This window comes from Salvelinus alpinus, chromosome 29 (genome assembly GCF_045679555.1).
Source record: "Salvelinus alpinus chromosome 29, SLU_Salpinus.1, whole genome shotgun sequence".
Lineage (NCBI taxonomy): Eukaryota > Metazoa > Chordata > Actinopteri > Salmoniformes > Salmonidae > Salvelinus > Salvelinus alpinus.
Window position 1 is genome coordinate 43,281,117 of NC_092114.1, and position 144,179 is coordinate 43,425,295.

The 144,179-nt window shown below is 43.3% G+C and overlaps 3 protein-coding genes and 3 long non-coding RNA genes across 12 annotated transcripts in view; 4 read left to right on the forward strand and 2 right to left on the reverse strand.

Annotated features, from left to right (window-relative positions):
- The first annotated feature begins 2,387 nt into the window (after positions 1 to 2,387).
- LOC139558776 (protein PRRC2A-like) lies at positions 2,388 to 49,946 on the forward strand. 3 transcript variants are annotated; one of them, XM_071374205.1, is made up of 16 exons: positions 2,388 to 2,689; positions 5,658 to 5,809; positions 15,028 to 15,205; positions 15,391 to 15,487; positions 15,582 to 15,675; positions 15,820 to 15,963; positions 20,652 to 20,908; positions 24,991 to 25,231; positions 25,743 to 25,866; positions 26,118 to 26,322; positions 26,511 to 26,609; positions 31,094 to 31,694; positions 34,694 to 34,953; positions 41,374 to 41,716; positions 41,965 to 42,187; positions 42,599 to 49,946. In XM_071374205.1, exons 2-16 carry the CDS (start codon positions 5,695 to 5,697, stop codon positions 45,666 to 45,668), a joined length of 6,051 nt encoding a protein of 2,016 aa, XP_071230306.1. In that variant the 5' UTR covers positions 2,388 to 2,689; positions 5,658 to 5,694; the 3' UTR covers positions 45,669 to 49,946. The 3 variants fall into 3 exon arrangements, with proteins under 3 accessions (XP_071230306.1, XP_071230307.1, XP_071230308.1); XM_071374206.1 differs by having other exon boundaries at positions 2,388 to 2,494; XM_071374207.1 differs by lacking the exon at positions 26,511 to 26,609.
- A 6,684-nt stretch (positions 49,947 to 56,630) lies between these two features.
- LOC139558777 (casein kinase II subunit beta) lies at positions 56,631 to 64,127 on the forward strand. 2 transcript variants are annotated; one of them, XM_071374208.1, is made up of 7 exons: positions 56,631 to 56,774; positions 57,498 to 57,578; positions 57,855 to 57,957; positions 61,729 to 61,844; positions 61,977 to 62,052; positions 62,378 to 62,567; positions 62,814 to 64,127. In XM_071374208.1, exons 2-7 carry the CDS (start codon positions 57,507 to 57,509, stop codon positions 62,902 to 62,904), a joined length of 648 nt encoding a protein of 215 aa, XP_071230309.1. In that variant the 5' UTR covers positions 56,631 to 56,774; positions 57,498 to 57,506; the 3' UTR covers positions 62,905 to 64,127. The 2 variants fall into 2 exon arrangements, with proteins under 2 accessions (XP_071230309.1, XP_071230311.1); XM_071374210.1 differs by lacking the exon at positions 56,631 to 56,774 and adding an exon at positions 56,872 to 56,893.
- Positions 64,128 to 88,414: 24,287 nt separating this feature from the next.
- Positions 88,415 to 98,462, forward strand: LOC139558778 (sperm acrosome membrane-associated protein 4-like). Its single transcript, XM_071374211.1, has 3 exons — positions 88,415 to 88,662; positions 97,364 to 97,474; positions 97,996 to 98,462. Exons 1-3 carry the CDS (start codon positions 88,611 to 88,613, stop codon positions 98,220 to 98,222), a joined length of 390 nt encoding a protein of 129 aa, XP_071230312.1. The 5' UTR covers positions 88,415 to 88,610; the 3' UTR covers positions 98,223 to 98,462.
- Positions 98,463 to 125,851: 27,389 nt separating this feature from the next.
- On the reverse strand, positions 125,852 to 127,676 carry LOC139558781 (uncharacterized). Of its 3 annotated transcripts, none has more exons than XR_011671640.1 (4): positions 127,371 to 127,676; positions 126,765 to 126,857; positions 126,580 to 126,663; positions 125,852 to 126,354 (listed from the first exon to the last, which is right to left on the reverse strand). It is a non-coding gene; the product is annotated as an uncharacterized lncRNA (long non-coding RNA). The 3 variants fall into 3 exon arrangements; XR_011671641.1 differs by lacking the exon at positions 127,371 to 127,676 and adding an exon at positions 127,141 to 127,337; XR_011671639.1 differs by lacking the exon at positions 127,371 to 127,676 and having other exon boundaries at positions 126,765 to 127,336.
- Positions 127,677 to 141,073: 13,397 nt separating this feature from the next.
- LOC139558785 (uncharacterized) lies at positions 141,074 to 142,636 on the reverse strand. 2 transcript variants are annotated; one of them, XR_011671645.1, is made up of 4 exons: positions 142,594 to 142,636; positions 141,990 to 142,082; positions 141,805 to 141,888; positions 141,074 to 141,578 (listed from the first exon to the last, which is right to left on the reverse strand). It is a non-coding gene; the product is annotated as an uncharacterized lncRNA (long non-coding RNA). The 2 variants fall into 2 exon arrangements; XR_011671644.1 differs by lacking the exon at positions 142,594 to 142,636 and adding an exon at positions 142,364 to 142,543.
- Positions 142,637 to 142,725: 89 nt separating this feature from the next.
- LOC139558784 (uncharacterized) overlaps positions 142,726 to 144,179 on the forward strand; it is a 2,518-nt gene continuing 1,064 nt past the window's right edge. Inside the window, exon 1 of the long non-coding RNA XR_011671643.1 lies at positions 142,726 to 144,179. This exon is cut by the window's right edge and continues 80 nt beyond it. This is a non-coding gene — a long non-coding RNA (uncharacterized lncRNA).

Here is a 144,179-nt window from a genome sequence, read left to right on the forward strand (position 1 = left end):
CCACTCCAATTCACAGGGGTGTGTGCTTAGTCCCTTCCTGTGCTCCTTGTTCACCCATAACTGCGTGGCCACGCAAGACTCCAACACCATCATTAAGTTTGCTGACGATATGACGGTGGTAGGCCTGATCACCGATGACGATGAGACCTCATATAGAGAGAAGGTCAGTGACCTGGCATTGTGGTGCCAGAACAACAACATCTCCCTCAATGTCAGCAAGACAAAGGAACTGATCGTGCGATACAGGAAACGGGCTGCTGAGCACGCCCCATCCACATCGACGAGACTGTAGTGGAGCGGATCGAGAGATTCAAGTTCCTCGAGGTCCACATCACTAAAGAATTAACATGGTCCACACACACCAACACACAGTCGTGAAGAAGGCACGACAACGCCTCTTCCTCCTCAGGAGGCTGAAAAGATTTGGCATGGGCCTTCAGATCCTCAACAAGTTCTACAGCTGCACCATTAAGAGCATCTTGACAGGCTGCATCACAGCTTAGTATGGCAACTGCTTGGTTTGATTAATAAATGTATTTCTATAGCTTTCAAAATATATTTTACAATAGTGAGGGAGTGCGAAGATTGAGGTATGGTGGCTTCAACACAGCACCCCCTGATAGTCATCTAGTTAAGATATAAAACATTGGTAGTACCTCACTGCCAAAATGGCTGAACTGATTTTTAAGCTTTACATTTTAAAATGACACTAGCGATCGGGGCTTTCAAAAAAAACAATTACAACACACAGACAGGCGAAGAAACTTCAAACTTCTTTTACAATGTATTTTCCTACTGGAAACAAGTGAAATAAATCAATGACGCATATGGAGGATAAATTCAAGGTAATGACACATTAAATGTGGATGGAAAAGAAATGTGTTGCATTACGATGACCACCAGGGTGTACCCTTTCCATGCATACAAAATGTTTACACTTTTGGTGACTTGATCTAAATTGCACATGACCATGGCCACTGGTGGAAAAAGTACTCAATTGTCATACATTAGTAAAGATACCTTAATAGAAAATGACTCAAGTAAAAGTGAAAGCCACCAAGTAAAATACTACTTGAGTAAAAGTCTAAAAGTATTTGCTTTTAAATATACTTAAGTATCAAAAGTAAATGTAATTGCTAAAATATACTTAAGTATCAAAAGTAAAAATCATTTCACTTTCCTTATATTAAGCAAACCAGAAAGCATTATTTTCTTGTGTTCTAATTTGCTGATAGCCAGGGGCACACTCCAACACTGACATAATTTACAAACGAAGCATTTATGTTTAGTAAGTCAGACAGATCAGAGGCAGTAGGGATGACCAGGGATGTTCTCTTGATAAGTGTGTGAATTGGATCATTTTCGTGCCTGCTAAGCATTCAAAATGTAACGAGAACTTTTGGGTGTCAAGGAAAATGTATGGAGTAAAAAGCACATTATTTTCTTTAGGAATGTAGTGGAGTAAAAGTAATATATATATTTTTTAAAGTACAGATTTTAAAAAACGATTTAAGTAGTACTTTAATGTATTTTTACTTAATTACTTTACACCACTAACCATAGCTGGTGATTTACGGCCTCTGACCAAAACTCCGCTCAGTTAAACCCTGCTCAGAGTTTAACAGGTTGAACTTCTGGTCTAAAAACCGCTACAAAACACTACAAACCAATAGGTTTGGAGTGTTTTGGAGCGTTTTCTAACATGTTTTAGACACATTTTCATAATGCATTGTAATCAATGGAAATGTGACAACCATTTTTTTCTGTAATGAAACAAAATATGTAAAAACTGTTTGGGTGATCAGCTACAAGCACAGAAAGAGTGAAAATAAGGCACCATGTAAACATGGGTGAACTTCTCCTTTAATTATATGGTCATGCTTGAGAGATGATCAAGAGGGATAAACTATTGAATTGCATTATAGTGAGAATGAAAAACACACACTTGATTTTGTTTTAGTGTTGATAAGTGTTGTCACAGTGTGACACGATAAACAGTGCGTTCAAAACAACTGGGGACTCGGAAAAATATGCGGTCAAATCAGTGATCTTCAAGTACGACAGTCGAAGTTCTCGAAAGAGGTCCGAGATCCCCAGTTTGAAATCCGAGTTGGATGACCGTTCAAAATGAGTTTTCCCTAGTCTGAGCACATTTTTTCCGAGTTCCCAGTTGTTTTGAACGCGGCAACAGTAGACCGTTCACTGGATGAACCGCTACAAATACATTACGTAAATGTTTCCACGACATGACAATGTAGGGTACAGGGCGTGATTTAAATCCATGCAAATTGGAAATAATCCAACATTTTAGATCTGATAGGCCAAAATGCGGATTCGGAACTCATTATTTTAATTTGACCCCGCCCTCTTTGCGTGCCCTCCGCCCCCCTCTGCACTACGGTCTGTAGTAGCCGTTGACGGCTCTTGTAGTGACGGATCAAGTTCTCCTGTAATATTTTTATTTTGTTTTGTGGAAAAAGAAAAAGGAGTACAAGTAAGCCGCTTTATACACGTCAATCTCCAGTATCCCCTCTCTGGTTTTATAATATAAATCAATTTGTAGTTTCAGCTAGCAAGCTAGGGTAAACGTTACTTTCTAGCACCAGCGTGAGCAATAAGCTAGTGTAGTGAGCTAACGTGATTACATTATTCTTCCGTACAACCTCGAGACAAGTCGGGACAAGACCAGGTTAGTAGCTACATATTGTATTTCCTGATGTAAAAAAAAAAAAGCTAGTTATATTATAGTGGATATGTAACGATGGCAACCGCAATAGATGTGTGCTAATGAGGTAACCTTAGTTAGCTAGCTAATGTTAGCGTCGGCTAACAGTCACTCGCTAGCGAGAATAGTGTTGGTTAACTATCTGCTCAATTGCTGTCTGGTTTGGTTCGTAACAGGACGAGTTGTAGGAAGATATATTGGAGATGGCTAGGTTAATATTGTCGATTCGATAGTTAACAATAATCTGGTTGCACAACAGCCAGTTGTGTTTTCACAACGTGGGTGAATGTTCAATGTTTGTATCGTCAACGCAAGTAAAGTTAGCTAACTAGCTAGATACGTTGCTCACCGATTTGTTCTAAAGATGGGCCTACCCGCACCGCCATTTTGTTTTGTTATCTTAATAAAATAATTTGCCAAATCACCTAGTTCCTAGTATTTGGGCTTTATTTTATCCTTACTATCGCATTAAATGTGAGTCATGATTGACGTATCCACTGTGATTCAACGAGGAATGCAACTAAATTCATTTCACCAACTGGATATGCATTACGAAACATCGCAGCCCCCCCCAACGTGAATATGGAGGCCGCATTAACTAGCTAGGTAACTGTTCACTGAGCTAACGTTGGCTACAGTGAATTCTATGTTCTAACAACCGTTTTTGTTTTAAGCGTATACTTGGGATGTGTGTTTGTTTGACCATTGCCGTTGAGTGTACTGTGTTAGCGGTTATGATGCTGATGATGACAGGCTGTGGCTGGTCCTGAACTCCTTTCTGTGTTAAAGGCCCTTTCCTGGTGTATTGTAGCGATGGCTTCTTTAGCTGCGCTGTTAATCCCCGCACAACATGCAATTTGCCGGCCATCCCACGACCTAATTTTCTAATCTCATTGGGCTATTGAGGCACACGAGGTTCACTGCTATTTGGTAGTTTTTGAGACAATAGTATGACAAACAAGTATATTTAAATCATTAAGGCAATCTAACCTAAATACAATCGTGCACTGAAAACATTCTTGATTCATCATCTGGCATAGTTATTGATGGGTGCCTTCCTGTCTTTATTGTTGCAGTCTTTAAATGTGTCAAGTTATTTTGTCAGTTGCTCTTGTGGTTTGCAGTGCACTATTGAATACCCATCTAACATGACACTGTTTATGCTGTGTACTTGTCATGGACCATAACTGTGTCAAGGCTTGTCACTGCTCCTCTCTTGATATAACTACATGAACACACAATATAGTGATGCTGCCCATTTTCTGGCAAGATTGTCAGAGCTCAACATTTCAGTTACAGCATAAACAGTTACTGTCAGAGCTCAACATTTCAATCTTGCCAGAAAATGGGCAGCATCAATATATATATTATGTGTGTGTGTATACACACAAAAGTTTGGATACACCCACTCATTACAGGGTTTTATTTTGTATTTTTACTAGAATACTAGTGAAGACATCAACTATGAAATAACACATAACCATCCTGGCATTGCAAATACCATGCTCTACCGCCTGAGCTACAGAAGACCTCCGATAAGCATATATTCATTTGATATTCATCAACTCATTGTGCATCTTGCAATTTATCTTCATCTTGTTAAATGACATTGAGGGCAACATTTACCTCAAACAAGATGGCACTGCCTACAAGACTGAGATTGTTTTTGTAATGTTTGACATGGTTTATACCGAACTAAAAAATGATCAATCGCAACATGTAAGGTGTTGGTCCCATGTTTTAATGAGGTAAAATAAAATACCCCAGAAATGTTACATCTCTCTCAAATTATGTGCACAAAGTTGTTTACATCCATGTTAGTGAGCATTTCTCCTTTGCCAAGATAATTAATCCACCTGACAGGTGTGTCATATCAAGAAACTGATTAAACAGAATGATCTTAACACAGGGACACCTTGTGCTGGGGACAATAAAAGGCCACTCAAAAATGTGCAGTTTTGTGACACAGCACAATGCCACAGATGTCTCAAGTTTTGAGGGAGCGTACAATTGGCATGCTGGCTGCAGGAATGCCCACCAGAGCTGATGCCAGATAATTTGTTAATTTCTCTACCATAAATTGCCTCAACGTCATTTTAGATAATTTTGTATTACGTCCAACCAGCCTCACAACTGCAGACCACGTGTAATCACGCCAGCCCTGTACCTCCACATCTGTCTACTTCACCTGCGGGATCATCTGAGAAGTGGGTGGGGGGTTCTGAGGAATATTTCTGTCAGTAATAAAGCCATTTTGTGTGAAAAAATTATTCTGATAGGCTGGGCCTTGCTCCCCAGTGGGTGGGCCTATGCCCCCCCCCCCTTGCCCACCCATGGCTGCTCCTCATGAAAAATCTGTAGATTAGAGCCTAATTTATTTATTTAAATTGACTGATTTCCTTCTATGACCTCAGCAAAATCTTTGAAAGTTTTGAGTGTTGCGTATATATTTTTGTTCGGTATACATACACATAACACCTCTCTAGCTGTCACCAAATCTTTGAATTGGACAGATGTCAACCCAGTGGATTTTATTGGTGAGCAGTAAAATGGGCTCAACCCTGGTGTTGCCATGGAGGCAACCCCTCTCAAGGCAGACCTAGTAGAACTGAACATAATTTATAATGCATCACCATGGCAACTGTGCCATGGATTGCATTATTCTCTCGGTACAGTATTTCCTGTGTTGACGTGTTTATGGCAATGTACTAGCTCTGCTCACACACACAGGTCTCTGTAATGCTACTGACCTGTCCTGAGCACGGTCTTCCCCCTCTCTGTCCACACTACAAACTTTGTCGCGCCCACACTGCAAACCGAAGACTGGATGTCTGGACGTGTTTTGTTTAGATACCTGCGTGAACTCAACTCCACATTTACCTTCACGTACAGTGCTGCATCAAATGTCTCCATTTCTTTCTCTCTCTCCCAGTCTCAGGGCTCACCATACTCAATGAGCGGACAGCGCAATGTCAGAGCGCTCTGGGCAAACTGCAAAGGGGAAGGATGGCAAATCCAAGTATGCGTCTCTCAACCTGTTTGATACCTACAAAGGAAAGAGCCTTGAAGCACAAAAGCCTGTTGGTGAGTTTTTTTTCGTTTCCGTTGTCCATGTTTTCTGTGTGTGGATAGTGCAAAGCCTCCCTTTTTTAAAAGTCAAACAATGTCAGGTGTTGATGTGAGGTGTCTCGATCGGATCGTCGTGTTCTGATCATAGTTTGATTGTTCTTGTTGATACAAGTTATAATAAACGGGTCATATTATGCACTAATTTTGTCAACATAAGATCTATGGGCCGACTTGGTTGTGCATGCACAGCTAGTCCACTTTTTTTAGCACGTTGCATCAAATACATCCTTCACAAGAACTGGAGTTAATCATGTTGGCTTTGGCCCCATTACATATGAATGCCTCCATTATTTTTTTCCCTTTGATCACTTAAACTCAGTTATTGATTTAAAAGAAAACAGATTCTTGAGACATGTGGCATTGTGTTGTGTGACAAGTGCACATTTTAGTGGCATTTTATTGTCCCCTGTGTAATGATCATGCTGTTTAACCCTAAGGTCGATGTCCACGCCTCCTCTGAAATCAAACTTTCCTCCACATCTGCCTATGAAAAAATGTATGGCAGTATATATGGAGACAGTTTAGTGCCAAAAAATAAGGGTTTAAATACATCAACAACAAAAAAAGATTCCTGATTTCTCATATATATATAAATATGACAGACACTTCAAAACAAACTTCCTTTTGATTTGTTTTGGGACTTTTGTGATCTGTTGTTCACTTCATTTGTATGGGCTAATAGCAGGTGGGCCCCCCCCAAAAAAATGGTCAAATAATTGTTATATATATTTTTTTATACTTCAACGGGTCTTAAAATTCTAACTCAAATAGCAAAAGGATCCTTGGTATGACCTTGAAACAATTCCATATACAGTGCATTCAGACCCCATGACTTTTTTCAAATTTTGTTACGTTCCAGCCTTATTCTAAAATGGACTAGATAGTTTTTTCCCCTCATCAATCTACACACAATACCCTATAATGCGAAAGCTAAAACAGTTGTTCAGATTTGTTTTGCAACTAAATAAATAAATAAAATAACTTAAACATCACTTTTACATAATTATTCATACCCTTTACCCAGTACTTTGTTGAAGCACCTTTGGCAGTGATTACAGCCTCAAGACTTCTTGGGTATGACGCCACCAGCCAGGTTGGATGGGGAGCATCGGTGCACAGCTATTTTCTGGTCTCTAGAGATGTCTGATTGGGTTCAAGTCCGGGCTCTGGCTGGGCCACACAATGCCATTCAGAGACTTGTCCCAAAGCTGTGTCTTGGCTGTGTGCTTAGGGTCGTTGTCCTGTTGGAAGGTGAACCATCGCCCCCAGTCTAAGAACCCGCTCAGGACTTCATCAAGGATCTCTCTGTACTTTGCTCCGTTCATCTTTCTCTCAATCCTGACTACTCTCCCAGTCCCTGCGGGTGAAAAACATCCCCACAGCATGATGCAGCCACCACCATGCTTCACCGTAGGGATGGTGCCATGTTTCCTCCAGACAGGATGCTTGGCATTCAGGCCAAAGAGTTCAATCTTGGTTTCAACAGACAAGAGAATCTTGTTTCTCGTGGTCCGTTAGTCCTTTAGGTGCCTTTTGGTAAACTCCAAGCGGGGTGTTATGTGCCTCTTACTGACGAGTGGCTTCCGTCTGGCCATTCTACCATAAAGGCCTGATTGGTAGTGCTGCAGAGATGAGAGAACCTTCCAGAAGGACAACCATCTCCACAGAGGAACTCTGGTGCTCTCTGAGTGACCATTGGGTTTTTGGTCACCTCCCTGACCAAGGCCCTTCTCCCCCGATTGCTCAGTTTGTCCAGGCGGCCAGCTTGAGGAAGAATCTTGGTGGTTCAAAACTTCTTCCTTTTAAGAATGATGGAGGCCACTGTGTTCTTAGGACTTTCAATGCTGCAAACATTTTTTGGTACCCTTCCCCAGAGCTGTGCCTCAACAAAATCCTTTCTCGGAGCGCTACAGACAATTCCTTAGACTTCATGGCTTGGTTTTTACTCTGACATGCACTGTCAGCTGTGGGAACTTATATAGACAGGTGTGTGCCTTTTCAAATCATGTCCAATCAATTGAATTTACCACAGGTAAACTCCAATGAAGTTGCAGAAACGTCTCAAGGATGATCAATGGAAACGTGATGCACCTGAGCTCAATTTTCGAGTCTCTTAGCAAAAGGTCTAAATATTTATGTAAGTAAGATATTTCTGTTCGAAATTTTGGCAAATTCAACAATAAAAAAACTAACAGCCAGTTTTCGCTTCGTCATTACAGGGTATTGTGTGTAGATTGAGGAAAATGTTGTATTTAATAAATTTTCTAATAAGGCTGTAACAAAATGTTGAAAAAGTGAAGGGGTTTGAACACTTTCCGAATGCACGGTAGTTTCTTAGAACCTGTCTCCCGGCTTAGACTGGGCTTAGACTCTTATGGGTTAATCAGCTTCATGATATGCCACACCTGTCAGGTGGATGGATTATCTGGCATAGGAGAAAGGCTCACTAACAGGGATATAAACACATTTTTACACAGAATTTGAGAGAAAAAGCTTTTTGTGCTAATGAAAATGTAGTTTTCCACCCCCTCCCAGCTCATGAAACATGGGACCAACACTTTACATGTTGCGTTTATATTTTTGTTCAGTGCATGAGAAAATGACCGTGTTCAATTCAATATATTTTGTATTGAGTACAGGTGTGAATATCAGTGACCATTTTTTTGTGTAGCACGTGCATAACATTGAGAAAACGGGAAGAAGCGTAAGGGTATGCTATGCCACTGAAATTTTCCCTTTTGGTATCGCAATGCTACTCGGTATTGTGATACTTGGCCTGGTATTGGATCTTCAGTAAAATGTTGATATTGTGATAACACTGTGTTGTGCTATTTTTGTGAAACCAAATGAGACACTTCGCCGATAGCTGTGTCCTCAGCTGGAATCTGCTGCCTGTTGCACTGAAACATACCAAGCGTTCAGGGTGTCATACATGACTCTTACTGTCAGTGAAAGAGAGATCTCCAATACATGGTGACAAGCCATATTAGCTATCATCTAGGCCCCTGTATAAAGAATATCGGTGGATTTGTTTTTGGCTTGGTGCAGTCGATTGCGCGGATTGCAAAAAACTGTCTCTAGAATGATTTCAGCATTCGATTAGTCTGAGGAAAAGGTTATTGTTAGTTAACTGAATATTCACCTTTTCCTCACTGAAATGCAACGTTATGGGGGAATGGGGAGGGATTGACAAACCTTGTATGAACTGTGGTCGCTGGGTGCAGGCCCCATGGTCTGGTGGTCTAGGCATATGCAAACTAAATTATAATGTAAAAAATGTTTTGTCACATTCACCGGTGCAGGGAAAGGTGGTGTTTTACATGATCAGCCATAGTAGTATGGCATCCCTGGATAAAATTAGGGTCAAGTGCCTTGCTCAAGCGCGCATATAGACAGATTTTTCACCTTGTCGTCTCGGATATTTGAACCAGCGACCTTTCGGTTACTGGCCCACCGCTCTAACCACAAGGCTACCTGTCACCTTACCAGGGCACTTAGAGCTGCCCCGGTCAACTATCAGGGCAGAAATTTGATGGAAAGGTCGCGTCATATGACGGTGCCACTTTGAAAGTCACTGAACTCTTCCGTAAGGCCATTTCACTGCCATTGTTTGTCTATGGAGATTGCATAGTTGTGTTCGATTTTATACACCGGTCAGCAATGGGTGTGGCTGAAATAGCCGAATCCACTAATTTGAAGGGGTCTCAACATACTTTTGTATATACAGAGCATTTGAAACGTATTTAGACCCCTTCCCTTTTTTTTGTTACATTACAACCTTATTCTAAAATGGAGTAAAAAAATAAATTCTTCAATCTACACACTACCCCATAATGGTAAAGCGATAACAGGGTTTTAGACATTTTCAAATGTATTTAAAATAGAAAAACAAATACCTTATTTACACAAGAATTCAGATCTTTTGCTATGAGACTCAATTGAGCTCAGGTGCACCTTGTTTCCGTTGATCATCCTTGAGATGTTTCTACAACTTGATTGGAGTCCACCTGTGGTGAATTAAATTAATTGGACATGATTTGGAAAGGCACACACCTGTCTATATAAGGTCCCACTGTTGACAGTGCTTGTTAGAGCAAAAACAGGCCATGGGGTCGAGGGAATTGTCCTTAGAGCTCTGAGACAGGATTGTGTCAAGGCACAGATCTAGGGAAGGGTACCAAAAATGTCTGAAGGATTAAAGGTCCCCAAGAACACAGTGGCATCCATCATTCTTAAATGGAAGATGTTTGGAACCACCAAAGCTGTGTTCGAATACCCATACAAACATACTGTATACTCCATACTTAATGAGTATATACTTATACTATGTACTATTATTTCATTTTAGTATACTGTGAACGAACAGTATCCTTTCAGTTGAGCGTACCAGCGCTTCGTCTGTCTACCGGAAGTTGATGCAGTTGCTATGCAACTTCTTGCTAGCTTGTTAGCATAACAAATTAATAGCTAGATATCTTACAATTTCAGGTGTGTTCGTAAATTCAATCTGGAGTGCCAAAGTGCGCTCTGGGCATTGATAAATTCAGAGCGTTTCGCTCGCGGAGCGTTGAGTGCACACTGGACGCTCTGGCCAAGGTGTAGTGAGGTCAGAACTAGAGGTCGACCGATTATGATTTTTCAACGCCGATACCGATTATTGGAGGACAAAAAAGCCGCTACCGATTAATCGGCGATTTATAAAAAATATATATATCATACACACACACACACATTTTTGTAATAATGACAATTGCAACAATACTGAATGAACAATGAACACTTTTATTTTAACTTAATATAATACATAAATAAAATAAATTTAGTCTCAAATAACATGAGAACATATGTTAAAACGAACCACCAGCTTTCATGGGTCTTCAATATTCCCAGTTAAGTTTTAGGTTGTAGTGCAGAAAGCAGAGCTTGTCTGCATGGTCCCCTGTCAGTCTGCTCCTCCGTGAAACACAGACCTTATTTGAGGTAGATCAAGACATTCTCTATGGAAGAAATGAACGGTAAAATAACGAAGGAACCCCTTTCAAGTTCAGCCGCAAGTTATTACAGGAATTATAACGCGTCGACTATTTCTCTTTAAACCATATACCTTTGACTAATCCGGAAACTATCAACTCGAAAACAAAACGTTTATTCCGTTCCGTATTTTATCTAACGGGTGGCATCCATGAGTCTAAATATTCCTGTTACATTGCACAACCTTCAATGTTATGTCATAATTACGTAATATTCTGGCAAATTAGTTCGCAAAGAGCCAGGTGGCCCAAACTTGTTGCATATACCCTGACTCTGCGTGCAATGAACGCAAGAGAAATGACACAATTTCACCTGGTTAATATTGCCTGCTACCCTGGATTTCTTTTAGCTAAATATGCAGGTTAAAAAAATATACTTGTGTATTGATTTTAAGATAAGGTATTGATGTTTATGGTTAAGTACACATTGGAGCAATGACAGTCATTGATTGATTGTTTTTTATAAGATACGTTTAATGCTAGCTAGCAACTTACCTTAGTTTACTGCATTTGCGTTAAACAGGCAGGCTCCTCGTGGAGTGCAATGTAATCAGGTGTTAGAGCATTGGACTAGTTAACTGTAAGGTTGCAAGATTGGATCCCCCGAGCTGACAAGGTAAAAAATCTGTCGTTCTGCCCCTGAAGGCAGAACGTTCCTAGGCCGTCATTGAAAATATGAATGTGTTCTTAACTGACTTGCCTAGTTAAATAAAGATTAAATAAAGATGTATAAAAATATATATATATAAAAAAATCGGCAAATCGGCGCCCAAAAATACCGATTGTTATGAAACTTGAAATCGGCCTTAATTAATCAGCCATTCCGTTAATCGGTCAACCTCTAGTCCGAACGCTCTGATCAACCCAACGGCACCCAAGCTAACTAATTACAGGAAACAAATGAGAGAACACCTCACTCTGACCATTTTACTCTCCCTAGCAGAGCTGGTTAGGCTGTTTTCATGTTATCCAGCGTGTTGGTGACTGTAACTGTGCTGCTGGCAGCAATTTAATGACACTTTTTTTGCCGACGTTTACTCACACCGGCCATATTCAACGGGTGTTGTGCGTTCGTAAATTAATCCATTATTCTGTGCTCTGGCACAGGTACACGTCAGACGAGGGTGCTCTGAAGTCGGAGTATATAGCCAGAATTAACAATGTCCTCTGAGAACGCACAATGACTTTACCACTTAGATAAGCAAAGAATGACGTGAATAATCAAGTCAATAAATAGTTACATAGCATACGGTTAATATACTGGCAAGTTCAACGATCTATTAGTAGCCAACTAACGCTAGCTAACATACTGCTACATATTGCTGTAGCTAACAAATTGACAGACAACGTAACGTGTAATGTAACTTATTTGAAAAGTCATTACTTTATTACATTGCTCAACATATTTTCTTTTGTCATAATTAGTTAATTTAATTTGTATACACTTGTCGGACTTCAGCTGCATATTTTCCGCCATTTTATTCAGATCTGATATCTATATCCATGCTATGACCAATAATCATACTCAATTTACGTCATAATAGTACAGTTCCTCTATGGAGATGGGAGAACCTTCCAGATGGACTACCATCTCTGCAGCACTCCCCCATTCAGGCCTTTATGGTAGAGTGGCCAGATGGAAGCCACTCCTCAGTAAAAGGCACATGACAGCCCGCTTGGAGTTTTCCAAAAGGCACCTAAAGACTACACGGAACCCAAACCGGCTGCGCGCATAAATGTATTTTGTCCCCCCACACCAAATGTGATCACGACACGCAGGTTAAAATATCAAAACAAACTCTGAACCAATTTATATTAATTTGGGGACAGGTCGAAAAGCATTAAACATGTATGGCAATTTAGCTAACAAGCTTGCACTTGCTAGCTAATTTGTCCTATTTCGCTAGCTTGTTGTTGCTAGCTAATTTGTCCTGGGATATAAACATTGAGTTGTTATTTTACCTGAAATGTACAAGGTCCTCTACTCCGACTATTGATCCACACACAAAACGGTCAACTGAATCGTTTCTAGTCATCTCTCCTCCTTCCAGGCTTTTTCTTCTCTTGACTTTATAATGCAACTTTCATAAATTAGGTGCATTACCGCCACTGACCAAGTTCGTCTTTCAGTCACCCACGTGGGTATAACCAATGAGGAGATGGCACGTGGGTACCTGCTTCTATAAACCAACGAGGAGATGCAGCGCAATCTGCGTCAGAAATAGAACTGACTTCTATTTTAGCCCTTGGCAATGCAGGCGCTCGTTGGTGCGCACGAGCAGTGTGGGTGCAATAATTGAATAACATAGATTTCTAAATTTATTTTGCAACGCACGGCGAGCGGTGTAGTCAGCCTGTCAGACCATGAGAACCAAGATGCTCTGGTTTGATGAAACCGAGTTTGAAATCTTTGGCCTGAATGCCAAGCGTCACGTTTGGAGGGAACCTGGCACCATCCCTACGGTGAAGCATGGTGGTGGCAGCGTCATTCTGTGGGAATGTTTTACTGGGACTGGGAGACTAGTCAGGATCGAGGGAAAGATAAACAGAGCAAAGTACCCAGAGATCCTTGATGAAAACCTTCTCCAGAGTGCTCAGGACCTCAGACTGGGCAATGGTTCACCTTCCAACAGGACAACGACCCTAAGTACACAGCCAAGACAATGCAGGAGTGGCTTCGGGACAAGTCTCTGAATATCCTTGAGTGGCCCAGCCAGAGCCCGGACTCGAACACGATCAAACATGTCTGGAGAGAGCTGAAAATAGTTCTGCAGGGTAGGTCCCTATCCAACCTGACAGATCTTGAAACTCCCCAAAAACAGATGTGCCAAGCTTGTAGCGTCATACCCAAGAAGACTCGAGGCTATTGACACTGCCAAAGATGATTCAACCAGGAAATTGGTAAAGGGTCTGACTACTTATTTAAATGTGAATTTTCAGTATTTTTGTTTTATAAATTTGTTAATTGATATCCGGTAGACTCACTTTTTACAGAAGGTGCCCCATGTAAAATGGCTGCAGCCTTTCCAATGTTGCTTGAGCACAATTTCTTTCTACTGCCTCGAGCAAACAAAAACTAGAATCTTCTATGCAGTTGAAGGCAACTGCTACATTTTAGGGATGGGCACGATTATTCGAATATCCAAACATACGTTAGTGTTCTATTACCTGGGAGAGTATTCACAATTTTTTATGTGACATTGCTATATAGCCTACAAGGATGCACCATTACATTTGACATTTTCAATACAACTCTTTTATGACAGGTTTTGTGAATGCGCCCCATTACAAAAGACTCGCTGGTAGCCTACATGTGTAGCTTATTGTCAACGTCGGTCAATCAAAGCAGCGCTACAGTCAGAGGCTCCGTGTGTAGCAAGTGAAATGGGATTTTTTTTTTATCAATGCAAAATGTAATTAAAGTTCCAGAATTAAGTTTGCTAAGTGAGGAGTAGGCTAGTGTTTCATATGATTGGAGTTGTTATAGACATTGGATGGGTAGTGCAACAAAATATCCTCAATTGGCCTTGCTACTTTAGCTAGCTAGCTGGCTAGCTAGCTAGCATCTTTATAGCAGTTTGATGCAGTCAAGACAAGCACTACCAGATGGTATGATAGAAAGATAACCTATGGCAGCAACAAGTTTGTCATGAGTCTGTTTACTTTCTCTCTCCCTCCATGCCACAGGTATAGACTATCACACTCGCCGGCCCCTGCTCCTCCCTCGCCCCTCCCCCACTCCTATCTCGCCCCTCCCCCACATTCTGCTGAAATAAGCAGAGCGCAGCTCACCGGCTCTCTCAAGCCAGCGAGAGCAAGTCTCTATTTGAAGTATCTCTCCAAAAAAAATCCCTTTAAAACATGTATTCTGACTATCCAGATATCCAGAAAAAAGTATTGTGACATTATTTGAATACCAAAATCATTTCAAATGCCGTCCCTAATTAGAACCCAGCATATGTCAACTCGTGTTGTAACGCAGTTCTTACGGCGTCTATATCGAATTCCTACATATTGTGTCGGCGATCACAACTGTCGTTCTCATGTCCCCCTCTCCCCTCCATTTGATTCTCAGTGGTCTCAAGTTACTGTAGTCTTTCTGCTAATGACCTCATCTCCCCCTCTCTTCCTCCCCCTAATCAGTTCCCCCCCGCCATGGCCTTCAGTCTCTTGGTAAAGTTGCCTCTGCGCGGCGCATGCCACCCCCTGCCAGCCTGCCCAGTCTGAAGGCAGAGAACAAAGGCAACGATCCCAACGTCTCGCTCGTTCCCAAAGACGGCACAGGATGGGCAAGCAAGCAGGAACCAGCAGACCCAAAGAGGTGAGGAGGCCCCCCATCTAATAGTGATTTGAATGCGCAGATGCTATCTTATCTCAAGAAATAGCAGCAATAATGCTGTGGAACATCGCTAATAGGCCCCTACTAGCTCAGTAATTGACTGACTGACGCATCTGACGCTTACCCATCTGGTGTTTCTCTCCTTTTTCTCTCTCTCTCCATCTCAGTACCGATGTATTGTCAGCACCGCAGCTGGAGTCGCAGCAGCCTGTGGTTTCACAGACGCCTGCACCGACCCGCCCGAGAACCCCGCCAGCTCCAGAGGTACACAACAATTTGATGCCAATGTAAACCGAAACACAAAATGGTTCCATACTGCCATGGTGCTTAATGTTGTGCTGTTTTGTGTGCCTCTCAGGTTCCACCTCCGGTTCCGGCCACGGTTTCAGCCCAGGCCGCAGGGGTAAGGTCCTGGGCTCAGGCCAGTGTTACACTTGGAGCACAAGGAGATGGTGAGTATCATACTTTACGTCTGTCTGTCACTTCCCTCTCCTATGGTATTTTGCAGCAGACTTGACTGCCGCATCAATGGCCTAATTAACTCACGTTTGGATATTTGACGTTGAGTAACCCCTCCTCTCTCTCGCACCATACAGGTGGAAAGGGATCAAACCAACGGTCGCCATTCTCTCGCGAGGAATTTCCCACCCTGCAGGCGGCTGGCGACCAGGACAAAGCTGGCAGGGAACAGGGCACTGCAGATCAGTTGTATGGGCCCGGACCAAGCCTCCGCCCCCCGAGTGAGTAACGCTAAATCTCCTCTCTATATTGTGTATTGTAGACCACACGTACAGTGAAGAGGGTTGCCGACAGAACAGAAGAACCAGCGGTCAGAGCAAGAGCTTATTTTACCAACGACTATGATTGCAAAAGTCCGGTAACTGTCCTAAAATTCCCACATTTTCCAGAAATGCCAGTTGTAGGATTGCCAGTTGTAGGATTAACTCCCTGCTTATTCACACCTGATACTGAGAATCCTCCAACTGGGAGGAGAAAAAACAGGAATTCTTGGAACATTTTTATTAGTGATGCATCGATATGACATTTTTGGCCGATACCGCTATCCGATATTTTCCTTGCCAAAAAAAACCTGATACCGATAACCGATATTTGACATTTTAGCGGCCTTTTAACTATTTACCTGTACTAGAATGCTTAACACACACACACACGGACACAACGGCCTAAGGCACTGCATCTCAGTGCAAGAGGCATCACTACAGTCCCTGGTTCAAATCCAGTCTGTGTCACATCCGGCTGTGATTGGGAGTGGTGCACAATTGGCCGTCATTGTAAATAAGAATTTGTTCTTAACTGACTTCCCTAGTTAAATAAAGGTTACACACATACACCACACTAACCAAAAAGTTATTTTGTTAGCATTTACGTATGTCCCCATTACCAGTAAAGTATAATCAAAACCTATTTCTTTCACTTACTTTCTGTGTTTCGTTGTTCATTTGTTCAGTCTCAACCAGGATTTCTCATACTATGGAATGCCGTTTGGGTCTTTGCGTGTCAAAAAAGATACATGTCAAATAAGCTTGTTGACCAATCAGGACCTGAATATGACTGCACGTCACAATTTAAAGCGGTCATACGTTTTTACGTAGTTATTCCACATTGATTACACTATCACTCGTATTTCATATGTCACAATGATTCATCGATACGTATGCTATGATGCTGGTAAAGTTGTCTCGCGCACCTACAGTGCTGGTCATAAATAAAAGCTAGCTAGCAAGCTCATGGATGCAAACAATGTCGTTTTGCTATGTTTTTGGGGAAGAACAATCTGTTTCAGTAGCTATAGTTAGCTAGCTATATAGCTCGGTGTCATCTAAAAATAACCCTCATTTATAAGACAGTTCGTATTTGATTAATGGTAGTCAGACCTATCTAGGTGAAGCTAACCAGAATCAGGATTAGCCACAATAGTCGACTTTGTGGTTAGCCTTCAGAATAAAAGTATGTCATTGACAGTGATGCACATGAATACAAATAGTAGAATTATGCCATAATTGATTGGATCATGCTAAACGAGGTTGGAATGTTATATAAAATCAACAAAAGACAATTTGTTAATTTGACAAAAATCTGTTGAAATCACTAAACTATGGATTGTGGATCAATGACATGGGGTATCAGTCTACTCAGTGACACCCAGAGAACATTAGCGTCGTAGCTCTTATTGCGGGACTCTGAAACTGTGAATTGAGCCACATTTGTCAACCTATGTGTATTGAACACTATTCCCGAGGACAAACAATACTGCGTGGATGTTTTGGAGTCTGATAACTGAGGAGGATGTTGGTAAAAAATATCTTGGGTGTTGAGTAGACTGATTCCCCATTTAATTGATCCCCAATCCTTAGGTAAAGATGTGCAAAATAAAATGTCAATACACAATAGGCTGACGGGGGGGATTTCACACAGTCACAGTCCCGCGATACAACACTAATATTTGCATAAACTCTTCACAGTTGTGTTCTGTGGGTGTCACCGATTTGACTGATACCCCATTTCATTGCTTCACATTACAACCTTGTTTAACATTATCTAGTCTAAATATGGCATGATTCCACCAATTGTAACCTTCTGCATCACTTTCGAAGATGTACTTTTATTTTGGAGGCAAACTGCAAATTCCACTATTGTGTCAAATCCTTATTGTGGCTAGCTTCACAACCCTGTCCGGTCGAGCCTCACTAGCCAGATGAAGCTAGCTGGCTGCTTATAACGTTAGCTTTGGGCAACAGGGTTAAGTAGCTGGCTAGCTATTTATTTTCATGAACTGAAGTTCAATTTCAACAGGCGAACAACAAGTGCCTACCTAGCTAATACTTACTCACAAGGATTCCTAAATCATTGCTAAGAATAATGAAAATGACTGCAGTTTCTACTGGTCATTGTTTTCAGGCTGGTTGTATTGGTGCTAGCTAGGTACCAAGCTAAAGCTAGCACCCCAGAAGTTGCGGTCGAACAAATAATACATTTTTCTACAGCTTTGACAGTGCTACTGATAGTAGTGGTGGCGCTTGGCTTGCACGTGCAAATTCAGAACACACAACATTCTGTAATAGAACTGTGTCATTTGACGTGTCAAATTAAAAGCTTATCAAATGACGTGTATCTTTTTTGACACGCAAAGACCCAAACGGTGTTCCATAGTAGGGAGTGAAGCTAATAGCAGTGATACCCCATATTACTGTGTAACTCCAGTAAGGCAACATCTGAAAAATAGCGCACTTGGTAGTGTGTACCCGTGCTCAACCAGTCGGCAAAAGCCAACATCACCCACAACAGACAACGGTTGATTGTCAAGGGTAATGAATTCCATTATCTTGGCGTTAATGGTTTTCGCCTTTGAGTTGTCTCGCTGAAATTTTCTTACTCTTTCAAATGACTGCTCGACTTGTTGACTGCTCGAACCACACAGCAGACATTGTGGGCTAGGTTAGGAATGCTGTGTTGCATGTGTAGCGCAAAATTTTACGTGGTGTCATTACGTCATGTACCTACATTTTATATACAGTGGGGAGAACAAGTATTTGATACACTGCCGATTTGGCAGGTTTTCCTACTTACAAAGCATGTAGAGGTCTGTAATTTGTATCATAGGTACACTTCAACTGTGAGAGACGGAATCTAAAACAAAAATCCCGAAAATCACATTGTATGATTTTTAAGTAATTAATTAGCATTTTATTGCATGACATAAGTATTTGATACATCAGAAAAGCAGAACTTAATATTTGGTACAGAATCCTTTGTTTGCAATTACAGAGATCATACGTTTCCTGTAGTTCTTGACCAGGTTTGCACACACTGCAGCAGGGATTTTGGCCCACTCCTCCATACAGACCTTCTCCAGATCCTTCAGGTTTCGGGGCTGTCGCTGGGCAATACGGACTTTCAGCTCCCTCCAAAGATTTTCTATTGGGTTCAGGTCTGGAGACTGGCTAGGCCACTCCAGGACCTTGAGATACTTCTTACGGAGCCACTCCTTAGTTGCCCTGGCTGTGTGTTTCGGGTCGTTGTCATGCTGGAAGACCCAGCCACGACCCATCATCAATGCTCTTACTGAGGGAAGGAGGTTGTTGGCTAAGATCTCGCAATACATGGCCCCATCCATCCTCCCCTCAATACGGTGCAGTCGTCCTGTCCCCTTTGCAGAAAAGCATCCCCAAAGAATGATGTTTCCACCTCCATGCTTCACGGTTGGGATGGTGTTCTTGGGGTTGTACTCATCCTTCTTCTTCCTCCAAACACGGCGAGTGGAGTTTAGACCAAAAAGCTCTATTTTTGAATCATCAGACCACATGACCTTCTCCCATTCCTCCTCTGGATCATCCAGATGGTCATTGGCAAACTTCAGACGGGCCTGGACATGCGCCTGCTTGAGCAGGGGGACCTTGTGTGCGCTGCAGGATTTTAATCCATGACGGCGTAGTGTGTTACTAATGGTTTTCTTTGAGACTGTGGTCCCAGCTCTCTTCAGGTCATTGACCAGGTCCTGCCGTGTAGTTCTGGGCTGATCCCTCACCTTCCTCATGATCATTGATGCCCCACGAGGTGAGATCTTGCATGGAGCCCCAGACCGAGGGTGATTGACCATCATCTTGAACTTCTTCTATTTTCTTCTATTTTCTAATAATTGCGCCAACAGTTGTTGCCTTCTCACCAAGCTGCTTGCCTATTGTCCTGTAGCCCATCCCAGCCTTGTGCAGGTCTACAATTTTATCCCTGATGTCCTTACACAGCTCTCTGGTCTTGGCCATTGTGGAGAGGTTGGAGTCTGTTTGATTGAGTGTGTGGACAGGTGTCTTTTATACAGGTAACGAGTTCAGACAGGTACACTTAATACAGGTAATGAGTGGAGAACAGGAGGGCTTCTTAAAGAAAAACTAACAGGTCTGTGAGAGCTGGAATTCTTACTGGTTGGTAGGTGATCAAATACTTATGTCATGCAATAAAATGCAAATGAATTACTTAAAAATCATACAATGTGATTTTCTGGATTTTTGTTTTAGATTCTGTCTCTCACAGTTGAAGTGTACCTATGATAAAAATTACAGACCTCTACATGCTTTGTAAGTAGGAAAACCTGCAAAATCGGCAGTGTATCAAATACTTGTTCTCCCCACTGTAGGTATGCACATCAGCTTTGACATCGGGTTTGCACATCGGCGTTAAACTAGACATCGGGCTGTTACCAATGTTGGCATTTTTAGCTAATATCGTCCGATTCCAATATGTTCACCAATATATCGGGCATCCCTAATTTTTATAACTAGGACATCAGCTATGGCATGATTCTATTGCATGTCTAGTATTAACTTCTTCTGAATACAAACGCTGGTATAAGTGGCTCCTATTCCCATCCATTTTTTAACCTTTTTTCCTCGTTTTCCCTTTCTCTCCCCAGACATGACGAGCTGGCGGGACGGTGGGGGCCGTGCCCTGGCGCCCACCGGAGAGGGGGTCGCAGAGGGTGGCCCGGGCGGGGTGCTGGCGATGGAAGGGGCGGCCGGTGGTGGCCAGGCAGGCCCCCCTCCTCTCCTGCAGCAGCAAAACCCCCAGTCCCATGGGCTGCCTAGGAATCCCCCCGCCGGCAGCCCTGGCCTGCCCCAGCCCCCCATGGGCCCTGGGTTCCCCCAGTACAGAGGGATTATGCCTCCATTCGTAAGTCTACTCCTGAGCTGTGTTTGAATACTCATACTAGCCGTACTATTTGTGACGTAAATTGAGTAAATGGAATGCTGATTGGTCATAGTATGGATATAGTTAGTAAGTCAAAAGTTCCCGGATGTCATACTACATTCGTATACAAGCAGTGGACACTATTTCCGTGCAATTCTTCCGAAAATGGGCATACAGTGAGGGAAAAAAGTATTTGATCCCCTGCTGATTTTGTACGTTTGCCCACTGACAAAGAAATGATCAGTCTATAATTTTAATGGTAGGTTTATTTGAACAGTGAGAGACAGAATAACAACAAAAATATCCAGAAAAACGCATGTCAAAAATGTTATAAATTGATTTGCATTTTAATGAGGGAAATAAGTATTTGACCCCCTCTCAATCAGAAAGATTTCTGGCTCCCAGGTGTCTTTCATACAGGTAACGAGCTGAGATTAGGAGCACACTCTTAAAGGGAGTGCTCCTAATCTCAGTTTCTTACCTGTATAAAAGACACCTATCCACAGAAGCAATCAATCAATCAGATTCCAATCTCTCCACCATGGCCAAGACCAAAGAGCTCTCCAAGGATGTCAGGGACAAGATTGTAGATCTACACAAGGCTGGAATGGGCTACAAGACCATTGCCAAGCAGTTTGGTGAGTAGGTGACAACAGTTGGTGCGATTATTCGCAATTGGAAGAAACACAAAAGAACTGTCAAACTCCCTTGGCCTGGGGCTCCATGTAAGATCTCACCTCGTGGAGTTGCAATGATCATGAGAATGGTGAGGAATCAGCCCAGAACTACACAGGAGGATCTTGTCAATGATCTCAAGGCAGCTGGGACCATAGTCACCAAGAAAACAATTGGTAACACACTACGCCGTGAAGGACTGAAATCCTGCAGCGCCCGCAAGGTCCCCCTGCTCAAGAAAGCACATATACATGCCCGTCTGAAGTTTGCCAATGAACATCTGAATGATTCAGAGGACAACTGGGTGAACGTGTTGTGGTCAGATGAGACCAAAATGGAGTTCTTTGGCATCAACTCAACTTGCCGTGTTTGGAGGAGGAGGAATGCTGCCTATGACCCCAAGAAACCATCCCCACCGTCAAACATGGAGGTGGAAACATTATGCTTTGGGGGTGTTTTTCTGCTAAGGGGACAGGACAACTTCACAGCATCAAAGGGACGATGGACGGGGCCATGTACCGTCAAATCTTGGGTGAAAACCTCCTTCCATTAGCCAGGGTATTGAAAATGGGTCGTGGATGGGTATTCCAGCATGACAATGACCCAAAACACACGGCCAAGGCAACAAAGGAGTGGCTCAAGAAAAAGCACATTAAGGTCCTGGAGTGGCCTAGCCAGTCTCCAGACCTTAATCCCATAGAAAATCTGTGGAGGGAGCTGAAGGTTCGAGTTGTCAAACGTCAGCCTCGAAACCTTAATGACTTGAAGAAGATCTGCAAAGAGGAGTGGGACAAAATCCCTCCTGAGATGTGTGCAAACCTGGTGGCCAACTACAAGAAACATCTGACCTCTGTGATTGCCAACAAGGGTTTTGCCACCAAGTACTAAGTCATGTTTTGCAGAGGGGTCAAATACTTATTTCCCTCATTAAAATGCAAATCAATTTATAAAATTTTTGACATGCGTTTTTCTGGATTTTTTTGTTGATATTCTGTCTCTCACTGTTCAAATAAACCTACCATTAAAATTACAGACTGATCATTTCATTGTCAGTGGGCAAACGAACAAAATCAGCAGGGGATCAAATACTTTTTTCCCTCACTGTAGCTTCATAACGTTTTTAGATTTGAAGAAAATTGCGGAAAATATGCAGCCGTGAGTAAAATGGTCAGTGTGAGGTGTTCTATCATTGTGTCTTGAAGTAGTTAGCCAGTTAGCTTTGGTGCTTGACTGCCGTTGTGAGTTAAGAACACTCGGATCAACCCTACTCCTCGGCCAGAGTGTCCAGTTTGCGCTTGAACGCTCCGAGAGCGAAACGCTCTAAATTTACAAACAGACAATCTGACAAGACTCTGAATTTACGAATGCCCAGAGCGCACTCTGGCACTCCAGATTGAATTTATTAATAACACACCCGAAGTCGTAAAATGTCTAGTTAGTCATTTATTATGCTAACAACCTACGAAGAGGTTGCATAGCAACAGCATCAACTTCCAGTAGAGAGGCGAAGAGCTGGTACGCTCTCAACGGAAAGGATACCGTTTGTTTACAGTATACTAAAATGAACTAATAGTATGTAGTGTATATACATATTAAGTATGTAGTATTTAGTTTATGTATTATTATTTTTGTTAACCTTTTTAACTAGGATAGTCAGTTAAGAACAAATTCTTATATTCAATGACAGCCTACACCGGCCAAACCCGGACGACGCGGTGCCAATTTTCCGCTGCCCTATGCGTCTCACAATCACGACCGGTTGTGATACAGCTTGGATTCGAACCAGGGTGTTTGTAGTGACACATCTAGCACTGAGATGCAGTGCCTTAGACTGCTGTGCCACTCCCCCGATTGTATACAGTATGTTAGTATGGGTATTCGAACACAGCTCTGGTATAATCTCTGCATGTGTGCTCACAGGGGCTCTATCCATTATAACTCCAGTGCATTTGGAAAGTTTTCAGACCCCTTGACATTTTCCACATTTTCTTAGATTACAGCCTTATTCTAAAATATAATCAATTATTTTTTTGTAAACACAATACCCTCTAATGATAAAGCAGTTTAGAAGTTTTTGTAAATTCATTTTTTTTAAATAAAAAAATCAGTTACATAAGTATTCAGACCCTTTACTTAGTACTTTGTTGACGCACCTTTGTCATTGATTACAGCCTCGAGTCTTCTTGGGTAAGACACTACAAGCTTGGCACACCTGTATTTGGGGAGTTTCTCCCATTCTTCTCTGCAGATCCTTTCAAACTCTGTCTGGTTGGATGGGTTGGACAGCTACTTTCAGGTCTTTCCAGAAATGTTAGCTCGGGTTCAAGTCTGTGTTCTGGCTTGGCCACTCAAGGACTTTGAGACTTGTCCCGAAGCCATTCTTGTGTTGTCTTGATTGTGTGCTTAGGGTCACTGTCCTGTTGGAAGGTGAACCGTGGCCCCAGTCTGAGGTCCTGAGCGCTCTGGAGCAGGTTTTAATCTGTGATCTCTCTGTACTTTGCTCACTTCATCTTTCCCTCCATCCTGACTAGTCTCCCAGTCCCTGCCGCTGAAACACATTCCCACAGCGTAATGCTGACCAAGGCCCTTAACCCCCGATTGCTTAGTTTTGCCGGGCAGACAGCTCTAGGGAGAGTCTTTGCAGCTCCAAACTACTACTTCCATTTAAGAATGGAGGCCACTGTGTTCTTGGGGACATTCAATGCTGCAGAAATGTATTGGTACCCTTCCCCAGATCTGTGCCTCGACACGATCCTGTCTCGGCGCTCTACATACAATTCCTTTGACCTCATGGCTTTGGCTCTGACATGCACTGTCAACTATGTAGACAGGTGTGTGCCTTTCCAAATCATGTCCAATCAATTGACTTTACCACATGTGGTCTCCAATCAAGTTGTAGAAACATCTCAAAGATGATCAATGGAAACAGGATGCAGCTGAGCTTCATTTCGAGTCTCATACCGAAGGGTCTCCATACTTATGTAAATAAAGTATTTCTGTTTTTTATTTGTCATGCATTTGTCCAAATTTCTAACAACCTTTTTTCGCTTTGTCGTTGTGGGGTATTGTCTAGATTGAGGAAATGTTTTTATTTAATCTATTTTAGAGAAAGGCTGTAACGTGACTTTTTCAACATTTTGTTAAGGCGTCTGAATGCTTTCCGAATGCACTGTATGTTTCCACCCATTTGGCGAATATTTTCAAGAGAATATACAAATGGTGGCACAGAAACAGTGTTAGAACATCTCACTTTTAGAGGTGTGCGCACAGATGGGCTCTCACCCTGTTACCCACCAGTGTAGCATTAGTGTACTGTCAATCTCTGCTTTTGTGCATCTCTTGGTCTCTAAATGTTTTCTACCCTCTTTCTGTGTCTCTCTCTGTCTCAGATGTACCCTCCCTTTCTGCCCTTCCCACCTCCCTACGGCCCCCAGGGGCCCTACAGGTACCCCCCTCCTGGTGAGGCCCCTCCCAGGTTTCGCCAGCAGGGTCAGGACGGCCGCGGGCGTCCCCAGGGCGGTCCCCGTGGTGGGGGAGGCGAGATGGTGAAGCGACCCTCCATTCTGAAGCAGGATGACCTGAAGGAGCTAGATGAACTAGACCACCAGGACGGAGACGAGGGCTGGGCAGGTGAGAGAGAGGAGACGTCAGGACTCATGAACACTTGTAATTATTGGTGGAATACACTGCTCAGGAAGCAGTGGCAAGTGTAAAAAGTCATCACATTAAGAGTAGAGACCTGTACACTGTTAAATTGATATGAGAACCTTAAACAACGTGGGACAATTGACTGGATAGCCTGAAAGTATTACAAGAAAGCCAGCCACCTTCATTATTTTAGAATCCGAGAGACATTCACTCTCTATCATATCAATTATATGGTGGGAGTTTGCTAATAAATGGAAAAACAGTGGGTATCACATTTGACTGCATCATCTCATGGACTCAGTAGTGCTTTGTGTGGGGGAGGGGAGACATCAGGTTTATCCAAGGGGGGGGGGGGGAGATGAGAAGCATGCATTGTTTCAAGTCTCCCTCATAGTGTGTGTGACTGTGTATAATGGTCGAGGATGGCAACGGAGCAAATGCGTCCCGCATGTCCATTGTGCTTCCCCTCTGAACCGCTGAGTCTGTCAAACAGGGGCACACGAGGAGATCGACTACTCGGCCAAGTTGAAGTTTAGCGACGATGAAGGAGAGGAAGATGAGGAGCGGACCGAGAGACCCGAGAGGAGTGAAAGAAGCGAGAGCAAGAACGGCTCACGGTATGTCCCACAGTACCTGCCCAACATAACAGATTGACATGGTGTGGAAAATACAGTTTAAACGTTTAAAACTATTTGTACTGTGCTGTGCTAGCAATCCTCCTGTCTGCCAAGAAGACCCACACGCTCACATAAATTGTTTCTGAATTAATAAATGACGGAGCCAGAATGTAATGAATTCTTGAAATGGTTGTTGAATGTGGGATTGCTTTTGATGTGACAAACGTGTCGTCTCTTATTTCCTTCCCCAGGGAGATGCAAAGGTCTCAGGAAGGTCCCCCCCAGGTGGTGCAGCGCTCCCGAGTCTCTGACAGCGGAGTGGACAGGGACACCCGCCGCACCCCTCCCTCCAACGCCGACCACGACGGCCCCCCACCCCCCTCCAGCAAGCCAGGATGGGCCGAGGAGGGGGGCAAGAGCGGCCGGGGGAGCCAAGGCGCCCATGCCACCTACCAGGTACGACCCTCGGCAAGGGCTAGTCTACTGGACTTTCAGAGGCATCTCAGGGCTAGTGCAAGTGAACAGTGATCATTTTATAGTAAAAAGCAGGATTGCTTTGAGGATATGGATATTAGCGTATTTAGTGTAATAGGTAACTAGATGCATCTGGCTAACTGTAACCTGTGGCTGCCTGTACACTACAGGGGCGTAGGCCTGGACTGGGTGGGTCCCGGGAGCAGCCCTCCCCCCAACCAGGGCCTCTCCTCCACCAGGGACAGGGGCCGTACTCCTACTACCGACAGGTATCTGCCTACCTGGGGAGAGAGAGGGCCTCGTGTGTGTATATATACACTGCTCAAAAAAATAAAGGGAACACTTAAACAACACAATGTAACTCCAAGTCAATCACACTTCTGTGAAATCAAACTGTCCACTTAGGAAGCAACACTGATTGACAATAAATTTCACATGCTGTTGTGCAAATGGAATAGACAAAATGTGGAAATTATAGGCAATTAGCAAGACACCCCCAATAAAGGAGTGATTCTGCAGGTGGTGACCACAGACCACTTCTCAGTTCCTATGCTTCCTGGCTGATGTTTTGGTCACTTTTGAATGCTGGCGGTGCTCTCACTCTAGTGGTAGCATGAGACGGAGTCTACAACCCACACAAGTGGCTCAGGTAGTGCAGCTCATCCAGGATGGCACATCAATGCGAGCTGTGGCAAGAAGGTTTGCTGTGTCTGTCAGCGTAGTGTCCAGAGCATGGAGGCGCTACCAGGAGACAGGCCAGTACATCAGGAGACGTGGAGGAGGCCGTAGGAGGGCAACAACCCAGCAGCAGGACCGCTACCTCCGCCTTTGTGCAAGGAGGAGCACTGCCAGAGCCCTGCAAAATGACCTCCAGCAGGCCACAAATGTGCATGTGTCAGCATATGGTCTCACAAGGGCTCTGAGGATCTCATCTCGGTACCTAATGGCAGTCAGGCTACCTCTGGCGAGCACATGGAGGGCTGTGCGGCCCCACAAAGAAATGCCACCCCACACCATGACTGACCCACCGCCAAACTGGTCATGCTGGAGGATGTTGCAGGCAGCAGAACGTTCTCCACGGCGTCTCCAGACTCTGTCACGTCTGTCACATGTGCTCATGTGCTCAGTGTGAACCTGCTTTCATCTGTGAAGAGCACAGGGCGCCTGTGGCGAATTTGCCAATCTTGGTGTTCTCTGGCAAATGGCAAACGTCCTGCACGGTGTTGGGCTGTAAGCACAACCCCCACCTGTGGACGTCGGGCCCTCATACCACCCTCATGGAGTCTGTTTCTGACCGTTTGAGCAGACACATGCACATTTGTGGCCTGCTGGAGGTCATTTTGCAGGGCTCTGGCAGTGCTCCTCCTGCTCCTCCTTGCACAAAGGCAGAGGTAGCGGTCCTGCTGCTGGGTTGTTGCCCTCCTACGTCCTCCTCCACGTTTCCTGATGTACTGGCCTGTCTCCTGGTAGCGCCTCCATGCTCTGGACACTACGCTGACAGACACAGCAAACCTTCTTGCCACAGCTCGCATTGATGTTCCATCCTGGATGAGCTGCACTACCTTTTACATTTACATTTAAGTCATTTAGCAGACGCTCTTATCCAGAGCGACTTACAAATTGGTGCATTCACCTTATGATATCCAGTGGAACAACCACTTTACAATAGTGCATCTAACTCTTTTAAGGGGGGGGGGGGTTAGAAGGATTACTTTATCCTATCCTAGGTATTCCTTAAAGAGGTGGGGTTTCAGGTGTCTCCGGAAGGTGGTGATTGACTCCGCTGACCTGGCGTCGTGAGGGAGTTTGTTCCACCATTGGGGTGCCAGAGCAGCGAACAGTTTTGACTGGGCTGAGCGGGAACTGTACTTCCTCAGAGGTAGGGAGGCGAGCAGGCCAGAGGTGGATGAACGCAGTGCCCTTGTTTGGGTGTAGGGCCTGATCAGAGCCTGAAGGTACGGAGGTGCCGTTCCCCTCACAGCTCCGTAGGCAAGCACCATGGTCTTGTAGCGGATGCGAGCTTCAACTGGAAGCCAGTGGAGAGAGCGGAGGAGCGGGGTGACGTGAGAGAACTTGGGAAAGTTGAACACCAGACGGGCTGCGGCGTTCTGGATGAGTTCTACCTGAGCCACTTGTGTGGGTTGTAGACTCCGTCTCATGCTACCACTAGAGTGAAAGCACCGCCAGCATTCAAAAGTGACCAAAACATCAGCCAGGAAGCATAGGAACTGAGAAGTGGTCTGTGGTCACCACCTGTAGAATCACTCCTTTATTGGGGGTGTCTTGCTAATTGCCTATAATTTCCACATTTTGTCTATTCCATTTGCACAACAGCATGTGAAATTTATTGTCAATCAGTGTTGCTTCTTAAATGGACAGTTTGATTTCACAGAAGTGTGATTGACTTGGATTTACATTGTGTTGTTTAAGTGTTCCCTTTATTTTTTTGAGCAGTGTATATATATGCGAGAGTGTGTGTACAAAACATTAGGAACACCTGCTCTTTCCATGACCGACTGGGTGAATGCAGGTGAAAGCGATGATCCCTTATTGATGTCACTTGTTAAATCCACATCAATCAGTGAGTTCAGAAAGTATTCAGACTCCTGACTTTTTCCACATTTTGTTATGTTACAGCGTTATTCTAAAATGTATTAAATAGTTTTTTCCCCTCATCAATCTACACACAATACCCCATAAAGACAATGCAAAATTTTAGCAAATGTATTAAAAATAAAAAATAAACTGAAATGACATTTACATAACTATTCAGACCCTTACTAATTTTTTGGCTGTAACACCTTTGGCAGCGATTACAGCCTTGAGTCTTCTTGGGTATGACGCTACAAGCTTGGCACACCTGTATTTGGGGAGTTTCTCCCATTCTCTGCAGATCCTCTCAAGCTCTGTCAAGTTGGATGGATTGCGTCGCTGCACAGCTATTTTCAGGTCTCTCCAGAGATGTTCGATTGGTTTCAAGTCCGGGCTCTGGCTGGGCCACTCAAGGACATTCAGAGACTTGTCCCGATGCCACTCCTGCATTGTCTTGGCTGTGTGCTTAGGGTCATTGTCTTGTTGGAAGGTGAACCTTCAACATAGTCTGAGGTCCTGAGCGCTCTCGAGCTGGTTTTCATCAAGGATCTCTCTGTACTTTGCTCTGTTCATCGTTCCCTTGATCCTGACTAGTCTCCCAGTCCCTGCCTCTGAAAAACATCCCCACAGCTGAATGCTGCCACCACCACCATGCTTCACCGTAGGGATGGCGCCTGGTTTTACCCGGATGTGACGCTTGGCATTCAGGCCAAAGAGTTCTGTCTTAGTTAGTTCAGACCAGATAATCTTGGTTCTCATGGTCTGAGAGTCCTTTAGGTGTCTTTTGGCAAACTCCAAACGGGCTGTCATGTGCCTTTTAACTGAGTAGTGGTTTCTGTCTGGCCACTCTACCATAAAGGCCTGATTAGTGGAGTGTTGCAGAGATGTTTGTCCTTCTGGAAGTTTCTTCCATCTCTACAGAGGAACTCTGGAGCACTGTCAGAGTGACCATCGGGATCTTGGTCACCTCCCTGACCAAGGGCCTCCCCCGCTCAGTTTGGCCAGGCGGCCAGCTCTAGGAAGAGTCTTGGTGGTTCGAAACTTCTTCCATTTAAGAATGATGGAGGCCACTGTGTTCTTTGGGACCTTCAATGCTGCAGAATTGTTTTGGTACCCTTCCCCAGATCTATGCCTCGACACAATCATGTCTCGGAGCTCTGCGTACAATACCTTCGACCTCATGGCTTGGTTTTTGCTCTGACATGTAGTGCCAACTGTGGGACCTTTTTATATAGACAGGTGTGTGCCTTTCCAAAGGATGTCCAGCTAATAGAATTTACCACAGGTGGACTCTGATCAAGTTGTAGAAGCCTCTCAAGGATGAACAACGGAAACAGGATGCACCTGAGCTCAATTTCGAGTCTCATAGCAAAGGGTCTGAATACTAATGTATATATCTGTATCTGTTTTTTATCTTATCTTTTATCCTTTTATCTTCTATCTTATACAATACATACAAAATTCTAAAAACTTGTTTTCGCTTTGTCATTATGGGGTATTGTATGTAGATTGATGAGGAAAACAATTTATTTAATACATTTTAGAATAAGGCTGTAATGTAACAAAATGTGGACAAAGTCAAGGGGTCTGAATACATTCTGAATGTGCTGTAGATGAGGAGACTTGTTAAAGGATTTTTAAGCCTTGAGACCATTGTGTATGAGAAATGGATTGTGTGTGTACGCCATTCAGAGGGTAAATGGGCAAGACAAAAGATTTAAGTGCCTTTGAACAGGGTATGGTAGTAGGTGCCAGGTGCACCGGTTTGTGTCAAGAGCTGAAACGCTGCTGGCTTTTCACGATGAACAGTTTCCTGTGTGTGTCAAGAATAGTCCACCACCCAAAGGACATCCAGACAACTTGACACAACTGTTTGAATCATTGGAGTCAACATGGGCCAGCATCCCTGTGGAACGCTTTCAACACCTTGTATAGTCCATGCCCTGACTAATTGAGTGTTCTGAGGGTAAAATGGGGTACAACGCAATATTAGGTGGTGTTTTTAATGTTTTGTACACTATGTATAGCCGGACAGCATTTTCACACACTTTTTTTGCAGATCAGTTATTTGAATTATTCATACCATCGTAGGAAAGGTTTTTTTCATATTGCAGCAGAGTTTGTTGTCATGTGTGTCCTCATTCAATCTCTCCTTACCCAGGACCGCAACTCCCCTAATCAGTCCAGCCCGGTGGTAGCCCCTGAAACTGTCTCTGCCTCCCTGGCCCCCGGGAAGGCTGCCCCCCCCTCGCAGCTCCAACAGCAACAGGCTACTTCCCCCGTCCCCGGAGGCCCCACCCCTCCACCTCAGACGACTGGCCTGCTGGCCCCGCCCCCCGGCGAAGATGAAGAGGAGACATGGCGCCAGCGCAGGAAGCAGTCCTCCTCGGAGATCTCGGCCGCTGTTGAACGCGCCCGCCGGCGCCGCGAGGAGGAGGAGCGAAGGATGGAGGAAGAGCGGCGTGCTGCCTGCGCTGAGAAGCTGAAGAGGCTGGATGAGAAGGCCCAGCAGGGTGGTGGTGGGAGCAGTGGAGGCTCCAAGCCCCCCAGTCTGGACGGCAACTCCACCACGGCCGGAAGCCCCAGCCCTTCCCTGTCGGCCTCAGCCTCCTCCCCCAACATCAGCCAGCCCCCGTCCCCCTGCGTGGACCTTGAGGAGCCCCCCCTGGCTGCCCAGGCTGTTACCAGGGACCTAGTGCCAGGGCCCAGTCCCACCGACAGACAGAGGGCCAATAGCAATAGCAGCTATGACTCCAATGCTGGTGAGTTTTGACAAGAGCTATGGCGGTCATAAAATTGTCAGCAGGTGATTGTCATACAAATAACTGCAGGTTGCAAGGTAATTTACCATTTAATTAACATCATCTCCTGGCTTCCATAGACAGCCTACAAGCCAGTGATGCAGTGCTTTGGAACATCTACATTTTAAAATCTAATAAATCCATTTAATAAAGCCTACACATCACAATAAATTCGTTATTTATTTTGGGCATGCCTAAAGAAACATGATATTAAGAAAATATAGCCTACTTCAGAAGAGCATATTCTGAGTCATTCTAATGTTAGGCCCTGATCTGGCTCTGCCATATGGCTGTGGGCCACAGTAGTTTGCAGACAAGATTTGCTTATAATTCCCGTGGCATTATATTATAGTAAGAAGAATACAATGAACAAAGCTGAATAAAATAGTAGATATATTTAAAAGAAACAGGTCCTCCTGAATGATTAATTTTGTTAGTTCTTAAACTTTAGTTGCGATTCAAACGTTAGGCTATGTGTTTAGATTTTTTAAATACATTTTAAGGCTGCATGATGCAACTCTAATGAGGATTTGAAAAAAGTCGCATCAAAGTCATGAGCTCTGCTCTGTTTCTTGCGCAGGCTGCACACACTAGAGGTTGGCCGTTTTATGATTTTTCAATACAGATACCGATTATTGGCGGACCAAAAAAAGCTGGTGCCGATTTTTATTTATATTTGTAATAATAGCAATTACAACAATACTGAATGAACACTTTTATTTTAATATAATACATAAATAAAATCAATTTAGTCTCAAATAAATAATGAAACATGTTCAATTTGGTTTAAATAATGCAAAAACGCAGTGTTGGAGGAGAAAGTATAAGTGCAATATGTGCCATGTAAAAAAGCTAACGTTTAAGTTCCTTGCTCAGAACATGAGAACATATGAAAGCTGGTGGTTCCTTTTAACATGAGTCTTCGATATTCCCAGTTAAGAAGTTTTAGGTTGTGGTTATTATAGGAATTATGACGCGTCGATTATTTCTCTCTATACCATTTGTATTTCGTATACCTTTGACTATTGGATATTCTTGTAGGCACTTTAGTATTGCCAGCCTAATCTCGGGAGTTGATAGGCTTGAAGTCATAAACAGCGCTGTGCTTCAAGCATTGCTAAGAGCTGCTGGCAAACACAGTAAAGTGCTGTTTGAATGAATGCTTACAAGCCTGCTGCTGCCTACCACCGCTCAGACAGACTGCTCTATCAAATTCAAATCATAGACTGAATTATAATATAATAAACACACATAAATACAAGCCTTTAGTCATTATTATGGTCAAATCTGGAAACTATAATTTAGAAAACAAAACGTTTATTCTTTCAGTGAACTATGGAACCGTTCCGTATTTTATCGAACGGGTGGCAACCCGAAGTCTAAATATTGCTGGTACATTGCACGACCTACAATGTTATGTCATAGTTAGGTAAAATTCTGCCAAATTAATTACAGCCTTTTTTTTTGGAAGAAATGGTCTTCACACAGTTCGCAACGAGCCAGGCGGCCCAAACTGCTGTATATGCTCTGACCCTGCTTGCACTGAACGCAAGAGAAGTGACACCATTTCCCTAATTAATATTGCCTGCTAACATGAATTTCTTTTAACTAAATATGCAGGTTTAAGAAAATATACTTTGTGTATTGATTTTAAGAAAGGCATTGATGTTTATGGGAAAGTACAACGACTTTGATTTTTTTCGCGGATGTGCTTTTGTTAAATCCCCGGTTTGGCTAAGTTGAAGTAGGCTGCAATTCGATGATAAATTAACAGGCAACACATTGATTATATTGAACGTAGGACAAGCCAGTTAACTTAGTAGTATCATCAACCATGTGTAGTTAACTAGTGATTATGTGAAGATTGATTGTTTTTTATCAGATACGTTTAATGCTAGCTAGCAACTTACCGTGGCTCCTTGCAGCCACAAGGTCCTTTGATGTTGCACTCGCGTAACAGGTGTTCAGCCTGCCACGCAGTCTCCTCGTGGATTGCAATGTAGTCTGCCATAAGCGGCGTCCAAAAAGGCCGATTTACCGATTATGAAAACTTGAAATCGGCCCTAATTAATCGGCCATGGCGATTAATCGGTCGACCTCTAGCACACACATAGCTGTCATCAAGGCAAAGGGTGTCTACTTTGAAGCATCTCAAATGTAAATTATATTTAGATTTGTTTAACACTTTTTTGGTTAGTACATGATTCCATATGTGTTATTTCAAAGTTTTGATGTCTTCACTATTATTCTACAATGTAGAAAATAGTAAAAATAAAGAAAAATAACTGGAATGAGTAGGTGTGTCCAAACTTTTGACTGGTACTGTATGTGTGAAATTTGTTTTGATTTAGAATGGGCCATTATCATGCACCTGTCGGTCACAGGCAGGGGAAAAAAATACATGTCATCCGTATGCACTTAATAAATAGCTTTTTCCGCAGTTCATTTTCATGCCAGGCCAGGTAGTCTACTCCGGTTGTAAAGCGAAGCAGTGTGCTTAATATTAGGATAGTTGAGAAGTAAATATAGTAGGCCTAGCCTATAGCGGCATCAGAGCGCAGTTTTTGAGAAGCCTATTTCCTGTGACTAAATGGTCACATGGAATTTGACTGTGGTCATGACTTGTGACCGCCAGTGTGGTGGTAATACGATCACCGTAACAGCCCTAGTTTTGACCCAGCATTCTGGTGTTGTCTACATAGTTCAACTTGGTTAGCCGTTTGATGTGGGTATCTCTAAAAAGTTATGTTTGGGCCAGTCGACAAAAGGCTTGTATGTGTTTCTCCAAACAGTTGTTCATCTTTGACGTTTTTGTTTTATCACGTCTTAAGTTCACAATAGTACCTTTACTGACCTTCCTTAATTGTATAGCACATGACTTGGTATTATTCACATCTGCTTACCTCTTCCAACAACCAGTGGCATATCATTGCTATATTCTCTCCCCTTCCTCCATCCAGACGCCCAGGTGTGTCCCCAGCCAGCCACTCCCCAGCTGCAGCAGCCCCCTCTGGATGTCCTGGTGCCTGGGGAAGGGAAGGAGGAAATCCTAGATAGTACTCACGTCCGCAGCGGAGGAGGTGGTGGTGGAGGAGTGGTAGACCCAGTGAAGGTAGAAAGCATGGGAGGAGGAGCAAGTCGCCAAGCCAGCGGCCCCCCGGGACAGGGCTACTCCAAGTACCAGAAGTCCCTGCCTCCCCGCTTCCAGAGACAGCAACAGGTCAGTCTAATAACCTATTGAAGTCATTACCCAATGGTAAATCTATGGATAATGATCTTATGGACAATATTTATCTCCGCTATGCTGCTCCCCAATTGCAGCTCCTCTGAAATATATATTTAATTGGTCACTGGAAAACAGTCAATATCCAAATGTATGGAAGCATGCTAAGGTGTGTCCAATCCCAAAAGGCAACAACAAATTCCTTACATCTGCTAATAGCCGACCAATCAGTCTACTCCCTTCAATCAGTAAGATATTAGAGGGTATTGTGAGTAAACAAATAAGCGACTACATGGAAAATAATGATTTGATCACAGCCAATCAGCATACTTATCACAAAAAACATTCTACCACTGCATTGGTTGACATGATTGATAATGGCTCGGTGCTATGGATGATGGCAAGTTTGTGGGCGTACAATTTCTAGATTTTAGTGTTGCATTTTGATTTGGTGGGTTAAAAAATACTTTCAACTGCCATTTTTTAAAAATTGTTTAAACGATAATATGGCGTGAATTCACCATTCATATATGGTCCTGCATATGACCCATGATGTATATAAACCATTGGTATGACTGCTATGGGGCAATGCAGTACAATCTATCGCAGTACTTGCTACCTAACAGACGGCTCTGACCTTACTGCTGTCCCCCACCCACTCAGCAACGATGGTAGTGAATGCCGTTTTTGGTTCTCTGCTATGTCCCTCTCCTCTGTTCAGTTGTCAGTACATGGGACTCCACTTCTCTTCAATGTGATGGCTGGTTGCAGTGATGTGTGACAGCCTGTTCATAGAAGTCCAACAATTTGTTATTAATGTCACGTTTGTGCTCGCGCTTTGTACTCGCAGAGCAGTCATTGTACAGTTTCTCCATCCAGGCAGTTGTTTTTCGACATGGCATCTTGTAGTGTGGTTGTAGATATGCCATCAGGGCAGTGAAACAGATGTCCTCGACCATTGACAATGGCTGCATATCAACCGTAATAATTTCTGTAATATATTTGGGGTGGCTAGTAGGGGGGTTTGGCATCGTATATCACAATGTTTTATGGGTACATAATCACGATATGATAAAAGTTGACATCGCCCAACCACGCATGTAGGGCTGGGCGAAATGGCCTAAAATGGACAATTCATAATTTAAACTGAGTGTACAAAACATTAGGAACACCTGTTTTTTTCATGAGACTGACCAGGTGAAAGTAGAATCCCTTAATGATGTCACTTGTTAAATCCACTTCAAGACCGGTTAAAGAAGGATTTTTAAGCCTTGAGACTAGAGGTCGACCGATTATGATTTTTCAACAGCGATTATTGGAGGACCCAAAAAAGCCGATACCGATTAATCGGCCGATTTAAAAAAATAATAATAATATTTTTATTTATTTATAATAATGACAATTACAACAATACTGAATGAACACTTATTTTAACTTAATATAATACATCAATAAAATCTATTTAGCCTCAAATAAATAATGAAACATGTTCAATTTGGTTTAAATAATGCAAAAACAAAGTGTTAGAGAAGAAAGTAAAAGTGTAATATGTGCCATGTAAGAAAGCTAACGTTTAAGTTCCTTGCTCAGAACATATGAAAGCTGGTGGTTCCTCTTAACATGAGTCTTCAATATTCCCAGGTAAGAAGTTTTAGGTTGTAGTTATTATAGGAATTATAGGACTATTTCTCTCTATACGATTTGTATTTCATATACCTTTGACTATTGGATGTTCTTATAGGCACTTTAGTATTGTCAGTGTAACAGTATATCTTCCGTCCCTCTCCTCGCTCCTACCTGGGCTCGAACGAAGAACACATCGACAACAGCCACCCTCGAAGCAGCGTTACCCGTGCAGAGCAAGGGGAACAACTACTCCAAGTCTCAGAGCGAGTGACGTTTGAAACGCTATTAGTGTGCACCCTGCTAACTAGCTAGCCATTTCACATCGGTTACACCAGCCTAATCTCGGGAGTTGATAGGCTTGAAGTCATAAACAGCGCAATGCTTGAAGCACAGCAACGAGCTGCTGGTAAAACGCACGAAAGTGCTGTTTGAATGAATGCTAACGAGCCTGCTGGTGCCTACCCTCGCTCAGTTAGACTGCTCTATCAAATCATAGACTTAATTATAATATAATAACACACTGAAATACAAGCCGTAGGTCATTAATATGGTCGAATCCGGAAACTGTCATCTCGAAAACAAAACGTTTATTCTTTCAGTGAAATACGGAACCGTTACGTATTTTATCTAACGGGTGGTATCCATAAGTCTAAATATTCCTGTTACATTGCACAACCTTCAATGTTATGTCATAAATTCTGGCAAATTAGTTTGCAACGAGCCAGGCGGCCCAAACTGTTGCATATACCCTGACTCTGCGTGCAATGAACGCAAGAGAAGTGACACAATTCCACCTGGTTAATATTGCCTGCTAACCTGGATTTCTTTTAGCTAAATATGCAGGTTTAAAAATATATACTTCTGTGTATTGATTTTAAGAAAGGCATTGATGTTTATGGTTAGGTACACGTTGGAGCAACAACAGTCCTTTTTCCGTGAATGCGCACCGCATCGATTATATGCAACGCAGGACACGCTAGATAAACAAACTAGTAATATCATCAACCATGTGTAGTTAACTAGTGATTATGATTGATTGATTGGTTTTTATAAGATAAGTTTAATGCTAGCTAGCAACTTACCTTGGCTTCTTACTGCATTCGCGTAACAGGCAGGCTCCTCGTGGAGTGCAATGAGAGGCAGGTGGTTAGAGCGTTGGACTAGTTAACTGTAAGGTTGCAAGATTGAATCCCCGAGCTGACAAGGTAAAAATCTGTCGTTCTGCCCCTGAACAAGGCAGTTAACCCACCGTTCGTTCCTAGGCCGTCATTGAAAATAAGAATGTGTTCTTGACTGACTATTTCCGATTGTTATGAAAACTTTAAATCGGCCCTAATTAATCGGCCTATCCGATTAATCGGTCGACCTCTAGTGCACACAGCACAGAACGAGCCAAGGAGAAGAGACCAAAAAGACATGAGGACAAGCGGACATAAACGCTGATAAAAACGAAATAATGTTATTCTTGTGATACTGGCATTTGGAATTTTGCGCTAAAACATACATTCAAATGAATCTATTTAATGCTTTATCGCCCAGCCCAACAAGCATGATTAAGTGGCTTTGGATAAAGCGTCTGCTAAATGGCATACGGTGCATTTGGAAAGAATTCAGTCAGACCCCTTCACTTTCTCCACATTTTGGTATGTTACAACCTTATTCCAAAATTGATTAAATAGTTTTTCCCCCTCATCAATCTACACACAATACCCCATAATGACAAAGCAAAAACAGTTTTTTAGAAATGTTTGCAAGTAAGTATTCATACCCTTAACTCAGTACTTTGAGTCTTCTTGGGTTCTTGGGTATGATGCTACAAGCTTGGTGAACCTGTATTTTGGGAATTTCTCCCATTCTTCTCTGTAGATCCTCTCAAGCTCTGTCAGGTTGGATGGGGAGCGTTGCTGCACAGCTATTTTCAGTTCACTCCAGAGATGTTCGATCGGGTTAGAATCCAGGCTCTGGCTGGGACACTCAAGGACATTCAGAGACTTGTCCCGAAGTCACTCCTGCGTAGTCTTGGCTATGTGCTTAGGGTTGTTGTCCTGTTGGAAGGTGAACCTTCACCCCAGTCTGAGCGCTCTGGAGCAGGTTTTCATCAAGGATCTCTCTACTTTGCTCCGTTCCTCTTTCTCTCGATCCTGACTAGTCTCCCAGTCCCTGCTGCTGAAAAACATCCCCACAGCATGATGCTGCCACCACCATGCTTCACCGTAGGAATGGTATTGGTCAGATGATAAACGGTGCCTGGTTTCCTCCAGACGTGACGCTTGGCATTCAGGCCAAAGAGTTCAATCTTGGTTTCATCAGACAAGAGAATCTTGTTTTTCATGGTCTGGGTCCGTTAGGTGCCTTTTGGTTACTCCATGCGGGGTGTCATGTGCCTTCTACTGAGGGGCTTCTGTCTGGCCACTCTACCATAAAGGCCTGATTGGTGGAGTGCTGCAGAGATGGCTGTTCTTCTGGAAGGTTCTCCCATCTCCACAGAGGAACTCTGGAGCTCTGTTAGAGTGACCATCGGGTTCTTGGTGGACTCCCTGACCAAGGCCCTTCTCTCCCGATTTCTCAGTTTGGCCTGACGGCCAGCTCTAGGAAGTCTTGGTGGTTCCAAACGTCTTCCATTCATATGAGTGATGGATGCCACTGTGTTCTTGGGGAACTTCAATCCCACAGACATTTTTTGGTACCCTTCACTAGATCTGTGCCTTGACATAATCCTGTCTCTGAGATCTACGGACAATTCATTCGGCTTGGTTTTGGCTCTGACATGCACTATCAACTGTGGGATCTTATATAGACAGGTGTGTGCCTTTCCAAATCATGTCCAACCAATTGAATTTACCACAGGTGGACTCCAATCAAGTTGTAGAGACATCTCAAGGATGTTCAATGGAAACAGGATGCACCTGAACTCAATTTCGAGTCTCATAGCAAAGGGTCTAAATACTTATATGTAAATATGGTATATATACAGTGGGGAGAACAAGTATTTGATACACTGCCGATTTTGCAGGTTTTCCTACTTACAAAGCATGTAGAGGTCTGTAATTTTTATCATAGGTACACTTCAACTGTGAGAGACGGAATCTAAAACAAAAATCCAGAAAATCACATTGTATGATTTTTAAATAATTAATTTGCATTTTATTGCATGACATAAGTATTTGATCACCTACCAACCAGTAAGAATTCCGGCTCTCACAGACCTGTTAGTTTTTCTTTAAGAAGCCCTCCTGTTCTCCACTCATTACCTGTATTAACTGCACCTGTTTGAACTCGTTACCTGTATAAAAGACACCTGTCCACACACAATCAAACAGATTCCAACCTCTCCACAATGGCCAAGACCAGAGAGCTGTGTAAGGACATCAGGGATAAAATTGTAGACCTGCACAAGGCTGGGATGGGCTACAGGACAATAGGCAAGCAGCTTGGTGAGAAGGAAACAACTGTTGGCGCAATTATTAGAAAATGGAAGAAGTTCAAGATGACGGTCAATCACCCTCGGTCTGGGGCTCCATGCAAGATTTCACCTCGTGGGGCATCAATGATCATGAGGAAGGTGAGGGATCAGCCCAGAACTACACGGCAGGACCTGGTCAATGACCTGAAGAGAGCTGGGACCACAGTCTCAAAGAAAACCATTAGTAACACACTACGCCGCCATGGATTAAAATCCTGCAGCGCACGCAAGGTCCCCCTGCTTAAGCCAGTGCATGTCCAGGCCTGTCTGAAGTTTGCCAATGACCATCTGGATGATCCAGAGGAGGAATGGGAGAAGGTCATGTGGTCTGATGAGACAAAAATAGAGCTTTTTGGTCTAACTCCACTCGCCGTGTTTGGAGGAAGAAGAAGTATGAGTACAACCCCAAGAACACCATCCCAACCGTGAAGCATGGAGGTGGAAACATCATTCTTTGGGGATGCTTTTCTGCAAAGGGGACAGGACGACTGCACCGTATTGAGGGGAGGATGGATGGGGCCATGTATCGCGAGATCTTGGCCAACAACCTCCTTCCCTCAGTAAGAGCATTGAAGATGGGTCGTGGCTGGGTCTTCCAGCATGACAACGACACGAAGCACACAGCCATGGCAACTAAGGAGTGGCTCCGTAAGAAGCATCTCAAGGTCCTGGAGTGGCCTAGCCAGTCTCCAGACCTGAACCCAATAGAAAATCTTTGGAGGGAGCTGAAAGTCCGTATTGCCCAGCGACAGCCCCGAAACCTGAAGGATCTGGAGAAGATCTGTAGGGAGGAGTGGGCCAAAATCCCTGCTGCAGTGTGTGCAAACCTAGTCAAGAACTACAGGAAATGTATGATCTCTGTAATTGCAAACATAGGTTTCTGTACCAAATATTAAGTTCTGCTTTTCTGATGTATCAAATACTTATGTCATGCAATAAAATGCAAATTAATTACTTAAAAATCATACAATGTGATTTTCTGGATTTTTGTTTTAGATTCCGTCTCTCATAGTTGAAGTGTACCTATGATAAAAATTACAGACCTCTACATGCTTTGTAAGTAGGAAAACCTGCAAAATCGGCAGTGTATCAAATACTTGTTCTCCCCACTGTATATATTTTTTAATATATATTTTTTAAACCAAACCTAAAAACCTGTTTTTGCTATGTCATTATGGGGTATTGTGTGTAGATTGATGAGGGAAAAATAAATTATTTAATACATTTTAGAGTAAGGCTGTAACGTAACAAAATGTCAAAAGTGAAGGGTTTGAACACTTTACGAATGTACTGTATATTATAACATCTCTCCCATTTGGTGTCTTCAGGAGCAGCTGATGAAGCAGCAGCAGCAGTGGCAGCAGCAGCACAGCCAAGCAGCCCAACAGAGCCAGCAGCAGCTCCCACCCCAGCAGCCTCAGCAGGCCCCCCAGCAGCAGGGCCCTTCTCCGGGGGCCACCACTCAGACCCAGGGTCCCAAGCAGCAGCAGTCAGGGTCCCTTCAGTACCCTCCACAGGGCTCCATGGGCCGCGGCCCCCAGCCCTTGCCCATGAACTTTGACCCGCGCTGGATGATGATGCCCTATATGGACCCCCGGATGATGCAGGGGGGCATGCAGGGTCGACCTCCAGGGCCCATGGACTACTACCCGCCCAACATGCAACATGCAGGTGGGTACTCATGGTAGTCTGGTTTGATATATGAAATATTCAGTCAAGGAGTTGGTATTTTGCCATAGGGCAGAATCTGAATTTGCAGGTCAATGGCAGATTTGTGCAAACCAGATTCAAATTTAGAATTTTTAGGTTATGATAATGCAATAACGTTTATATGTTATAGGAAATGGCACCAGGTTGCCAGCTATAATTTTTATAATTGAGTATGAGTTTTTCTAACGCGACACCCGTTTCTGTTGCAGGGATGATGGGACGAGAGCGCTCCGATTCAGGGGGCTCTGGTTCGGACACCTTCGACAGGCAGCAGCACCCGGGACACACCAACCGTGGGACACCTCCCATGGATCCCAAACTGGCCTGGGGGCCTGAGGTGTTCCCTGGGGGCAGCGAAGGCAGGGGACTGAGCTCCCCTCTGAGACAGAAGCAGGCACTGGAAGAGGATGATGTCAGTGGCAAAGGGCCTAGGTAAGACGGAGGGGGGGGGTGTCAGATGTCACTCACGATCATTTAAAGGGATCATTTTGGCAATGAGGCCCTTTATCTACTTCCCTAGTGTCTGATGATTTTTATCTCTGCATGTAGTTCGAAGGACGTTTCTAGTTAGCTTTGGCTCATGAAACTACCTCTAATTTCCTTAATACTGGACACAGAGACATAAAAGTGGTATCCATGAGTTCATCTGACTCTGTGGAAATAGATAAAGGGCCAATCCCCAAGTATCTGTTTAATGATCAAATCATACAATAATGTTTGAATAGGAAAATATGTATTAGTTGAAATCAAATGAGATGAATATATGAATCCAGTCAGTTTTATAAGTACAGTACACGGTTTATGGAATAAAGGTTTTTATGCAATCGCTGGTTTTTATTTTAGGAGTGACACCCCTCCAGTCCGTGGTATGCGAGAGGGAGTGCCAGGCCCCATCCAGCAGCCCAACTCTGTTTTGGGCTCCTCCAACCAGACCCCACCCCTTTTGGGCACTCTGGTGGGGGGCCAGGCAGGAGGCAGCCACCACCACCACCAGTCCTACATGGGTGGCCGGGGCAACTACAGCAACTTTCCCGACCAGGGCTCCCGCATGGCCCTACACCAGCAGCAGCAGAGGGGGAGTGGTGGAGGCTTCAGCCACCAGGATGACGGCCAGGGCCACAAGGGTGGCCAGCAACAGGGACAGATCTGGGGGGTCTCCCACCCCCACTACGACCGCAATGGGCGCACTGACCTCTCCCCCCTGGAGAATAACAACCTACACCACCCTCAACACCAACAACACCATGGTCATCAACAACACCAAGGCCCCTCCCACTTTCCCCTCCATCCCCACAAGCCCGAGAATGGCCGCGGTGAGAGAGGAGGCGAAGCCCCCAAGAAGGTTGACCCCTCGCCCCCACTCCAACAGCCATCCCTCTCCTCCTGCTCCTCCTCCTCCTCGTCATCCTCAGCCAGGGACGACGGCAGCGTCAAGGCGGTCCTGCATCTCCTCCCACCTCAGCGCAAGGCTGACACAGGAACCGGGCAGAGACATGATGCAGGAAGCAGCAGAGAGATGAAGCAGGATAAGATGGGCCACAGCCACTCTCAGTCCTCTGTGACGTCTCAGCAGTCCCAGCAGCAGCCCCAACAGCAACAGCAGCAGAGGCAGGGCCAGGAGCAGCACCACCACCGTGATCCCAAGCCCAACCAGCGGGAGCGAGGGGGGAGGGAACACAAGACTGAGACCCAGTGGGGGCCACGGCCCGGCAGCAGCAACGCAGGAAGCACCTCACACAACAGGAGAGGAGTGGGCGGAAACAACCGCGGCGGGGAGGATTCATCCAATCACCCAACAGCGTCTGACCACAACAAACCTTCCGGCGGCCAATCGGGTGGCAGCAACACCAACAAGAGGGCAGGGCCTATCAAGAGGCCTGTGCTGAAGGAGATGAAAAGAGAGGGTGGGGAGGGCGAGGGAGGAGAAAAGACCAGCGGAGGAGGCTCTGGAAAAGACAAAGACGGAGGCAATTCATCAGTCAAGCAGGAAACATCCTCCGGCCCACAGAGCTCCTCTGCAGTGTCTGGTAAAGAAGCGCCAGCTCAGACCGGTCCCAAACCCAGAAACGGATGGAAGGACCGAGCGGCGAACGAACGAGGAGGGGTGGGAAAGGGTCCCAAAGACGGTGTCAACCCCACCCCCTCATCAGGGTACTCCGGCCCCCCATCCAATAGGCGGGACAGAGAGCGCTCGTTGGAGAGGAGCGGTGGTGCATCATACCACGGTGGCTCGGCCCGTGGTAGCAGAGCCAGCCGAGGACGAGGTGGCGAGTTCTACGGGCGTGGCCGTGGTTACCGGGGCACTTACACGGGCACGGCCGGGAGTGGCAGCGTTAGCCGTGGCAGGGCAGCAGGCAGCAGGAGCAGCCGAGACTACCGAGCTGGCGGAGGCTACCACCAAGAATTCAATGACGAGGCATCGGGGGCAAGGCGCAACCGAGGGGGGTCGCAAGCCAACCCGGGGCGTGCCCGTAACCACAGCGAGACCCGCAGCGAGGGTTCAGAATACGAGGAGGTCCCCAAGAGGAGGAGGCAGAGGGGGTCGGAGACTGGCAGTGAGAGTGCCGCCAGCGACCTGGCCCAGTCGGACAAGGAAGACCGCAAATCCAGCACCAAGAATGGCAGCGGCACAGATAACTTTACCAGTGGCGGCTCCGCCCCATCCAGAGGCTCCCAGGCCCGGGTGTTCACCCCCAGAGGGGTGCCCTCTAGGAGGGGTAGGGGGGGCAGCGGCGGGGGAGGAGGAGGTGGCAGCATCTATAGAAGTGGTGGAGGCGGAGGAGGAATGGCTGGCGGTCACAGGTCAGGATCCAGGGCCGACCCTCAAGGCTGGGCCTCCAAGTCCTCAGGCTCGGTCCGCAAGCAGCAGGGCCCAATGCAGTCGTCTGCACCCAAAGAAACGGGTCGTGGAACCAGTGGGGAGGAGAAGTCAGTGGACGGAAGCCAAGCTCAGAATCAGGGAGGAACAACCCCTCCACAATCTATCTTTGCTGCACCTACTCCAGCCCCACAGGGCTCCATGGAGAATGGAGGAGTTGGGACCCAGCAGTCCACGGCTAATCCAACTACCAACTCCAGCGGGCCCCTTCCTCTCTCCGGCCCGGACGGGCGTGACTTCCCTTGCGTCCCCCGGGATGGCTTTGAGCGCCCCCCGAGACGCCGTCGCCACGGGCGCTCCCAACACCAACAGGACAAGCCACCGCGCTTCCGCAGGCTGAAGGAGCGAGAGAACGCCGCTCGCATCAACGGAGGAGGCCGACCCTCCTCGCCCTGCCAGAATTACATTCAGGATGTCACCGACGGCGCTCACAAAGCGGTGCCCTTGACCGGCACTGCCCCCAACGCTAACCACATTGCTACCACAGCTACCAACAACAACAGCAGTACCGGCGCCCATCTTGGAAGCGCTAACGCCAACAGTCACCACCATCACTACAACCAGGGCAACTCTGGCCCTGCCCACCCTCAGCATCACCACAACCCAGCAGGAGGCGCCAAATCCCCTGACTTCTCCAACCAGAACTCAGACCAGGCCAATGAGGAGTGGGAGACCGCCTCCGAGAGCAGTGACTTCACCGAGTTCCGGGAGAGGGAGGGAGGAGGAGGGAAGTCCTATTCCTCCCATCACCATCATCACCCACCCGGAAGAGGAGGTGGAGGTGGGGGAGGAGGAGGGGTCGGAGAACGAGAGATGACTGCGAAGGAGCAGGCGGCAAACAAGAGAAGCTTCTCTAGCCAGCGTCCCGGCATGGAGCGACAGAACAGGAGGGTCAACGCTGGAGGAAGAGAGGGAGGAGGGGGAGGAAGAGGCCCGCGGGGCCCGCCCAGTGGGGGAGGAGGCGGAGCTGGAAACGGAGGGGGCCAACGCGGTGAGCGCCGTGGAAACTGGCCCTCCCCCAAAAACAGGAAGTGAAGGAGAAGATCTGAAAACATTTCAAATGCATCCCCCCGCCCCACCCCTCTTCTTTATCCCTTTCTGTATCTATTGTTCCTTCAGCCTCTTATCTGTTCTCATCCCTTAACATATTAGCACATAGTTATGGAGACAGTGTACACACTCACGTTTAAACACCCCCCCCCCCCTCCTCGCTTCTTTCTCCATCCAATTGCTATCTACCGTCCGTTATTGTAGTGTCATTCTGCTCCCTCCCTTTTCAGTTGTACCCCCCCCCCACCCTTCAGAATTCCACCCAAATTTAGGTTTGATTAGACACCCTTGTTCGTTTCGAACACACACCTCTTTTGACTGAGGACACAACGACAACAAAAAACACGTTTGCATTTACAAGCACAATATGACATAACAGACATACACAACCACGCGCAGTAGTGTGTGTACGCAGTGTGACATGTCATGATAAAACACGTTGGAGGAATTGGCTAGCCAGGAGAAGGCAGATTTTTATATTGATGTTACCTGTGTATATTTCTACCACGCTTTTGGTTGGGGTGGTATTCGGTAGGGCAGTTATCTTCATTATATTTTCCCACATGGGGTGGGGGGGTTCAGGTTCTTCTTTCAACGAGAACAATTGTACCATAGATTATAATAAAAATTCTCTACCTTGTTTTTTCCCTTCCTTTGTCAGTTTTGTTTCCCCCCCCCACCCTTTAAAAAGTTAGGTATGTGTATTTTTTTCTTCTGCAAAGCAGGTCATTAAAATACCTTTTTATACAACTCCCCCCACCTCCCTCTGAGTTTTTGATCTCCTGATCTGTTTAATTACTGTGACCGCCACAGCAGACCAGTTGAAGTACTACTGCTCACCCATCCACACTCTCCTCACATTGATTGTGTCTCGAATATCAATGTCTTTGCTGCTTGTTCAGAACTAGGCTGTGTGATTTGAGTTTTTGTTGACCTGCTCTTATTACTTTCCAATGCTCTTTTGGTTCTGTTAGATAAAATGCTCTCTCAACATAGCATTCTCTTCTCTGTTTTGCAGAAGAAAGATTCTCTCCTGTTCATTTTGAAGTTTGTTTACCCTAAGAAGACTGAATTGATAGCTTGAATGCTTTATATATACACACACACACACACACGCATACACTACCGGTCAAATGTTTTAGAACAACCTACTCATTCAAGGGTTTTTCTTTTTTTCTTTTTTCAACATACATTGTAGAATAATAGTGAAAACACGTATGGGAATCATGTAGTAACCAAAAAAGTGTTAAACAAATCTAAATATTTTATATTTGAGATTCTTCAAATAGCCACCCTTTGCCTTGATGACAGCTTTGCACGCTCTTGGCATTCTCTCAACCAGCTTCACCTGGAATGATTTTCCAACACTCTTGGATTTACCAAATATGCTGAGCACTTGTTGGCTGTTTTCCTTCACTCTGCGGTCCGACTCATCCCTAACCATCTCAATTTGTTTGAGGTTGGGGGATTGTGGAGGCCAGGTAATTTGATGCAGCGTTCCATCACTCTCCTTCTTGGTAAAATAGCCCTTACACAGCCTGGAGGTGTGTTGGGTCATTGTCCTGTTGAAAAACAAACGATAGTCCCACGAAGCCCAAACCAGATGGGATGGCGTATCACTGCAGAATGCTGTGGTAGCCATGCTGGTTAAGTGTGCCTTGAATTCTAAATAAATTACTGACAGTGTCACCAGCAAAGCACCCCCACACCATAACCACCTCCTCCATGCTTTAGGGTGGGAAATACACATGCGGAGATCATCCGTTCACCCACACTGCGTCTCGGACAGCGGTTGGAACCAAAAATCTCAAATTTGTACTCTAGACCAAAGGACAGATTTCCACCGGTCTAATGTCTATTGCTTGTGTTTTTTGCCCCAAGCAAGTCTCTTCTTTTTATTGGTGTACTTTTAGTAGTGGTTTGGCCATGAAGGCCTGATTCAGTCTCCTATGAACAGTTGATGTTGATGTGTCTGTTACTTGAACTCTGAAGGATTTATTTGGGCTGCAATTTCTGAGGCTGGTAACTCTAATGAACTTACCCTCTGCAGCACAGCTAACTCTGGGTCTTCTATTCCTGTGGCGGTCCTCATGAGAGCCAGTTTCATCATAGCGCTTGATGGTTTTTGCGACTGCACTTGAAGAAACTTTCAAAGTTCTTAATGTTCCTCATTGACTGACCTTCATGTCTTAAAGTAATGATGATGTCATTTCTCTTTGCTTATTTGAGCTGTTCTTGCCATAATATGTACTTGGTCTTTTACCAAATAGGGCTATATTCTGTATACTCCCTCTACCTTGTCACAACACAACTGATTGGTTCAAACTCATTAAGAAGGAAAGAAATTCCACAAATTAACTTTCAACAAGGCGCACCTGTTATACATTCCAGATGACTACATCATGAAGCTGGTTGAGAGAATGCCAAGAGTGTGCAAAGCTGTCGAGGCAAAGGGTGGCTATATATCAAATATATTTTGATTTGTTTAACACTCTTTTTGGTTCCTACATGATTCCATATGTGTTATTTCATAGTTTTGATGTCTTCATTATTATTCTATAATGTAGAAAATAATAAAAAATAAAACCCTTGAATGGGGAGTAGTTATAAAAGATTTGAACGGTAGTGTGTGTGTGTATTTATATTATATATATATATATATATATACACACACATACTATCGTTCATAAGTTTATATATATATAGAGATATTTTCGCATGAAATTTCTTGTCAGGGAAAAATCTGTTCATTGAAAATGCGTGAAGTAAATACAAAGTTATTTGATCTTATTTTAAGATACTGTTTATTATTTTTACCATTTTTTTTTGCTTCAAGAGATGAGTCCACACCTATAGTATAAAGAAATGGTTGGTGTATTTTTTTGCGCAAAGTTGTTACATTATGCAGCAGGTATCGTACTCAGTGTTAAGTTTGGCCATCGGCATATTGTGCTTTTATTATATTAATCTGCTGTCCTACTCAATGCAGGAAGGCTCTCTACTTAAACACAACTAACTGCACTGTGCTGTAGAAGAGACACTTGTAACCAAAGTTAGGCGGGCAAGAGCTCCATATAGAGGAAGTATTTTCAAAGCATACATTAATTCAAGATGGCCTTTCCAAAACCTTGATGGCAACTAAATAGCTCAATTGAACTGAATCTTGGACTATGGTGGGAAGGGGCAAGGGTGGTCTGTGTTCACACCACTGATTTCCCACATTTCCAAATACATTTGCAAAGTATAATATTATTCTCCAAGAGTGTTATAGGGAATACAAGGGTTTAGAACTTTTGATTTCACTGACCGATGTATCACACGACTAACAAAATAGCACACAGCTTGTTTTGAACATTTGATGGGGGGGGGGCGCATCCTACCAAATAATAGATTAAATTATAACTTCTTTTTTTTATCTTCATCTGCATACATTTTTCACAGCTTGTAAGTTGGGGTTTGTTTGTTTACTGACAGCCACCGTTTTAAGATTAGCTTTGGGATGTTGTGAGTAGGGCATTTGAGTGTATGTGTGTGTGCATTTTCTGGTGTCTGTAATATCTTATTTGGGGGGGGGGGTTTATGTGGATGGCAAACACTTTCGCCTTGTTTGCCCATACTTAGTTTTAACAACTATATTAAGACAATTCTACAGTTTTTTTTTTCTTATATACATTCACGTATATACATTCAAGTGTGTGTGTGTATATGTTTATCCAATGAAGTACATAATCAGTTCTTGAGGTGTATTGAAATGTTTACCATACTCTCTTAAGGCAGGCAAAATGAAGTGGGTATATTTTATTTTTCACTATGACTTCTACTAAGCATGACCACATCCATGGGTGCAGCTCACCTTGCCTGTGAAAACAGTGGTAGCCATACACTTAACACAGGCTCGTACGAGCCCTGCATCCTTCCTTAACACTTGTTGTTGATGTGCTCATATTGTATGTACTCATGTTTAAAGAAAAAACTAGTATATTCTTGAAAACCTCAAAGATTGTACTATATTTCCAGCATCACCAAGGTACCTGGAGTGGTTAAAGCTGTTCTATAATTTATGGTTTATTTATGGAACCGTAATATACACACATGTATGTATATTGGTATGTATCTAGGTTTTTGTCTACCCCAACTTACATTCCCACAAACTAATGTTGCCATTTTTTTAAGTTCAAGGGAGCAATGTACAAGCAGAGGAGTGTCTTATTATAATAAAATTATACAGAGAAAGTTAAATAAACTTTTTGTTTTAATGGGAAATCTGGTTTTGTTTTGATTTTATGAATTGCCACCCCCTGTAAAAAAAAAAAAAAAGAGGTGGACACAAATTAAATCTATAGTATTTTAACCACCTGGGCAATGGTAGGTGGTTCTCTGCACTGATATGTACAGTGCATTCGGAAAGTATTCACACCCCTTGAATTTTTCCACGTTTTGTTACGTTACAGCCTTGTTCTAAAATTGATTAAATCGTTTCCCCCCCCCTCAACAATCAACAGACAATACCCCATAATTACAAAGCAAAAACTGGTTTTTAAAAATGTTAGCAAATGTATTAAATTATAACTTTAATTATCACATTTGCATAAGTAATCAGACCCTTTGTACTTTGTTGAAGCACCTTTGGCAGCGATCACAGCCGGCAATCACAACCCCAGTCTGCGGTCCTGAGTGCTCTGGAGCAAGTTTTCATCAAGGATCTCTGGGTACTTTGCTCTGTTAATCTTTCCCTCGATCCTGACTAGTCTCCCAATCCCTGCCCCTGAAAAACATCCCCACAGCCTGATGCTGCCACCACCATGTTTCACCGTAAGGATGGTGCCAGGTTTCCTCCAGACGGGATGCTTGGCATTCAGGCCAAGGAGTTCAATCTTGGTTTCATCAGACCAGAGAATCTTGTTTCTCGTGATCTGAGAGTCTTTAGGTGCTGTCGTGCCTTTTACAGAGGAGTGGCTTCCATTTGGCCACTAACCATAAAGGCTTGATTGGTGGAGTGCTGCAGAGATGGTTGTCCAATCTCTACAGAGGTATCTGGAGTTCTGTCAGTTACCATCGGGTTCTGGGTCACCTCCCTGACCAAGGCCCTTCTCGCCCAATTGCTCAGTTTGACCGGGCGGCCAGCTCTAGGAAGAGTTGGTGGTTCCAAATTTCTTCCATTTAAGAATGATGGAGGCCACTGTGTTCTTGGGGACCTTAAATGCTGCAGACATTTTTTTGGTACCCTTCCCCAGATCTGTGCCTCGACACAGTCATGCTTCAGCTCTACAGACAATTCCTTCGACCTCATGGCTTGGTTTTTGCTCTGACATGTAGTGTCAACTGTGGGACCTTTTTATATAGACAGATGTGTGCCTTTCCAAATGTCCAATCAATTGAATTTACCACAGGTGGCCTCCAATCAAGTTGTAGAAACATCTCAAGGATGATCAATGGAAACAGGATTCACCGGAGCTCAATTTCGAGTAGCATAGCAAAGAGTCTGTAAAATAAGCTATTTCTGGTTTTCATTTTTTATAAATTTGCAAAAAAATCAACCTGTTTTCGCCTTCAATTTTAGAATAAGGCTAACGTAACAAAATGTGTGAAAAGTGAAGGGGTCTGAGTTCTTGCCGAATGCACTGTAGCTAATAGAACACGTTTATAAACCCGCTACAATCATGCTGTACAGTCAAGCAGTTACACCGGCAGGCCCTGGTGGTAATACATTAGTCAAACCAAAAGCTTACCTTCACTTGGAAGAATTCCAGTGTTGGATAGTCATAGCCAGCTAGGTAACATAGCAAACACCCGGCTCAAACAGAGGGATGCTAACTAGCTGCATTTGCTAAGTGAATGTGAAAAATGACTATCTCTAGCTCTCTTTCTCTTGCTCCTCCCTTTTTGAAGAAATGTATTTGTTTAAAACTGTTCAACTATTGTCTTTCTCTCTGAGTCAACTCACCACATTTGATCAAATCACATTTTGTCACATGCGTCTAATACAACAGGTGTAGACCTTACAGTGAAATGCATACTTACAAGCCCTTAACCAACAATGCAGTTTTAAGAAAATACCCCCAAAAAGAAATTAAGAGAGAAGAATAACAAATAATTAAAGAGCAGCAGTTTAATAACAATAGCAGTGCTATATACAGGGTGTACCGGTACAGAGTCAATGTGCAGGGGCACTAGTGTCGAGGTACTTGAGGTAATATGTACATGTATTAATGTGACTATGCATAGATAATAACAGAGTAGCAGCAGTGTAGAAGAGGGGGGATGCAAATAGTCTGGGTAACCGTTTGATTAGATGTTCAGGAGTATTATGGCTTGGGGATAGAAGCTGTTTAGAAGCCTCTTGGACCTAGACTTGGCGCTCTGGTACCGCTTGCCGTGTGGTAGCAGAGAGAACAGTCTATGATTTGGGTGTCTGGAGTCTTTGACCATTTTTAGGGCCTTCCTCTGACAGCGCCTGGAATAGAGGTCCTGGATGGCAGGGAGCTTGGCCCCGGTGATGTACTGGGACGTACGCACTACCCTCTGTAGTGCCTTGTGGTCGGAGGCCGAGCAGTTGCCATACCAGGCAGTGATGCAGCCCGTCAGGCTGCTCTCTGGTGCAGCTGTAAAACCTTTTGAGGATCTGAGGACCCACAACAAATCTTTTCAGTCTCCTGAGGGGGAATAGGTTTTGTCGTGCCCTCTTCACGACCGTCTTGGTGTGCTTGGACCATGTTAGTTTGTTTGTAATGTGGAGACCAAGGATCTTGAAGTTCTCAACCTGTTCCACTAAAGCCCCGTCGATGAGAATGGGGGCGTGCTCGCTCCTCCTTTTTCCCGTAGTCCACAATCATCTTCTTTATCTTGATCACGTTGAGGGAGAGGCTGTAAAGACAACAGCCTCTCCCTCAACGTGATCAAGATAAAGAAGAGACCTGACCACACGGTCAGGTCTCTGACCTCCCTATAGGCTGTCTCATTGTTGTCGGTGATCAGGCCTACCACTGTTGTGTCATCAGCAAACTTAATGATGGTGTTGGAGTGGTGCCTGGCCGTCGTGCAGTCATGAGTGAACAGGGAGGTGACTGCGTATGCACCCCTGGCGGCCTCCGTGTTGAGGATCAGCGTGGCGGATGTGTTGTTACCTACCCTTATGACCTGGGGGTGGCCCGTCAGGAAGTCCAGGATCCAGTTGCAGAGGGAGGTGTTTAGTCCCAGGGTATGCAGTGCTAGCTAGCTGTAGCTTATGCTTTTAGTTCTAGATTAGTTCTCTGATCGGGTGGACAACATGTCAGTTCATGCTGCAAGAGCTCTGATAGGTTGGAGGAAGTTTTCAGTAAGTTGTCATAATTACTGTGTAAGTCTATGGAATGGGGTAAGAACCATGACCATCCTAGGTTTTGTATTGAAGTCAATGTACCCAGAGGAGGACAAAAGTGTTGTTGAGGCTACTGTAGACCATTGCAGAAGTGTTTTACTAAATTATTTGGTGATGTGGATATATGTTGTATAGTTTTATGTAAAAAGGATAAACATTTAAAAAGTTTCAATTTTTATTAAATTCGCTGAGGAGTATGGTCCTCCTCTGAGGAGCCTCCACGGCTCTATGCTACTACACGCTTAGCCATGCATTGAACATTGCAGTATTTTTTTGTGAACAGTGATTGAGTTAGTGTGCCTTCAGAAAGTATTCATGCCCCTTGACTTATTTAAAATTTTGCTGTGTTACAGCCTGAATTCAAAATGGATTAAATAGATTTTTTCCTCACACAATCATGCAAAATCCGCATAATGACAAAGAAAAACATGTTTTTAGAAATTTTTGCTAATATATAAAAAATTAAATACAGAAATATCTGATTTTCATAAGTATTCATACCCCTGAGTCAATACTTTGTGGAAGCACCTTGGGCAGTGATTACAGATGTGAGTCTTTCTGGGTAAGTCTAAGAGTTTTCCACATCTGGGTTGTGCAACATTTGCCCATTTATTATTTTCAAGATTCTTCAAGTTTTGTCAAATTAGGTGTTGATCATTGCTAGACAACCATTTTCAGGTCTTGCCATAGATTTAAACAGATTTAAGTCAAAACTAACCAGGCCACTCAGGAACATTCACTACCTCATTTGTAAGTAACTCCAGTGTAGGTTTGGCATTGAGTTTTAAGTTATTGTCCTGCTGAAAGGTGAATTCATCTCCCAATGTCTGGTGGAAAGCAGACTGAACCAGGTTTTCCTCTAGGATTTTGCCAGTGCTTAGCTCCATTCTGTTTATTTTTAATCCTAAAAAACTTTCCAGTCCTTAACCATTAAAAGCATACCCATAACATGATGCAGCCACCACTTTGCTTGAAAATATAGAGCTATGGAGTGCTCACGTCAGCAGCCATGAAGAGCTTTGAAAGGCTAGTCCATGGCTCAAATCAACACCATCATCCCGGAAACCCTAGACCCACTCCAATTCGCATACCGCCCTTAACAGAGGACGCGATCTCAATCGTACTCCACACACTCCCCTTTCCCACCTGGACAAAAGGAACACCTATGTGAGAATGCTGTGCATTGACTACAGCTCGGCGTTCAACACCATAGTGTCCACAAAGCTTATCACTAAGCTAAGGACCCTGGGACTAAACACCTCTCTGCAACTGGATCCTGGACTTCCTGACGGGCCACCCCCAGGTGGTAAGGGTAGGCAACAACACATCTGCCACGCTGATCCTCAACACGGGGCCCCCTCCTGTACTCCTTGTTCACCCACGACCACGTGGCCAGGCGCAACTCCAACACCATCGTTAAAGTTTGCTGACGACACAACAGTGGTAGGCCTGATCACCGACAACGATTAGACCGCCTATAGGGAGGAGGTCAGAGACCTGGCAGGACAACAACCTCTCCCTCAACGTGAGCAAGACAAAAGAGATGATTGTGGACTACAGGAAAAGGAGGGCCGAACCAGCCCCTATTCACATCGATGGGGCTGTAGTGGAGCGGGTCGAGACCTTCAAGTTCCTTGGTGTCCACATCACCAACAAACTATCATGGTCCAAACACACAGAGAAAGTTGTGAAGATGGCACGATAACACCTTATCCCCCTCAGGACACTGAAAAGACTGGGTGTATTGATACACCATCCAAAGTGTAATTAATATTTTCACCATGCTCAAAGGGATATTCAATGTCTCTTTTTTTATTTTATTACCCATCTACCAATAGCTGCCCGTCTTTGAGGCATTGGAAAACCTCCCTGATCTTTATTGTTGAGTCTGTGTTTGAAATTCACTGCTCGATTGAGGGAGCTTACAATTATCTGTATGTGTGGGGTACAGAGATGGTGTAGTCATTCAAAAATCATGTTAACCACTATTATTGCACGCAGAGTGAATCCATGCAACATATTATGTGACTTATTTAGGCTTGCCATTACCAAGTGGTTGAATACTTATTGACTCAAGACATTTTAGCTTTTCTTTTTTTATTAATTGTAAATATTTCGAAAAACATATCTCCACTCTGACATTATGGGATATTGTTGACAAAATAGCTAAATTTAGTTCATTTTAAATTCAGGCTGTAACACAACAAAATGTGGAAAAAGTCAAGGGGTGTGAATACTTTCTGAAGGCACTGTATATTATTATCCTAAATTATGACTCCAATCTACTCACCATAGTAGGAATAGTAGGCTATCTTACATAAGTCTGTGAATGCAATGAAAGATGCATGTAATGCTTTATTATAAAGGTGCATTTTAATGGTGAAAATTTGCTTCCTCAAACTTAAATCATGGACAGGGGAAGAGAGACCCGACTCAACTCAAACTAAACTGTTTATTGTCCAGCAGAATACATGTCCGACTCCAAACCCCTACAACTGAAAAGATAAGAGCATATCACCGCTTTAAAAACAGACCTGAGAGCTCTCCATACAGAATGGTTCCCATATATTCTATAAATATCCAATGGTTTTTTTTGTCTACCCTTCCCCAAACCCATGATCATTTAAATCAATAATTTAATTAAATGTTATACTTTTTGACACATTATTGCAGTTTTACCATCTCACTAACAGGGGGTGCTGCAGCACCTTCCAGCACCCATACTTCGCATGTCTATGCCTGTATGCACATGCATCTTCACACACACACAAATAAACAGTCTTGCACATCAGATATAAGCCCTTTGTGACTATTCCTTCACATTGTTTACTATACAATCACAGATCAGACAGATAGACATACCAAAGTGATCTGCATGTATTATCCAGCTCATCATTGACACCATTTGGCCAAGAGGTAAAAGAACAGCTGTATCTGAGCGGTTTGTTATAATATTTCCAGTATCCGACAGGAAATTAATGAGAAGATTAATGTACATTTTCACAATTCTCAAGATGCTCACAGATATGCTGACTTGCAGGGCAGCTAGCTACGTATACTAGTGGCTACTCTGTGATGCCACAGAACAGTGCAGTATCAAACCGATTGAGCGGTGTCTCTTAAAAGGGGTCTGAATACTTTCCGAATGCACATCATGGTCTTGCAGATTGATGATTAGTGTATGGAGGACAGGACCTTGCAATTTATTTGATTGGGGAATACTGCTCAGCTATGGTACTGGTGTTATTTAAATCTGGACTAAGAAAACCGCATTGATAAGAATTGACTGGCTACTGCAAGCCATGTAAAGTCAATGCCGCCACTACAGAACTTGGTCACCTTTGTTACATCATGATTTACAGAGGAACCTTATTCCTGCATTGCCCAAAGTAGGCATATAATCTGTAGAAGTCATTACAAGCAGACGAGGAAATATCAAATATATGTGTTAGAACTTCTGTTCCCACCCTACATTTTATACTTGACAATATATTAGTCTTATAATAAAACCTACGTTTTTCAGATTTTCAGTTGATAAAAATGTTGTAGTTGTTGAAAGACTTATTAAACTACAGTATCCATAGACGTGTCTCTGAATTTGTACGTCATCAATTTGCCTACAACGAAAACGAGTACCTCTGCAGTGGTTAACTGGGAGGTGGTGTCCTTTTAATTTACAACACTAAATATTACGATTATTATATTTTACTGGCGTGAAAATCACTTAACAGGGGGTAAGTTACCTGAATTACTATATGTTTTCATATGAGATATGATATAGCTTTAGAGGACTTGCGACTAAAAACTGAACAAATTTCATCCGGCCTAGTTTGGACGTTGCGCCATATTGAATGTAAGTTAACTGCTAGCTAAGGATGTAGCTAACTAGCTATCATTTTCTCCTGCTGGTCATTTAGCATAACTCTTGTGTATGCTACTAACTACGATTGTTGATGTGACATAGGTATTTTCATAGATAATGTCCTTATTTCGTACACTTCCAATGTCAACTACCATTTTTTTTTTTTTACTAGCTACAGTAACGTTAGCCACACACATTTGCACGGTCAGTAGCGCGAGTTAACCAGTAGGTAAGCTTCTTACAGTTAACATGTTCTAGTTATCTAGCTAATTGCTCTGTTACTATTTAGAAAATTGTCTTTTGAGTCTAGTTAGCGACCTATGATATGTTTGTGTTGCTAAACTATCAAGTTCAGGCCGTTTTCACATGACTGAATTCAATCGACCCCTCAAACTCAACTCTGGACCTCAAAGTCAAGTCCACTGTATTTTTTTCATTGTTCCAATCTAATCATGGACTAAGTTAGACCTGGGACACCATGTGGGTGCAATACATTATCAAGTAGAACAGAAAATCAGCAAGCTCCGGGGACCTCGTAGGGTAACAGTTGCAATAGGCTCAATCTATGTCTGTGTTGAATGTCTTTACCCATTAGTCTCCCGAGATGAGCAGTTCAGAGGAAGTGTCATGGATCTCCTGGTTCTGTGGACTGAGGGGAAACGAGTTTTTCTGTGAGGTCAGTATCTAACAGCACCCAGAGCGATATTGTCACTCATTGACCAAAAAGTTAATGTCAGCTAAGACATGGGTGGCCAACCCTTATCCTGTGTGTGCAAAAACCTGATTCGGCTAACCAAGGTCCTGATGGGCAGGTGGTGAGTTGAGGAGGGCTGGAACAAAATCGTATTATTCACAGCCACCTCTTACTACACAAACTCTTTCAAGAAGGAATAGGTAGGTCTGATATTTCTCTAATTTCTGTCACCCCTTCTGTCCTCTCCTCCATTGACAGGTGGATGAGGACTACATCCAGGACAAGTTCAACCTGACTGGGCTCAATGAGCAGGTTCCCCACTACCGCCAGGCTCTGGACATGATCCTGGACCTAGAACCAGGTCAGACCAACTCCAGAACCATCTCTACTGCACTCGGAAGTACAGAACATTCCACACAGTCTAGATCGGAATACCAATGTTATGGTTGCATCTAGGGTTGTGGCGGTCACAAAAATTGTCAGCTGGTGATTGTCAAGCAAATAACTGGTTGGTCTCACGGTAATTGACCGTTAATTAACTAAAACATATTTAGCATCTCCTGGCTTCCCAACAAGCCACTGATGCAGGCCTTTGGAACATCTACATTTTAAAGAGTCTTATATAGCATACACCTTCACAATAAATCCATTATTTATTTTAGACAGTTCTAAAGACTCATGATATGAAGAAAATTTAGTCTATTTCAAAAGAACAGAATAGCATACTGAGTTGTCCTTATATTAGGTCCTGATGTGGCTATGCCAAATGGCTGTGGGCTACACTAGTTCATTTAGCAGACAAACTTGCTTATAATTCCGTGGCGTTATTTTATAGTATCAAGAATAAAATAAAATAAAAATGTACTTTAGTATATTTAGTAAATATTTTATTTCATCAAGAAGAGACTAATAAGAAGAGACTTGCTTGGACCAAGGAACATGAGCAATGGACATTAAACTGGTGGAAATCTGTTCTTTGGTCTGATGAGTCCAAATTTGAGATTTTTGGTTACAACCACCGTGTTTTTGTGAGATGATGGTGGCTACTTTGAAGAATCTAAAATATATTTTGATTTGTTTAACACTTTCTTGGTTACTACATGATTGAATTTGTGTTATTTCATAGTTGATGTCTTCACTATTATTCTACAGTGTAGAAAATAGTAAAAAATTATGAAAAACCCTTGAATGAGTAGGTGTGTCCAAACTTTTACTGGTACTGTAGGTACTCCTATATGATTAATTTAGAGTTATTTATGTAACTTTAGTTGTTCTACAATATACAGTGCCTTCGGAAATTATTCAGACCCATTTACTTTTTACACATTTTGTTAGGTTACAGCCTTTATTCTAAAATTGATTAAATTGTTTTTTTCCACCATTGCAATCTACACACATTACCCCATAATGACAAAGCAATAACAGGTTTTTAGAAATGTTTGCTAATTTATAAAAACAAACTGAAATAACGTTTACTCAGTACTTTGTTGAAGCACCTTTGGCAGCAATTATAGCATTGAGTCTTCTTGAGAGTGACGCTACAAGCTTGGTACGCCTGTTGGATGGGGAGTGTCGCTGCCCAGCTATTTTCAGGTTTATCCAGAGATGTTCGATGTAGGTTGGAATCTGTGCTCTGGCTTGACCACTCAAGGACATTCAGAGACTTGTCCCAAAGCCACTCCTGCGTTGTCTTGGCTGTGTGCTTAGGGTCGTTGTCCTGTTGGAAGTTGAACTTTGGCCCCAGTTTGAATTCTTGAGAGCTCTGGAGCAGGTTTTCATCAATGATCTCTCTGTACTTTGCTCCATTCTTCTTTCCCTCATTCGCAGTCCCTGCCGCTGAAAAACATCCCCACAGCATGATGCTGCCGCCACCATGCTTCACCGTAGGGATGGTGCCAGGTTTCCTCCAGACGTGACTCTTGGCATTCACGCCATGGAGTTCAATCTTGGTTTCATCGGACTAGAGAATCTTGTTTCTCATGGTCTGAGAGTCTTTTAGGTGTCTTTTGGCAAAATCCAAGCGGGCTGTCATGTACCTTTTTACTAAGGAGTGGCTTCCGTCTGGCCACTCTACATTAAAGGCCTGATTGGTGGAGTGCTACTGAGATGGTTGTCCTTCTGGAAGGTTCTCCCATCTCTACAGAGAAATCTGGAGTTCTGTCAGTTACCATCGGGTTCTGGGTCACCTCTCTGACCAAGACCCTTCTTGCCCAATTGCACAGTTTGGCCGGGCGGCCAGCTCTAAGAATAGTCTTGGTGGTTCCAAACTTCTTCCATTTTAAGAATGATGGAGGCCACTGTGTTCTTGGGCACCTTCAATGCTGCAGACATTTTTTGGTACCCTTCCCCATATCTGTTCCTCAGCACAATCCTGTCTCGGCGCTCTACATACAATTCCTTTGACCTCTTGGCTTGGTTTTGTGAGACCTTACATAGACAGGTGTGTCCCTTTCCAAATCATGTCCAATCAATTGAATTTTCCACAGGTGGACTTCAATCAAGTTGTAGAAAGATCTCAAGGATGATCAATGGAAACAAGATGCACCTGAGCTCAATTTCAAGTCTCATAGCAAAGGGTCTGAATATTTATGTAAATAAGGTATTTCTATTTTTTATTGTCAATAAATTTGCAAAAATGTCAACCTGTTTATGGCCTCGTCGATATGGGGTATTGTGTGTAGATTGCTGAGGATTTTAGATTAAGGTGGTAACGTAACAACATGTGGAAAAAGGCAAGGGGTTTGAATACTTTCCGAAGGCACTGTATATTTAGATTTTTAATACATTGTAAGGCTGCATGATGCGACTCTAACGATGATTTCGAGAGAAAAAAAGTTGCTTGAAATGCATGAGCTCTGCTTTATACACACTTCATTCGTCTCTCATTCACAATTTGACGAGCACTTGAGAATGCCTCGAATTTTAACTGCGGCGTCCCCTTTGGCCGCAATGCACCCTAAAAAAATCCATGCCTTTTGCGGCCAGTGGCCGTTTTGCCCTCCTCCCATCACGTGATCGGGTCTTTCTCACAGGCTACAGGTGAAGACAAACACATCAGGGACGCAACTGTGCGCGTCCTTATCCATTTCCGAGGTGCATATTGAAGATATTGGAAGAACTGTCCACATTTACTTTTCGTCAGCCAACAAGATGAGTAGGCCTAACTAACAGCAAAAGTACTAGCCTATGTCAATCTACTATCCCCCATAGTATAAAAGTTGACCTATTCTGTGCGAGGAAATAAATATTCTTAACATAGTCCTGGACAGTTGTGGGATGCGATAGATCCCAAATGAATACAACTAGCATTTAAAAAAAAAAAAAACTGTTTTATGCAATGTGGATGACGCAACAGATCAGAACGTTTTAGCTTAAAATGTTGATCAACTATTAGGCTATTTCTTCACATTATAAGCGCAGCAATGTGCACATGGTAGTAGGCTATAGGCACGAATGTTCCATTAGCGGAAAACACCATTATCAAAAGTGACCACAAATGTGATTATGCATGTAATGTTTTAATTATAAATGCATTTTTATGTTAAATTATCTTCCCCAAACTTGAAATTTACGCACTGCTTATGTATGCCAGTTAGGCTCTATACCCCTTGTAAAGCGGATTCATGTGCTTCATTTTAAGAAGTTATTTGGACACTTTTAGTTGTGATACCAACCTTATCAAAACATATAGGCCTATGGGTTAGGCTGTGACTGATTCGAAAAAGTCGCCCAAAAAAAGGCAGTAATTTTGCTGGTGATCATTCACAAGTGATGGGCTAATATTGTCACCCATCAGACTATTCTTGATTTAATCTTGTCTTGGCATATACTAAATATGTGTGAAATTTGTTTTGATTTAGAATGGACCATTACAGAGTACAGACGAGTTTGTTATTAAGGCACATTTAAGTTCACATGTTCAAGAAGGGGTTTCTGCAGAAAAAACATTACGTTTAAATGCCTCTCCTGTGAAGTAGTGACGTGTGTCATATGCCCAGCTTTCTGTAATGGGTCACAGTTATGTACATGTGCACAATTCTGCTTTTGTGACTAATCTTTAAATCAAATCAACATATGAAGAGCCTCTTCCCCTCTCTCTTATAACCTGTTCCCTCCTCTCTCTGTTTCACAGATGAGGAGCTGGAGGACAACCCTAACCAGAGTGACCTCATAGAGCAGGCAGCAGAGATGCTCTACGGGCTGATCCATGCACGATACATCCTCACCAACAGGGGCATCGCTCAGATGGTACAGCAACTACCCTTTTCTGTTTCCAATCTTTGTTGAAATGTCAAACGTATGCAGCATGTCAATTTGTATGCAGCATTTCTCTGGACATGTTTTTCACGTTCTCAATTGATCTCCATCTCTCTTTCTCAGTTGGAGAAGTATCAGCAGGGGGACTTTGGCTACTGCCCCCGGGTCTATTGTGAGAACCAGCCCATGCTTCCCATTGGTGAGTGTGTGTTGGTCTTGTTTGAACCATTACTACTCAGTTGACACTGTGTGGTTGTTTTTGATCCACCTCAGAGCACTATTTGCATCATGGCTTTGCATAGGTCATCCAGCCACATTGCAGCATTCATAACCCAAACCTATGTAAAGCAGATCCTCTATACAGTATAGTGTCTCTGAATCCTCTGGACAACCGTGTCAGATCCAATCTAATTTCCATGAGACACCTGGATGAATATGATAGTGTGCCCGAGCATTTCGTAATAACTTCAGACCAGTAATGTGTCTAGATTCTTCCCCCTCTCCGTCCCCCTATCCCTCCCTAGGTCTGTCGGACATTCCAGGCGAGGCTATGGTGAAGCTGTACTGCCCTAAGTGTATGGACGTGTACACTCCTAAGTCCTCCCGGCACCACCACACGGACGGGGCCTACTTCGGCACTGGATTCCCCCACATGCTCTTTATGGTGCATCCCGAGTACAGGCCCAAGAGGCCCGCCAACCAGTTTGTGCCTAGGTCAGTACAACTGTGTCACCCTACAATAGGGGTGTGCATTTGAGTCATGCCAACAAAATGCACTGAAAGCAAAAGGGTCCTAGATCAATTTCTACTCATTGATAACAGATAACTTTCTAAGAAATTCCAAGTACATAGCAGAGCAAAGAGTCATGTAAAATAAATGTTACCATAATGATAATCTCTTTTATAGACCCCTATCACACACTCATCAAGATGTAATGAATTCTCATGTCCTCACAACAGGCTCTATGGATTCAAGATCCACCCCATGGCTTACCAGCTCCAGCTGCAAGCAGCCTCCAGCTTCAAGAGCCCTGTCAAAGCCATCCGCTAAAGCCCAGAGCGAGAGTGGGAGAAAGAGAAAGGGATGATTGAGGAGACGGGTCATCTGCACAAAGCTCCATACAGATGCCTCCTCTCTGTCCTGCAGACGTTATTATTTAGTTTAGATTAGGATGATTGAGAACAATGTGTAAAGACAAAAACGCCCAGCTTCGATCCCAAACCCTTACACACACATACGCATTTAGGATTCCATGCATCTACGTTACCAAACTCATCAGTGTCGAAACATAAAAGGGGCAGGGGAAGAAAGTCCATGGATGTTATTGGATTTGACGCTGCTGTTTCTTAGTGATATTACCACATGTTGCCCCTATGAACTCGCTCCACGTTGAGTTGTTTTCGGGTCCTGTCTTTGGCACAGTTTGGTCAAGGTTCATGGTAGACCATCACCACTGGTTGAATAACAATTCCCCCGCTACCCCCCATACCCATGTACACTGTGGCTGGCACTCAGAGATCGCTTGGTTGATGAAGACAAAGTCTGTCTCTAAAGGGTGTTGTCATTTCACCTCTTCTGTAAACCATTGTTTTACCAAGGCACTCGTGCAGGCTTGTAATCATTCTTTTATTGTGTGATACTCAGAGGCCAGTGTGTCAAGGCGGTCATTCACAATACAAGTGTTCTGTCAAATTTGCCTTAAACTTTGAGAAACTGCACAGGTGCTGTGGTTTACAGGAAGTGCACCTCTAGGACATAGTATAGCTGTGATTTTTTATTTAACACGCTAGATGTAGGATAGACACGAATAAACCTGAAATGAATGAAATGTTCTAGAATGACCGGGAAAATACATAACAACCCACCTGCTGTCTCTGTGTGTCACCCAAAACAACAGACCTGTTTGTGCGGCACAGTGAGAATGTCAGCTCTGTCACATGTTGCTGGGTTAGTATCACTGGAACAGTACACATATCTCCACAACTGCACTGATTTAACTGGTGTCCCTCCACACATTATAGTAGTATTATTTATGTAAAACCTAGCGACAGAAAATCCGTTTTTATTTTGTGATGCAGTTGGGGTTTCAGCGCCCTACTACAGGTGTACTTTTGATTCCTTGTTTGCAAAAAGTAGAACTCTTGATATGTTTTGATCCAGAACAATAAGGATGATTTCTTAAGATTATAATTAATGTATGTCTGTGTTTTTTTGCAACTGTGGAAGAGTGACCAGGATTCAGAATTCTCAATAAACGTTTTCTTTTCATACAATTGTGTTGATTGGTTTATGTATAAATTAGATTTTGTTATTTCTCCATAGTCACCATGACATTAAAAAAAAGAAAAAAAATGTATCCCTTGAATGTATGGGACTACTGTATGTCCCCCTGAATCTTTTAAGAGACACCACTCACCACTCAATAGGTTTGATACTGCACTGTTCCGTTGCCTCACTGTGGCCAGTAGTATACATAGCTGCCCTGCGGGCATCATGAGAATTGAGAAAATGTACATACTCATACACGGATACCGGAAATATTGTAGCAAACCACACAGATACAGCTGTACTTCTGCCTCTTGGCCAAATAGTGTCAATGATGAGCTGGAGAATAGGTGTAGACCATTTTGGAATGTCTGATCTGTGATGGAGTGCTGCATCAGATGACCTGGCCTCCACAATCACCCGACCTCAACCCAATTGAGATGATTTGGGATGAGTTGGACCGCAGAGTGAAGGAAAAGCACCCAACAAGTGCTTAGCTATGTAAGCTGGTTGAGAGAATGTCAAGAGTGTGCAAAGCTGTCATCAAGGAAAAGGGCGGCTACTTTGACTGGTACTGTACGTCAGAGTATCATTGTAGAAAGGGATTTCGGCAAGGCTAGTTTCTTGCCTGCCAAAATCCCACTACCCCATTCTATCTTGGGACTGCAAGGCCTGGCACACTTCAGAATCATTTTGGTAGCTCATGTTGACCAGTAGTGTGTGCCACAGAAAGTATTTGATTCTAGCCACAAAATTAAGGAAAATAGAAGGGGTGGGGGGGGGGGATTTCAGCAAGGATATTTTCTTGCCTACCGAAATCCCCCCCTTTTATCTTGGGACTGCAAGGCCTGGCACACTTCAGAATCATTTTTGGTGACCTATCATGCCCTCTAATGTGTGCCATAGGATGTATTAGACTCTAGTCACAAAAGGAAGTGGTTATTTCAGAAATAATAGTTTTCAGGGCCCTCTACTGTTCTCTCTATCCATCCCTCAATCCCCCATCCCATCGTGCTTTTCACTGTAATGGCTTTTTTTTTTTACACTTTTTCTGTTTTAGTTTTTAAGAATGTAGGTACATTAGTAATAGTAACAATAATAAATCAAAAATTTGTACTCTGGGCGAAAAAGTAAGTAAGAAAGTCAAATATGTAAGTCAACATGAGTGCATATCCATAATCACAGTAAACTGTTATAATAATAGAAGAAGAAAAATAACAAATGTATAATAATATAATAAACAAAACTATGACTGTATTTGTATTTTGTATTTATTATGCCTAAGCAGCAGGTACTCTTCCTGGGGTCCAGCAAAATTAAGGCAGTTTATACAATTTAAAAACATTACAGTACATTCACAGATTGCACAACACATTGTGTGCCCTCAGGCCCCTACTCCACCACTACCACATCTACAGCATTAAATCCATGTGTATGTATAGTGCGTATGTTATCGTGTGTGTGTGTGTGTGTATGCATGTGTCTGTGCCAATGTTTGTGTTGCTTCACAGTCCCCGCTGTTCCATAGGTGTTTTTTCTAATCTGTTTTTTAAATCTAATTTTACTGCTTGCGTCAGTTACTTGATGTGGAGTAGAGTTCCATGTAGTCATGGCTCTATGTAGTACTGTGTGCCTCCATAGTCTGTTCTGGACTTGGGGATTGTGAAGAGACCTCTTGTGGCATGTCTTGTGGGGTATGCATGGGTGTCCGAGCTGTGTGCCAGTAGTTTAGACAGACAACTCGGTGCATTCAACATGTCAATACCTCTCATAAATAATAGTAGTGATGAAGTCAGTCTCTCCTCCACTTTCAGCCAGGAGAGATTGACATGCATATTATTAATAAACAGCTACCCAGGGGAATTCCTGATTCTAACTGGATTATATTTGAGAGGCTTCCATTGAAGAACACCCTCTGTGTTCTGTTAGACAAGTAACTCTTTATCCACATAATAGCAGGGGGTGTAAAGCCATAACACATACGTTTTTCCAGCAGCAGACTATGATCGATAATGTCAAAAGCTGCACTGAAGTCTAACAAGACAGCTCCCCACAATCATTTTGTCATCAATTTCTCTCAGCCAATCATCAGTCATTTGTGTAAGTGCTGTGCTTGTTGAAATTCTGTTGTCAATTTGTTTACTTTGAAATAGCATTGTCTGGTCAAACACCATTTTTTCCAGAAGTTTACTAAAGGTTGGTAACAAGCTGATTGGTCAGCTTTTTGAGCCAGTAAAGGGGGCTTTACTATTCTTGGGTAGCAGAATGACTTTAGCTTCCTTCCAGGCCTGAGGGCACACACTTTCTAGTAGGCTTAAATTGAAGATGTGGCAAATAGGAGTGGCAATATCGTCTGCTATTATCCTCAGTAATTTTCCATCCAAATTGTCAGACCCCGGTGGCTTGTCATTGTTGATAGACGACAACAATTCTTTCACCTCTTCCACACTGACTTTACGGAATTCATAAAGTACAATTCTTGTCTTTCATAATTTGGTCCAATATACTTGGATGTGTAGTGTCAGCATTTGTTGCTGGCATGTCATCCCTAAGTTTTCTTATCTTGCCAATGAAAAAGTAATTAAAGTAGTTTTCACTGAATGTGCCTCCATGAAGAATCCCCACCCTAATAGGTCTCTTCACCCTCAAGAGGGCACCACCATCCCCATCAACCTCCCCCACCCTCAACCACAAAACACAATAATGATAATAATAATAATAAAAATTCAAATAACAAAATATATATACCAAGATATATATATATATATACAGTGGGGAGAACAAGTATTTGATACACTGCCGATTTTGCAGGTTTTACTACTTACAAAGCATGTAGAGGTCTGTAATTTTTATCATAGGTACACTTCAACTGTGAGAGACGGAATCTAAAACAAAAATCCAGAAAATCACATTGTATGATTTTTAAGTAATTAATTTGCATTTTATTGCATGACATAAGTATTTGATACATCAGAAAAGCAGAACTTCATATTTGGTACAGAAACCTTGGTTTGCAATTACAGAGATCATACGTTTCCTGTAGTTCTTGACTAGGTTTGCACACACTGCAGCAGGGATTTTGGCCCACTCCTCCCTACAGATCTTCTCCAGATCCTTCAGGTTTCGGGACTGTCTCTGGGCAATACGGACGTTCAGCTCCCTCCAAAGATTTTCTATTGGGTTCAGGTCTGGAGACTGGCTAGGCCACTCCAGGACCTTGAGATGCTTCTTACGGAGCCACTCCTTAGTTGCCATGGCTGTGTGCTTCGTGTCGTTGTCATGCTGGAAGACCCAGCCACGACCCATCTTCAATGCTCTTACTGAGGGAAGGAGGTTGTTGGCCAAGATCTCGCGATACATGGCCCCATCCATCCTCCCCTCAATACGGTGCAGTCGTCCTGTCCCCTTTGCAGAAAAGCATCCCCAGAGAATGATGTTTCTACCTCCATGCTTCACGGTTGGGATGGTGTTCTTGGGGTTGTACTCATCCTTCTTCTTCCTCCAAACAGGGCGAGTGGAGTTTAGACCAAAAAGCTCTATTTTTGTCTCATCAGACCACATGATCTTCTCCCATTCCTCCTCTGGATCATCCAGATGGTCATTGGCAAACTTCAGACGGGCCTGGACATGCGCTGGCTTGAGCAGGGGGACCTTGCATGCGCTGCAGGATTTTAATCCATGACGGCGTAGTGTGTTACTAATGGTTTTCTTTGAGACTGTGGTCCCAGCTCTCTTCAGGTCATTGACCAGGTCCTGCCGTGTAGTTCTGGGCTGATCCCTCACCTTCCTCATGATCATTGATGCCCCACGAGGTGAGATCTTGCATGGAGCCCCAGACCGAGGGTGATTGACTGTCATCTTCAACTTCTTCCATTTTCTAATAATTGCGCCAACAGTTGTTGCCTTCTCACCAAACTGCTTGCCTATTGTCCTGTAGCCCATCCCAGCCTTGTGCAGGTCTACAATTTTACCCCTGATGTCCTTACACAGCTCTCTGGTCTTGGCCATTGTGGAGAGGTTGGAGTCTGTTTGATTGAGTGTGTGGACAGGTGTCTTTTATACAGGTAACGAGTTCAAACAGGTGCAGTTAATACAGGTAATGAGTGGAGAACAGGAGGGCTTCTTAAAGAAAAACTAACAGGTCTGTGAGAGCCGGAATTCTTACTGGTTGGTAGGTGATCAAATACTTATGTCATGCAATAAAATGCAAATTAATTACTTAAAAATCATACAATGTGATTTTCTGGATTTTTGTTTTAGATTCCGTCTCTCACAGTTGAAGTGTACCTATGATAAAAATTACAGACCTCTACATGCTTTGTAAGTAGGAAAACCTGCAAAATCAGCAGTGTATCAAATACTTGTTCTCCCCACTGTATACATAGACACACGTACAGTACATATACATAAACATATTCACAGGTCACCCAACTTATCTCTTATCTCTTTTCCTACATCAGATATGCAGGTGACATATCCACCTGGATGACAGCACATAATCAACAAGACGGAGATGCTCTTCATCAGAGGGAATGCCTGCCCATTCTCAGATGTTAGATAATCCGAGATGATCACATGTCATTTACATTCCAGCCCTTGTCAGCTCCAGATTTGACTACTTCAACTCACACCCTGCTGGAATCCCTGCATTCTCAGATTCCCCTCTGTTATTAATCTCTATATTGTAATCAATAAAGTGTTTAAAAATGCTGTACTTTTATTAACATATACATTGGTGAGAACAAGTATTTGATACACTGCCGATTTTGCAGGTTTTCCTACTTACAAAGCATGTAGAGGTCTGTAATTTTTATCATAGGTACACTTCAACTGTGAGAGACAGAATCTAAAAAAAAATCCAGAAAATCACATTGTATGATTTTTAAGTAATTAATTTGCATTTTTTTATAATGCACAATGAGATAGGGTGCAGGCCAGGCAGACAGCTTAGTGGAGTCTGCCACTAGCACAGTTAGTGTAGTCAGCTCAGCTATCCCCATTGAGACTGTGCCTCGATCTAGGTTGGGCAAAACTAAACATAGCGGTGTTCACTTTAGCAATCTCCCTGGAATAAAGACCACCTCCTCCATTCCTGTCATTATTGAGATAGTGATATTTCACATCTCAAAATCGGGTTACATAATGTTAGATACCTCACCTCCAAGGCAGTTATAGTCAATGAACTAATCACTGATCATAATCTTGATGTGATTGGCCTAACTGAAACATGGCTTAAGCCTGATGATTTTACTGTGTTAAATGGAGGCCTCTCCTCCTGAATACACTAGTGTCCATATTCCCCACGCATCCCACAAAGGCGGAGGTGTTGCTAACATTTACCAACCAGCAAATTTGAATTTAACAAAAAAGATGACTCCGTTTTTGTCTTTTGAGCTTCAAGTCATGAAACCGCTGCAGCCTACACAATCACTAACTAGAGCTACTGTTTACAGGCTTCCTGGGCCGTATACAGCGTTCCTCACTGAGTTCCCTGAATTCCTATCGGACCTTGTAGTCATGGCAGATAATATTCACATTTTTGGTGACTTTAATATTCACATGGAAAAGTCCACAGACCCACTCCAGAAGGCTTTCAGAGCCATCATCGACTCAGTGGGTTTTGTCCAACATGTCTCCGGACCTACTCACTGCCACAATCATACTCAGGACCTAGTTTTGTCCCGTGGAATAAGTATTGTGGATCTTAATATTTTTCCTCATAATCCTGGACTATCGGACCACTATTTTATCACGTTTGCAATCGCAACAAATAATCTGCTCAGACCCCAACCAAATTCTTGGACAACCCAAAGATTCCTTGATGCTCTTCTAGACTCCTTCCACCTACCCAAGGACATCAGAGTACAAAAATCGGTTAACCACCTAACTGAGGAACTAAATTTAACCTTGCGCAATACCCTAGATGCAGTCGCACCCCTAAAAACAAAAAACAAGAGTCATAAGAAACTAGCTCCCTGGTATACAGAAAATACCCGAGCACTGAAGCAAGCTTCCAGAAAATTGGAACAGAAATGGCGCTACACCAAACTGGAAGTTTTCCGACTAGCTTGGAAAGACATTACCATGCAGTATCGAAGAGCCCTCACGGCTGCTCGATCATCCTATATTTCCAACTTAATTGAGCAAAATAACGTAACGCTCCGTAACGCTTCAGTCTGGTTTTAGACCCCATCATAACACTGAGACTGCACTCGTGAAGCTGGTAAATGACCTTTTAATGGCGTCAGAACAAGGCTCTGCATCTGTCCTCGTGCTCCTAGACCTCATTGCTGCTTTTGATACCATCGATCACCACATACTTTTGGAGAGATTGGAAACCCAAATTGGTCTACACGGACAAGTTCTGGCCTGGTTTAGATCTTATCTGTCGGAAAGATATCAGTTTGTCTCTGTGGATGGTTTGTCCTCTGACAAATGTTAACATAATGTTAACTTTCAACTGTAAATTTCGGTGTTCCTCAAAGTTTTGTTTTAGGACCACTATTGTTTTCACTATATATTTTACCTCTTGGTGATGTCATTCGGAAACATAATGTTAACTTTCACTGCTATGTGGACGATACACAGCTGTAGATTTCGATGAAACATGGTGAAGCCCCAAAATTGCCCTCCCTGGAAGCCTGTGTTTCAGATATAAGGAAGTGGATGGCGGCAAATGTTTTACTTTTAAACTCAGACAGAACAGAGGTACTAGTTCTAGGTCCCAAGAAACAAAGAGATCTTCTGTTGGATCTGACAATTAATCTTGATGGTTATACAGTAATCTCAAATAAAACTGTGAAGGACCTTGGCGTTACTCTGGACCCTGATCTCTCTTTTGACGAACATATCAAGACTGTTTCAAGGACAGCTCTTTTCCATCTCCATCTATTGCAAAAATCTGAAACTTTCTGCCCAAAAATGCTGCAATTTTTTTTGCCATGCTTTTGTCACTTCTAGATTAAACTACTGCAATGCTCTACTTTCCCGGCTACCCAGATAAAACACTAAATAAACTTCAGTTAGTGCTAAACGCGGCTGCTAGAATCTTGACTAGAACCCCAAAATGTGATCATATTACTCCAGTGCTAGTCTCTCTACACTGGCTTCCTGTTAAGGCTAGGGCTGATTTAAAGGTTTTACTGCTAACCTACAAAGCATTACATGGGCTTGCTCCTACCGGTCTTTCCGATTTGGTCCTGCCGTACATACCTACACGTACGCTACAGTCACAAGACGCAGGCCTCCTTATTTTCCCTAGAATTTCTAAGCAAACAGCTGGAGGCAGGGCTTTCTCCAATAGAGCTATATTTTTATCGAATGGTCTGCCTGTCAATGTGAGAGACGCAGACTCGGTCTCAACCTTTAAGTCTTTATTGAAGACTCATCTCTTCAGTAGGTCCTATGATTGAGTGTAGTCTGGCCCAGGGGTGTGAAGGTGAACGGAAAGGCACTGGAGCAACGAACTGACCTTGCTGTCTCTGCCTGGCCGGTTCCCCTCTCTCCACTGGGATTCTCTGCCTCTAACCCTATTACGGGGGCTGAGTCACTGGCTTACTGGTGCTCTTCCATGCCGTCCCTAGGAGGGGTGCATCACTTGAGTGGGTTGAGTCACTGACGTGATCTTCCTGTCCGGGTTGGCGCCGAGTATGAAGCCGTGGGGGAGCCCGTGGGGGAGATCTTCGTGGGCTATACTCGGCCTTGTCTTAGGGTAGTAAGTTGGTGGTTTGAAGATATCCCTCTAGTGGTGTGGGGGCTGTGCTTTGGCAAAGTGGGTGGGGTTATATCCTGCCTGGTTGGCCCTGTCCGGGCGTATCGTCGGACGGGGCCACAATGTCAACCGACCCCTCCTGTCTCAGCCTCCAGTATTTATGCTGCAATAGTTTATGTGTCGGGGGACTGGGGTCAGTCTGTTATATCTGGAGTATTTATCCTGTCTTATCCAGTGTCCTGTGTGAATTTAAGTATGCTCCCTTTAATTCTCTGTCTCTCTCGCTCTCTTTCTCTCCTCTCTCAGAGGACCTGAGCCCTAGGACCATGCCTCAACACAACCTGGCCTGATGACTCCTTGCTGTCCCCAGTTCACCTGGTCGTGCTGCTGCCCCAGTTTAAACTGTTCTGCCTGCAGCTATGGAACCCTGACTTGTTCACCTGACGTGCTACCTTGTCCCGGACATGCTGTTTTCGACTCTCTCTGTACCGCACCTTCTGTCTAACTCTGAATGATCGTCTATGAAAAGCCAACTGACATTTACTCCTGAGGTGCTGACCTGTTGCACCCTCTACAACCACTGTGATTATTATTATTTGACCCTGCTGGTCATCTATGAACCTTTGAACATCTTCGCCATGTACTGTTATAATCTCCACCCGGCACTGCCGAAGAGGACTGGCCACACCTCAGAGCCTGGTTCCTCTCTAGGTTTCTTCCTAGGTTCCTGCCTTTCTAGGAGTTTTCCTAGCCACAGTGTTTCTACATCTGCATTGCTTGCTGTTTGGGGTTTTAGGCTGGGTTTCTATACAGCACTTTGTGACATCGGCTGATGTAAAAAGGGCTTTATAAGTACATTTGATTTAATTTGATTCTGGCCCTTGTACAGTTGAATTCGGAAGTTTACATACACCTTAGCCAAATACATTTAAACTTAGTTTTTCACAATTTCTGACATTTAATCATAGTAAACATTCCCTGTCTTAGGTCAGTTAGGATCACCACTTTATTTTAAGAATGTGAAATGTCAGAATAATAGTAGAGAGAATGATTGATTTCAGATTTTAATTCCTTTACCACATTCCCAGTGGGTCAGAAGTTTACATACACTCAATTAGTATTTGTTAGCATTGCTTTAAAATTGTTTAACTTGGGTCAAACGTTTCGGGTAGCCTTCCACAAGCTTCCCACAATAAGTTGGGTGAATTTTGGCCCATTCCTCCTGACAGAGCTGGTGTAACTGAGTTAGGTTTGTAGGCCTCCTTGCTCACATATGCTTTTTCAGTTCTGCCCACAAATTTTCTATAGGATTCTATAGCTTTGTGATGGCCACTCCAATACCTTGACTTTATTCCTTTCCTTAAGCCATTTTGCCACAACTTTGGAAGTATGCTTGGGGTCACTGTCTATTTGGAAGACCCATTTGCGACCAAGCTTTAACATCCTAACTGATGTCTTGAGATGTTTCTTCAAAATATCCACATCATTTTCCTGCCTCATGATGCCATGTATTTTGTGAAGTGTACCAGTCCCTCCTGCAGCAAAGCACCCCCACAACATGATGCTGCCACCCCCATGCTTCACGGTTGGGATGGTGTTCTTTGGCTTGCAAAGCCTCACCCTTTTTCCTCCAAACATAACAATGGTCATTATGGCCAAACAGTTCTATTTTTGTTTCATCTGACCAGAGGACATTTCTACAAAATGTACGATCTTTGTCCCCATGTGCAGTTGCAAACTGTAGTCTGGCTTTTTTATGGCGGTTTTGGAGCAGTGGATTCTTCCTTCCTGAGCGGCCTTTCAGGTTATGTCAATATAGGACTACTTTTACTGTGGATATAGATGTGCTTTTTTTTAGATATGCTTTTGTACCTGTTTCCTCCAGTATCTTCACAAAGTCCTTTGCTGTTGTTCTGGGATTGATTTGCACTTTTGGCACCAAAGTATGTTCATCTCTAGGAGACAGAACGCATCTTCTTCCTGAGTGGTATCACGGCTGCGTGGTCCCATGGTGTTTATACTTGCGTACTATTGTTTGTACAGATGAACGTGGTACCTTCAGGCGTTTGGAAATTGCTCCCAAGAATGAACCAGACTTGTGGAGGTCTACAATTTTTTTTTTTGAGGTCTTGGCTGATTTCTTTAGATTTTCCCATGATGTCAAGCAAAGATGCACTGAGTTTGAAGGTATGCCTTGAAATAAATCCACAGGTACACCTCCAATTGACTCAAATTATGTCAATTAGCCTATCAGAAGCTTCTAAAGCCATGACATCATTTTCTGGAATTTTCCAAGCTGTTTAAAGGCACGGTCAACTTAGTGTATGTAAACTTCTGACCCACTGGAATTGTGATAGTGAGTTATAAGTGAAATAATCTGTCTGTAAACAATTGTTGGAAAAATGACTTCTGTCATGCACAAAGTAGATGTCCTAACCGACTTGCCAAATTTATAGTTTGTTTTTGGGGAGTTGTTGAAAAATGAGTTTTAATGACTTCAACTGTATGTAATCTTTTATAACTAAATCACGTCTCTCTTCTGATGTCGGTAACAATTTTTGACATCCATCACTTCGGTGGGTAGCTAGCTAGCATCACGCCGGCTGGTAGCTAGCTCCGTCGATGGAACTCACGTTAATCCCGAAGGCAGAAATTACAGTCATTCGGTGATATGGAACAATCCTCTTCCAGAAGCTGAACATACTTTTTCTCCAACATCACTCCAACATAAGTTACTTTCTGAATTCGGCTCCTCTCTACTCGTTATCGTTCTTTAACTCTCTGCTCCTTTTGCAACACATTTGCCTGCGCACTACCTCGCGCCACCTCTCCCCAGGACCTTTTTAGAGCCGACCGGGACGTCACCTGGCTCATAGTAGTTTTGGAAAGTCCCTGAACAGAACAGCAAAATCCCTATTCCTAGACTTTGCCACAATGACACCCTAGATCAGCTAGATGCAGGAAAGAGTATGCAAAGCGGTATTGAATGTGTCTCTGTCTTGCCATGTGTCACTGTCTGCCACCTCAAATCTTTCTCTCGACCTGTGTGCACGCACCTACGTTGTAAACTTTCATTCATAGGCTAGGTTGTAGCAACCTCATGAAGGGTATAGGGACAATTTGAGTATCATGTAGTAAACCTATCGATGTTACATTGAACTGGGTGAATGGAATATGAATGACAGTCATCCAATATGCTGTAATAGAAATAAGGCCATGCCCATTGAAAAAATAATCGTCCTCCCTCATCTTAAACGGCACTGACCGCCACTGGCTTAGAGTTGGCCTAGGCTGTTGGCTATATAAGATCATTTCTTCTCCTTTCTTTTTCCGTTTATAAACGCATTTCACGCAATTCTACTACACGTTATATGACTGTAGAAATGAGCAGAATCTTTTTTAATAAGACAAAAATGACAGGGTAGTATAGGCTACTGCTGTCACTGACAAACAGATCACTACAAACAACCTTGTCTGCAACCATTTAATCTAGGCCTATGAAAAGGGGAGACAGAATGATACAAAATGAAGTCCATCTAACCTGGAGGAGGAAATGATTGTCCAAAAACAAAGTTTCAAGTTGCACTGATCTAATGATAAGTGAATATGTGCACTCATCTGGGATATGGACGATACTCTCTGCTGGTGTCAATAAGGCTACGGATTCACAGTCCTTTGAGTCCCACAGTCCACCTCCCCACACAGCTAGACGCAGTTCGCCTGCAGCTCCAACTCCACATGTTGGGAGGAATCACAAAAAAAATACCCCATACAGCACTGTCCCAGAGGTTGCTTCAACTTTGGCCCAACTTCACCCACAAACAAGAGGACTCTTCAGAGAAGTAGAAACCCTAATCAAACTGTGGCTCTGTCTTCCGATCTCTGTTGCATCCTCGGAGAGGACGTTCTCCAGTCCTCACCACCTTTTACTTTCCTAAAACAATACTTGTCCACCTCAGTTGTCAGAGATTTGAGCACTAAATGCATTAGGGCATTGCATGCATAGGCCTATAGGCTTACGCGTCCACTGTATGATAAGAGCAGTAGAGAGCTCACATCATCACACAAGCCATTGTTTATAGTGGTCTCTTCCTTGGCCTGGGCTATTGTTTGCATTCAAGGCAAGGTTGTTTTTATTGTCAGAGTAGCAACTCATTTCGGTCATTTGTGTGGTATTAAAGATTATTCTGCTAACGCCTTCTCTCATGTAAATGACATAGAATTGTATGAAATGTGTTTATGAAAGGCTCTTTTTTTTTGAGCCTGCTAAATAATGTTCCCCATGTGTGGAAATCCTAAAAACGCATCTGCTCAACTGTATGCCACTACACAAATGCAATGGTTCATTATGAAGGGGATTTTTTTCTCTCAACCCAACTCAAAACGTCTTCCCTCTGCCATGCATGCGGGCGAGCAAGCACATGCTCTGAGGTAAAATGTGTGTGTGAATGTATGACTAATTCATCCAACCTCTATTCTATTCTAAGGGCTTACTTTGTGTGTCTTAATTCCTGGCAACGTGGTGCGTCACATGTGTGTGACAATTCATACAGGGCTTATTCATTACCAGGAAGTTACTACATTTCCCATAGGGATAGATTGAGGACTCATCTTTGTATCTGTGCCATTATTGCGTCTGTGACAGCATGGGCAGCGCCATTGAGGCAATCTCCATTTTGAAGTTGAGGGTAAAACAGCCATCCACCTAAAACAGCCATCCACCGCAGGAGCCTCGATCTGGCTCTGATGCCAAGGCACCAGGACCGGCTGATACCCCAATACGCACTGGAAGGGGGAGAGGTTAGTGGAGGAGTGGCGGAGCGAGTTCTGGGCCATCTCTACCCAGGGCACGAACGCCGCCCACTCCCCCGGCCGGTCCTGGCAATAGGACCGCAGAAACCTACCCACATCCTGGTTCACTCTCTCCACCTGCCCGTTAATCTCGGGGAGTAAACCCGAGGTAAGGCTGACCGAGACCCCCAGACGTTCCATGAACGTCCTCCAGACCCTTGACGTGAACTGGGGACCTCGATCAAATACAATGTCCTCAGGCACCCCGTAGTGCTGGAAGACGTGTGTAAACAGGGCCTCCGCAGTCTGTAGGGCCGTAGGGAGACCGTGCAAAGGGAGGAGACGACAGGACTTAGAAATCCGATCCACAACGACCAGGATTGTGGTGTTACCCTGTGATGGAGGAAAATCCGTTAGGAAATACACCGACTGGTGCGACCACGGCCGTTGTGGAATGGGTAACTTCCCTCTGGGCAAGTGCCTAGGGGCCTTGCACTGGGCGCACACCGAGCAGGAGGAGACATAAACCCTCACGTCCTTAGCTAAAGTGGACCACCAGTACTTCCCACTAAGACAGCGCACTGTCCGACCGATGCCCGGATGACCAGAGGAGGGTGACGTATAGGCCCAATAGATCAAACGGACGTGGACAGCAGACGGAACGTACAGACGCCCAGCTGGACATTGGAAGGCACACTACCGGTGCCACCAGGCAAGAGGCCGGGAGTATGGGAGTGGGATCCATGGGCCGCTCCTCTGGGACAGTGCGTCTGCCTTCGCGTTCTGGGAACCTGGTCTGTAGGATAGGGTGAAAACAAAACGGGTAAAAAAATGGCAAACCTTGCCTGGCAAGGATTCAGAGCACGGCTACTATCCCAGCCTCGGATGCGTCCACCTCCACTATGAACGCCAAAGAGGGTTCCAGATGAGCCAGCACGGAAGCCGAGGTAAACAGAGCCCTCAGCTGACCAAAAGCCCTGTCCGCCTCACTGACCACTGCAAACGCATCAGTCCCCCCTTCAGCCGTGAGGTAATGGGAGCCGCTACCTGACCAAAGCCCCCGGATACACCTCCGGTAGTAGTTGGCAAACCCTAGAAACCGCTGCACTTCCTTTACCATGGTGGGAGTCAGCCAATTACGCACGGCTGTAATGCGGTCACTCTCCATCTCATTTACATTACATTTAAGTCATTTAGCAGACGCTCTTATCCAGAGCGACTTACAAATTGGTGCATTCACCTTATGATATCCAGTGGAACAACCACTTTACAATAGTGCATCTAATTCTTTTAAGGGGGGGGGGGGGGGGGGGGTTAGAAGGATTACTTTCTCCTCTCCCAGGTCTTCCTTAAAAAGGTGGGGTTTCAGGTGTCTCCGGAAGGTGGTGATTGACTCCGCTGACCTGGCGTCGTGAGGGAGTTTGTTCCACCATTGGGGTGCCAGAGCAGCGAACAGTTTTGACTGGGCTGAGCGGGAACTGTACTTCCTCAGAGGTAGGGAGGCGAGCAGGCCAGAGGTGGATGAACGCAGTGCCCTTGTTTGGGTGTAGGGCCTGATCAGAGCCTGAAGGTACGGAGGTGCCGTTCCCCTCACAGCTCCGTAGGCAAGCACCATGGTCTTGTAGCGGATGCGAGCTTCAACTGGAAGCCAGTGGAGAGAGCGGAGGAGCGGGTTGACGTGAGAGAACTTGGGAAGGTTGAACACCAGACGGGCTGCGGCGTTCTGGATGAGTTGTAGGGGTTTAATGGCACAGGCAGGGAGCCCAGCCAACAGCGAGTTGCAGTAATCCAGACGGGAGATGACAAGTGCCTGGATTAGGACCTGCGCCGCTTCCTGTGTGAGGCAGGGTCGTACTCTGCGAATGTTGTAGAGCATGAACCTACAGGAACGGGTCACCGCCTTGATGTTAGTTGAGAACGACAGGGTGTTGTCCCAGAGTGCCAAGGTTCTTAGCACTCTGGGAGGAGGACACAATGGAGTTGTCAACCGTGATGGCGAGATCATGGAACGGGCAGTCCTTCCCCGGGAGGAAGAGCAGCTCCGTCTTGCCGAGGTTCAGCTTGAGGTGGTGATCCGTCATCCACACTGATATGTCTGCCAGACATGCAGAGATGCGATTCGCCACCTGGTTATCAGAAGGGGGAAAGGAGAAGATTAATTGTGTGTCGTCTGCATAGCAATGATAGGAGAGACCATGTGAGGATATGACAGAGCCAAGTGACTTGGTGTATAGCGAGAATAGGAGAGGGCCTAGAACAGAGCCCTGGGGGACACCAGTGGTGAGAGCACGTGGTGCAGAGACAGATTCTCGCCACGCCACCTGGTAGGAGCGACCTGTCAGGTAGGACGCAATCCAAGCGTGGGCCGCGCCGGAGATGCCCAACTCGGAGAGGGTGGAGAGGAGGATCTGATGGTTCACAGTATCAAAAGCAGCCGATAGGTCTAGAAGGATGAGAGCAGAGGAGAGAGAGTTAGCTTTAGCAGTGCGGAGCGCCTCCGTGACACAGAGAAGAGCAGTCTCAGTTGAATGACTAGTCTTGAAACCTGACTGATTTGGATCAAGAAGGTCATTCTGAGAGAGATAGCAGGAGAGCTGGCCAAGGACGGCACGTTCAAGAGTTTTGGAGAGAAAAGAAAGAAGGGATACTGGTCTGTAGTTGTTGACATCGGAGGGATCGAGTGTAGGTTTTTTCAGAAGGGGTGCAACTCTCGCTCTCTTGAAGACGGAAGGGACGTAGCCAGCGGTCAAGGATGAGTTGATGAGCGAGGTGAGGTAAGGGAGAAGGTCTCCGGAAATGGTCTGGAGAAGAGAGGAGGGGATAGGGTCAAGCGGGCAGGTTGTTGGGCGGCCGGCCGTCACAAGACGCGAGATTTCATCTGGAGAGAGAGGGGAGAAAGAGGTCAAAGCACAGGGTAGGGCAGTGTGAGCAGAACCAGCGGTGTCGTTTGACTTAGCAAACGAGGATCGGATGTCGTCGACCTTCTTTTCAAAATGGTTGACGAAGTCATCCGCAGAGAGGGAGGAGGGGGGAGGAGGGGGAGGAGGATTCAGGAGGGAGGAGAAGGTGGCAAAGAGCTTCCTAGGGTTAGAGGCAGATGCTTGGAATTTAGAGTGGTAGAAAGTGGCTTTAGCAGCAGAGACAGAAGAGGAGAATGTAGAGAGGAGGGAGTGAAAGGATGCCAGGTCCGCAGGGAGGCGAGTTTTCCTCATTTCCGCTCGGCTGCCCGGAGCCCTGTTCTGTGAGCTCGCAATGAGTCGTCGAGCCACGGAGCAGGAGGGGAGGACCGAGCCGGCCTGGAGGATAGGGGACATAGAGAGTCAAAGGATGCAGAAAGGGAGGAGAGGAGGGTTGAGGAGGCAGAATCAGGAGATAGGTTGGAGAAGGTTTGAGCAGAGGGAAGAGATGATAGGATGGAAGAGGAGAGAGTAGCGGGGGAGAGAGAGCGAAGGTTGGGACGGCGCGATACCATCCGAGTAGGGGCAGTGTGGGAAGTGTTGGATGAGAGCGAGAGGGAAAAGGATACAAGGTAGTGGTCGGAGACTTGGAGGGGAGTCGCATCTCCCCTGAAGTGGAGATGCGGTATCCTAAGAAGGAGACGGACTGTTGAAAACACAGGCATTTCTCAGCCTTGACGTACAGGTCGTGCTCCAACAGGTGACCAAGCTCCATGCGCACCAGGGACACATGCTCGGCGCGTGTAGTGGAGTGTATCAGAATGTCATTGATATACACCACTACACCCTGCCCGTGCAGGTCCCGGAAAATCTCGTCTACAAAGGCCTGGAAGACTGATGGAGCATTCATCAACCCGTACGGCATGACGAGGTACTCATAGTGCCCTGAGGTGGTACTAAATGCCGTCTTCCACTCGTCCCCCTCCCGGATATGCACCAGGTTGTAAGCGCTCCTGAGATGCAATTTTGTGACTCAATCGCACTGGCTATGAGAGGTAGGGGGTAACTGTGCCTCACTGTGATCTGGTTGATGCCTCGATAGTCAATACACGGGCGCAGATCTCCATCCTTCTTCTTCACAAAAAAGAAACTTGAGGAGGCAGGTGAAGTGGAGGACCGAATGTACCCCTGCTCCAGGGATTCGGAGACATATATTTCCATAGCCGCCGTCTCCTCTTGTGACAGGGGATACACGTGACTCCTGGGAAGTGCTGCGTCTACCAGGAGATTTATCGCACAATCCCCCCGTCGATGGGGTGGTAATTAAGTCACCTTCTTCTTACAGAAGGCGAGAGCCAAATCGGCATATTCAGAGGGGATGCGCACGGTGGAGACCTGGTCTGGACTTTCCACCGTAGTTGCACCGACGGAAACCCCTAAACACCTCCCCGAGCACTTTCGCGACCACCCCGTGAGAGCTCTCTGTTGCCACGAAATAGTGGGGTCATGACAGGCCAACCAGGGTATACCCAGCACCATGGGAAACACAGGAAAATCAATAAGGAAAAAACTGATTTTCTCCTTGTAATCCTCCCGCGTCACCATGCCCAGTGGAGCGGTGGCCTCCCTAATTAGCCCCGACCCCAATGGTCGACTATCTAGGGCGTGAACTGGGAAGGGCATATCCACTGGAACAATAGGGATTCCTAAACTATGGGAAAATGAATGGTCAATAAAATTCCCAGCTACGCCTGAATCTACGAGCGCCTTATGCTGCGAATGCGGGGGAAACTCAGGAAAGTTAATATACACAAACATGTGTGCAACAGAGGGCTCTGGGTGAGCCTGGTGCCGACTCACCTGGGGTGACACAAGAGTGCCCTGCCTGCTGCCTCAACTCCCAGAGTTCCTCCAGCACCGACCGGCAGTGTGCCCTCTGCGGCCACAGATGGTGCATGGACCGGCCCCTCCTCCGGTCACCATACGTGCAGCACCTCCCAGCTCCATGGGTGTAGGAGCTGTGGTGCTGGGGGATGGAATCGACAGACCCCGATCTGGACGTCCGCGAGTAGCCAGCAGGTTATCCAACCGGATGGACAGGTCCACCAGCTGGTCAAAGGTGAGAGTGGTGTCCCTGCAGGCTAACTCCCGACGGACGTCCTCGCTCAAACTACAATGGTAGTAATCAATCAGGGCCCTGTCGTTCCATCACGTGCTAGCGGCCAGGGTCCGAAATTCCAGAGAGAACTCCTGTGCGCTCCTCGTCCCCTGCCTAAGTTGGACGAGCTGTATGGGATGAAGGAGAAGCGGTGTCTCCAGGGCTTTCCCTGAGAGACAGGAGACGAGGGCGGACACGCTCTCACGGCCCGAAGGAGCCGGGTGGATGGTTACTAGGTAGAGTTCCAGCTGGAGTAGGAACCCCTGACATCCCGCAGCCGTCCCGTCATACTCCTTCGGAAGATCAAGCTGAATCCCACTGGGACGAGGTGATGGAGGGGTGTGTAGTGGTGTCCTTGGTGGTGATGGTGGATGCACTGGAGGAACTCCTCTTTTCTCCCAGCGGTCCAGATTCTGCAGGACGCGATCCATGGCGATGCCGAGATGTTGTAACATAGCCGCATGCTGCTGGACGCGCTCCTCGACCCCTAATCCGGGGTTGTCTGCTCCTGCTGATTCCATATGGTTTGGTGCGTGATTCTGTCAGAGGGTGAGTGTAGCTGGTGCATGAAGTCAGGCGCAGGAGAGCAAAATGAGTGAGCAACGTACTTTACTCAAACAATAAAGGCACAAGGTAAACAAATACACTTGACAAAAAACCCAACGGTAAATATTACGCACTGGTGAACACAGCACCCGTCGAAAAACCAGCCATCATGAACCGAACTGAACATAGAAATAATCACGCACAACAAACATGGGGGAAACAGAGGGTTAAATACATGAACATGTAATTGGACAATGAAAACCAGGTGTGTAGAAAATAAAGACAAAACCAATGGAAAATGAAAGATGGATCAGCGATGGCTAGAAGACCGGTGACGTCGACCGCCGAACGCCGCCCGTACGAGGAGATGGACCGACCTCGGCGGAAGTCGTGACAGAAGTAGTACATTTTCTTCACGATTATCTTACTTTACATTATAAAACAATATATACAGTGGGGAGAACAAGTATTTGATACACTGCCGATTTTGCAGGTTTTCCTACTTACAAAGCATGTAGAGGTCTGTAATTTTTATCATAGGTACACTTCAACTGTGAGAGACGGAATCTAAAACAAAAATCCAGAAAATCACATTGTATGATTTTTAAATAATTAATTTGCATTTTATTGCATGACATAAGTATTTGATCACCTACCAACCAGTAAGAATTCCGGCTCTCACAGACCTGTTAGTTTTTCTTTAAGAAGCCCTCCTGTTCTCCACTCATTACCTGTATTAACTGCACCTGTTTGAACTCGTTACCTGTATAAAAGACACCTGTCCACACACAATCAAACAGATTCCAACCTCTCCACAATGGCCAAGACCAGAGAGCTGTGTAAGGACATCAGGGATAAAATTGTAGAACTGCACAAGGCTGGGATGGGCTACAGGACAATAGGCAAGCAGCTTGGTGAGAAGGAAACAACTGTTGGCGCAATTATTAGAAAATGGAAGAAGTTCAAGATGACGGTCAATCACCCTCGGTCTGGGGCTCCATGCAAGATTTCACCTCGTGGGGCATCAATGATCATGAGGAAGGTGAGGGATCAGCCCAGAACTACACGGCAGGACCTGGTCAATGACCTGAAGAGAGCTGGGACCACAGTCTCAAAGAAAACCATTAGTAACACACTACGCCGTCATGGATTAAAATCCTGCAGCGCACGCAAGGTCCCCCTGCTTAAGCCAGTGCATGTCCAGGCCTGTCTGAAGTTTGCCAATGACCATCTGGATGATCCAGAGGAGGAATGGGAGAAGGTCATGTGGTCTGATGAGACAAAAATAGAGCTTTTTGGTCTAACTCCACTCGCCGTGTTTGGAGGAAGAAGAAGTATGAGTACAACCCCAAGAACACCATCCCAACCGTGAAGCATGGAGGTGGAAACATCATTCTTTGGGGATGCTTTTCTGCAAAGGGGACAGGACGACTGCACCGTATTGAGGGGAGGATGGATGGGGCCATGTATCGCGAGATCTTGGCCAACAACCTCCTTCCCTCAGTAAGAGCATTGAAGATGGGTCGTGGCTGGGTCTTCCAGCATGACAACGACACGAAGCACACAGCCATGGCAACTAAGGAGTGGCTCCGTAAGAAGCATCTCAAGGTCCTGGAGTGGCCTAGCCAGTCTCCAGACCTGAACCCAATAGAAAATCTTTGGAGGGAGCTGAAAGTCCGTATTGCCCAGCGACAGCCCCGAAACCTGAAGGATCTGGAGAAGATCTGTAGGGAGGAGTGGGCCAAAATCCCTGCTGCAGTGTGTGCAAACCTAGTCAAGAACTACAGGAAACGTATGATCTCTGTAATTGCAAACAAAGGTTTCTGTACCAAATATTAAGTTCTGCTTTTCTGATGTATCAAATACTTATGTCATGCAATAAAATGCAAATTAATTACTTAAAAATCATACAATGTGATTTTCTGGATTTTTGTTTTAGATTCCGTCTCTCATAGTTGAAGTGTACCTATGATAAAAATTACAGACCTCTACATGCTTTGTAAGTAGGAAAACCTGCAAAATCGGCAGTGTATCAAATACTTGTTCTCCCCACTGTATATTTGACCTTAATTGTTGTATTAAGGAAAAAATATCTTTAAAAATATCTTAGAAGATGCATTACAAATAAGATGCATTACTTGTATTAAGCCTATTAAATAATAGGTTAAAATAAGCTAAATTATCTGCCAATGACATTTAGATCATTTATACTTTTGACTCATCTGTCCATAGAACATTCTTCCAAGAGTTTTGATGATCATCCAGGTGCTTCCAGGTGCTTTTTTGCAAACTTCAGTGAACATTTTGGACGACATGGGTCCCATTTATGTTTGGTGAAAAACCAAACACTGCATTCCACAGTAAGAACCTCATTCCAACGGTCAAGCATGGTGGTGGAAGTGTGATGGTTTGGGGATGCTTTGCTGCCTCGGGACATGTACGACTTGCCTTAACAGAAAGAACCATGAATTCTGCTCTGTATCAGAGAATTCTACAGGAGAATGTCAGGACATCTGTCTGTGAGCTGAAGCTGAAGTGCAGCTGTGTCATGGAGCAAGACAATGATCCAAAACGCACAATCAAGTCTACATGAAGATTGTTAAAAAGCAACAAATGTGAAGGTTTGGAATGGCCTAGTCAAAGTCCAGACCTAATTCCAATTGAGATGTTGTGGCAAGACTTGAAACGAGCAGGTCCTGCTTGAAAACCCACAAATGTCACTGAGTTAAAGCAGTTCTGCATGCAAGAGTAAAAAAAATAAGTATACATTTGTTTTGTTAGTTGTAATCTCAGGTTCCCTTTATATAATATTAGGTTTTGGTTGAAGATCTGATAACATTCAGTATAAGACCATATGCAAAAATAGAGAAAATCAGAAAGGGGCCAATACTTTTTCACGGCACTGTATCTACTCTATAAGATATTTAAAATGTAAAAAATCTGCTTAATCTCTGAATTTTTTTACTTAATGTGTTTTTCTGTGTAAACAAGAAAGACCAACGCCATGGCAAATCCCAAAACTGTGAAGCCTTGCCAGTGACTATATGTTATGGAGACTATTGTCGTCTACTTTTTCCCAAAGCCAGTGCTGTTCCTCTTTAGTAAAATGAGCAGTATGCAACCATGTGCCTGCCCTGACTCCGTCACATTTTCCAGGGAAAGGAGGAGTGCCTACGTGACTCAGGAGTTTTGACCACGGCATCAGGAGTAAGGCCATGTCCCTCCCTTGGTCTCTCCTCACACACCCTGGGCACACTGGGCAGGAGGCCAACAAGTTTCTCCTTTGTTTCTTACTGATATGACCATTATTTAACAATTGTGTTTTTGTGATCAAGTGTTTGCTTTCTGGGTAGAGCACTCAAGCGATTGCATTGGGCAACATACCGTAATTAAAAAATATATAAGAGTGATTGAATTTGTATGAGAGGATCCAAAAGAATCCACAAAAACGTGTTCAGTCGATCTGTGTTTGAGTGTGTGCTCGCGTATGTTATGTTATATGGAAATGCATGTATTGTCTGAAGTTGGAACAAGGAAAAACAATTAGTGTAACAGCACATTATCCGTGACAGTATGCCTGTTGCTCACTGAGTCATGTGACATGTTCCCTCACCAAGCCTGCTGGCATCACCACACCCTTTCGTCCGCAAATGTTTAAAAAAATATCTTACTCCTAGTCCTAACATCTACAGTAGGCTCTTTCTTACAATTGTTTAAAAAAATAATTTTAAGCCAGCTGCAACTCCAGAAAAAACACTTTTGGAGGACGAATTCTTGTCCAGAATTACATTATAATCAAAAGCTCTACCTCTCCAATCCTTTCCATAGTCCTATTTATCCTTCTCTCTTGTATAACTCCTGGGATCTCTTCTGCTGCAGTGACTGATCAGAATAGAGATTAGCATTGTTGTTCACTCCCAAATGCCCTTTGCTATAATGACAACAGTTGAGAAACATGTCAGAGACTCTGGGATCTGTGGGCAAAACAAAGACTGCAGTCAGGGTTTGAAGTAATGACTCTGATGAAAGCATTTCATAACTGTTGCCCTCTGAAGAGGAGACACAAACGCCCCTTAAAGCCACACACAGTCTTTCCTGCTCAAAGTCACCGACCACGCAAATGCACATAGTATCACAAACAATATTGACTCAATCACAGAATATCTTGCAACAGGATAGGGAAACAATGATTCAAGATAAACTCAAGCAGTACTTTTCAAAAGTAACCAATATTTGCTTTTCCAGTTACACTGGTGGGAGTCAATGTTCACTAATTCGCTAACTGTTTTGTCTTTTGCTGACAAAGATTAAAATGAGAGACTGACATATCATGAGCACAATTTAGAGATGCTTGCACAGACTGCAAGAGCAGACTTCCGACTGGGCACACGACTTCATTTCATTGTGGATAATTGGGTAATATTTGATTGAGACCTTGTTCAAAGGTTACAATCTACTGTATAGTCACCCACTAAAAAGTGAGTTGAATTTCCAATGTTTTATCACTATGCTTTCAATCAACTAAAAGAACATCCAAATTTCAATGGAAAGACAATGTCTGAATTTTGGTCCAGTGGTCACTCAAATGTCTATCACTGCACATTCAACCATTTAAAAGCACATCAAATGGGAATACAATGTCAGATATTTTGTTTATTTATACAACAGGTAATGTGATGTCACTGTGCTTCATCTAATAGCAGAACCAAATGACCTGGCTTGCAGTTGAGATTACATTAAAAGTACAAGTAATCAATGCCGTTCGAAATTCTGCGCAGATCATTAGGCTACAGCATTTGTGAAGATCTCAACAGACCTGTGATGACCTATGCATGGGATCTTGAACATGCAAACTTCATATTATTACACAATAATACATTTATAGTTACAGTAACCTCAATGTGGCCATGGATGTGTTACTCATTTTAAGATTAAATGTGAGATTACTTTGTAAGATTATAGCCTTAACTTTAGGCTATTTACTGTATTAAAAAAGTAATATTGAATTGTGTTTGATTGATGGCCAGTAACTGAAAGGTTTGATTTAGTCCTATTCTTTATTAACTTACATTTTTGGTTGAGATGGAGGATGTGAATTCAACATATCATTTATTTGTAATTTTTACACAAACTGGGATTTAAGCCAGTGGCACAGATGGAACTAGCCAAGCAGAAGATACAGTACATCTACTTCCAATGTTGATATTTGGTTGTGTTAACAACCAAACAAAATTGAATAGCACTAAATATCATTACATTTGACATCAACCGGAGCTTGAAACCCTAGGCCTATTGTGGTGTCTATTTTTTGTTATTTCTGAGTTGAATTGAGACCATATCTGTTGATGACTTTGCAAATGCTATATACTGTAGGCCTAAATAACATCATTGACGATTGATAAAGTATGGTCACATTTCATTCGCTCTGTTAAGCCTACCCTTTGGAATGTCTTCCATAGCAACAGTGAACGTAGTGATTTTTTTAAGTGGAGATCTCTCAACAATCATTCTCATGATAGTATGTTGGTAATAGTCAGTGACAAATATGATAGCTGGGCTTGGTTAAAACCTTGGACGGGAGGTCTAGAGGTAGCTGTAGATAGGTCAATTCTCCAATAGGAGGTGCTGCCCAGCCTATAGTTTTTTTTCTTCATAATAGTGGATATAACATTGAACATTGATGTTGTTCTAAATATAACACGTAAACATATTTTATTCAAGGTTTGTCTGTGTTGAGATTTGGTTGTCATGATGACATAATCCTGTGGTTGAAATTTCACAACCACCCCCCATTTTTTTTTTTTTTTTTATAAATGCTTTAAATTGATGACTTTTCAAAGCCTTTGTATTTTCCAACGTCACAATTCGTTGACAAATTACATTGAAACAACGTTATGCACCAGTTTGTGCCAAGTGTGTTGCCATGAAAACAAGCAAAAAAACAGAATAGCAACCTTGCATTGCAGAAGCAAAGCCAATAACGGAAATAATTGTGTTTCTCTTAGTGCTGGAGGAAGATCGTTTCTGTTCAGACAACTTCAGACAGTGATCTGTTCTAGCATGTCGACACAGGTTGAATTGGCTTGCACATAGCCTATTGCAGGGCGGAAAATACATTGAATTTACGTCTGTGCTCAGTGGGTCGGCCCTCTATATGGAATTTATATCGGCAACGTTCAAGAACGTTTAGCAACTGAACGTGGCCCAGACACTTCTATGTTGAATAGGATAACGGTGACGCGTCTGTGAAAATGGGTGGGAAATTATAAATGGCGAGTTGGTGACGAATTTGGCTATTTGATCACATTAACTAACTGTCCATATAGAGGCACGGAAAAAAACTCTGGTAAAGTTGTCGACACTGATCTTTTTAAAAATATTTTCCAAGATGAACAGAATTCTTCTCAGCATTTTCGCAGTTGGCCTGTGTTTTGCAGTTGGTAAGATAAAATAGTTTGTCAACTGTATTTGTTTGCTTATTTCAGTCGTTGTTTAGTTAGCCTATAATTTTGATAGCCAAAACAAAATGTTTGATACCATTGTAATGAATTGGGTAGTCAAAATGATGTTCGTTTTTTCATCATTCGAATACTATGTATACTTTCAATTTATTGCAAAGAGGCATTATAGTTTATCATATAAATAGGCAAGCTTTACATCCGAATACAATCAATTAGAACATGTGGACGTCTTAAGTCCGTGTTTCTGATCTTTGCCCAATTATTGGCAAAAGAACTGGTCTGATTGGTCAAAATACCAATTATTAGTATTTTTTTTTAAATATCTGAAATGGGCTGCCTGTGTAAACGCAGCCTAGTGTTTGTAGTTGAAGGTTCAGATTCTCCCATACGCTGGTTACAATAAAAATCATGACCATAGACCGTTTACAGGGTAAGGAAACCAGTTTGGGGGAACTGACCCCTTTATGAGCGAATGGTTCAGAATATTCAACTGTAAAGACTAAATAAACAATTTCTTGCCTTTATGTATGACCCTTAGTTTATATAACTTAGTCCCGCTAAACAAGTCTTTGTCCCCATCTCCGGTTTCAAACCACACCCTTACTATATGATTTTCTGCAGTTGTCGACCTTGATTGAGGTCTTCCTGAATTGTGAATATGTATTCCTCATGACCTTTACCAAATATTTTCGGGAACATTTTAGTGAAACTAAGACCTGAGAAAATGTAGTTATGCTGACTTCCCCCTTTGGCCCTTAACTTGCAGAGTATCTGTCATTCTGAGAGAAGTGCTCTAGGGCAGTGGTTCCCCAACTTTTTATATTCCCATACAGCTTCAAACATTCAACCAGTCAACCTCCAGCTGCGTACCCCCTCTAGCACCAGGGTCAGCGCACTCTCAAATGTTGTTTTTTGCCATTATTGTAAGCCTGCCACACACACACTATATGATAAATGTATTAAACATAAGAATGAGTGTGAGTTTGTCACAATACGGCTTGTGGGAAGTGACAAAGAGCTCTTATAGGACCAGGGCACAAATAATAATATATAATTTTGCTCCTTATTTAACCATCTTACATATAAAACCTTATTTGTTCATCATTGTGAATAATTCACCACAGGTTATTGAGAAGGGTGTGCTTGAAAGGATGCACATAACGCTGCAATTTTGGGTTGTATTGGAGAGAGTCTGTCTTAAATCATTTCCCACACAGTCTGTGCCTGTATTTAGTTTTCATGCTAGTGAGGGCCGAGAATCCACTCTCACATAGGTACGTGGTTGCAAAGGGCATCAGTGTCTTAACAGTGCGATTTGCCAAGGCAGGATATTCTGAGCGCAGCCCAATCCAGAAATCTGGCAGTGGCTTCCAATTTAAATAAAGATTTCACAGAACCGCTTGTTGCAATTTCGATGAGGCTCTCTTGTTCAGATATCGGTAAGTGGACTGGAGGCAGGGCATGAAATGGGATAACGAATCCAGTTGTTTGTGTCATCCGTTTCGGGAAAGTACCTGCGTAATTGCGCACCTAACTCACTCAGGTGCTTCGCTATATCACATTTGACATTGTCCGTAAGATTGTGTTCATTTTCACACAAAAAATCAAACGATGGAAATACCTGTGTGTTGTCCTTGTTAATGCAGATGGAGTAGAGCTCCAACTTCTTAATCATAGCCTCAATTTTGTCCCGCACATTGAATATAGTTGCGGAGAGTCCCTGTAATCCTAGATTCAGATCATGATATGTAGCGCTGCCCATATCATTGCATAGTGCAGGAAAACACGAGAGTTCAGGAACCTCGCTTTAACAGAGTTAACCATTTTCACTGTAGTGTCCAAAATGTCTTTCAAGCTGTCAGGCATTTCCTTGGCAGCAAGAGCCTCTCGGTGGATGCTGCAGTGTACCCAAGCGGCGTCGGGAGCAACTGCTTGCGCTATCACTCCACTATGTCTCCCTGTCATGGCTTTTGCACCATCAGTACAGATACCAACAGATCTTGATCAAAGTCCATTTGATGACACAAAGCTGTCCAGTACTTTAAAAATATCCTCTCCTGTTGTCCTGGTTTCCAGTGGTTTGCAGAAGAGGATGTTTTACTTAATTGACCCCACATAAACGTATTGGACATATACCAGGAGTTGTGCCAAGCCCGCCACGTCTGTTGACTCATCCAGCTGTAACTCATAGAATTCACTGGCTTGCATGCGAAGCAGTAATTGTTTCAAAACATCTCCTGCCGTGTCACTGATGCGTCGTGAAAGTGTTTGATGAAGACATTGTCTGTATAGTTTTTTGGGCCTTTTCCCCTAGCATTGTCCCAGCCATATCTGTGACCGCAGGAAGAATTAAGTCCTCCACAATAGTACGGGGCTTGCCTGTCCTAACCACTAGGTAGGTCACCATATAAGACGCTTCTAGCCACTTCTTATTAATGGTCTCTGTTGCTTTTATACATGTATTACTACTCGAAAGTCGTCTTAATTCTCGCTCAAAAAACTCTGGCTTATTTTTCAAATTGGCATGTTTTGTTTCTAAATGTCTGCGCAAGAGTGAAGGCTTCATCGAGTTGTGAGGTAGTACTTTTGCACGTATAACACACTGTGGCTGAGGAAAGGCACTACCCAAAATCAATGTAGTTCTCATCATATTTACGCCTCTTCGACTGTCCAACGTCCCTATCTGTTGTTCGGTGCTTTCCCTGGTAAGGGGGCAGTAGCTCTTCGGCTGCATCAGACACAACTGTTAGTGTCCATGCTAGCTGGGCAAACAACAAATGTAGAATTACTGATGTTAACATTGGATATGCTCGTAGAAGCAGAACAACTCGTGTCGTCGACAGGTGCAGGTGTAATACTGCTGGTAGTAGCAGTACTACCAGTAGAGCTGGTATGTGTCTCTATGGATGTGGGCCTTACTTTTTTTTTTAACCATTTATCTATTTTCAAGCAAACAGAATGAGCAGCAGCTACGTTTGGCTACATACGGTCCCACGAGAGAGTAATAGTTAATGTGATTGGATGTTAATTTTTTGACTAGGCTACCTATATTTTACTTTGTGGCGTTATTTCGCTGAACACTAGATGGTTTAATTTTATTTTTGGCAGTGAAACGAGGCTACTCGGGCGAGAAAACAACCTCACCCAAATCTATAGCCCGGTTGGAAAATATAAATGGACTGTTTGAAAATGTATTTGTTTTTTATTTAAAAAAAATTATATATTAAGAATGATATATTTTAAATGTGAATCACATTTTTATTTGGTGTACCCCCGACAGCATTGCGCATACCCCAGTTTGGGAATACATGCTCTAGGGTGTATTCACTAGGAGCCAAAAGGAATGAAATGGGGAGGGGCCTACCTCAGTTTGGAATAAACGGTTTCCATTGCCAAACATTTTGTAACTGTTTGCTACGGTCTTTGTCTAATGAATACACCCCTGGTGTCACAGGTTTGATTCACGGCCAGTTACATTGATGCCGTGACCCTGATCACTTAGCTGATGTGTAGGCTAATAAGCCTCTTAGTATACTGTGTGGAGAGCAGGCCAAAGGGAGATGTCTGTAGCTCAGTTAGATTGAGCTCAACGTTGCAACTTCGTGTTAATGTTGTGACAGCGACATTAAGAAAGCAGTTCGTTAAGGTTAGGTGTTTGGTCCTAAGCCTTGTGGGTGGAAGGTATTGGCAATTACAGGAAGTCATATTAGTTTAAACCTTTCAGGGACAGTATGGAGTAAAACTAGTATATATTACTGACTACCCTCAAGGTAAAACGTGTTTGCTCAATTAGGGTTGTGAAGACTGGCTCTAGATCTGATTTGACAACTGCAGTAACGCAGGTCACGGGATTGATGGTATTTTGTAATTGTCAAATATACCTTTTTGATTTGATTTATTAGCATCCCTATTGAATACTTCCGATCCAGGCTCTTGGTTAGAAGACAGACTACCATGGCAGTCTGTCTTCTATCAGGCAACATTGCCATCATGTGGACAACTTTGGTTTTAATGTTAGAAATCTGTATCAAGACTTGATTTGCTTATCAATATCCCAACACAAATGCCTTACTTTGAAGAGGATTCATTGAAATACATTTTGACCAATGTTTGGTGTTTTGGAATCCCAGTTATGGTATCCATGGTTTCCATCATGGGGTCTCATAATGAACTGATAAACTCATTTGACGTAGTTGCAGTGAGTGAACTGTAGAGTGCAACAGTAGTCTGATTTGAACTGTGGTACTTGGCACTGTGGTTTGTGGTTATGGGCCCTGATCTGAAACCAGTTGAACAGAGTAACTCGATCTGCTCTCCTATTTGGCCAAATACACAATACAGTATTGGTTCTTTCATTAAATACACAATACCCAACCTCTTTGTTAATGTTACTGTTCCTTCCAATTCCGCCACCAGTATGTACCCAGTGTAAAAACTCCTTACAGGACATAAACACCGGAGACACAGGAGACACCTGAAACCCCACCTCTTTAAGGAATACCTAGGATAGGATAAAGTAATCCTTCTAACCCCCCCCCCCCTTAAAAGAGTTAGATGCACTATTGTAAAGTGGTTGTTCCACTGGATATCATAAGGTGAATGCACCAATTTGTAAGTCGCTCTGGATAAGAGCGTCTGCTAAATGACTTAAATGTAAATGTAAATAAAAACGACACCAGACAATATACAAAAACATACACTGAGTGTACAAACCATTAGAAACACCTGCTCTTTCCATCACATAGACTGACCAGTTGAAATCTTTGATCCCTTGTTGAGGTCACTTGTTAAATCTACTTCAATGATGAAGGGCAGGGAACAGGTTAAAGAAGGATTTTTAAGACAAAATATTGAAGTGCCTTTGAACAGGGTATGGTAGTAGGTGCCAGGAGCACTGGTTTGAGTGTCAAAAACCGCAATACTGCTGGGTTTTTCACGCTCAAAAGTTTCCCGTGTGTATCAACAATGGTCCACCACCCAAAGGACATCCTGCCAACTTGACACAACTCTGGGAAGCGTTGGAGTCAACATGGGCCAGCATCCCTGCGGAACACTTTCGACACCTTGTAGAGTCCATGCCCCCATGCTGTTCCAAGGGCAAAAGGGTATGCACCTCAATACTAGGAAGGTGTTCCTAATATTTTATATGCTCAGTGTGTATATATGCCTAGGAACTGACTGTACAGGGGACAATACAACTGATGATCGTCAGTCAGTCCCCCCCCCCCCCCCCCTGCTAGTCCATGCATGACATGCATACTGCATAAACCTACAAGGAGTTTTCTTTTTGGTGGGGGAATTTAAAGGATACTTGAATGTTGCAAGAGGCCAGCGAAATTCCCCATGACTACAATGTCCTCAAATAGTTGTCTCTTGTGTGTAATTATGTCGGCATCACACTTTGTCCATGTAATAATAATTCCCCTTATGTGGTACATATAACACAAACCATATGGTTTATAATGATCATCAAAAAGCACTAAAACAAAACATTTTGATAGTCCTAGGCCACATGATCATTATCTTGTAGTTGTACGAGCAGCTGTTTATTCATACTCAATGGGCACCGTGTCCTCAGTCCTCTTAAAGGTAACAATAATGACAGATGGTGGAGACCAATTGTGAACATCATCCCCGTGACTCATCTCCCCTCCCTATTACCCAATCAAGGCTTGTGCGCTCATCCTTAACTTAACCCCTCATTGCGTCTGTAAATTACCTGTTGTGGCTAGAATACAGCCAAGTGTGTAAGCCAAGAGGCAGCTTTGTTTGCGAAACCTGACTGTTACCTGTGTTTCACCTGTATGAGTGTGTGTATGTGAGGCGGTGACAGTTTGGTGGTGTGACATGAGTGAAAGGAACCGATTTGACAGGATTTCTGAAGGGGGTAAAGGCGCGGCCCAAGGCGCGGCTCCAGGCAGAGGCTGACAGAGAAATGTGCATCATGTCATGCATGACTCATTTACGTGATGTTGGTCTGTATGTAGGGGAAGAGGCATTCTGATTGAGGACAGTTGATTGTTTTCACTCTAAGGGCTGGTTTCCCAGACAGATTTAAACCCATTCCTGAACTAAAAAGTATGGTCAATAGAGAATGTCTATTAAAATAGCTTTTTAAAACGTAATCTGTCTATCGGAAACCGCCACTTAGACAGCATTTACACAGGCAGCCCAATTCAGATTTTTGGACCAATTATTGTCAAAAGAGCTGATCTGATTAGTCTAAAGACCAATAGGTGGGAAAATATCCGAATTTGGCTGCCTGTGTAAACGCAGCCTCAATACATTTTTGTGAAAGCATTCTTGAGTGGGAGGGTTTTTGACAAGTGGAAGTTTACTTGTGCGCCGACATGTCTTACTCATCTGCGTTCTCTCTCAAGGATGTATTTGTCCTTCCCGGAAGGACACCTTATTTGATATTTGAACCTAAAGAATGGAATTCAAACATTGATTGAATGATCAGATCACTTGGCAATCACTTTTTCGGGATCTTTAGTCCACCAGACGAAAGTTCAGACCACATTCTGCGCATGTGTATATATTTTCTACTTTATACGTAGAGAGCAGGGTACTCAGGTAAACGATGCTCGTTAAATAAAGTTAGAGCAAAGCCGAATCGATGTCTGCAAGATCACATAATGATGGTCTTTGATATAAAGTGGACACCCAAGCCGACAAAGAGATTCTGTTGCGTCCCTCTTTACATGTGATCAAACAGCTGAGTCATTTGGTTGGATTGTGGGGATGCACTCAATGTACACAGAACAAAAATACGCAACATGCAACAATTTAATTGATTATACTGAGTTGCAGTTCATATGAGGAAATCAGTCAATTGAAATAAATGTATTAGGCCCTAATCTATGGATTAATCTATGGATTTCACATGACTGGGAATACAGATATGCATCCACTGGAAAAATGGGACTCACGATGGACTCAGGATCTCGTCACTATCTTTGTGCATTCAAATTGCCATCGATAAAATACAATTTTGTTCGTTGTCCATAGCTTATGCCTGCCCATACCATAACCCCACTGCCACCATGGGGTACTCTGTTCATAACTCAGTAAACCGCTCGCCCACACGATGCATACACGTGGTCTGCGGTTGTGAGGCCGGTTGGACGTAATGTCAAATTCTCTAAAACAATGTTGGAGCCGGCTTATAGTAGAGAAATTAACATTCAATTCTCAGGCAACAGCTCTGGTGGACATGCCAATTGCACAAAACTTGAGACATTTGTGACATTGTGCTGTGTGACACAACTGCACATTTTAGAGGGGCCTTTTATTGTCCCCAGCACAAGGTGCTGTTTAATCAGCTTCTTGATATGGCACACCTGTCACGTGGAAGGATTATCTTGGAAAAGGATAAATGCTCACTAACAGGGATGTAAACTAATTTGTGCACAAATTTGAGAGAAATAGCTTTTTGTGCGTATGGAATGTTGCTCTGATCTTTTATTTAATCTCATGAAGCATGGGACCAACACTTTACATGTTGCGTTTATATTTTTGTTCAGTGTATGTTTTGTTTTGTTTGTTTGGAACAGGAGTGGCATTTTCTTTGTAACCTGAGTCTCTTGTGAACTCCTTTTCCATGGGGTGTGACCGAAACCAGTGTTTGGGAGGGGGAAGGGGTGTGGGCATGGCATTTTTACAACCTTGCTAAGCAGCTCAACCTTGCTAAGCAGCTCAATGTTCCTTGGCTCAATCACAAATTGCTTAGATTATTTGTTTTGTCAACCAGACATTCATAACTGAAGGCCACGCCATGTTTTCCCTCTTTTAAAAATGAAGTTGTTACCTAAATGTGACCAATATGCGTCGCTCATTTAAAATGGCAGCTCTGCTGTTCTGTAGAATCGTCCCATGATGACGTCTTTACCACTTGAATGGCATGAATGCAAATGGACTGAGTAACTTTACTCAAACAAGGAACAAACAAAATGGTGTATTTACTGTATGTGTCAATGTGTGCACGTCACCTACAAAGGTATGCCTTTCCATGATGGATCCAGTCATGGGATGAGTTTGTCACACATATGACTTCATGGACAGGTATTTAACTCCTTTAGGTACTGCGTGTCTGTAGTGTTATTTGCATAAGAAGTCAGAACTTGCTCAGGGACTTTCCGTCTTGCAACTAATTGGTTGAATTTATGGGTCTCACGGTTAATGTCATTCGGTTAATTCCGTAGTTTATGGCGGACCATTCCTCCTCCAACCCCTAAAAGCACCAAACTACTCATTATGAAGGGCATAATAATTATGGGGTCAAAGGGTAGTTCCCTGACCCAATTGGTTCTCTGTCTGGAGTGGCACTTACTGGGAAGCAGCCATTTTGTATTTCCCTATCAAGAGCTAAGGAGGGCTACACTCAAAGCATTCGCCCTGTGTTTTGAGAAGTGGACAAATTGTCAAACAACTATGCCCTTCTATGAACTAACATCATAATGACTTGCGCAGGTTGGGCTTTTCATCCACTAAAGTGCAGTCAGCAAAACCGGGGAGTGTCAACGGCTAAATCATTGTTTGACTCATCCCATGTTTAGAGACAAACAGGCCCCAATGATGTAGGATTGCATCAACAAGCGGTCAAGGGAGTTATCTACAAGAATGTTTACGTTACGTTATTTACGTTATGTTTTTTTTTTTTTCATCTCTGTTATCCCAGGCCAGGCTCTGAAGTGCTACAAATGTGACTTGGGCTTATGGGACTTGTGCTACACCACCGAAGTCAACTGCAATGAGGGGGACTATTGTTTCAGCGGCGTTGGAAAGGCAGGTAAGGACCCAAGACCAAAGGACCCAAGGCCTGGCCGACACCGGTCATGGGTGGCTCATATGTCTTATATTTACATTGTAATAATTTAGCAGACGCCTTATCCAGAGTGGATTAGTCAGTGCATTCAACTAAGGTACTGTAGATAAACAACCACATATTACAGTCATTGCAAGTAAGAACTTTCCTCAAAGCCGCTATCAGCAAAATCAGTGTTGGTAAGAAAAGACAAGTTCGAATGTAAGGATATTTGTTTATTTACTTATTTTTTTGGCTAGTCTGTTTTTACACCCCATAGTGCCTCTGTCCTCTTCAGAAGCAAACAAGGAAGGAAGACAAACCTGCAAATATTCCTTTTGCAGATGCTTAAATGTCACTTTCCAGCATTCTGTCTTGCGGCAAAAGTTAATGAAGAACAACTTGCGTTTCATAGTTTGTCAATTTAAGAGGCCTTACTGTATGTGCCGTTTGGCACGACAAAGCCTAAGTAATTACGTTTTTTCTGTGTTCCTTTTCATCCACAGTTAAGTTTGTGGACATCAAGATGAAAGGCTGCCTGAAAGTGGATGAATGCAACAAGACGACCACAACCGATTTCCCTGCCAGCTCCAACCACACAGTGTACAACATATCGAAGGCCTGCTGTGACAAGGACCTGTGTAACGCTGCCCCGGGCCTGCCCCGAATGAGCATCCTGCCCCTGGCCCTCGCCACCCTGACCACTGCCTTCATGACCAAAGTCCTGGTGTAAGGGGGTGTGAAGCCCTCTGTGTGGCCTACACACATACATATGCAGAGGTTGATATACATGTAGGTTGATGATTCACACACCCACACGCACTCATCAAACATTAGCACCAATCGGTCCGTGTGTATAAGAACTGCATTACGTTTGTGTAATTTAGGCCAAGGAGGAAACATCTGTTAAAGTGTACCATATACCAGCTAAACTTCTAAATTATTTCTATTAAAGAATTTGATTTGTCCTTCATGCCTCTGGAAATCTCTCAATTTGTTGTATGGCTCACTCTGGAAATGCAGTTGTTCAAACAGACTAGCTTACACAGACCCTTATTCAGTTGCACCTATGGAAAGCATTGAATTAAACCTCGTTTGTATGGAATGCTCACGTACAATTGGCAAGTTTCTATTAACATAATTGAGCAGATGTCTTCAGACACTTTAGTAAGATGGAGATCGGTCAGTCAGCATTATATAACCAATGACTGTTCATACTGACAGACAATTCATTAATCTTCAATAGGGAGCTCGGCTAACAAATACTATTTTCTATCTCTGGTGTTGGTTACGAATGCTTATTTCTAACCACTATTTCAAATTGATGTTACATTTACATTTACATTTAAGTCATTTAGCAGACGCTCTTATCCAGAGCGACTTACAAATTGGAAAGTTCATACATATTCATTCTGGTCCCCCCGTGGGGAATGAACCCACAACCCTGGCGTTGCAAGTGCCATGCTCTACCAACTGAGCCACACTGAGCCATTATCCAGCCCCACTTGCTGTTGGGGAGCTCCACTGATCACTCAGTTTACAATGAATAATGCAGTTGCTGTGTGACCTCATATGTTGCCCCCATTCTTGAGCTACATGATGACCTAGACCATTGGCGGGCAACTCCAGTCCTCGAGGGCCTGATTGGTGACACACTTTTTTCCCATCCCTAGCAAACACAGCTGATTAATCAAATTGAATTCTAAACTGAAGATCATGATTAGGTGATTATTGGAGTCAGGTGTGTTAGCTGGGGCAAAACTGTGACACTATTCAGGCCCTCGAGGACTGGAATTGCCCACCCCTGACCTAGACCAAAGGAAGGAGGGACAGTTGCTAGACTGGTCTGTTTTGCCACGTTCAAAACAACTGGGAATTCGGAGATCTCCGACTTAAGTCAGTTCAAAACAACTGGGAACTCTGGGGGGGGGGGGAACTAGCTCCGACTGAGGAAAAATCTATTTGAACGATCATCCAAATCGGAATTCCGACTCGGGCCTCTTTCTAGAGCTCAGACTTTCTGACCCGAAGATCACTGATGTCATGATTTGACCTGGTATTTTTCAGTTTTGAACAAGGCATCTGTTTCTAGAAAGGGCAAACAACAATGTGGTTCAACTTGTGTTGACTAGGAATTTAATTGAATTCCTTTTTGCCTAAAGTAATTATTGTATTTATCTGGCAAGATTAGAATGTATACTGAACAAAAATGTAAACGCAACATGTAAAGTGTTGGTGAAATAAAAGATCCTAGAAATGTTCCATACGCACAAAGACTTTATTTCTCAATGTTGTGCACAAATTTGTGTACATCGCTAGTGAGCATTTTTTTTCCTTTGCCAAAATAATCCATCCACGAGAGGTGGAAGCTGATTAAACAGCATAATCATTACACAGGTGCACCTTGTGCTGGGAACAGAAGGCCACTAAAATGTGCAGTTTTGTCACGCAACACAATGCCACAGATGTCAAGTTTTGAAGGAGCATGCAATTGGCATGCTGACTGCAGGAATGTCCATCAGAACTGTTGCCAGAGAATGTAATGTTAATTTCTCTAGCATAAGCCATCTCCAACATTGTTTTAGAGAATTTGGCTTCTTTACCAGCGGGATTGTCTGAGACCAGCAACCTGGACAGCTGATGACACTGGAATATTTCTGTCTGTAATAAAAACCCTTTTGTGGGGGAAAAACTCATTCTGATTGGCTGGGCCTGGCTTTCAAGTGGTTAGGCCTATGCACAGTCATGTGAAACCCATAGATTAGGGCCTAATTCATTTATTTCTATTGACTGATTTCCTTATATGAACTGTAAATCAGTATATTTTTTGAAATTGTAGCTTGTTGCGTTTATTTTGTTCAGTATAGAGTTAAATAAAGCTTTTAAGTGCTATTTGTTTGTGTTATTGTTATTGGGATTCTTTTTTAGGTTCATTGGAGATTTGTCTGTGGTATTTCCTTGTTTGGGAAGAACTGTGTACTAATTTAATGTTAGCCGTGTACTAACAGGAAATGGGTTGACTGATTTATGTATATCTGATCACTTTTTTTGCTTGTAAAACCTTTTTTAAGCTGTAAATGTGTATACTCTATGTGGCTGCAAAATAAGTTGCAAGAATTCAATACATGTTTAAAGCTTCTACAAAATCCCCTGCCTTCTGAATGCTTTGCTATTGTCTATTGGTGTCATAAAATTTTTCCACTCCCAAACAAACCATTTTTCAATTTGTGGCTTAGCAGGACATACAGGTTTCCTTCTTCCCCTCCAGTGCCCACTCATACCAATTCAAAAGCTGGTGAAAACATTGTCAAAACATTTCTATTGTCACATATTTTCTATAACATGCCTATGTGTTCAGTAGTCAAGTACAAGCAGTATTTGCTAATAACCCAGTATTAGTATTGCTAATAGCCCATCCACAACCGTCTGGGGCCTGCACCCTACCCTAACTCGCAAATAGGCGGATAGAAAATGTGCTTTAAGCTGCAGTAGGAGACAGCGGAATTATCTTTTGACAGGGGATGCAGATGAATTTTTTTTAAGCGTAATTTAGATTAGCCGATTAAACTCAACTCCACAATTTATGATGAATGTTGAGCAGTGACTAGTGTAGGCAGACTGGTGCTCCAAAGTCACAAAAAATAAACAACATTGTTCTGTGTGATTGATGGCTATTATTTTGGAGCTGAAATCAGTCGTTTTTCATATCTTGATTGTATCCTTTGCAAAATACGATTGCCGTTTTGACATTGCAGTAAAAGTGCAGTAACTGCAGTCAGTGTTGTAGTACTCGAGACCACATAGTGTCTCGGTGTCAGATACATGTGTACTTACATAGTGTCTCGGTGTCAGATACATTTGTACTTGGTCTTTACTCGGTCTCGGACAGTGAGGACTTAACATCTTCCTGAGACCAGCAGAGTAGAAAACAGAATGATATAACTTCCATTTGGTCAGCGCATTAAACCGCTTCGCCAAATATTCTTGAAACATGAATACATTATCTTAACAGCCTTCATATAGACATGTTTGAGCAGTGGCGAACCTTCAGTGTGTGACCGGTTCCTCATTCTGAAAGGACAGCAACCATAACCGCACACTCAAGTGAGAGAGCGCACTTTTTGTGAAACACAAAAGGGCCTGTGGTTTAGTGAAGGCTATAATGAGGTATAAGCAGTATGCCCACTTTTTTTGTGGGCATTGCATATACTCAGTGGCGACCAGTCATTCAAGGCAGGTGGGGCAGAGCGTAGGGGTTGGTAATGTTCTCTAGTTGCGCCGTTATTGGCTCAGTGTTCTGTCACTCTTGGGGACACTAGGTCACCGCTAAATCTACAGTTGAGCTCGAAAATTCAAGCACTTGGGTGCTGCCATGGAGTTACATTAGAAGTACCCATTCAAGAAGGCTCAAGGTCATTGGCCACAGATAAAATGAAGTCAAATCACGTTATATCTACAGTAACTGTGATTGGACTGATCATGTCATCATACTTTCAAAATCTTAGCTAGCAAGCTAGTAGTCATCATCATGAATCAAGTTGACAATCTACTGGCACATATTTTTCTATCCTTGTCATATAAAGAGAAATAATGAAGAGAAATTATAGATAAAACGTATCAGTGCTCATTGGCTATTGGACATAAACATTACACAACAAGTTGGAAATCGCAATTTCAGCAATGAGTGGTTTGGAAGGAATCAGTGGCTAACTGCAAGCATGGCAAAGCAATCAGTGGCCTGATATTCAGTGGAGTGGGTGTGTGGTCCAAGTCTGGGTTTAAGGGTCTTTTTTCCAAGCTTAAAAGGATAAACATTCAACATTGGCCAGGCTGTCAATCCAACATGACTTCTGCCACGCTCAAAATAACTGGAAACTTGGAACTGGAAAATCTCAGACTTCAGTGAGTTCAAGACAACTGGGAACTCAGACAAAAATGCGCTCTGACTGGGAAAATAAGTTTTGAATGGTCATCCAACTCGGAATTTCAAGTCGGGAACTCAGGCCTCTTTCTGGAGCGCCAACCTGAAGATTACTGACATCATTATGATTCAACCTTGTTTTTTAGATTTCCCAGTTATCTTGAAAGCACCATAAATCCAGAGAATGACAGACTTTGATGACAAAATTTGCCCACAAAAGACTGCCGCGCCACTTTCCTGTTCAAGTGAGCACAGCACAACAAGGTGAGTCCATAAATGTCTTGTATGCTGCTGCATAAATGATGTAATATGCCAGGGAGACAGTATTACTTTCACAGCTAAAGTATACTTAGGTGTATGTTGTGTAGTAGCCCATGTGCCTCACCCTAATAATTTGGTCCATTTTCCCCTCATAACAGCCTACTGTTCTGACTTGGTGGTGCACATGTAGCCTGTTTTAGAGAAATGTCATCATCAAATATTGTAAAAGCTTTCATTGTCTGCTTATATGCCCCCTTTATTTATCCTACGGTTCTGACTTAATGTACAGGGAGAATACTGTAAGAACGGCCCATGTTTTGAATTCTGTTGATGTACATTTCAAAAGTGCTGAACAAATAGTTATATTGACTACGTCCGTCCTAGCTCGCTCATTAATGTCATAATCGAAATTATGGATTGCCTCTTATCTGCTCGTTGTCCCCTTATGCCATCGTTTGTACATCTCAATTTGTCAGTAGAAACCACATTTGTTTTAGCAAGTCAGCCATATCAGCTGTTTTTTTAAGGCAGTAAATGAGGCTGAATTAACTGTTTCGCTGCCAGACAAGGCTCTGCTGAAAGCCAGGTGTAGCAGTGGTAAGGTGTCGAGACTCTGCTATTGGGACAGATTTACTGTAACGGGTGCGTAACCGGTGGCAGGGAAGTCAGAGCAGAACTAGGTAATAGCCGGAGCAGTTTAATTGCAGAAACCAACGGCAGAAAGAATAACAAGACATGGGTACAAAACCCGTCGCGCACCAGTCAACATGTGCACAAGAACTTACAATAAACAATTCCAAACAAAGACATGGGGGGAACAGAGGGTTAAATACACAACACTTAATGAGGGAGATGAGAACCAGGTGTGTAGGAAAACAAGACAAAACAAATGGAAAATGAAAAGTGAATCGATGATGGCTAGAAGACCGGTGACGCCGACCGCCGCCCGAACAAGGAGAGGAACCGACTTCGGTGGAAGTTGTGACATTTACGTAGGCCCTAACAGTTTGTGGGCACCGTTGTCACCGTTATAGTGCAATTAGTGTATTGTTTAGTGTTGTGGTATGTTGTGTAGTTGCTTTGCTGGCATGCATCTACATTTGTTTGTTGTTGAGTTTGCCCCACCAAGATTTGCATGCTAAAATCGCCACTGCCTATACTCACTTCTTAATCCCTACTGATGCGTATCAAAGTAGTGTAGTGGAGGTACAGTACAATAGAGAAATCATGCACAAAGTACACAACCGCAAAGCACGTTAAATATATTTACATGTGGGCACAGTTTCAGCAGAATATAATCTGCAGGCAGCAAGATTGTGCACTTCACAGAGGAATGCCGGTAGGGTAGGAAAGACGTTTCAACGTATGATATCTACCAGTAAATGCTAACTAAGGCAGCAATAGGTATGCAAACCAGGTATTGAAAAAGTTTTGTTCGAAGTATTGGTTAGTAGGCTATTTGTGATGCACAATTGTCATCATGTGCTGTTTGCATCGGGGGCATAGACATGGATGGGCCTGGGTGAACAGAGGCCCACCCACTGGGGAGCCAGGCCCCAACAGGCCCACCTAATTAGAATTCTGTGGCTAAGCATTTTGTGGAATTAGACCATCACATTTTTGTATTTTTCTATATACAAAAAGTGTGATTTAAGCGTGTAAATCTGAAAAATGTATAGGAAAACACAGGATTTCTCAGAATGACTTTCCTTCGCTGTTTGGGAACTTGTTGGAAAAAATGTTGTATACCCACTTCTCCAGGCACCATTACACCACTTCATACCGATGGAAAGACAAAAGTCACACACAGCATGATGTTAAAGGATAAGCAGTCCATTAACTAGGACATAATAAGCCAGTTGGTCCCAATCATAAGAATACAAAAACACAACCATTAAGCATTTCCCAATCGAAATGTACAAATATTACTTCGCATTGGAAAAAACATTTAATATTTAGCACACAAAGTAACCGGTGACCTAAAGTTTAAAGTGAAGCTGACAGCGTTTTAACTACTTTGCAGATATGAAACAAACAGACAATCATAATATCAGTCAAAATGATAAAATTCCCAGTATATGCTACAAAACCAAGTTTGTAAGAGGTTTAAAAATAGGTTATATTTGACTCAACGTTCCATGACTTACACAAAGGCATTGTTGGCAGAATAGATGGATGCAGTTCAATGCATGATTATTAGAATTCACCAATACATTTCTTGGCAGTACAAAAAATATGGCTATCAGATTGTAAAATCACAGCTGGCCTGGTACATTGTTTGCTGCCGCAACTCATTCGAGATGCACTGTTTCAGTTTAAATTATTCAATATTCTGGACAAAAACGAACAAATGTAACTAAGGCTGGGAATGTCAATACAATCAAACTAGCAAGGGCAATGATCACAAGTCAGTCATACCGTGGCTAATAGGCTAGCGTATCTATTGATGTAATTTTCTTCCTGGGGGTGTATATGACCAGATTTTAATAAGATATAATGTTGCTAAAATGCTGTCAGTTCCACAGTAAATGCAACAATGTTTTACAAACATAAGTTATTTTCAAAGAGATGCCTAACAGCAGCAAGCGCGCTGCAATAAAAAACACAGAAATGTATTCTTGAAAGGGAGAAGCTAACAAATTAGCAACAACATCCTTTTTGATAACACCTGCTGCAGCCACTGAAAAGTAGGCGACGACAAAATCTAGCTAGCTAGACCATAGGAAAACTACTGCTCGCTATTGTGCAGTGACCTGTTGGCCTTCAAGAAGGCAGACGTTTCCATAAGTCTCTTAAAAACGGTCCCACCCATTAAGTCAAAATGTGATTGGTTGATTCAGCTGTCACATTTTTGCCCTAATACAGTTGAATGGCAGAGGCCTTTATCTAGCTTCTGATGGCCGAGCCAATGGCTGACTTAGCTAGCTAGATTTATCTCCCCAGAGACCAGCAAAGAATCTTGATTGGATATTTTTCTCTCTTCAGTGTTAACCCTTTCAATTCCAACAAAAACTGAAGAAATTAAATCAGAAAATCATCCAAAATAGTAATTTTAGTATTATTATTATAATCATTTTTTTATGAATCCTTCACTGAAGGCGTAGAAGACCCATTGTTCCCCACTGTGTTTGGGTTAGTAATAATTAGTAGATTGGCTCTATTTTCCCTCAGCATGCATTTTTTTCACTATTTTGAATGTTTAAAGAATCCATATGATGTTCTGAAATATGAACCCAGAAATACTGGACATTTTGACCTCTTATTATGGTGGTGAGTTGACATTACAATCATGCTCTTGAATTTTACTTTTTCTGGTCTCGATCTTGACTCGGTCTCGGACTCCTTGTCCCCCTTCGGTCTCGAACACAACACTGACTGCAGTCGACTGGTACTTTGGATGCAGTAATTGCAGAATAACTACTGCAGTTGAGTTGCAGTTATACTGCACTGTAAAGTGTCAGTGTAGTTACAAATATTTCTTAATATTGATATTTCTGAAAATAGTACAACAGTGTCCGCTATGAACAGACGTTTACACTATGGAATAAAATAAAACGTGTCTGACTTGAGATGTCTGAACAACAGAACAAGCTGTTAATTTCACTGTGGTCCATGTCCTCTATTTGAAGTCATGCACAAACTCATGCAGCTGGTGACTGAATTCCTGCTAGAGAGCTCATCCATGAAATCAGCTATAGGTGAAAGGACCCTGTGGAGAGGAGCAGCGGAAACGCAGTCGCTGGAGTGATGAATCACGCTTCACCATCTGCCAGTCCAAAGGATGAATCTGGGTTTGGCGGATGCCAGCAAAATGCTACCTTCATGGTTCGAGCTAGGTCCTTTAGTTCCAGTGAAGGGAAATCTTAACGCTACAGCTTACAATTGTAATGCGTGCGGAGCAGGTGAACCCAAATGCAGACTCAGACGGAGACACGGATAGGTAACCAATGTACTTATTGAAAAGCAGGAGAGGAGATGGGGTACAGTCCAGGGGAATCTCGGGCAGGTAGTAGGGAATCCAGATTGAGGCTGAGGGCAAGAAAATTAGGAACCGGGTAAACAGGTATGGAGCGGAATCCAATGAAGCACTAGAGTGAGGATCCAAGGCAGGGAAGCAGGACTGAGAAGACGGGTACCAGAGTCAGAGCAGACGGGACTGTCTGAAAAAGCAACGTGAGGCTAGGGAAAACAGGCACAACAGGATAACAAAATCTATGCAGGAACTAACAGCTAGAAATGCAGACTGACTGAGTAGAGGCTACGATCTGGCAGCGTGGAAGTGGCAGGACTGAGTATTTGTAGGGTCCTTGATTATGGAACAGGTTGCAGCTGGTGGGAATCTGCTCTGCTTCCAGCACACCTGTCTCCACTCACACAATCACATACACACAGAGAGAGAGAGGGAGTGAGAGAGCACTGGGGGAGTGGTGGCAGGTTGGGAGGTCCAGGATGAGAAGTAGAGTGCGTGGCAGGAGCAGATGTAACAACAATGACATTATAGACGATACGGTGCTTCCAACATTGTGGTAACAGTTTGTGGATGGCCCTTTCCTGTTTCAGCATGACAATGCACCCGTGCACAAAGCGAGGTCCATACAGAAATGGTTTAACGAGATCAGTGTGAAAGAACTTGACTGGCCTGCACAGAGCCCTGACCTCAACCCCATCGAACACCTTTGGGATGAATTGGAACGGTGACTGCGAGCCAGGCTTAATCAACCGACATCAGTGCCCGATCTCACTAATGCTCTTGTGGCTGAATGGAAGCAAGTCCCCACAGCAATGTTCCAACATCTAGTGGAAAGCCTTCCCAGAAGAGTGGAGGTTGTTATAGCAGCAAAGTGGGGACCAACTCCATATTAATGCCCATAATTTTGGAATGAGATGATTGACGAGCAGGTGTCCACATACTTTTGGTCATATCTCTCCCCTTAATCTTTCACCTCAGTGGGTTGGCTGCAAGGGCTTAAATTTACATTTTGATTTTTTGGTTACTGGCCTACATAACATACCCTATAATGCCAAAGTGGAATTATGTTTTTTGAAATGTTAAAAAAAATAAAGAATGAAAAGCTGAAATGTCCTGAGTCAACAAATATTCAACCACTTTGTTATGGCATGCCTAAATAAATTCAGGAGTAAATGTTTGCTTAACAAGTCATTATAAGTTACATGGACTGACTTTGTGTGCAATAATAATGTTTAACGTGATTTTTGAATGACTACTTCATCTCTGTACCCCACACATCTGTAAGGTTCCTCAGTCGAGCAGTGAATTTCAAACACAGATTCAACCACAAAGACCAAGGTCTCACACAGAATTGCACCTATTGGTAGATGTGTAAAAATAAAAAGCAGACATTTAATATCCCTTCGAGCATTACACTTTGAATGGTGTATCAATACACCCAGTCACTACAAAGATACAGGCGTCCTTCGTAACTCAGTTGCCGGAGAGAAAGGAAGGGATTTCACCATTAGGCCAATGATGACTTTAAAACAGTTACAGAGTTTAATGGCTGTGACAGGAGGAAACTGAAGATGGATCAACAACATTGTAGTTACTCCACACCGCTTTTAAAAAAAAGGGTTATTCGGCTGTCCCCATAGAATAACCTTTTGGTTCCAGGTGTAACTCTTTTGGGAACCAAACCTACAACCACTGCAATGATTTCGATGTTAAGGTAGACATGTTTGAGTTTTTTAAAAAGAAACATCCGTTTAAGGGAATACTTTAGCTCCCCTAATCGTGGTATTTCTACTGAACATGTAGGCTGCTCACCAGCACATACTCCGACTCCTTTTAGAAGTAAGAGTTATTTTGTACCTCCAGCCAAACGCAATCACCCTATTGAGACATATTTCAGACTTGTTGAAAAAGATGTTGATAATCTCCTTTAGAACAAACATGAGTACATACACTACCGGTAAAATGTTTTAGAACACCTACTCCTTCAAGGGTTTTTCTTTATTTTTACTATTTTCTACATTGTAAAATAATAGTGAAGACATCAAAACTATGAAATAATACATATGGAATCATGTAGTAACCAAAAAAGTGTTAAACAAATCAAAATATATTGTATATTCTTATAAGTAGCCACCCTTTTCCTTGATAACAACTTTGCACAATCTTGGCATTCTCTCAACCAGCTTCACCTGGAATGCTTTTCCAACAGTCTTGAAGGAGTGCCCACATATGCTTAGCACTTGTTGGCTGCTTTTCCTTCAGTCTGGGGTCCGACTCATCCCAAACCATCTCAATTAAGTTGAGGTCGGGGGATTGTGGAGACCAGGTCATCTGATGCAGCACTCCATCTCTCCTTCTTGGTAAAATAGCCCTTACACAGCCTGGAGTTGTGTTGGGTCATTGACCTGTTGAAAAACAAATGATAGTCCCACTAAGCCCAAAACAGATGGGATGGCGTATCGCTGCAGAATGCTGTGGTAGCCATGCTGGTTAAGTGTGCCTTGAATTCTAAATAAATCCCAGACAGTGTCACCAGCAAAGCACCCCCACACCATAACACCTCCTCCTCCATGCTTTACAGTGGGAAATACACATGCTGAGATCATTCGTTCACCCACACCACATCTCACAAATACACGATGGTCTTTCAAAAATCCAATTTGGACTCCAGTCTAATGTCCATTCCACCGGTCTAAAGTCGATTGCTCATGTTTCTTGGCCCAAGTAAGTATCTTATTCTTATTGGTGTCCTTTAGTAGTGTTTTTTTCCCCAGCAATTCGACCATGAAGGTATGATTCACAAAGTATCCCCTGATCAGTTGATGTTGAGATGTGTCTGTTACTTGAACTCTGTGAACTCCAGTTTCATCATAGCGCTTGATGGTTTTTGCAACTGCACTTGAAGAAACTTTCAAAGTTCCTGAAATGTTCTGTATTGACTGACCTTAATGTCATACAGTAATGATGGACTGTCGTTTCTCCTTGCTTATTTCAGCTGTTCTTGCCATAATATGGACTTGGTCTTTTACCAAATAGGCATATCTTCTGTATACTCCCCCTACCATGTCACAGCACAACTGATTGGCTCAAACGCATTAAGAAGGAAAGAAATTCCACAAATTAACCTTTAAGAAGGCACACCTGTTAATTGAAATGCATTCCAGGTGACTACCTCATAAAGCTGGTTGAGAGAATGCCAAGAGTGTGCAAAGCTGTTATCAAGGAAAAGGGTGGCTACTTTGAAGAATCTAAAATCTAAAATATATTTTGATTTTGATTTGTTTAACACTTTTACTACATGATTCCATATGTGTTATTTCATAGTTTTGAAATAACATTGTAGAATAATAGTGAAGAAAAAATTAAGTACAAAAATTAAGAAAAAACGTTGAATGAATAGGTGTTCCAAAACTTTTGACTGGTAGTGTATATTTCTATAATTTACCTAAAGATTAAAAACAAGCTTTACTTGATTTACAATCCGATACGTCAGTCCTTATCCGCCCTGCTGATAAGGGTGGGTCGGTTGTACTCGTGGATAGGACAGTTTATGTAAATGAGTGTCAAAGACAACTGCTTGACAACACCTTTTTCAAGAAACTCAGAAGTGACCCCACTTCCCAATTTCAGAGCACTATATTTACTGTCCTAGATGGGTTTTTACGATGGGTATTTAAGTTCTGGTCAAATCACCAAAAAAAGAACAAAACTTTTCGCTATTCAATACCATAAAATTGCCACTTTCTATACTTTGCCGAAATTACACAAGAATGTTACAAAACCTCCAGGGCGCACTATTGTAGTGGTCATTGGTGCAGTAACGGCCCCTTTATCGAATTTTGTTTACTTTTTTATTAGACCACTCGCAGAACAGCTCTCCTCCGTTTTGTAAAGGACACCAGCAGTATGATCTATATTATTAAATCTCTTGATCCTCTCCCTGAGAAGACTTTGTTAGTTACTTTTGTTGTTCAGTCGTTATACACGAATATTCCACGCGAGGGCGGTATTGATGCCATGGAACATTTTCTTCTGCAACCCAAATGAACTACCTTCCAGTGCATGCATTATAAGATTGGCTGAAATAGTACTCACACACAACTACTTCATGTTTCTAAATTATTTCTTTATTCAGACGAAGGGTACTGCTATGGGATCTTCTACGGCTCCTAACTATGCTCATTTACATGGTTACATGGAGAAAAGGTCAATTCTCAATCCTTTCAACAACAAAAATATTGCCTAACATTATTATCTGGAAAAGGTACATTGCTGTTATTTTTGCTCTATTGAAGGGTGATGCAAAACAGCTCCAGACATTCCATGCTTTTCTGAACTCTTGTTCTGAGCACTTGAAATTTACTATGCAATCTGACACACGTCAAATCAGTTTTCTTGATCTTTTGATTTGTGTGAGGACAATGATCTATTTACACTGACATTTACAGAAAATCAACGGATTGTAACAGTTTGTTGAGGGCAGATAGTTGTCACTCGCTTCCCTTGAAAAACAGTTTGCCCTACAGCCAAACAATCAGATTTCGACAGAAATATGTTTGAGACGCAAAGAAAATTAAAGGAGAGGTGGTAAAAAATGGTCAGATTAATACTGCCATTGAGAAAATTCAAAACAAATCGAGACGTGATCTCTTTCAAGGACAGTCTCGCAAAAAGAAGCATTCTTGCGTTCTTACTAACGTCACCTGCTATTCAAAGTGCTCTGAACAAATTAAGGGAATCGTTCACAAACATTGGCACATTCTAAGATTCGATGACAGTATCGGTAATGTGTTTTCGGACCCTCCCTTGGTCGTATTCTCACTGGGCAGAAATGTCAGAGATCAATTGCTAAACACTGATTTACCACCCCCAAATAGCCCTGCACAACGTCTATTTGCGCCTCTACCGGATGGAAACTACAAGTGTAATGGCTGCGCTCAATGCAATGGCACTTACAAACAAATCTCGGTGCATAGTAGCACCATTAGGTGTCAAAACTCAATGTACCCAGATGCGGCCCATTTTTTGGAAGCGAACCTCTCGATTTTGTCCCTACGTTATATCGGCATCGAATACGTCACACAATTTTTTGTTAAAACGAGAGGCTGCCTGGATCTTTTACTGAAAGACCCTAGCTTCCTTCAGTCTCAACGTAGACTTTGATCTGATACCATTCTTGTGATTTTGCTATTCATTGTAAATTTTTATAGGCCTATGCAGCCAAATTGTATCTATGATCGTATGTTATCCATTCATGTTTTTTTGTATGATCTACTTAAATCTGTAAATAATATCAAGTCACACCGGCCATGATTACAGAAACGTGTGTGTCCTTTGACACTATATAAACTAGTGACCCACAGTGTTTGTCATTATACCCTGATGAAGACAGCTTGTCTGTTGAAACGTTGGTTATTATGTTATTCAACTATTGCATCTGAGCTCCTGGATTGTGCGGAAAAAGGGTTCTTCAAAGGGTTATCCTATGGGGAGAGCCGAAGAACCCTTTTAGGTTGTAGATAGCACCTTTTTTTCTAAGATTGTACTTATATATTTTTTTTAAGAAAAAATATCCAAATACTTCCTTCGAAATGTTTTTGAATGTAATTGAAATACCTTACATAGTAATTGATCCCAGGCCTGGTGCATGCATGTGTGACAGAGAAAGAAATTAGATCTATAACATCCGGACAGTGAGATACATATAGTTGTGATTATTACAAGTTTATTCACCTCGATCCTCTGTTCTGGACATTCTAATTCTTTAATTTGTGATCTATCGAGGTCATTTCACTGTAAGGTCTACAACTGTTGTATTCGGCGCACGTGACAAATAAACTTTGGTTTTATTTGTAATGAAACAGGCAGGCAGAGTGAGCCTGCGGCAGTCAGAGAATCCACAAGCTTCTGTCCAGTAGCCCTGCGTGGCATCAACTGTGCCACAAAAGCAAGTGTAGTGGTTTTTATATGTACCACAGGACAACCAAAAGCGACACCACGGCTGTCTTTTTGGCTTTTATGTCGATCTGCAATAGTATTGTGAAAAGACAGGACAGGAACACATCAGTCTCCAATGCACCATCTGACAAGTTGTTCTATACAGGAGCATGAAGAAAGGTAAAACACATATCCTGTCTTACATCCCCAATACATTGCTAGGTGCTTTCAGTGTCGACAGTACCAAAATACAACAACTCATGTACAAAAACACTGCAACACAAACAAGTTACAACGTGAAATCGCCTCTATCCCATTCAGACCTTAGAGGGCCAAAACTATAATCTTCCATAATGCAACGCCAGCACCAGTCGGCAGCTCAGCTAATCGTCTGCATCACAGAAAGGCATGCTAGCTAGCAACAGCAGCACTTTTAACACTCTGTAAACTATATTACAGTTTTTTACGATTGCTTACACACTCAAATTGAACTTTTCCCACAATTAGCAAAACCTTACACTCAAGGAGCAAAACACAAGGCTAGATTTGCACAACTGTAAGCACATTGTCAGCTTCACACTATTTGCAAAACATTACACACAGTGATTTGCAAAACACTAAACACACTTGTATACAACAGACACAGAAGTATATCATGATGTCACTTCCTTGCAATTCCAAAGCACTGACTGTCAAATTACCACACCTATGAGCCAATATGTTAAACACAGCCATCAGGTACACAAACACATGATTGCTAAATTGTAGACACACCAATCAGGTTTAAGCACTATAAAAATGCAGCAGGTAGGTTCACCTGCCTTCAACCAAAATGGAAGGAGTCAGAAGAAGAGTGAGGGTGAGAGGAGGAGTACACAGAGGAGGAGAAGGAGGTAGAGGCAGAGGCAGAGGCCGAGCCAGAGGTCGAGGAAGACCTGAAGCAGGAGGAGAACGTGCACAAAGAAGAGGACCAAACTTATCAAATGACATTCGTGCAACACTAGTGGACCATGTTGTGAACCACGGATTGACGCTGAGGGAGGCTGGACTGAGAGTTCAGCCAAATCTTAGCAGATATACAGTGGCATCTGTCATAAGGACTTTTCGACAGGAAAACAGGTAAAAGAAGATCTGTCTACAGTTACAGTAATCAGCCGCTTATTGTATGCACCACATCAGCACTTGTGATACCCCTTCCTGTGACATTGTACAGTAAGTTACATGTATTATTCTCTACATAGGATTGAGGGTCGGGAACGACAAGGAGGATGGGGGCCCATTTTCACGCAAGAACAAGAGAGAGAGATAATTAACATGGTTTTGGCCAATAATGCTATCAGGCTCAGAGAACTACAAGCCAACATTATCGGTGACCATGCCATTTTTAATAATGTCCATCAGGTCTCTCAGTCAACACTGGCACGCATCCTGAGAAGACATCAGGTTCAAATGAACCAACTTTATCGAGTGCCTTTTGAGCGGAATTCAGAGAGGGTGAAACGGCTGCGGCATGAGTATGTGGAGGTTTGTATTGTTCACTTTAGCACTGTGATGTTGCATACTGCACACATGACTTTTTTACATTGACTGTATACTAGACCTATCCTGAACTACACAATCTTGTCTTTCACTGTATTTCAGGGAGTTTTGCAGATGGATGCTGAGGAAATCCTGCATGAATTCATATATATTGATGAGGCAGGGTTCAACCTCACAAAAGCAAGAAGGAGAGGCAGAAATATCATTGGCCACAGGGCTATAAACAATGTCCCAGGGCAACGTGGGGGTAACATCACCCTTTGCGCTGCCATTTCACAGCATGGGGTTGTCCTCCGTCATGCCAAAATGGGCCCTTACAACACACCTCACATTCTCGCATTTTTGGACCGATTGCACCACATCGTCACAGCAGGTAATGAAATGCACCACGGTCATCTGGGACAATGTGTCATTCCACCGCTCTGCTTTGGTCCAGAACTGGTTTCAACACCATCCACAGTTGACAGTACTATACCTTCTACCATACTCTCCGTTTCTAAACCCTATCGAAGAGTTTTTCTCTGCATGGCGGTGGAAGGTTTACGATCTCCAGCCCCAGGCTCAGGTACCCCTCATTCAGGCCATGGAGGACGCCTGTGACCAAGTCGACGCCACAGCTGTGCAAGGATGGATTCGACATTCAAGACAGTTCTTCCCGCGTTGTTTTGCTAATGACGATATTGCTTGTGATGTTGATGAAATTCTCTGGCCAGATCCAGCTAGGCGAAGAGATAATGTATAGTATGTTTACTGTAGTATTTTCTGTACAATATTGTCAGTTTTTTTCAGATTATTTTTTATGTTTGTTGTTATTTACTGTAATTGTAACCTGTACTGGATACAGTATTTTACGTTTGTCTGTTTGCTGAGCTAACAGTGTTATGCACACTACTGTAGTAGCATGAAAACTGGGACATGTTTTGTTGTGATTCTCCGTGTTGACATGTTGACTGATTTGGGTATATGGAGAGAAATAAATGATATTTTCCTCAGTCTGCAGCATTGGTCTTGTGTAGTGTTTGTATAGTTGCACTTTCTCTGTGTACTTCATTTACAGTACTCTAATCACTGACAATTAGACTTGCTAAAAGTGTTTTAGGTTAGCAACAGCAGTGTGTAACTGGTTCAAAAAGATTGAAGTCATATGAAATGTGTGTGTTTCGTATGGTAACAAAATATTATTTTTATGAAGTCGTGTATAGTTTTGACAAAAGTGTTCCATTTTGCAAATGATCTGAAGTGTTGTGCTACTTTGGTGTAGGGTTGTGCTAATTGTGTGTAGGGTTTTGACAAACCGGGCCCTGTTTTCAAAATTGTGCTTAAACAATTGAAAAAAACTGTAATAACAACAAAACTCTGAAAGTTACATGTTTCAATAGTCTCACACTCCCTTATAACAATATCTACAGCATTAACCTTGGGATGTTTTATTTATTTCACGTTATGGACTTCTACAAAGGAGTAATCTGCAACACATACCTTTCTCTCTCAGTGTTTTCTCGGACTGAGGAGAGCGGGAGTTACGGGTAGTACCAGGGTGTTAGTAGGTGACACAAGCACCCAGATTAAATAAAATACATTTAATGTAACCAAACCCGAAGGTGTTAACATCATTCAGCTACTGTAGCTGCCTACTTAACATCAACAGGCAGCACCAGTAGCGCAACAATTAAAAATAGACACCAAAAGTAAAGTTCCTGGCGATCATAGCGATCTGACTCCCCCCTTCTGTCTGAACTTGAAATATTCCTGTTCGCTGGCTTGGGCCACTGACCCCCAACCTGGTTGTTCTGTTCTACGTTGTGTACTATTCTAATAATTTGAAGTTTTATGGAATAACCTTTTTCACTCTCCTACACACACCCCTTCTTAATTTCAGCAAACTTTAAGACATAAGGTAAGAGTTCTTCCTCCACAGGAAGAAAGAGAGTTTGCCAGGTAGACTTTGCCAGGTAAAAATATGCCCATATCTGCATATTGACCCTCTAATAAAGTATTTCTCATTTCCTTAATCTATCCTCTGGCCTCTGTTTCACTGGGGTACTGTCACTTTAACAAAAGTTGATAAGGCTTGAATCAGGGCAGCTAGATGCTCTCTTTTGTCCGGCTCAGCAATCACTTGACTCATTGACTCTAAAAGTCTTCTGACCGGCTTCACAACTCTTCCAGTTCAAGTTCTCAAGGTGCCTTCACTGGGTCTCAGGACTGTATCAGTGAACTCAGACGTCTGGCTGTTTCTGCGCTCTACCTCTCTCTGGTTACTCATTCTCTCCTTAGTAGATCTTATGCATACAGAACCGCTGACTGATGAACTTCCACTGCTGATGCCATCTAGACTGCTCACTGACGTTGCTTTTCTACTTGTGTCAACTTCAGAGGGATCACTTGAATCATCACTAGGCATCCTTGAGGAGCTTCCTGTGCTTGAGCTAGCTGCTTGTCCGGAGATCATGTCCTTCTGTGGGCTTTGAGGATCAGCTTCTCTCATGTTTACTCCATCTTCCAGTCCCAAAGATTTTTGAGCTTCAGCTTCCGTGGGCCCCTCAGGGTTCTGGCACTCGAGAATCCAGACAGCAGTCCTTCGATCCTCTGAATCCTCATCCACATCAAATACCAGTCTTTCGTCACCGCTGTCTGCGTTTATGTCCTCCTCTGAAGCAGTAGAGGCTACTGTGGACATCTCGTCTGTCTGTCCCACCGGCAGGAAGTTCACTGGCAGTATGAAGTTTCGATGAACTACCTTACTCTTCTTGGTAGTAGGATCTCCGTCTGGATATGCACAGACGGGTCTTTCCATGTGATCACATAGACCGATGAATCCCACAGGTCGGCAAGTTTACCTTTTCCTCTTTCCTCTCAGTCTCCAATCTCCGGGGCAGTGCCTTTCACTCTCTTGTTAACTTCTTATGGCTGCAATTCCGCTACCGGGATCGATATGACAACAGCCAGTGATAGTGCAGGGCGCCAAATTCAAACAACAGAAATCTCATAATTAAAATTCCTCAGACATTCATGTGTCTTATATCATTTTAAAGGTAATCTTGTTGTTAATCCCACCAAAGTGTCCGATTTCAAATATGCTTTTCAGCGAAAGCACTACAAACGATTATGTTAGGTCACCACCAAACCACAATAAGCACAGCCATTTTTCCAGCGAAAGATAGCTTTCACAAAAAGCAGAAATAGAGATAAAATTAATCACTAACCTTTGATTGTCTTCATCAGATGACACTCATAGGACTTCATGTTACACAATACATGCATGTTTTGTTTGATAAAGTTCATATTTATATAAAAAAAATCTGAGTTTACATTGACACGTTACATTCACTAGTTCCAAAAACATCAAGTGATTTTGCATAGCCACATCGTTTCAACAGAAATACTCATCATAAATGTAGATGATAATACAAGTTATACACATGGAATTATAGATATACCTCTCCTTAATACAACCGCTGTGTCAGATTTCAAAAAAACTTTACGGAAAAATAAACCATGCAATAATCTGAGACGGAGCTCAGAACAATAGCCAAATTAGCCGCCATGTTGGACTCAACAGAAACCAGAAAATACATGATAAATATTTCCTTACCTTTGATGAACTTCATCAGAATGCAGTCCTGGGAATCCCAGGTCCACAATAAATGCTTGATTTGTTCGATAATGTCCATTATTTATGTCCAATTAGCTACTTTCGAATTGTTTACCAAACGCCCTAACCAAAGTCTCAAAGCGCGTCCACTATAACGTGACGAAATGTCCAAAAGTTCCGTTACAGTCAGTAGAAACATGTCAAACGATATACTGAATAAATCTTTAGAATGTTGTTAACATACATCTTGAATAACGTTCCAACCGGAGAATTACATCGACTTCAATTGACCGATGGAACGGAGCTCCCTCTCACATGAACGCGCCAGTTCAATGCGTGGGCGGGCACCTCATGGAAGTGATTACTCATTCCCGTCTCCTTCAGCCCCCCTTCACATTAGAGTCATCAGACAAAGTTATATTGACTGTTGACATCTAGTGGAAGCCGTAGGAAGTGAAAACCCATCCATATCTCTCTGTATTTTCAATGAGAGCTTGGTTGAAAATCTGGCACCCCCAGAAAATATCCAAACAGGAAGTGGAACTTCTCAGGTTTTTGCCTGCCATATGAGTTCTGTTATACTCACAGACATAATTCAAACAGTTTTAGAAACTTCAGAGTGTTTTCTATCCAATACTAATAATAATATGCATATATTAGCAACTATGACATAGGAGCAGGCCGTTTACTCTGGGCACCTCTGTGCACCTTTCATCCAAGCTACTCAATACTGCCCCTTCAGCCATAAGAAGTTAAACTGCCTTGCTTGCTTTTTCTGAGCTTCAGTGGTGTTGGCCTGAGCGATCCTGACAGCCTCTCACAGGTCCTTTTGTAACGAGTCAACATACTCGTCATGAGTCAACACGTCTTCGTTTTTCAAGGTACTTCCAAACATGATGTCCACTGGCAGCCGTGGAATTTGGCCGAACATCAGGAAGAACGGTGCGAATCCTGTCGTTTCGTGTGTGGTAAAGTTGTACGAGAAGGTGAGCGTCTGTATCATCTGGGGCCATCTTTCTTTTGCTCTTGCTGGCAACGATTGGACCATGTTACCGAGCGTGCAGTTGAATCTTTCCATCTGACCGTTGCCCATAGGATGATATGGAGTGATATGGGACTTTTTGACTCCTGACACTTGTATCAATTCTGCGATTAAGTGACTCTCAAAGTTTGCTCCTTTGTCAGAGTGTATCCGCTGGGAAAACCTATAGACATAGAAGAACTGGTTACATAACTTCTGGGCAACCACCTTTGCTGTCTGGTTCGGGCAAAGAAACGCATGTGCCAGCTTCGTAAAATGGTCTGTGATGACGAGTACATCAACACTCTCTCCATCCCTTCCTTCTGTTGACCAGAAGTCTATGCACACCAGTTCTAACGCTGTGCTGGTCTGTATAGATTCCAACAGTGCCCTAGCCTCTGGTTCCATTGTCTTGCCAACCACACAGCGCTTACAGTAGGAGACATACTTCTTCACTTCCCCTTCCATTCCAGTCCAGAAGAACCTTTGACGTACCAAATGGAGTGTTCTAATTTGGCCTTGGTGGCCGGCTTCGTCATGGGTTCCCTCAGAACGATGGCTTTAACCTTTCTAGAGCAGGCGTTCCACTAGCGACCCACCTCGACAACATCCGGTTTTCACCGCAGAGCGCGAAATTCAAACTACAGAAATATAATATATAAATATTTAACTTCACTAGGGTAGGGGGCAGCATTCTGAATTTTGGAAGATATGCGTGCCCAAATTAAACTGCCTGCTACTCAGACCCAGAAGATAGGATATGCATATAATTAGTAGATTTGGATAGAAAACACTCTAAAGTTTCCAAAACTGTTAAAATAATGTCTGTGAGTATAACAGAACTGATATGGCAGGTGAAAACCCGAGGAAAATCCAACCAGGAAGTACTATTCTTTTGAAAGGCTGTTTTTCCATTGAAAGCCTATACACCATACAAAGACTTAGGACCCAGTTCACGAGCTCTGTGTCTTCCTCTACATGTGGCCAGTCTTTAGGCATTGTTTCAGGCTTTTACTCTGAAAAATGAGGGAGATACAGCACTTTCAATCAGTGGCCAGTGGAAATTTCCATTCATCAGCCATGCGCCGTGATCTGGAACGCGCCTTTCTTGTTTCTCCTTTCCTATTGACGAAGCTTTTGTCCGGTTGAAATATTATTGATTATTTATGACAAAAACAACCGGAGGATTGATTTTAAACATTGTTTGGCATGTTTCTACTAACTTTTATTGTACTTTTTAAAAACTTTTCGTCTGGAATTAGTGCACGCGCCTTTTATTACTGGATTACTGGACAAAACGCGCAAACAAAAAGGAGGTATTTGGATATAAAGAGGGATATTATCGAACAAAATGAACATTTATTGTCTAACATGGAGACCTGGGAGTGCCACCAGAGGAAGATCATCAAAGGTAAGTGATTAATTTTAATGCTATTTCTGACTTTTGTGACACTCTCCTTGGCTGGAAAATGGCTGTATGGGTTTCTGTGGCTAGGTGCAGACCTAACATAATCGCAAAGTGTGCTTTCGCCGTAAAGCGTTTTTGAAATCTGACACAGCGGTTGCATTAAGGAGAAGTTTATCTATATTTCCATAATTATCACGTGTATCGTTTATCAATGTTCATGATGAGTATTTCTGTAATTTGATGTGGCACTCTGCACGTTCACCGGATGTTTGTTTGAGACAATCGCATGGTGTGCTTTCGCAGTAAAGCCTTTTTGAAATCGGACACTGTGGTTGGATTTACAAGAAGTTTATCTTTAAAATGGTGGCTAATACTTGTATGTTTGAGGAATTTTAATTATGGGATTTCTGTTGTTTTGAATTTGGAGCCCTGCGATTTCACTGGCTGTTGTCGAGGTGGGACGCTACCGTCCCACTTGTACCAGAGAGGTTAACCTCTCTAGGGGGTGTGGGACGCTACCGTCCCACCTGGCCAACTTCCAGTGAAATTGCAGAGCACCAAATTCAAAAACAGAAATACTCATTATAAAAATGTATAAAACATACAAGTGTTATACATCGGTTTAAAGATTAACTTCTTGTTAATCCAACCATGGTCTCAGATTTCAAAAAGACTTTACGGCAAAAGCAAACCATGTAATTATCTGAGAACAGCGCCCAGCAGACAAATCCTTACAAACAGTAACCAGCCAAGTAGAGGAGTAACAAAAGTCAGAAATAGCGATAGAATTAATCACTTACCTTTGATTATCTTCATATGGTTACACTCACAAGACTCCCAGTTACCCAATAAATGTTTGTTTTGTTCGATAAAGTCCCTCTTTATATCCAAAAACCTCCGTTTTTTCAGTAATCCATTGGAACAAAGAGCGGTCACAACAGACAGACGAAAAATCAAAAAAGTAACATAAACGTTATTGGAAACATGTCAAACGATGTTTATAATCAATCCTCAGGTTGTTTTTGTCATAAATAATTGATCAAATTTCAACCGGACAATAACTTCGTCAATAGAAAATGAAAAACAAGAAAGGCACGTTCCCGGTCATACGCAGGATTCATGTCTGGAAATTTCCACTGTCCTCTCATTGAAAGTGGTGTTTCTCCCTCATGTTTCAGAGTAAAAGCTTGAAACAATGCCTAAAGACTGGCCACATGTAGTGGAAGCCATAGGGGTCGTGAACTGGGTCATACGTCTTTGTATGGTGGATAGGCTTTCAATGGAAAAACAGCCATTTCAAAATAATAGCACTTCCTGGATGGATTTTCCTCAGGTTTTCGTCCTGCCATATCAGTTCTGTTATACTCAGAGACATTATGTTAACAGTTTTGGAAACTTTAGAGTGTTCTCTATCCAAATCTACCAATTATATGCATATCCTAGCTTCTGGGCCTGAGTAGTAGGCAGTTTACTTTGGGCACGCTTTTCATCCAAAATTCAGAATGCTGCCCCCTACCCTAGTGAAGTTAACATTCATGGAAATACATGTGTAATACATCAAAATAAAGCTTAACTTCTTGTTAATCCAGCCGCTGTGTCAGATTTCAAAAAGGATTTACGGCGAAAGGACACCATGCAATTATCTGAGGACAGCACCCCGCATACAAAACCATGAAAAACATTTTTCAACCAGGCAGGTGCAACACAAAAGTCAGAAATAGCGATATAATAAATGCCTTACCTTTGAAGATCTTCTTCTGTTGGCACTCCAAAAGGTCCCAGTTACATCACAAATGGTCCTTTTGTTCGATAAAGTCCTTCTTTATATCCATAAAAACTCAGTTTAGCTGGCGCACTTCAGTCAATAATCCACCGGTTTCCCTCCTTCAAAATGCATACAAAATGAATCCCAAACGTTACCAATAGACTTATCCAAACAAGTCAAACAACGTTTATAATCAAACCTTAGGTACCCTAATACGTAAATAAACGATCAAATTTAACATACGGAGAATATTATGTTCATTACCAGAGATAAATAACAAAGAACGTGCTTTCCTTCATGCGCATGGAAACACTAGAGCCAAAATGTGAGGCACTTAGAAAAACTACAGCTTCTGGCTCATTTTTCCAAAAACCAGCCTGAAACTCTTTTTAAAGCCTGTTGACATCTAGTGGAAGCCCTAGGAACTGCAATCTGGGAGGTTTTCGCCTTATAATAAAAGTGACAGACATTGGAAACAGTGGTAGGCTGAATTTTTTGGGGGGATGGTTTGTCCTCTGGGTTTCGCCTGCCATATCAGTTCTGTTATACTCACAGACATTATTTTAACAGTTGTAGAAACTATAGAGTGTGTGCTATCACAATCTACCAATTATATGCATATCCTAGCTTCTGGGCCTGAGTAACAGGCAGTTTACTTTGGGCACGCTTTTTATCCAGACGTCAAAATACTGCCCCCTAGCCCAAAAAGGTTTTAAGGGAATCTAGCACCACCAGCTGGTACCTCTTCTTGACAACTCTGTCCTTAGATCTTCGATAGAGGATCTCGTCCTTGATTTTGAGAGTATCCCAATGCATCAGCATTCTCAACACCTGGGCAGTCTCATGAGCCCTCTCTCTCCGCGAAGGTCTCCTCCTCCTCTCAACAAATTATGCCACCCATTGCCAAGACCTGATCCGCATTCTGTTTTCTCCGTATCACATCAGAAGAAAGGACTGGAAGAGTAGCCGCTCCCTCTTCATGCTGAAGGATGCTGGCAGAATACTGGGCTAATTGCAATTTGCGCACTGGCACACTCGCATCCCACTCCTGACAGGATTCCAAAACTGCTTTCACTCCTTCAGAAGCGACTTGAGCCAGGATCTCACCACCTTGGATATTGACTGACAGTTTGAATGCGTCCTGGATGGACTCTGAAGTCACATACTCTGGGAACTCACTTGCCTTCCTAGCTCCAATGAACGGCTGTCGACTAAGCAGGTCTGCTGGGACATTCTGGGGCCCGGGGATGTACTTCAAGTCAAAGTCGAAGGGGGCCAGTTTAGAGACCCACCGTTGCTCACAGACGTCTAGCTTTGGTTTCCTCATTATATATGTCAGGGGGTTGTTATCTGCTGGACTGTGAATCTAGCTTTGAGAAAAATCTGTAATTAAAAGCTCTATACAAATGAAAGTGTGTTATTATTATTACACTCACACACGTGTCGGTCTGTCCGACTGTCTTTGTCTGATTGTCTCTCCCTCCTCCTCCTCCACTCCCTCCTCTGTCTTTGTCTCTCCCTCCTCCTCCTCCTCTTCCTTCTCTGTCTTTATCTCTGGGTAAGGACAGGTGTCGCAAACATTACCTCATAATCCCTTTGTTTGATTCTCTACCCTGCCATTGATCTGTAAGCACCCGTTAACCTTTTCTCCACCCACATCAGCCATTCCTCTCATACTACTCATCAACATCTCAATTTGTCCACTTACAGGTGTCACATGACCCTGTTGCACATGTCACACCCTGTTACCTTCATGTTTCCATCATCTCCATCAGCATCACACCCTCAGCATATAAGTGGGTGTCCAAGTTGGTGCTCCTCATTCTACACAGCTCTACACTTCATTAAGTTGCAATTTGGACTCTGGATTATTTGAGTTGCATTATTCCAATACTCACTATTGAACTTTGATATTTTTCCATCTACTTGGATCAAGATGAACAAATTCATGTTGGGATGTGTGGTGCTGGTGGGACTCTTTGCTGTCGGTAAGTTGGTTTTATTCTCTCTGGGCAGGTTATTATTATTATTCATTGGACAAATTGGGGCTTGTTCTAAAAATACTTTTTTTGTGTGTGTTGGAAAAAATGACCATTAAAGTCCACAACAGTTTTTAACTGATTATTTGTTCGAGATCATGAACAGTTTTTAACTGATTATTTGTTTGAGATCATGACAAAGAATGTGAAGACTGGAGATATGAAGAATGGGTGGGTAGGAAGTCAAGCTCGGATGGATCATGCTTGCATGTGAGTGGAGTTGAGCAGTCGGAAATCCCGCTTATCGCTCATGTTGGTGCTCGCGCACGGCTCTGGACATCCTTTCCAACCTGCCTTCCACCGCTCCGCTAAAAACCGGTCCTAGCTCACAGAAATAAAACTGCGACTCCAAATTCGCTCCATTCATTAAAATCACAATTTAACCAACACCTATTTATTTTTGCGACTACCTGGACCTACCATTTGGTTTTGAAGTATTGAAACCAAACCATATGGATTTGAATGAAAAGTATTTGAATAAACATGAAAACGTGAATGGAAGAAGCGCACATCATTTCAAATAAGCTAAATGTCATATTCTACAGCATATAAACACTCAAAATAGGTCAAGATCCAGACAGGGAGCCTAAGAAGGAATGGCAATGAATTATTTAGTCTATATTATTTATATTTTTGTTCAAAGCTATAGCCTACAAATAAATACAGTGTGAATCGTTTGCGAGTGCGGCGACACAATCGGCTGGTAGGGACATTAACTTTGAATTTCCTTAGAATTAAGTACAAATTAAATGAAAAATGACATATTAGTGGGTTTGAATTCATTTTTTAAATTCAATTTTAGATACACGAGTTTGGCCGGTCTGTGGCATCAGGCTCATGCGATGGTGCCTGGAGAGAAGGCTAACAGTAGAGAATAGGTATGCCTAAAGGTTTTTAGGCAAAATAACGCAATCAAAACGGAAAACTCATTGAACATGTGAATATTGGGACAAAATCAATTATCGCCTATTGTATAGATAATAGAACAAAAATGAACGTAAAGTTGAAGAGATCTGATTTTTAGTAAATAAATACTTTGCTACAATGACACTCTTAGTTATCTACCCACCTGGTTTCTTTCTTTTAGCATGTGCACGTAGTAAGTAAACCATCATGCTTTCGGAATAAGTGTCTTTTCAGATTCCACAATGATTCTGGACTCTACATCACCGCACTCCCTCTCTTGCTCTTGGTTCTCATTTTTGTAAGTAACCTTGATTTAGCAAGGAAAATATTTAGGAAACTCCATGACAATAGCGAAACCAAGGGGCTATAGCAGCACACAAGTAGACTTCAAATGCATGCTGGACCGGGTATTCCCTCAGCTCATGAAGTGTGCGCTACTGGAGCAGAGAAGGCTGACGCTCCAGCTTTTGGGAATCTTGCTCTGCGCTCCAGTCAAATTGGGAATGCTCTATTCCTCGCTATGCTCCAGCTCAGCTCCACTCATACTCCGGTGGCCACTGACCTCGGATCTGTCTGAAAATATGTAAAATATTGACCAGATCCGAAATTAGGCTATATTTGAAGAAGAAAATATCCAGATGAAAATAAATATCCTCAATAACTCAGATTTGCTCAGCGAACTTGCATTTTCCCATGCCAATGATCTCGGGAATAGGCACGGCTGTATTTGAGCGAGGGAGAAGTGTTCAGGTAGACTATGTTATGACACATCCACTGGAGAAATGGGATCAGCAATATGTTGCTATTTCACAGTGGCTCCTTGATCACACCGACAGTGTATTTGCATTCTGGAACATCAGAAGTACATTGATTTCCAATGGAACGCTGCATTTGCCTTTCAGCATTGCATTGCAGAGGCAATGTTGAATTTTTTTTGTACACATATCCAGATGATGCTGAGTACCATTTTGCTCTAACACTATTGGTGTGGGCAGGGGCGAAAATCTGATATCAACCTTGGAGGGGACAATTACATTAAATTTTCTCAGGAGCAATTCCTGAGGGGGACACCAAAAGTAGTGCTGTAACACATAGACTATGTTGTAATATGTTAAATGTATATTGAGGGACCATAATCACTACTACTGGATAATTGTTAGGTACAGTAGTTAACTGAAGGGTTGTCCCAACTTGTTTAAATCATTATAATACTACTAATAATAATAGTTATAGCAATGTTCCTTATCAGTGCAGTGTTCCTCTCTCTTGAAACGTCAACACTCTGTTTGCAAGAGTTTGCGGTTCTATAAATTGTGGGTGTGGCTGATATGGTTTTGTGTCATCACTGAGGTAACTGGACGATGCTGTGCCACTGTCCCCTATACTGGTGCTGCTGGCAACAAGGGTGACACCTGGTCCTGCCGTGGCTGTGACACTGTCCTCTGAAGTCTCTCTCCTTGGCTCTTTCCCTTTCACCACCCTCACTGACTCACAGTCTGTCTCCTAGAAAAGAAATAAGGTGTTTGCTGTACTCCTAACTACCGGTACCCAAAACTACACAATTAATCACAACAGCAATACCATTGCCTTAAACAAATCTTGGTTCAGTCACCAGTTTAAATTGAGAGTGGGGTATTCATGGCATTTTCCAATTATGTCCCTATTTTACAAGTCAAAAAAATTGAGAACCTTTCATAATGTTGCCAAACAAAGACTCAACAAACTTACCTGAGACTCCCTGTCTCTGCCAGTCTGTCCCTGCATATCTGTCCCCAGCTCTGCTGTCTGTGTGCCATCTGTTGCCTGCTCTGCCTAATGACATCATTGTGAAACATTTCCATTAGCATTTCACTTCTTTCTTATGAACATTTTACCAACTGGTCTTTGAGATATTAGGCTACTAGAGTTCTTACTTTGCGTTTTGGTGTACTGAAAAATACTCTGATGTCCGTCTTTTTACTTTTTTCTGACATTTTTCTACCTGGCTGGCTGGCTGACCGGTCTAGCTGCACACACATTTACACAACACATGCTGCAACGTTTTGAAATTTTAACATAGTTTGTTTCATATTGGCAGGCTTCCAACAATAGCTGAATTTGCAAAGCTAGCGAGCACCAATTCCGTTTCTGTGGTGTTTGCTATAATCTTTGCTACCTGGTTAAAGGTGAAAAAAATAAAAAATTCACTAGTGACAATTTAGCTTTTGCAACGAGACCATTAAATATATTAAAGACAATGGTATAAGAGAGTGTAGTTCTGTTCAGTTTGGACTTCAGTTTATCGCTAACCTTATCACAGGGACTTTGAAGCACTACAGCTGCATGCTAATCTTGGAATAAACTGACGATAGCAAATATTCCATCTTTGACGACGCCACATAAATGGAATAGGTACTAGCTAGCTTGATAGTTAATGTTTGCTTTAGTTTGCGCGCTAGCTCTGCAAATTCAGCTAGTGTGTGAACCCTGCAACATAAAAAAAATATATACATTGCTAAAGCGCGATTGACTGGATTAACCTCACGTCAGTTACGTACACTGAGTGCCTTTCTGACAGTAGATACGAGCCCTCTATTACCTTGCCAGCTAAAGAACTGGCAGTGGATCAAACCATTGTGAGGCAAAGGGCGGGGGGGTCGCAATCTTGTGAAACTTAAAAACGCGCTATTAAGTGTCTATAATCAGCACAAGTGCTTTCATTGCGTATTATTAATATTATTGAAATTACATAGTTATGTTTACAGTGATATATTGGGGGGGACAAATCATATTTTTCCCAGGATGGGGGGGTCGTGTCCCCCCCGTCCCCCCTGGGATTTCCGCCTATGGGTGTGGGTAACCACCAGATTTTTGGTCCTTAAATACATTTTTGTTAACAAACTTCAAGCAGGTTGGAGAATACTGGAGTTCCAGTGAAGAGATTGCTTTTCAGTTAACCTAAATTAAATTGCCAGAGAATTCCGTTTTCATTTCTCTACCATAAGTCGCCTGCAACCTCGTTTTAGAGAATTTCGCAGTACGTCCAACCGGCCTCACAACCGCAGACCGTAACCACGCCAGCACAGGACATCCACATCCGGTTCTTCACCTGCGGGACCGTTTGAGACCAGCCACACGGACAGCTGATGAAACTGAGGAGTATTTCTGTCTGTAATAAATCCCTTTTGTGGGGAAAACTCATTCTGATTGGCTGGGACTGGCACCTCAGTGGGTGGGCCTATGCCCTCCCAGGCCCACCCATGGCTGTGCCCCTGCCAAGGCATGTGAAATCCATAGAATTGACTGATTTCCTTATATGAAATGTAACTCAGTAAAATCTTAGAAATTGATAATTGTTGCATTTATATTTTTGTTCGGTATATTTACGGATAGTCAGGGGCACACTCCAACACTCAGACATAATTTACAAAAAAAACATTTGTGTTTCGTAAGTCCGCCAGATCAGAGGCCTGTAGGAAAGACCAGGGATGTTGTCTTGATTTAGTGTGTGAATTGGACTATTTTCCTGTCCTGCTAAGCATTCAAAATGTAATGCATACTTTTGGGTGTCAGGGAAAATTAATGGAGTAAAAAGTACATTGTTTTCTTTTCAGGAGTGTATTGAATTAAAAGTCAAAGTCAAAAATATAAATTGTAAATTAAAGTACAGATACCCCCAAAAACCTACTTAAATAGTACTTTCAAGTATTTGTTCTTAAATACTTTACCACACTGCCTACTATCAGACGTCACCAAATGGGAACTTTTATAGGACAACACTCCACTAAAAGTGCTTTTCAGTCCAAGAATAGGTTCACTCTGGGTGTATGGTTGTGCAATCAACAATTTAAAGTAGTCAAAATAGAGTCCGTCAATTCATTAATTAAACTGACAGGTATTAACCTAATATTTATGTGGCCTTGCAACTCTTATTTCTGTGCTGGACTGAACAAAGAAAGGAAAAAACAAACAAATGATGTGTATGTTTGTACATATAGTGTCATGAAGGACAGCAATCTTATTTGTTTCTCTCCTCTTTCTTCTCTCTCCTCGTTGCTCTCTGTCTCTCCATCTTTCTCTCATTCCATCTCACAGCAGAGTCCCTGAAGTGCAACACATGTACTGTGGGGTTGTCCAGCCTTTGTTTTATTGGTTCAACTGCAGTATGTAGCACCTCCGAGCCCAACTGCTTCACCGAACAAGCAGGTACTGACCCTGTGTTTTCGTACAAGTAGAACGCTACAATAAAAATAGCTCATTGAGTTACTGTGTAATTCCAAAGTTATAACTGTGTAATTCCTAGGTTATTACTGTGTAATTCTTAGACAATTATTGTGTCATTCCCATTTCACAATGTAATTTCTGTTAATATCTAGTCATTTTTGTACTGTAAAATAAAGAGCTACCCAAACAAAAACGACCTGTAATTACGATTGTTCTTCCTTCTTCCAGAGTTCAACGTCACTAAATTCCTGAATCTCAAGCGCAAGGGTTGCATGGCCACATCTTTGTGCAACACCACATCCATTGGTACCATCCTGACAGCCGACTACACCATCTCAAGGACCTGCTGCAACACCACCGACCAGTGCAATGGGGCCGTAGCCATCCAACTCCCTCTCACTGTGGCCCTTGGTGCCGCCCTGGTGGCCATCTGGAGCACTTTTTCTTAAACAAACCCTTCACAATAAGGGGACCTCCTCCATCGGCTTCCATTGAAGTGTGTTGTAGTTCTTAAAAAACACAATATACTGAAACTGGTTTTATTCTGGGAAAGACTGCAATGTTTATTCAGGCTATTTTCCCTCAACTTTAGTTCCAAGTACCAACTCAAACTGATTTTACCTCTAGGCTAAGCAACATCCTACTACAGCATCGTAATGTACAGTTCAATCAATGTCACTGTATTTATATTGGGAACTTATCTGTGTGACATAAGTACTTTTTAATGGCATAAATTCTCACTCATGTCACTATCAATTATCATTATCTAGCAAGTTTTTATTTTCCCCATTGAGTATGTTACCCTCTGTACTCTTTTATAAAGATAACATTTCTATGTATTCTATGTACAATAAATAAACATACTACACTTAAAAATATATCTACTACTACGAGACACTACATTATGTGTGTGTGTGTGAAATGGTTGAACAAATAATAAAATAAAGACTAAACAAATTTAACTCATTCCAATCTGACATAAATACTGTCTGCATTCCTTCCTCTTCTTTTCCGACTAACGTCCTCTTAGCACCCTCATGGAAGACGATAAAACTTGTTACACTTCATTATAGTAGCCTATAATCAAGTCTCCTATCATGTACCACCCACTTAGCAGGAAACTGGAATTTCCCACATATATTTATTAGTGATCTTTCCTCAGCATGCTCTAAGTCAGTGGTTCCCAAAATGTAGAACAGCAGGCCTCACGCCCGAAAAAAATTACAAAAAAAATGGGATTGACCCCACGGCTGGAAGGGGGGCCCTGCTCGAAGTGAGCACTTTTTGAGAAAACTCATTCATTAGGGATTAAGCCTACGACTCCTATTGAAAACAACAAACACTACCCTCCTACAAGAAGATGAAGACTAATATTTTGATAGGGCTTTCTGTCCTGGTGGTCTTCATAGCAGTGGGTAAGTCCTATCAGATAATGACGTTTGAAACGCTACTTGCGCGCACCCTGCTAAACTAGCTAGCCATTTCACATCGGTTACACCAGTGCAAGGGGTGCGTACTGGCGGCAGCGAAGTCAGGCGCAGGAGAGCAAAAACTGATTTACAACGGCGCAGTCTAATAAATAAAACCACCGTTAGCAGTACAATAATAAATGGGTAAAACCCGTCACACACCAGCATTTTGTGCACAAGCATTACAAATAAACAATACCGGACAAGGACATGGGGAAAACAGAGGGTTAAATACACAACATATAATTATGGAATTGGAACCAGGTGTGTGGGAAGACAAGACAAAACAAATGGAAAATGAAAAGTGGATCGGCGATGGCTAGAAGGCCGGTGACGCCGACCGCCGAACGTTGCCCGAACAAGGAGAGGGACCGACTTCGGCGGAAGTTGTGACAGTACCCCCCCCTTGACATGCGGCTCCAGCAGCGCGCCGACACTGGCCTCGGGGACGACCCGGAGGGCAAGGCGCAGGGCGATCCGGACAAAGACGGTGGAACTCCTGCAGCATAGAAGGGTCCAACACGTCCTCGACTGGCACCCAGCACCTTTCCTCCGGACCGTACCCCTCCCACTCCACGAGATACTGAAGGCCCCTCGCCCGACTCAAATCCAGTATGGAGCGAACGGAGTACGCCAGGAACCCCTCAATGTCCAGAGGGGGCGGAGGAACCTCCCGCACCTCAGACTCCTGGAGCGGACCAGCCACCACCGGCCTGAGCAGAGACACATGGAACGAGGGGTTAATACGGTAATCGGGTGGAAGCTGTAACCTATAACAAACCTCGTTCACTCTCCTCAGGACTTTGAATGGCCCCACAAACCGCGGACCCAGCTTCCGGCAGGGCAGGCAGAGGGGCAGGTTTCGGGTCGAGAGCCAGACCCGGCCTCACTGCGGTGGCGATCTGCGTTCTCCTTTTGTCGCAGCACGGCCCGCTGAAGGTGAACACGGACAACTTCCCATGTCTCCTCCGCGCGCCTGAACCAGTCGTCCACCGCAGGAACCTCGGTCTGACCCTGATGCCAAGGCACCAGAACCGGCTGGTACCCCAGTACACACTGGAACAGAGAGAAGTTAGTGGAGGAGTGGCGAAGCGAGAGGGCATGAACGCCGCCCACTCCCCCGGGCCGGTCCTGGCAATAGGACCGCAGAAACCTGCCTACATGCTGATTTACTCTCTCCACCTGCCCATTACTCTCGGGGTGAAACCCTGAAGTAAGGCTGATCGAGACCCCCAGACGTTCCATGAATGCCTTCCAGACCCTAGACGTGAACTGGGGACCTCGATCAGACACTATATCCTCAGGCACCCCGTAGTGCCGGAAGACGTGCGTAAACAAGGCCTCCGCAGTCTGTAGGGCCGTAGGGAGACCGGGCAGAGGGAGGAGACGACAGGACTTAGAGAACCGATCCACAACGACCAGGATCGCGGTGTTACCCTGTGAGGGGGAAAGATCAGTAAGAAAATCCACCAACAGGTGCGACCAAGGCCACTGTGGAACGGGTAAGGGGTGTAACTTCCATCTGGGCAGGTGCCTAGGAGCCTTACACTGGGCGCACACCGAGCAGGAGAAAACATAAACCCTCACGTCCTTAGCCAAGGTAGGCCACCAGTACCTCCCGCTCAAACAACGCACTGTCCGACCGATCCCAGGATGACCAGAGGAGGGTGATGTGTGGGCCCAATAGATCAACCGGTCACGAATAGCAGACAGGACGTACAGACGCCCAGCGGGACACTGGACGGGAGCGGGTTCTGCACGTAACACCTGCTCAATGTCCGTGTCCAGCTCCCACACTACCGGCGCCCCCAGGCAGATGGCGGAAATATAGGAGTGGGATCCATGTACCGCTCCTCTGTGTCATACAGCCGGGACAATGCGTCTGCCTTAGCGTTCTGGGAGCCTGGTCTGTAGGAAAGGGTGAACACAAAACGGGTGAAAAACATGGCCCACCTTGCCTGGCGAGGGTTCAGTCTCCTCGCTGCCCGGATGTACTCCAGCTGCGGTGGTCAGTCCAGATGAGAAAAGGGTGTTTAGCCCCCTCAAGCCAATGTCTCCACGCCGTCAAAGCCTTGACGACAGCCAACAGCTCCCGGTCCCCCACATCATAGTTTCGCTACGCCGGGCTGAGCTTCTTCGAGAAGAAGGCACAGGGGCGGAGCTTCGGAGGCGTACCCGAGCGCTGAGAGAGCACGGCTCCTATCCCAGCCTCGGACGCGTCCACCTCCACTATGAACACCAAAGAGGGATCCGGATGGGCCAGCACGAGAGCCAAGGTAAACAGAGCCCTCAGGTGACTAAAAGCCCTGTCCGCCTCAGCTGACCACTGCAAACGCACCGGGCCCCCTTCAGCAGTGATGTAATGGGAGCCGCTACCTGACCAAAACCCCAGATACACCTCCGGTAGTAGTTGGCAAACCCTAAGAACCGCTGCACCTCCTTTACTGTGGTGGGAGTCGGCCAATTACGGACGGCTGAAATGCGGTCACTCTCCATCTCCACCCCTGAGGTGGAAATGTGATACCCTAGGAAGGAGAAGGACTGTTGGAAGAACAGGCATTTCTCAGCCTTGACGTACAGGTCATGCTCCAACAGGTGACCAAGCTCCATGGGCACCAGGGACACATGCTCGGCGCGTGTAGCGGAGTATATCAGAATGTCATCAATATACACCACTACACCCTGCCTGTGCAGGTCCCTGAAAATCTTGTCTACAAAGGCTTGGAAGACTGATGGCGCATTCATCAACCCGTACGGCATGACGAGATACTCATAGTGCCCTGAGGTGGTACTGAAAGCCGTCTTCCACTCGTCTCCCTCCCGGATACACACCAGGTTGTAAGCGCTCCTGAGATCTAGTTTGGGGAAGAAGCGCGCCCCGTGCATTGATTCAATCGCTGTGGCTATGAGCGGTAGTGGGTAACTATACCTCACAGTGATCTGGTTCAGACTCCGATAGTCAATACACGGGCGCAGACCTCGCTCCTTCTTCTTCACAAAAAAGAAACTGGAGGAGGCGGGTGAAGTGGAGGACCGAATATACCCCTGACGCAGGGATTCGGAGACATATCGTTCCATAGCCTCCGTCTCCACCTGTGAGAGGGGATACACGTGACTCCTGGGAAGTGCAGCATCTACCAGGAGATCTATCGCACAATCGCCCTGTCGATAAGGTGGTAATTGAGTCGCCTTCTTTTTGGAGAAGGCGAGAGCCAAATCGACATATTCAGGGAGGAATGCGTACGGTGGAGACACCTCCCCGAGCACTCTTGCGACCACCCCGTGAGAGCCCTCTGTGGCCAAGTGATAAGAGAATTTTGTTCTCAGGTTCATAACCCGATTTATTATATTACTCAGTCTGCAAACCAGAATTTGTAAGATCCTGGTCGAATGAAACAGACGGAGGCCCAGCTAAAATAGTCAAAAAGGTTTATTCACGGGAACGTTCTAAAGTCAAGAATACAAAACAATAAATTTTATACTGACTTCTCACCCCCACACACATTCACACAACCATACGCACACACATACACACACACAATCATACGCACACACATGTCCTGCTACCCAGCCGACAGAGATTAGTGACCTTGTCCTTGAGACGTACTCCCCGTTCTCTCCCAAATCTCTAGTGAGGTCGGCACCAAGCTCAGACAGTCTGTGTTTAAAATACCATAAAGACATATTGTCTTTACCCTAATTCTGACTAGGACTACACATTTATTGATTATGATTTTATACATTCTAATCAATTCCATACAATTATATGTTTCAGGGCGGAATATTCTAATCATTCAATTAACAGATCATTCTCAACTAACACCAAGAAGCAGTGGGGTCATGACAAACTAACCAGGGTAGACCTAGCACCACGGGAAACGCAGGAGAGTCAATAAGGAAGAGACTGATTCTCTCTGTGTGACCCCCCTGCGTCACCATGCCCAGAGGAGCGGTGGCCTCCCTAATCAACCCTGACCCTAATGGTCGACTATCTAAGGCGTGAACGGGAAGGGCACAGCCACGGGAACAATGGGGATCCCTAAACTATGGGCAAACGATTTATCTATAAAATTCCCAGCCGCACCTGAATCGACAAGCGCCTTATGCTGGGAATGCGGGGAAAACTCAGGGAAAGTGACATACACAAACATATGTGCAACAGAGGGCTCTGGGTGAGAATAGTACCGGCTCACCTGGGGTGGCGCCAGAGTGCCCTGCCTGCTGCCTCGATACCCAGAGGAACCAACCCGGCACCGACCGGCAGTGTGACCTCTGCGGCCACAGATGGTGCACGAGCTGGAACCCCCTCCGGTCTCCCTGCGCACCGCCCCTCCCAGCTCCATGGGTATCAGAGAAGCGGTGCGAGGGGATGGAACCAACAGACCCTGATCTGAACGTCCACGGGTAGCCAGCAGGTTATCCAGCCGGATGGACAGGTCCACCAGCTGGTCGAACGTGAGGGTGGTGTCTCTGCAGGCCAACTCCCGACGGACGTCCTCGTGAAGACTGCAACGATAATGGTCAATCAGGGCCCTGTCGTTCCATCCCGCGCCAGCAGCCAGGGTCCGAAACTCGAGGGCGAAATCATTGGCGCTGCTCGTCCCCTGCCTCAGATGGAAGAGGCGCTGTGGGTGGTCGGGCGGGTGGTTGAAGACTGCCCGGAAATGGCGGGTGAACTCCTCAAACTGGTCCAACGCCGCATCTCCCTCTCTCCACACGGCGTTGGCCCACTCCAGAGCTTTCCCGGTGAGGCACGAGACGAGGGCGGACACCCTCTCACGGCCCGAAGGAGCCGGGTGGACGGTTGCCAGGTATAAGTCCAGCTGCAATAGGAACCCCTGGCAGTTCGCAGCCGTCCCATCATATTTCTGGGGAAGGGAGAGACGAAGCCCACTGGGACCAGGAGAAGGAGGGGCGCGTGATGAAGACCCCAGTTGTGCTGGTGGAGGCGCTGGGAGAACTCCCTGTCTCTCCCAGCGGTCCATTGTCTGGACAACGCGGTCCATGACGGTGCCGAGATGGTGGAGCATTGCTGCGTGCTCCCTGACGCGCTCCTCTACCCCTATACCCGGGGTACCTGCTCCTGCTGACTCCATAAGTTTGGTCCGGAATTCTGTAAGGGGTGCGTACTGGCAGCAGAGAAGTAAGGCGCAGGAGAGCAAAAACTGATTTACAACGGCGCAGTTTAATAAATAAAACCACCATTAGCAGTACAATAATAAATGGGTAAAACCCGTCACACACCAGCATATCGTGCACAAGCATTACAAATAAACAATACCGGACAAGGACATGGGGAAAACACAACATATAAGTATGGAATTGGAACCAGGTGTGTTGGAAGACAAGACAAAACAAATGGAAAATGAAAAGTGGATCGGCGATGGCTAGAAGGCCGGTGATGCCGACCGCCGAACGCCGCCCGAACAAGGAGAGGGATCGACTTCAGCGGAAGTCGTGACAACCAGCCTAATCTCGGGAGTTGATAGGCTTGAAGTGATAAACAGCGCAATGAGTCGATAGGCTTGAAGTGATAAACAGCGCAAACGCTTGAAGCATTGCGAAGAGCTGCTGGCTAATGCACGAAAGTGCTGTTTGAATGAATGCTTACGAGCCTGCTGCTGCCTACCATCGCTCAGTCAGACTGCTCTATCAAATCATAGACGTAATTATAACATAATAACACACAGAAATACGAGCCTTTGGTCATTAATATGGTCGAATCCGGAAACTATCATTTCGAAAACAAAACATTTATTCTTTCAGTGAAATACGGAACTGTTACATATTTTATCTAACAGATGGCATCCCTAAATCTAAATATTGCTGTTACATTGTACAACCTTCAATGTTATGTCATAATTATGTACAATTCTGGCAAAGTAATTACGGTCTTTGTTAGGAATAAATGGACTTCACACAGTTTGCATCGAGCCAGGCGGCCCAACCTGCTGCATATACCCTGACTGTTTTCACAGAACGCAAGAGAAGTGACACAATTTCCCTAGTAAGAAATTAATGTTAGCAGGCAATATTAACTAAATATGCAGGTTTAAAAAATAGATACTTGTGTATTGATTTTAAAGAAATGCATTGATGTTTATGGTTAGGTACATTGGTGCAACGACAGTGCTTTTTCGCAAATGCGCTTGTTAAATCATCACCCGTTTGGCGAAGTAGGCTGTGATTCGATGAGAAATTAACAGACACCGCATCGATTATATGCAACGCAGGACACGATAAACTAGACAGGACACGATTACTAGATAAACTAGCTAGCAACTTACCTTGGCTTCTTGCTACCCTCGCGTAACAGGTAGTCAGCCTGCCACGCAGGCTCCTCGTGGAGTGCAATGTAAGGCAGGTGGTTAGAGCGTTGGACTAGTAACTGGAAGGTTGCAAAAACGAATCCCCGAGCTGACAAGGTAAAAATCTGTCGCTCTTCCCCTGAACAAGGCAGTTAACCCACCTTTCCTAGGCCGTCATTGTAAATAAGAATGTGTTCTTAACTGACTTGCATAGTTAAATAAAGGTGTAAAAAAATATATATATATTTTTTTTTAATTCGGCCAATCCAAAAATACCGATTACCGATTGTTATAAAAACTTGAAAACGGCCCTAATTAATCGGCCATTCCGATTAATCGGTCGACCTCTACTTGAGAGTGTATGTGATGTAAACAGAGAGGTCTACTTTCTTGGGGACTTGAATATTGACTGGTTTTCATCAAGCTGTCCGCTCAAGAGGAAGCTTCTTACTGTAACCGGTGCCTGTAATCTGATTCAGGTTATTAATCAACCTACCAGGGGGTTTACAAACACTACAGGAACAAGATCATCCACATGTATCGATCACATTTTTACTAATACTGTAGAACTTTGTTCTAAAGCTGTATATCCATACCCATTAGATGCAGTGATCACAATATAGTGGCTATATCCAAAGTCCCAACAGTTGGGCCTAAAAAAGTGTATAAGAGATTCTTATGTGGATGATGTAAAAAATATTTGTTGGTCTGATATGATTAAGGAAGAGCATCCAGACGCTGCACTTCATGAATTTATGAAATTTCTTCATCCAATTATTAATATACATGCACCTGTTAAGAAACGGACTGTTAAGGCTCCATGGATTGATGAGGAATTGAAAAACTATGGTTGAAAGAGATGGGGCAAAAGGAGTGGCAAATAAGTCCGGCTGCACATCTGACTGGCTTACTTAGGAGAGGTGGAAAAAGTATTGTTATCGATCAATTATGACTAACCTCCTGGCATTGACAACTTAGAAGGAAAGCTACTGAGGATGGTAGCTGACTCTATAGCCACTCCTATCTGTCATATTTTTAATCTGAGCCTAGAGGAAAGTCTTTGTCCTCAGGCCTGGAGGGAAGCCAAAGTAATTCAGCTACCTAAGAGTGGTAAAGCAGCCTTTACTGGTTCTAACAGCAGACTTATAAGCTTCCTGCCAGCTCTTAGCAAACTTTTGGAAAAAAATTGCAAAATTGTGTTTGACCAAATGCAATGCTACAGTGCCTTGCAAAAGTATTCACCCCCTTGGTGTTTTCCCTATTTTGTTGCATTACAACCTGTAATTTAAATTGATTTTTATTTGGATTGCATGTAATGGACATACACAAAATAGTCCAAATTGGTGAAGTGAAATGAAAAAAATTACTTGTTTCAAAAAACCACAACAAACCTGCCAAGAGAGGGCCGCCCACCAAAACTCATGGACCAGGCAAGGGGGGCATTAATCAGAGAGGCAACAAAGAGACCAAAGATCACCCTGAAGGAGCTGCAAAGCTCCACAGCGGAGATCGGAGTATCTGTCCATAGGACTTCTTTAAGCTGTACACTCCACAGAGCTGGGCTTTATGGAAGAGTGGCCAGAAAAAAGCCATTGCTTAAAGAAAAAAATAAGCAAACACGTTTGGTGTTCGCCAAAAGGCATGTGGGAGACTCCCCAAACATATAGAAGATGGTACTCTTGGTAAAATTGAGCTTTTTGGCCATCAAGGAAAACGCTATGTCTGGCGCAAACCCAACCTCTCATCACCCCGAGAACACCATGTTTTTCATCGTCGGGGACTGGGAAACTGGTTTGTTTCACAAGAAAAAATATTTTGCATCTTCAAAGCTGTAGGCATGTTGTGTAACTCAAATGATACAAACACCCCAAAAATCTATTTTAATTCCAGGTTGTAAGGCAAAAAATAGGAAAAATGCCAACGGGGGTGAATACTTTTGCAAGCCATTGTACCTTATACGTATAGCTTTTTATCATGAATTACTGAGTGAGTTATAGGTAGACAGTCATTCTGTCTTCTTGCATTCTTCAACCTGATGCCACTCGTGATTAGCAACAAGCACATGTTCAGTCAGGTGTTCCTATCTACAGTATCTACTGTATCATTGTTTGTTTTGGATTGTATTGTGTTGTACTGCACATGATTCATCAACTTCTCTTGCCTCTCATCCATGTTCTACAGCCCAGTCATTGACTTGTAAGCAGTGCATTGTGGGAATCTTTGGGACATCATTCTTTTCCACGAACATGGTGTGAACATGGTGTGTGACAACTCCACTCTTAACTGCTACACCAGAGAAGCATGTAAGGAAACCTGAATGATGAAGAACTGTAGGTTACGTGTCAGCCTGGTCTCATAGAATCTTTTTTTGTGTGTGTTGGAAAAAATGACCATTAAAGTCCACAACAGTTTTTAACTGATTATTTGTTCGAGATCATGAACAGTTTTTAACTGATTATTTGTTTGAGATCATGACAAAGAATGTGAAGACTGGAGATATGAAGAATGGGTGGGTAGGAAGTCAAGCTCGGATGGATCATGCTTGCATGTGAGTGGAGTTGAGCAGTCGGAAATCCCGCTTATCGCTCATGTTGGTGCTCGCGCACGGCTCTGGACATCCTTTCCAACCTGCCTTCCACCGCTCCGCTAAAAACCGGTCCTAGCTCACAGGAATAAAACTGCGACTCCAAATTCGCTCCATTCATTAAAATCACAATTTAACCAACACCTATTTATTTTTGCGACTACCTGGACCTACCATTTGGTTTTGAAGTATTGAAACCAAACCATATGGATTTGAATGAAAAGTATTTGAATAAACATGAAAACGTGAATGGAAGAAGCGCACATCATTTCAAATAAGCTAAATGTCATATTCTACAGCATATAAACACTCAAAATAGGTCAAGATCCAGACAGGGAGCCTAAGAAGGAATGGCAATGAATTATTTAGTCTATATTATTTATATTTTTGTTCAAAGCTATAGCCTACAAATAAATACAGTGTGAATCGTTTGCGAGTGCGGCGACACAATCGGCTGGTAGGGACATTAACTTTGAATTTCCTTAGAATTAAGTACAAATTAAATGAAAAATGACATATTAGTGGGTTTGAATTCATTTTTTAAATTCAATTTTAGATACACGAGTTTGGCCGGTCTGTGGCATCAGGCTCATGCGATGGTGCCTGGAGAGAAGGCTAACAGTAGAGAATAGGTATGCCTAAAGGTTTTTAGGCAAAATAACGCAATCAAAACGGAAAACTCATTGAACATGTGAATATTGGGACAAAATCAATTATCGCCTATTGTATAGATAATAGAACAAAAATGAACGTAACGTTGAAGAGATCTGATTTTTAGTAAATAAATACTTTGCTACAATGACACTCTTAGTTATCTACCCACCTGGTTTCTTTCTTTTAGCATGTGCACGTAGTAAGTAAACCATCATGCTTTCGGAATAAGTGTCTTTTCAGATTCCACAATGATTCTGGACTCTACATCACCGCACTCCCTCTCTTGCTCTTGGTTCTCATTTTTGTAAGTAACCTTGATTTAGCAAGGAAAATATTTAGGAAACTCCATGACAATAGCGAAACCAAGGGGCTATAGCAGCACACAAGTAGACTTCAAATGCATGCTGGACCGGGTATTCCCTCAGCTCATGAAGTGTGCGCTACTGGAGCAGAGAAGGCTGACGCTCCAGCTTTTGGGAATCTTGCTCTGCGCTCCAGTCAAATTGGGAATGCTCTATTCCTCGCTATGCTCCAGCTCAGCTCCACTCATACTCCGGTGGCCACTGACCTCGGATCTGTCTGAAAATATGTAAAATATTGACCAGATCCGAAATTAGGCTATATTTGAAGAAGAAAATATCCAGATGAAAATAAATATCCTCAATAACTCAGATTTGCTCAGCGAACTTGCATTTTCCCATGCCAATGATCTCGGGAATAGGCACGGCTGTATTTGAGCGAGGGAGAAGTGTTCAGGTAGACTATGTTATGACACATCCACTGGAGAAATGGGATCAGCAATATGTTGCTATTTCACAGTGGCTCCTTGATCACACCGACAGTGTATTTGCATTCTGGAACATCAGAAGTACATTGATTTCCAATGGAACGCTGCATTTGCCTTTCAGCATTGCATTGCAGAGGCAATGTTGAATTTTTTTTGTACACATATCCAGATGATGCTGAGTACCATTTTGCTCTAACACTATTGGTGTGGGCAGGGGCGAAAATCTGATATCAACCTTGGAGGGGACAATTACATTAAATTTTCTCAGGAGCAATTCCTGAGGGGGACACCAAAAGTAGTGCTGTAACACATAGACTATGTTGTAATATGTTAAATGTATATTGAGGGACCATAATCACTACTACTGGATAATTGTTAGGTACAGTAGTTAACTGAAGGGTTGTCCCAACTTGTTTAAATCATTATAATACTACTAATAATAATAGTTATAGCAATGTTCCTTATCAGTGCAGTGTTCCTCTCTCTTGAAACGTCAACACTCTGTTTGCAAGAGTTTGCGGTTCTATAAATTGTGGGTGTGGCTGATATGGTTTTGTGTCATCACTGAGGTAACTGGACGATGCTGTGCCACTGTCCCCTATACTGGTGCTGCTGGCAACAAGGGTGACACCTGGTCCTGCCGTGGCTGTGACACTGTCCTCTGAAGTCTCTCTCCCTGGCTCTTTCCCTTTCACCACCCTCACTGACTCACAGTCTGTCTCCTAGAAAAGAAATAAGGTGTTTGCTGTACTCCTAACTACCGGTACCCAAAACTACACAATTAATCACAACAGCAATAGCATTGCCTTAAACAAATCTTGGTTCAGTCACCAGTTTAAATTGAGAGTGGGGGTATTCATGGCATTTTCCAATTATGTCCCTATTTTACAAGTCAAAAAAATTGAGAACCTTTCATAATGTTGCCAAACAAAGACTCAACAAACTTACCTGAGACTCCCTGTCTCTGCCAGTCTGTCCCTGCATATCTGTCCCCAGCTCTGCTGTCTGTGTGCCATCTGTTGCCTGCTCTGCCTAATGACATCATTGTGAAACATTTCCATTAGCATTTCACTTCTTTCTTATGAACATTTTACCAACTGGTCTTTGAGATATTAGGCTACTAGAGTTCTTACTTTGCGTTTTGGTGTACTGAAAAATACTCTGATGTCCGTCTTTTTACTTTTTTCTGACATTTTTCTACCTGGCTGGCTGGCTGACCGGTCTAGCTGCACACACATTTACACAACACATGCTGCAACGTTTTGAAATTTTAACATAGTGTTTCATATTGGCAGGCTTCCAACAATAGCTGAATTTGCAAAGCTAGCGAGCACCAATTCCGTTTCTGTGGTGTTTGCTATAATCTTTGCTACCTGGTTAAAGGTGAAAAAAATAAAAAATTCACTAGTGACAATTTAGCTTTTGCAACGAGACCATTAAATATATTAAAGACAATGGTATAAGAGAGTGTAGTTCTGTTCAGTTTGGACTTCAGTTTATCGCTAACCTTATCACAGGGACTTTGAAGCACTACAGCTGCATGCTAATCTTGGAATAAACTGACGATAGCAAATATTCCATCTTTGACGACGCCACATAAATGGAATAGGTACTAGCTAGCTTGATAGTTAATGTTTGCTTTAGTTTGCGCGCTAGCTCTGCAAATTCAGCTAGTGTGTGAACCCTGCAACATAAAAAAAATATATGCATTGCTAAAGCGCGATTGACTGGATTAACCTCACGTCAGTTACGTACACTGAGTGCCTTTCTGACAGTAGATACGAGCCCTCTATTACCTTGCCAGCTAAAGAACTGGCAGTGGATCAAACCATTGTGAGGCAAAGGGCGGGGGGGTCGCAATCTTGTGAAACTTAAAGACGCGCTATTAAGTGTCTATAATCAGCACAAGTGCTTTCATTGCGTATTATTAATATTATTGAAATTACATAGTTATGTTTACAGTGATATATTGGGGGGGACAAATCATATTTTTCCCAGGATGGGGGGGTCGTGTCCCCCCCGTCCCCCCTGGGATTTCCGCCTATGGGTGTGGGTAACCACCAGATTTTTGGTCCTTAAATACATTTTTGTTAACAAACTTCAAGCAGGTTGGAGAATACTGGAGTTCCAGTGAAGAGATTGCTTTTCAGTTAACCTAAATTAAATTGCCAGAGAATTCCGTTTTCATTTCTCTACCATAAGTCGCCTGCAACCTCGTTTTAGAGAATTTCGCAGTACGTCCAACCGGCCTCACAACCGCAGACCGTAACCACGCCAGCACAGGACATCCACATCCGGTTCTTCACCTGCGGGACCGTTTGAGACCAGCCACACGGACAGCTGATGAAACTGAGGAGTATTTCTGTCTGTAATAAATCCCTTTTGTGGGGAAAACTCATTCTGATTGGCTGGGACTGGCACCTCAGTGGGTGGGCCTATGCCCTCCCAGGCCCACCCATGGCTGTGCCCCTGCCAAGGCATGTGAAATCCATAGAATTGACTGATTTCCTTATATGAAATGTAACTCAGTAAAATCTTAGAAATTGATAATTGTTGCATTTATATTTTTGTTCGGTATATTTACGGATAGTCAGGGGCACACTCCAACACTCAGACATAATTTACAAAAAAAACATTTGTGTTTCGTGAGTCCGCCAGATCAGAGGCCTGTAGGAAAGACCAGGGATGTTGTCTTGATTTAGTGTGTGAATTGGACTATTTTCCTGTCCTGCTAAGCATTCAAAATGTAATGCATACTTTTGGGTGTCAGGGAAAATTAATGGAGTAAAAAGTACATTGTTTTCTTTTCAGGAGTGTATTGAATTAAAAGTCAAAGTCAAAAATATAAATTGTAAATTAAAGTACAGATACCCCCAAAAAACTACTTAAATAGTACTTTCAAGTATTTGTTCTTAAATACTTTACCACACTGCCTACTATCAGACGTCACCAAATGGGAACTTTTATAGGACAACACTCCACTAAAAGTGCTTTTCAGTCCAAGAATAGGTTCACTCTGGGTGTATGGTTGTGCAATCAACAATTTAAAGTAGTCAAAATAGAGTCCGTCAATTCATTAATTAAACTGACAGGTATTAACCTAATATTTATGTGGCCTTGCAACTCTTATTTCTGTGCTGGACTGAACAAAGAAAGGAAAAAACAAACAAATGATGTGTATGTTTGTACATATAGTGTCATGAAGGACAGCAATCTTATTTGTTTCTCTCCTCTTTCTTCTCTCTCCTCGTTGCTCTCTGTCTCTCCATCTTTCTCTCATTCCATCTCACAGCAGAGTCCCTGAAGTGCAACACATGTACTGT

Coding starts and splice junctions, on each gene's coding strand:
- LOC139558776 (XM_071374205.1), top strand. CDS start 5,695: ATGTCAGAGCGCTCTGGGCAAACTGCAAAGGGGAAGGATGGCAAATCC. Junction 15,964..20,651: donor ACCAAGCCTCCGCCCCCCGA/GTGAGTAACGCT, acceptor TTCTCTCCCCAG/ACATGACGAGCTGGCGGGAC. Junction 31,695..34,693: donor CAGCTATGACTCCAATGCTG/GTGAGTTTTGAC, acceptor TCCTCCATCCAG/ACGCCCAGGTGTGTCCCCAG.
- LOC139558777 (XM_071374208.1), top strand. CDS start 57,507: ATGAGCAGTTCAGAGGAAGTGTCATGGATCTCCTGGTTCTGTGGACTG. Junction 57,958..61,728: donor GATCCTGGACCTAGAACCAG/GTCAGACCAACT, acceptor TCTGTTTCACAG/ATGAGGAGCTGGAGGACAAC. Junction 61,845..61,976: donor ACAGGGGCATCGCTCAGATG/GTACAGCAACTA, acceptor TCTCTTTCTCAG/TTGGAGAAGTATCAGCAGGG.
- LOC139558778 (XM_071374211.1), top strand. CDS start 88,611: ATGAACAGAATTCTTCTCAGCATTTTCGCAGTTGGCCTGTGTTTTGCA. Junction 88,663..97,363: donor TGGCCTGTGTTTTGCAGTTG/GTAAGATAAAAT, acceptor CTGTTATCCCAG/GCCAGGCTCTGAAGTGCTAC. Junction 97,475..97,995: donor CAGCGGCGTTGGAAAGGCAG/GTAAGGACCCAA, acceptor TTTCATCCACAG/TTAAGTTTGTGGACATCAAG.